General features: G+C 34.4%; 6 protein-coding genes across 12 annotated transcripts; 4 read left to right on the top strand and 2 right to left on the bottom strand.

Annotated features, from left to right (window-relative positions):
• Positions 1-35732: 35732 nt before the first annotated feature.
• On the bottom strand, positions 35733-41053 carry LOC133797271 (protein Brevis radix-like 4). Its single transcript, XM_062235128.1, has 6 exons — positions 40539-41053; positions 40261-40409; positions 39769-40157; positions 37851-37986; positions 37174-37574; positions 35733-36200 (listed from the first exon to the last, which is right to left on the bottom strand). Exons 2-6 carry the CDS (start codon positions 40384-40386, stop codon positions 36122-36124), a joined length of 1131 nt encoding a protein of 376 aa, XP_062091112.1. The 5' UTR covers positions 40387-40409; positions 40539-41053; the 3' UTR covers positions 35733-36121.
• A 19263-nt stretch (positions 41054-60316) lies between these two features.
• Positions 60317-66192, top strand: LOC133797270 (phospholipid:diacylglycerol acyltransferase 1-like). 2 transcript variants are annotated; one of them, XM_062235127.1, is made up of 8 exons: positions 61266-61405; positions 62388-62493; positions 62929-63151; positions 63297-63580; positions 64188-64512; positions 64657-64916; positions 65270-65762; positions 65857-66192. In XM_062235127.1, exons 3-7 carry the CDS (start codon positions 62951-62953, stop codon positions 65751-65753), a joined length of 1554 nt encoding a protein of 517 aa, XP_062091111.1. In that variant the 5' UTR covers positions 61266-61405; positions 62388-62493; positions 62929-62950; the 3' UTR covers positions 65754-65762; positions 65857-66192. The 2 variants fall into 2 exon arrangements, with proteins under 2 accessions (XP_062091110.1, XP_062091111.1); XM_062235126.1 differs by lacking the exon at positions 62388-62493 and having other exon boundaries at positions 60317-61405.
• A 20601-nt stretch (positions 66193-86793) lies between these two features.
• LOC133797269 (nuclear transcription factor Y subunit A-7-like) lies at positions 86794-91666 on the top strand. 4 transcript variants are annotated; one of them, XM_062235123.1, is made up of 7 exons: positions 86795-87039; positions 87564-87634; positions 87961-88069; positions 89237-89349; positions 89669-89740; positions 90002-90157; positions 91027-91666. In XM_062235123.1, the coding sequence occupies exons 3-7, from the start codon at positions 88051-88053 to the stop codon at positions 91363-91365; spliced, it is 699 nt and encodes a 232-aa protein (XP_062091107.1). In that variant the 5' UTR covers positions 86795-87039; positions 87564-87634; positions 87961-88050; the 3' UTR covers positions 91366-91666. The 4 variants fall into 4 exon arrangements, with proteins under 4 accessions (XP_062091109.1, XP_062091107.1, XP_062091106.1 ...); XM_062235122.1 differs by lacking the exon at positions 87564-87634; XM_062235124.1 differs by lacking the exons at positions 86795-87039; positions 87564-87634 and adding an exon at positions 87142-87288.
• Positions 91667-93001: 1335 nt separating this feature from the next.
• LOC133797268 (alpha/beta hydrolase domain-containing protein WAV2) lies at positions 93002-96614 on the top strand. Of its 2 annotated transcripts, none has more exons than XM_062235120.1 (8): positions 93002-93413; positions 93779-93814; positions 93925-94003; positions 94174-94228; positions 94314-94430; positions 95291-95455; positions 95847-96084; positions 96278-96614. In XM_062235120.1, the coding sequence occupies exons 1-8, from the start codon at positions 93176-93178 to the stop codon at positions 96301-96303; spliced, it is 954 nt and encodes a 317-aa protein (XP_062091104.1). In that variant the 5' UTR covers positions 93002-93175; the 3' UTR covers positions 96304-96614. The 2 variants fall into 2 exon arrangements, with proteins under 2 accessions (XP_062091104.1, XP_062091105.1); XM_062235121.1 differs by having other exon boundaries at positions 93004-93413; positions 96183-96614.
• Positions 96615-110938: 14324 nt separating this feature from the next.
• Positions 110939-113302, top strand: LOC133797267 (ankyrin repeat-containing protein BDA1-like). Of its 2 annotated transcripts, XM_062235119.1 has the most exons (3): positions 110939-111671; positions 111964-112639; positions 112933-113302. In XM_062235119.1, the coding sequence occupies exons 1-3, from the start codon at positions 111102-111104 to the stop codon at positions 112944-112946; spliced, it is 1260 nt and encodes a 419-aa protein (XP_062091103.1). In that variant the 5' UTR covers positions 110939-111101; the 3' UTR covers positions 112947-113302. The 2 variants fall into 2 exon arrangements, with proteins under 2 accessions (XP_062091103.1, XP_062091102.1); XM_062235118.1 differs by having other exon boundaries at positions 110943-111671; positions 111964-113302.
• Positions 113303-113831: 529 nt separating this feature from the next.
• Positions 113832-118083, bottom strand: LOC133797266 (protein PLASTID MOVEMENT IMPAIRED 1-RELATED 1). The gene is made up of 3 exons (XM_062235117.1): positions 117864-118083; positions 115422-117713; positions 113832-115320 (listed from the first exon to the last, which is right to left on the bottom strand). The coding sequence occupies exons 2-3, from the start codon at positions 117698-117700 to the stop codon at positions 114132-114134; spliced, it is 3468 nt and encodes a 1155-aa protein (XP_062091101.1). The 5' UTR covers positions 117701-117713; positions 117864-118083; the 3' UTR covers positions 113832-114131.
• Between the last annotated feature and the right edge of the window lie 26096 nt (positions 118084-144179).

Below are 144179 nucleotides of genomic sequence, written 5' to 3'. Positions count from 1 at the left end.
CCTACCTCCCAAACAGAGGCGCCAGCCTCAAGCTCCTACACCCTATGCCACAGCATGCCTCCCAAGCGCCGTGGCCCTACCTGCCCATCAGCCAAAAACCCATGTTTTCTCCCATCAAAACCTCGCTTTTTCCCTCTTTTAATCCTTCCAAAAACTTACTCAAACATCTCCAAAACCAAACCAAGCATTACCACAACACAATCAACATTCTAACAACAAAACCCAAGCTTTGAACCACTAAAAACCACACCAATTGCTCAATTCTATAATCAAAAGTTCTAGCTCAAAACTAACTTCAAAACAGAGTAAAAACCATAAATTTCATGGCTTAATCTTACCTCAAGCTTAAGATTAAACCCTCCTCAATGACTGAACACAATCCTAAACCCTCAAGGCTTGATTCCCTAGCTTGAATCCTCAATTGGAGCTTCAAAAATTCAAAAGGAAGGAGAAGGAGAAGATGATCGTGGGAGAGGAAAACTAGTGCTCTGTTTTGGCTTCAGCTTATGACCTTCTACATCTTTCTCAAGTTCACATATATCCTTAAGTCAAAAGACAAAAATACCCCTAGGCTTAAGTAAAACCCTTAACTGCCACCAAGGGCAAAATCGTCATTTCCCACCTATTTCGTTAATTATAATTAACGCTCGCAAATTCGCGTTATTTCCAATATTCTTAAATACTAATAAATCATATCCCATTACCATTTAATTCCCAGTAATGCACTAATCATCAAATTACCCCGAGCCCCGAAATCAACCTCGTTATGACCAAACCACTAACTAATATTTAAAGATTGACTCATGCCGAATAGCTCAAATAAATCTACATTATAATGTGGCCTTATCAATAATCACCAACATGCATGAAAATATACAATTATGCCTTTAACGGGCCAAATTACCAAAATGCCCTTATAATAAAATGTAGACCCACATGCATGCATTTATCATCATATAATAATATAATTCACATAAACATGCATACAATCATTTAATAGCATAATAAATCAATTATGTCTTCCCGACCTTCTAATCCAACCACAAACCTCATTAGGGATTTTGGGGAATTATAGATAGTCTCAATAATATTGATTCGTGGATTAGATGAATTTAACTACTTAACCACGTAAAAATCTCTTTATTTTATTTTCTTCTTTGATAATATATAGAAGATTAATTGTTCTTGTTTAATTTTGGCTGACGAAAACAACGTCAACAACTGTGATAGATATAAAAGAAAAATATTCGACATATAATAAACAAAATAAAAGAAGAGTCATGTGACTTAACTTACTAATGAATGTGGAAATATTTTAGTGGGTTGGTATATTTATCAAAGATAGAAGATAAAAAATAAGAATCACTCTAATATATGGGAAACATATATGATATATTTATCTTTATATATTATAAACTTGAGTTTAACGAAAAGTGTTGTTTTCCGTTAGAGTTAACATTTTTTTTTATTGTTTTCTAATAACATAAGTTTTAAAGTCATTTAAATAAGGTGAATAAATTTAAAATAAAAATAAAAAATTAATCAAGTCATCTAAATAAACCATAATAATCTCTCATCACATGTTTTAAAATTTCATATTAAAGTATTTAAATTACTTTATTATATATTTTCAAAACTATAACGAAAAAAAAATTATGTTCTTAAATTTATTATTTTATTTCTTTTTATTAATTATTTATTTTATCATTTAACGTATTTTGTTTATCCAAACATATATGTAAGAGTGAAATAAGACATAAATATACGTATTTTTTTATTTTGTAGTTAATTTTGTTTAATGAGGAGTCGCTTATTTTAATTGTTCTATCCATTAATTAATAATATATTATATATTTATATGTAAATTTTTGTTGGTTTTAAATTTTTTTAAATTAAATAATTAAAATTTGATCAAATAAACTTTTCAAATTTATAGTTTTAATTTATAATTGTGTATAGTTTATTATATTGAAATTCATAGATATTTTTCTAAAAAAAATATTTAATTTTAAAACTAGAATGTACCATGTATTTACATATAAAAGTGTGTGTAATGGATTTTAGGTTCAACATGTATTTATCTTTTAGAAAAAATAAAGATTATCTTATTTTAAAAAAAATTTAAACTATAGACAATGTACGCCCTAATTCTCCACGGGCTATTAGCGAGTTGAGGTAGGGCATAATTATATCAGCCACGTGGATGCCACGTGCCCGGAGCTGCTGTTACCAGGTCCCATCTCTTTAGCTCGAGATAACCAAAGGCTTACTAAGGTTACTAAGGAGTCGGGTCAGAAGTATAGACACCACAGGCTAAGAAGACATCCAGTTCGAGGCACGTGCTTGAGTTGGAAGCCGTGACCCTTTATAAAGTCAACCACGCAATGTAAACGTGCATATATCAGACATCACGTGTCTGATATATCCCTGAATTCTCGGACACGCAGCATAAACGTGCGTGTTCAAGCACCCACAACTGGGTTGGGTCGTGCGGCCCATTATCCCCCTTACCTATTGATTAGACCACACTTTATTTGTCAGGTTTTAGGAATTAATCATGAATGTCACAGACGTGACATGATGGGTAAGAAGGTCACGGGATGACCCCCTTGTCAACCCCCAGGTGCCCTCTCCTATAAATATGGAGACCCTGGGAGTTGCAAAGGGTTGGATTCTATTGTGTAAAGAAATACTCTGTAAAGAATACCAGAAAACTAGCAATAATATTGGCTGGTGGAGTAGAAGGATTTTAACCTTTGAACCACCTAAAAAAGTATTCGTATCACCATTTTATTTTAAGATCATCCATCTGTTACAGTTCATTACTTAGCACTAATCCCATTCTCTTATTCTATTAATTACATGTTGGCGATGAACCGCGTCAACAGTTTGGTGCTTTCATTGAGAGCTTGTTAGATTGGTGCTATCGCAAATACCCAACCATGGTGGTCATTCGCTCAAGACACGGTAACGAGGCGGACCAACATGATGGGCAGGAGGCCCATCATGCCGCCATCTCCGATGATCAGAACCCTGAAGTTCAACAGCGGCTGGGCAAGCAGCCAATAGGCCAAGATGACACTGGAAGTTCGACACCCCGGCCACCTAATCCGAACCCAGATTTTTACACGGCGGTAGAAATGGAGAATGCTCAGCTGAGGAGTCAGCTGGCGAAAGCTAACCAGCAGATTAAGGAGGTGTTGGCCCGACTACCCCTCTTACAACCGACGTTAACGTCGGAAAGAGGCAAGGCGAGACTCATAAGTCCTGCCGGGGGAATCGGTCTAGGCCTAGTCGGTCGGACAGACCCCCGACATCAAACTCTACTCCCTCATCGCACCACCGAGAGACCACCTTTGAAGAACTACCTAGGGCCGAGCAACAGTACAGCCGATCGGTCCGAACTTCAACTCCCAGCTCACTTCCACCCTCGAGTGCGCCCAGGAGGGCTCGAGGGAATTCTCGAAGGAGATCCAGGGAGGGCTCACAGCGACAGCTAGTCCCGGCCAGCCGTCCTGCGCCCCGCTTAGACCGCCGAGCGCAGGACCTGGAGGTTGGCAGAGCCGAGCGGCCCCTACCTAACCCGATCCGCCTTGACGGGACCAAGATTGCATCCCTGGTCAGACATCCTCCTTCATCGATAAGATATCCGTCTCCTCCTCGGCCAGTCCGATATATTCCAGCTTATGGGAGCAGTAGGAGAAACCCACCTTCGACAGGACCTTCCCATCGTAGCAGGGCGCCCGGAGAAGACCCGGATACTCACCCCCAGAGGCGGGCTCCAAGCTTCTCAAACGGGAGCTATTGGACCGGAAGCCGCCTAAGTGACCTTTCTGGCGAAGACCTGCGCCAACGCTTGAGCTCGGCGCAAAGTCCTCAAGCCACCCCGAGGGGCGACCTCCGAGATCGTCTTAACTCTCAAAGGGGAGACCCAGTAGGAAACGGCAACCGTGCTCGCCCAAGGGAAGACCTGTCCGAGGTACGCGACAGCGGGAATGTCCCATATAACCTATCTCAAGATAGGAGGGACAATAACCCGGCAAACGTGTACAATGGATCCGGAGATGTTGAACAACCTCGGAATAACCAAGGAAATCAAGACAAAACCCTTGAGCGCCTGGCTCAGATGGAGGAGCCAATGAGGAAGCTCCTGTCAGAGAAAGAAAAAGACGAATATGATTCAGGGGACGAGCTTGAGCTCTTCGCCCCCAGCATAGCAGCAACGACATACCCACCCAATTTCCGTATGCCGCACCTGTCCAAATTCAACGGAGAAGGAGATCCGTCAGATCACCTGGGTATGTTCAATACCCTGATGATGGCCCACAACATTGGCCCCGAGCTGAGGTGTTTAATATTTCCCTCCACATTGACTGGGTCGGCCAGACAGTGGTTCAAACAGAGTAAAAAACAGTCAATCAGCTCGTGGAAAACTTTCTCTACTGACTTCAAGAGAGCATTCTGAGCTTCCCAGGCTGCCCGCGTCAAGGCCGACACCCTGGCAAACGTAAGGCAACAACCCAACGAGCTTCTGAAGGCTTATCTGAGCAGATTTTTGAACGTCGCTGCTTGGGCCAGAGACGCAGATGACAGCTCTAAGCTCATGGCTTTGAGAACTGGAATCCTCGTCGAAGGGGGACTCTGGAATGAGATACAAAGGAAGGGAGTCAGCTCCGTAAATGAATTCCTAAATAGGGCCCAGGGGTGGATCAACTTGGAGGAGGCACAAGCCTCAACTGCAGGAACCAGCCAGGTCCCTGAGCAGCCCGCTGGAGTGGGAACGGAGGTCGTGACAGCGACCCAGAACGTTACACAGAATAACCAGTTTGGTGGAGGCAAGAGAAAGGGGAACAACGAGGGCAACCAGCACGGCCCAAAGAAGAATAAGTCCGTAGAAAAATTTAAGCCGGTCTACGCGACTTATACGGAGCTCACCCACTCTAGGGAGAACATTTTCCTAGCAAACTCTGCTCGTCTCCCCTGGAAGAAGCCGGAGTCGTTAAAGCACCAGAAGGGAAAGCAAGACCCCTCCAAGTTTTGCCAATTCCACAACGACGTTGGCCACAATACCGATGACTGTAGACACCTGAAGGATGAGATCGAGACTTTCATCCGAGCCGGCCCCTTGGCTCAGTATGCGCGGAACAGGGTTCCCGCAAGCCGACCAGCTCCAGAAGTCCCGGTCAATCAGCCCGGGTCTCGGATAGATCAGGACATCCCTCCTCCAGTGATAGGAGGAGAGATCTCCATAATCTTTGGAGGTCCCCATTTGGTTGGCACGAGCAGAGGTGCCCAAAAGAGGTACGTCAACGGACTTAAGGCTCATAATGGAGTGGAGTTCATCCCCGAGAAGCATCTGCCAAAGCAGCAACGATTGGAGAGGCAACCAATCATTTTTACTGAAGAAGATGCCAGCCACGTTCAGTTCCCTCATAACGACCTTCTGGTCGTAGCGGTACAACTCGCTAATCAGAGGGTTAGGAGAGTGCTGGTCGATAATGGGAGCTCGGTAAACCTTCTATTCTGGTCCACGCTGGAGAAGATGGGTTTGTCTGTCGCCGAGCTGAAGGCAACCTCCATGATGCTTTATGGTTTTTCTGGAGAAGGATCGGCGACAATAGGGATGATCGAGCTGGAGATCACCTTAGGAGAGGGACCACGGACGGTCTCAAAACTCCTCGAGTTTGTGGTCATTGACTGTCCCGCTGCGTACAATGCCATTCTGGGTCAACCTACACTTATAGCTTTTGAAGCCATTACCTCCATCCGCCACCTCGCGCTGAAATTCCCTTCTTCCATGGGGATATGCACGGTCCGTGGCGATCAACTTGCTGCCAAGGAATGCTACAGCATTTCCACGAAGGGAAAATTAAAACCCGGGTTAACGATGACCGTCCAAGGTGGAGAGGAGGAATCTCAGGAACCTTTGCCTAATCCTGAGATTGAAAAACCTCAGAACGCCGAAGGTGAAAATATCGTCCTGAGTGATGATATTGACCCCAGGGTAGGTGAGGATAAGTCCGAGCTCCAAGCTATCGAAGAGCTCGAGGAGGTAAATGCCGATCCACAGAATCCCTCACGGATGGTTAAGCTCGAAAAAAACCTTTGTGGCAAGAGGAAGGCAGAGCTGATCAAGTTCCTGCAGGAGAACCTGGATGTGTTCGCATGGTCACATGAGGACATGGTGGGAATCAGTCCAAGCGTCATCATGCACACCCTCCATTTGGATAAGAGCGTGCCTGCAAAGTCCCAGAAACAGAGGCGCCTGGGGACAACTCGAGCTGAAGCCCTAGAAGAGGAAGTAGCCCAGCTAAAAAAGTGAGGCTTTATCCGCGAAGCCAAGTTCCCAGTCTGGGTCGCCAATCCTGTGTTGGTCCTGAAGCCCAACGGGAAATGGCGGACCTGCATCGACTTCTCCGATCTAAACAAAGCTTGCCCCAAAGACTGTTTTCCCTTGCCAAGGATCGACCAGTTGGTAGACGCCACGGCAGGGCACGAGCTCATGTCCTTTATGGATGCGTACTCAGGCTATAATCAGATCGCCATGAATCTGGCGGACCAGGAGCACACTAGCTTCATAACCCCAACTAACGTCTATTGTTACAAGGTCATGTCGTTCGAACTGAAGAACGCCGATGCTACATAACAGAGATTGGTGAACAGGATGTTTGCCAACCAGATCGGGAAGAACGTGGAAGTGTATGTTGACGACATGCTGGTCAAGTCGAAAACTTCTGATAACCATGTTTCCGACCTGGAGGAATGCTTCAAGATACTAAGAGAATACGGCATGAGGCTTAACCCGCAGAAGTGCACTTTCGGGGTCGCATCTGGAAAATTCCTGGGTTTCATTGTCAACACTAGAGGAATCGAGGCGAACCCCGATAAGATCAGGTCGTTGCTCGAGCTTCCCTCACCTCGGTCGCGAAAGGACGTTCGAGGCCTGACATGAAGGGTGGCAGCCCTTAATCGGTTTATTTCTAAATCCACCGACAAGTGCTTGCCATTCTACAACCTGCTCCGAAGGAATAAGAAGTTCTAATGGATAAAGGAGTGTGAACGTGCCTTCCTCGACCTGAAAGCGCATCTGGCCGAGCCGCCTGTATTGTCCAAACCAACAGCAGGAGAGCCTCTTTTCCTTTACCGAGCTGTCACAGAAGATGCAGCTAGTGCCGTATTGGTCCGAGAAGAAGACCAGGTTCAAAAACCAATCTATTACATCAACAAGAGACTTCTCGGGGCTGAGTCCCGATACCCGTTGATGGAGAAGATGGCATTCGGTCTTATCACGGCCTCCCGAAAGCTCAGGCCGTATTTCCAATCCCACTCAATACACGTCATGACCGATCAACCTTTAAGGCAGGTTTTGCAAAAACCTGAAGCATCGGGACGCCTGTTGAAGTGGGCTATTGAGCTCAGCCAGTTCGAGATTTTGTACACTCCGCAAACTGCAATAAAAAGCCAGGCCCTGGCCGATTCTGTGGCAGAATGAACAGGATTCCGAGAAGATTCTGTGGAAGATTCACCCCAAGTCACCTTGGCCCAGGCGTCATGGAAGATCTTCGTGGATGGATCATCTAATGAGAACAGCTCCGGGGCTGGAATCATTTTGATATCCCTAGAAGGGCATAGATTCCACTTGGCATTGAGATTCGGATTCAAGGCATCCAACAACGAGGCTGAATACAAAGCTTTACTGGCCGGGCTAAGGGTGGCCCAGGAGCTGAAGGCCTGCTCCGTTTTGTGCTTCAGCGATTCCCAGCTCGTGGTAAACCAGGTGCTAGGTGAATATCAAGCACGGGGAACCAAGATGGCTGCTTACCTGGACAAGGTAAAAGTCGAGTTGTCCGCATTCGAACGGGGCTCAATTAAGTAGATACCTCGAAAGCAGAACGCCAACGTAGACGCCCTCGCCAAGCTCGCTACCTCCGGGGAGACGGAGACTTTGGGATTAGTACTGGTAGAATTCTTGGAGAAACCAAGCATAGAAGAAGTCGAGGCGGAGGTTGAGATGATCGACGCCAGACCGACCTGGATGACCCCCATCCTCGAGTATCTCACCGAAGGAAAGTTACCCGAAGGGCATAATGACGCACGGCGAATACTTTACCAGGCTCCAAGGTATACAATGGTAGATGGGGTGCTATACCGACGTGGGCACTCTCTACCCCTCCTACGATGTGTTCTGCCAGGCGAAGCAAATACCATTTTGCAAGAAGTGCACGAGGGTTTTTGCGGGGACCACACTGGGGGGCAAAGCTTGGCCCTGAAAGCCTTGAGACAAGGATATTACTGGCCCACTATGTCAAAGTACTCGATCTCGTACGTCAAGAAATGTGACAAGTGCCAGCGATTCACCACAGTTGCCCGAGCTCCCCCAGTCAAGCTGAAGATGATCTCGTCCCCATGGCCATCGCGGTTTGGGGAATCGACTTGGTTGGCGCCCTCCCCACTGGAAAGGGAGGGGTCCGTTACGCGGTGGTGGATATCAACTACTTCACCAAGTGGGCTGAGGCAGAACCCTTGGCAACAATCACTTCCAAGAGAGCCCTCGACTTTGTGGTCAAAAGCATTATCTGCCGGTTCGGGCTGCCAAAGAAAATCGTATCTAACAATGAGACTCAGTTCGACAGCGACCTCTTCACCGAATTCTATGAAAGGTACGGCATTGTGAAAAGTTTCTCCTCCGTGGCCTATCCCCAGGCAAATGGGTAGGTCGAGGCCGTCAATAAGACGCTAAAGGTGAGCCTTAAGAAGAGACTGGACGAAGCCAAGGGGGTCTGGCCAGAACAGCTCCCCCAGGTACTGTGGGCATACTGGACCTCGCATCGAACTCCTACGGGTCATACTCCTTTCTCCCTAGCTTTTGGGAGTGAGGCAGTCCTTTCTGTCGAGATAAAGATATCTTCGCACAGGGTCCAGGCGTATGACCAGGACCGCAATCACAAACTGCTTTGCGCGTCCCTCGACCTGATTGATGAAAGATGAGAAGATTCTCAGCTCCAGCTCGCGCATTACTAGCAAAAAATCACTCGTTATTTCAACTCAAAGGTCAGAAAACGCGCCTTTAGCATTGGCGACCTGGTCCTCAGGAGAGTCTTCTTAGCCAGTAAGGACCCCAAAGACGGAGTATTGGGACCGAACTGGGAAGGGCCATATCAAATAACCGAGGTCATAAAGGAAGGAACCTACAAGTTAGCTCGACTTAACGGAGAAGCAGTCCCACGAACTTGGAACGCCATCCAGTTAAAGAAATATTATCAGTAATACCCTTGTAAGGCTTACTCAGAAAGGCCATTTTTTGTTTATTAAGCAATGAGAATTAAATCTTTTTTCATTATTGTGAATATTTGCGAATGTAATCTGAAGTAACCATGAAAGACCCTTTCCTAATTACTTGGGGGGCATATGGTACCTGGACACAACCAGGTCGCCCTAAAGACTTAGAAGTTGATTCAAATCGATTGATCGATGTTTTTCTTAAAAAGCACGAGATATTGATAAAGGATTAACGTGAACTAAGTCGTATCCTGGATATAACCAGGTCATCCTAAAACGTAGAAGTTAATTCAAATTGATTGATCGGTGTTTTTCTTAAAAAGCACAAGATATTAATCAAGAATTAACGCGAACTAAGTTTTCAAATTAACGTCCTTGTTGTAACCAGGTCCTAAAACTTAGAAGTTAATTCAAATTGATTGATCAGTGTTTTTCTTAAAAAGCACAAGATATTAATCAAGAATTAACGCGAACTAATTTTTCAAATTAACGTCCTGGATGTAACCAGGTCCTAAAACTTAGAAGTTAATTCAAATTGATTGATCGATGTTTTTCTTAAAAAGCAAAAGATACTAATCAAGAATTAACGCGAACTAAGTTTTTAAAGTAATGTCCAGGATGCAACCAGGACTTATCTTAGACGTTGGCTCAATATTGATTATGTTTTTTCCTAGAAAAGCATAAAATGTCAATCGCAACACCAACAAAAAACTAAGACTATTACCAAAATGCATAACGACAAAATGATGTAAATCAATTAAAAGCAAAAAGTTGGTAAAGCCAATTGTCTCGAGGTTAGAATACCTCATACAAAGTTAAAAAAATATATATATGTTGTTCGAAGGGTAGAAAGAAAAGAAGTCCTAGGTCCCGTCAGGCTGCTTCGATGAGGTCACCACCTCGCCCTCCTGCTCGGCGGCAGCGGAGGTCTCCCCGGTCTCAGAGGGCGCCTCTTGCTGAAGGCAAGCTTTGAACTTCTCCAGGAAGCTGTCCCATGCATCCGCCCCCATAAAGGAGAAGTCACCATCTGGGTTGTAGACCCAACAATTGTACCGCATAGCCTCCATGGAGAAGCTAGCGGCTGCCCTCTCCGTCGCCAGGGCGGCCTTGGCCTCCTCGGCCTCAGCCTTCGCAGTGTCCAGTGCGGCCCGAGCGGCCCTGGCCTCCTCAAGCTCAGTCCTCGCGGCAGCTAGAGCAGCCTTGGTAGCCTCGGCCTCCTGCAACTTAGGTCGAGATGCGTCCAGTTCGGCCTGCGCAGTCGCCATGGCATCCTGTTCTTGCTTTTGGGTAGTCTTAATGGCAGCCAAAGCTTTCTAGTGCTCTCCCCTCATATCCTCGAGCCGAGCTCTAGATCGGGATATGCTCCGATGGAGAGCCAAGGCACCCTGCAAGACAAAAAGATGATAAGGCAACTGCCTTAGAGAGAAAAAACAAACAAACAAACATGTGACGCATAATGAGCAAGGGATACAAATGGCAAGGCCAACTTACTGTGAGAGCCATCCCCAGTGAAGACTCCATCACGTTCTCCAGGCTCCTTGTCTCGATCGCCCGCAGGTCCCTCTCGACGGCATTGTAGTAATGGTCCACGGTGTAGCTCGCCGTCTCGTAGACCGTTCCCCGAAAGACGTCAGGGATCTTCTCCAGAGCCCGGGGGTTCACCGGGACGCGCACCTCGGGGGTTGTGGTTGACAAGGTCCCGGTGGGCACCTCTATTTCCCGAGAAGGGTCGGGAACTCGCGGGGGAGGAGGAGGCATCTTCATTGCAGGAGGGGGTGGAGGCACTTTCTCATGGGCTGCCGGAGCCTGGTTTTTCCCCTTTGTAAGGGACTTAGAGGTACTCCCGATGGCCTTCTTCGCCAGCCGAAGCTTTTTCACCATGGGCCCAGAGGCCCCAGAGGAAGGGTTCCCTCCAGGGAACATAGCTCGCAGGTCGTTGCTCTCGGGCTGAGATATCTCCTCTGAGAAAGCAAAGGCAAAGTATTAATATACGATTAGAAATATTTATGCAAGACAACAAAAGTTAAAGGGAAAACAGATCTCCAGTATATTGAAAGGGATCCTACCCTCCGAGCTAGAGGAGAAATCTATGGTCACGACCACCGGCCCCGGAGCTGCAGCGGGGGAATCTAGGATAATGACTTCGCGGGCTGGAAGAGGCTCTGGGTCCGAATCTGGCTCGGGACTAGACTCTTCTACATATTGCCTAAGACCCGGAGCTACTATACCCTCCCGAAGGGAGGGTCACGACCGAAGATTGGTCCCATACTCCTCACAAAAGACCGACCTAAAAGCTATGGTGTGATCTACGACTACAGTGCCCCAAGGGCGGCTACTTTCGTAATCCAGCACGAGCTGGTCGACGCATTGGAGTAAGGATACGTCGCGGTCTGGGTCACTTCGATGACGTTGAACGGGCTGGTTAGGATTGAACCTAGCTAACCGAAGGTCTGAAGTGGCCCTATCTAAGTCCCTAAACATATAAGGATTACCTTGCCCGGAGGGACCGGCTGCTGCTCCGGACCGGGCCCTCTCCTTGTCTGTTTCTTGGGCGACCTTCAGCGCCCGCTTCCGCCTCACGAGGGGCACCTCATCCTCTTCTTCTCCCGCGGCCTCCTCCTCGGGGATGGGCGCTATCTCGCGAGCTGGAGGGAGGCCCCGCGGTCTCCTCAAGGCCAAAGTCTGGCCTGGGGAGATTAGCTTGCACGCTAGCATTGTCTCGTTCGACACGAGCTGGCGATAGTCCTTTTCGCTGGGGGGCAGCCCCGCCAATGTCTCATATTGACCCCCGAGGGTCACGGACTTGGCCGTCCTCGCGAAAATGGCTGCATGGTTGTCTCTAAGTCAGGAACTAATAAAGGAAGATAATCAATAATCAACTTACGAGCTAAGAGCAAAGGGTACTTACGAGGGCGGTTGAAATAGTGATGTTCGCAATTGCGAAACCCCTTCGACATGAAGAACTGGTCTTTAAAGTCGTTGGGGTGGCTGGGCAGCTCGATGACCGCAGCCGTGTTTGGAAAACGGGTCAGATAGTAGAATCCGTCGCCTCGCCCCCCCTGCTCCGAGTTGGCCTTTAGGCAGAAAAAGTAAAGGATGTCCGCGGGCGTGGGGACCTCCCATTCCTGCTTCAGGAATAAATATCTCAACCCCGCTAACAAACGGTAGGAGTTAGGGGGGGAGCTGGAAAGGAGACAGCTTCACGTAGTTAAGAAAATCCGCGAAGTACTGGTCCAGCGGAAGGAAGACCCCAACCTTGAAGTGCTCGTCACTCCAGGCCGCGTATTCCTCATCGAGCGGCGCGCAGCTCTGCTCGCCTTCTAGGGTAGGTCGGGCGTTTAGGGCGCCCCTCCCAATCTCAATATTGTGGGAAAGGAATATCTTATTCACTTTCCTCTGGTTGGTGATCTTTGAGACGATCCTCTCGGCCTCGAAGAAAGCGTCGGGCCCCACCTCGAGCTCCTGCTCCACGGCTGGACCGAAAATGGGGATTAGAGAGTCCATGACCACCTCTTTTCCCTTGGCTTGCTGAGAAGACCAGGTGCCAGCAGTCTTCTTAGGGGTGTTCTTCTTTGGTCCCATCTGGTCGCCTAACGAACAAAATAAGAAATTTTAGAAAAGGCGACCTAAGCATAGGAAAGAATCTGGTGCGAAGTGTTTCCTTTACAAGGGCTGAGGTAATCTCAGCCCGTGGAGAGTGAGACCACGCGGTTCTATGAACACGTGCCTGTACTCCCAACGGATCCCCGATAACTCGGAATCCGTGTGTCAGGAGGGTCAGGATAAAAGTTTGCCTTGGAATGAAAGTTTCAGTAGGCAAACAGTGCAGAACCGCCTGTGAAGCGTGTCCCCTAAGCTACCCAGTTTTGCACCCAAAAGGCTGGTTATTTCAAACATGCATACCAAAAACCCTACCCAAAAAATTTCCCCAGAAAGCGTACCCTATGAGTCATGCTCCTAAATGGTTTTTTCTACGATCGATGCCCTAGAATAAAAACCTACGCCTATCATACCCACAAAAACCAACAAAATGTTGCATGCGGCTACAGAAACAATTTACCTAAGCAACAGTGAAGAGGAAATTTAAAGCATGCATAAGCGGAGAACTTACAGAATGTTTTGCTGTGAGGAGGCTGAAAAGGTCGTCTGGGTTGGAGCCTTGTCGAAATAGCTGGTGCCAAAGCTTCAAAGGAGCTCTCATGCCTGAACTTCTGGAACGCTGGGAACAGTAACCGGAAGAAAGATAGGGTTTTTTTTTAGACTGAGAAGGAAGAAGAAGATGGGGAAATAAGATAATTTTCAAATGAACGGGTGGCCCATGGGTAAGGCGGCCACCCCTTTTATATACGTAAGAGGCCAAGTGAGGAGGGTCGTTGGATTGCCTTGATGTAGGATACGAGGCTCTCTACTCGAAAGGCGAAACGACGGCCGAGTGTAGGCTGGGCCATTTAATGCGGTTCTCGGAAGACGTACCGTCACCATCCCCGATGCTCCACGTATTCGACGCCTGTGTAATGGGCGGGATGTGAAGAGTCCACAAGGAAGCCTAAAAGCCCCCACTTTGGCCCTAGGTGGCGTTGTGTGCCACAAGCAGGGGCTTGGGGGGAAAATGTACGCCCTAATTCTCCACGGGCTATTAGCGAGCTGAGGTAGGGCATAATTATATCATCCACGTGGATGCCACGTGCCCGGAGCTGCTGTTACCAGGTCCCACCTCTTTAGCTCGAGATAACCAAAGGCTTACTAAGGTTACTAAGGAGTCGGGTTAGAAGTATAGACACCATAGGCTAAGAAGACATCCAGTTCGAGGCACGTGCTTGAGTTGGAAGGCGTGACCCTTTATAAAGTCAACCACGCAATGTAAACGTGCATATATCAGACATCACGTGTCTGATATATCCCTGAATTCTCGGACACGCAGCATAAACATGCGTGTTCAGGCACCCACGACTGGGTTGGGCCGTGCGGCCCATTATCCCCTTACCTATTGATTAGACCACACTTCATTTGTCAGGTTTTAGGAATTAATCATGAATGTCACAGAAGTGACATGATGGGTAAGAAGGTCACGGGATGACCCTCCTTGCCAACCCCTAGGTGCCCTCTCCTATAAATATGGAGACCCTGGGAGTTGCAAAGGGTTGGATTCTATTGTGTAAAGAAATACCCTGTAAAGAATACCAGAAAACTAGCAATAATATTGGCTGGTGGAGTAGAAGGATTTTAACCTTTGAACCACCTAAAAAAGTATTCGTATCACTATTTTATTTTAAGATCATTCATCTGTTACGGTTCATTACTCAGCACTAATCACATTCTCTTATTCTATTAATTACCTGTTGGTGAAGAACCGCGTCAACAGACAATATTTTTCATTTTTTTAATATGTTTATGTCATTCTTCATATACATGACATTATTTATTTATTTTATATGATAATAAAAAATATAATAAAAATAAATTAATATATTAATTAAGTAAAACTAAGTAAATTGCATCACATGTTTGTTTTACCTAGTATATATATATATTTATATATATGGGGCACTTTTAATGGTTACTAATCATGGATGATTACTTTAATATTAACCATTAGATTAAGATCAATAGTCCATATTTATAGTTGTTAATTAATATTTCTAAAAATAAATTTTGATTTTTTAAATTTTTGGAAAGGCTACCTGATTACATAGCGGTCACATATTTATTAAATTAAAGAATTAAAAAAATCTTATTTAAGTTTTAATTCGAAATTAATGTAGAAAAAAAATATTTATCTGTTGGTGACTTGTTATATCAAGTCACTATGGTTCCACATCATCATAATTATTAGTACTCATCTATGGGTAGTAACCATTGAAAAATCTTCTATATATATATATATATATATATATATATATGAAAAACCTAGTTCTTCAATCATATTTGCTCCTTCAAATTTGCATTTTTGAATCAAAAGAGAGAATTAATTCAAAAAATTTAAAATTATTATCATTATTTTCAACTTTTTAATAATAAAAACAAATGAATAGACACTAACAATTTTTATTTGTGACTTCTTAAGTTGTGAGTCAAGATAATATACATAAAAGTTATACATATTTTTTATTTCCAAAAAGTTGTACTTTTACCCATCATTTTTTACAAGTTAACTATCTAAAATTTTATTTTTACTAATAATTTATATTAGTCAATTGTGGACTTTTAAATTGAGAGAAGCAATACATATAAATACACCTAATCTAAAAATAATGGTGTTGTTTGGTTATACTTTAAAAAAATAGTGTTTTATTTGATTAATTAAAAATTTGATAATTAAACATAAAATTGTATTTGGTAACTCTATTTTTATTTATTATTTTTTAAAATTTTAATTAAAATTCATTAAATTTTGACAATAGAATTTTGTCACTTTCAAAAATTTTTAAAACATTTTCAAATTTTTGTTTCTTTTTTTTATTCTCATATTCAAATTAACACTTCATTTTGTATTGTTAAACAAAAAATAAAAATAAAAATTATCAAACACATTTATTATTTTTTAGTTTTAAAAACAAAAAACAAAAATAATTACCGAACATATTTTTATTTAAAAAAAATAAAGAAACAAAAATAAAAGTAATATTTCTACTTTTGTGTTTAAAAAATACAGAAACAAAAGTTTTACAGATCACAACCAATATATTTGACATGCATTATAAATCATGACAAAAAATTGAAGGGTATGTGTCCTTTCTCGGAGTGAGGTGACTCCACCCATAATAATTCAAGTTCACTTGAACAAGCTCAAATTCAAGATTGCTCATATTCATAAATTTATATTTACAAACTGAGATCTATCAAATATTTGATCAATATAATCTAATAATTCATCAATTAATATAACCTAGTTCACTTAAAAAATAAGATGCAACTTTTTCATAAAAAATTAACAATACAATCCATCAATTCACAAACCATTAAAGTTTAATTTTAATATTTAGATTTTATTTTAAAATTAGTATATTTTAAATTTATAACATTTTATATATGTTTTTAAATTTTTAAAATGATTTTTAAGATTTGAATTTTTAAGATTTAAATGAATTTTTAAATAAAAATAAATGTTTTGTTAATTAATTTTAAAATTTTAGTATTTTTTATTTTGTTAATCCTTCATGATTTTTTTTAAGGTTTGAGTTAATTTTTTTAAGAATTAATAAAAAATAGAATTTTTAATTTTTAAGAATTCATTTTTATAAATGAATTTATAACATTTTATATATGTTTTAAAATTTTTAAAATGATTTTTAAGATTTAAATGAATTTTTAAATAAAAAATAAATGTTTTGTTAATTAATTTTAAAATTTTAGTATTTTTTATTTTGTTAATCCTTCATGATTTTTTTTAAGGTTTGAGTTAATTTTTTTAAGAATTAATAAAAAGTAGAATTTTTTTATTTTGAATTTTTATAAAGGGACATGATTTGGTAGTTGTCAAAATTTGGAAAAAAAAAATGTTAATTTTTTATGCCACTTCATCGTCTAAACGACAAAAATAGAACTGAAGCTAACAGAAAGGCTACGTTTCTCTAAATGAAATAGTTTAGGGAGAAATTTTAACAATCTATATATTTTAAGGAGCGCAATATGATAATATCAAAATTCAGGGGATAAAATTGATAATTATTCTATGAGCCTAGTTGACCTAGCTTTTGGCTTGTAGCTTTTAGCTTCTAGCTTCTCGGAAGCATTTTCTACCAAAGCTACTTTTTTTTTTCTGTTTAGATAATTGTTACATAAAGATTTTTTTAATGAAAAAATAATTTTAAAGTGTTTGAATATTAATAAAAAAATATATCTTTTATGAGTAAATTAAGAATTATAAAAAATATTTTAATTTAGAAAACAACTACTCAAAAGTCATTTTGGAAGAAGCTAGAATCTCTCAGTTTCTCCCAAAAGACTTCTAAATTTAAAAAAAAAAAAGACTTATATTTTACCCAAACACTTCCCAAATGATATTGTTTTAATTCTAAGAAGCTAAAAATGAGAATATAGAAGTTTCTCAAAACAGGCATGCGGCTTTCAAAATAGATCAAATCCCACCCATAGTATAAAAAAGCTTTTAAAATGTAAAAAGCTAAAATTTGCCTTGAAAAACCTGAACAACCACACCCTATATATTATATGGTATGTTTAATTGAACTAATTCATCTATTTTTTTATTATTATATGGTATGTTTATTTATTTTTTCTCAAAATTAAATTTATAATAAATTTTATGTGAAGATGCTATATCATGCATATATTATCTCTAGTAAATACTTTCTAGTTGTTATTTAAGAAACCATTTGATGTACTTTTATTTGGTTTTTGGTTTTTAGGTTGATCTAGTCTGAGATAATAGATACTATGTAGTATTTCCTTTTTTATTTTTATTTTTAAAATCAGGATGGATACTTGTTTACACCTTTCTTGTTTAATTTGATACTAAAATATTATCATTCATTTAAAAAAATCAGTATATAAGCATATATTGAACATAATTTTGATCAAATTTATTTTCAAGCTTACTAAAATATATTGAGTATAATTGCATAATATATATAATATACATTAAAAAAATCAAATTTAAATATTAATTTTCTAAGAGTTAGTATTCACGATTAATATATAAATCATTTAAAGTGATTAGAAATCAATAAAAATATTAATAATTTTGTTTGGAAAAATATAAGTTTGACCTCTCAATCAGCCCCTATGTTTTGTTAAATGACATTTCGGAGTTGTAACATAAATCAAAATAGTACATTGGACTTGATTTTAGTCAAAATATTTTATAATTTGACCAAAATACCTTTGGATTTTTTTAATAATGAATTAAATTATAAAAGTAAATAATTATTAAATTAAAAAATAATAAATTTTTTATATATTTAAAAATAATTAAAAATTATATTTTAATCAAACACACTTTCTCTCACCTCTCTCTTATCTTATCATTCAATCTAAGCCAGTTAGCCCTAATTTCTTATTCCCTTCTTTTTCTTCTTCTTCTTCTTGTCTGCGCCAACGACCTGCAACCTTCCACCTTGCCGCCTAAGCTTCGTCCATGGCTTGCGCTTTACCTTGGATGTGGGCTTCGTCTTCATCAGTCGCATGAGCTTCGTCCATTGCCTGAGCTTCGTCTTGGATCTGGGCTTTGTCTTCGTCAGTCGCTTGAGCTCCGTCCATTGCCTGAGCTTTGTCTTCGTCGGTCACTTGAGCTTCATCGGCCATCAGTCACGAGACTTAGATTTGGGCTCACGTGGGTCATGAAAATTCGGGGACGATGGAGACTATGGATGGATGGAGATTACAGGTGGATGAAGGAAGGCAGTGAGACCACGATTTGGATCTAGGCTCACGACTTGGAACTCAGACAAGCAATATCTTGAATTTTTTTATTGCTTTTGATAGATTAAAAAAAATTTCAATTTTGTTTGGGTTATTATAAAAATATAAGTTTAGAAATTTTTGTTAATGTTCAGATTTTAGTTGTGAGATTATCATTTTGGATATTTTGGGTGTCATTGAATAAATTGTGTTATTGTAACACCTTTACTTATTTTAGTTAAAACCATATTTGATGTGTTACGTTTTAAAACTATATCATAATTATTTTCAGCAGAAGTCTGTATATTTTTTTTTTAGAAAACTTATTTCACATTATTTACATTAAACATAAAGTGTGTCTCAAACATACTATACATAAGTATTAAATAACTCAATTTGTTTTCAAAACATAACTCTACACTTTATTACAAACATGTACACTGATAAACTAAAATAACTCACAAAATGTCGATATGTTCATATGTACAAATCAGGGTCAGGACCATACTTTAGTTCTCATTTGACATTCACTCATTTCTTTCTCTACCTGCAACACAAGACAACTGTGAGCCTAAAGCTCAATAAGCAAAGTAATGCATGCAATACTAATGTTTACCCAATGTTAAGGGACATACACTTCTTTTTAAATTTTGGGCCATTTAATATTGTGCACACTATTTGATTAGGCCAATGCCTGCAGGGCATGTTACACAAATAATATAAAATCTCATGGGTTCTCCTCCGGCTAGCCATCACCACAGTAGGGTGCATTAAAAACCTTATTCCATCGTTGCCCCGTCGGGCTCAAGAGTTAAGGCGACCACACACTGTGGTGTCAATACATAACTCATATGGAGGAGAAATAAAAACGGGAACATGGCAAACAATATAATTAGTTCACTAAAACCTAGCCCAAATTATTGGGCTGCCACTATGAGCCTAACTATAGGCCTCTGTTTACACTTACTTACATTCTCATTTGCCTTTTCAAAATAGTGGCACTGAACTTAAACTTCTTATTACAACTTACTTTTATGTTGCATAAAACTTGCCAAGACATCACATAATTAATCATCATAATATCATGCATGGTCTTTGTTATCCCCATTTCCTGCATGGGCTCTGGGCCTTCGTCTTGGCCCGCTGTCAGAAGACCAGCTCGGCCCGTGGGCCCGGCCCAAGGTCTCTTGGTACGGAGAGTGCCCCAGGGGACAAGTATGGACCGGGGACTCGAGACTGGGCCCGTGGGAGTGTCCGGTGTAACGCCCTGGTTACCCTAGAACAGTTACGGTGAACCGGAAATTTGACTCGCTACCCGAGTCCTTTGGTTAAAAACGTGATCTAGGTACCATTAACAGGTTAAGGTGAAAAACCAATAAAAAGGAAATGGTACATTTTATTAAGTAAATAAACTGCTCATGAGCCTTTTAAAATGTTTACAAGTAGTTTGTATTACAAAAGAGTTGCTACAGTTCCAAATATACAATCCCCGCCGGCCTAAGCGGCAAAAATAGGGTAAACCCCTAGTCCCTCTGAGAACTCCTTAACCGTGGCAGTCAAGCGGCCCTGTATGTACATCACATCGTCCAAGCTCTCCACTCAAGGCTGGCCAAGGTTTTCCTTTCCTTTACCTACACCACATAGCACCCATGAGCCAAGGCCCAGCAAGAAAACATAATAAAACATGATGTAATATCAACAACGATCATAATAACCATTCAGGACTATCAGTCCAACAAATAGGTGACAATAGCCAAAAGTCACAATAATGAGCATCGCTCCCTCTAGCCATGTGACGATAGGGTCACCAGGGCTTAACTGATAGGTGATTTCTTTCATAAGCTTGTTCAGGACAGGTGCATGGTGATTAGTTACCAACATAACCTTCCTCACGACTCTAGAGTCGAAACTATGGACAACGTCCCTTAGCCATGTGACAAACGGTAACCGGGGTCATACACCTTGGCTATAGTCATCTGGTCGTAGACCAGGCAAGCGCTTATAAGTTCTTCGACCTTAGGGTCGGTCCCGTATTAATACTATAGAGCCATTCAATGCGTGATCATCGACTTTAGAGTCAGTCCCTGACTAGTCAGTGTCTTAAACAGGTAATCAACGTACATCAGCATTTAATACGCAATCCACGTCCACATGTATCAACCAACATGCCTCAATGTCAAACCATGCATGTCATATACCTATACAGGGTGCAACAGTATTCATACACTATTTTCTTACCTCAGATTCGAGCTAGAAAGATTAAAAGAACGGCCCGTGAGAACGATCAACCTTTAATCCTTTAGCGGTCACCTAATAAAAACCAAACATGAGACATCATTAATAATAATGATCAACATAAGTTCCCACACCAGTATCTAGCCTCCAGAAGATCAATCCCAACTATTCCAAGTAGTAGGAACACTCCTGAGGCCTAAAACTAAGTTCCCGGGGTCAAAACGAGCAAACGGGGCGAAAACAAGGCAGGGGCTGCGGCCCTAGCACCTTGGGCCGCGGCCCCCAGGGTTCCCAGAGGCAAGGGCCGCGGCGCCCTCCATCAAGGGCCGCGGCGCCCAGCAGGCACAAAGCCTCCACCTGCTTCTTCAAAGAAGGGCCGCGGCGCTCCACCCTGGGCCATTCCCAAACGTGATTTTATCACTCCAAAGCCTCCAAATTCATACCTAAACATTCCCCAATCATCAAAACAAAGTTCCCAAGCTTCCCCATGCATCAAAACCCTCAAAACCCAAGGTTCAAACGAATCGGAAACTCAACAATTCACAAAATCAATTCGAAGCTTAGAAACTCGGAAAACTCAAAACTTAAACCTCGATTACCTTCGATTGGGTTATTTTCCGTCAAATCCTTCGGTTAAGAAGCTTCTAATATTTCCTAGGATCGCTATGCCTCAATCCTTGCTTGATTCTGACTCCTAGAACTCGAGATATCTTCGAATATGCTCAAACGGTAAAACGGGCTACTAAAAGGAAGAACGAGAGGTTTTCTTATCGTACGATCTATCTGACAGCTACCTCAAGCTTAAGTAACCTCAAATAAAACCTAGTGCTCGGGGTCCCAAAAACACCCCCGGGGACATTATAGTCAAAACCTCCGAAATTTCACCCTGATCTCAAATATTCCCAATTTATCATCAAACGAACATCTCTATTACCCCAAAATTGACCCCATTATGACAAAACCGCTAATCCATCATATATGACCGTCTCATGCCGAATAGCTCGAATATATCTCCATAATAATGGGATCTCATTCACAAATCAAGTTATGCACCCAAACACACAAATTCACCCTCAGTGGGCCAAATTATCAGAATAGCATAATTATTTAAACGTGGACCCACATGCACGCATATAACATCATATCATAGTATAATTCACATATACATGCATAAACACATTTAATGGCATAATTAAACAATTATGGCCCTTCCGGCCTACTAATCCAGCCATTAACCATAACAGAGAATCTGGGGCGTTACATCCGGGATGTGCCTCCGGGTTCGTCCTCGACGAGGATGGTCCGGGCAATGCCCCGAGCGCCCGGACCATCGCGGCCTACGCGTCCTGGTCCCGGACCCTGATATGGTCCAGGCTTATGGTAAATGGAGCGGGCCAACGGTAAACGGACCTGGATCACCTGATCCCCAGTTGAAGGGGCCAAGCGTCTAGGACCCTGAAGCCGCCTCATTCCACGTGGGAGTTGTCCCTACTTTTCGCCTGCAGAAAGGGTCACCTCGGGATTGCACACTGATGTGTCAGGACTGCGCAGCCAAGTACTCTGACTGGTCTTGTCTCCTGAATCAGCCTCGTGACTCGAAGTGGTCAGAGCCAAAGCGCCGTTTTGTCGGGCGAGGCGTCGTTCTAAGGTCAACCTATTGGGCCTTAGCTGGTTTGAATTTTGTGTATTTTATATCTTTTTGTATTGGGCCTCCACTATAGAAGGTCGCTCGTATCCGTTTCTTCGATGGGCCTGGGTTTGGTCCGGCCCAGATCCGATATTCCCATCAGCTTATAAATATAAGCCACAGAGCACTGTAAAAGGAGGATCGATCTCACGAAAAAGACAGAAACTCTGTCAATATATAGAGAGAAAACTCCATTGTAAAAGCTTCTTCAAGCTCTAATAACATAGACTCGTGGACTAAGGCTAATTAACGCCCCAACCACGTAAAAACCCTGTGTCAATCTTCTATTTCCGTTATTATTATCAGTAAATATTATTCATTAATAGAGTTGCCGAAAATCTCAGTTAACAGTCTTATATCATACAATAATTCACCATATCACTATTATGTCATGCATACAAATTTATGATGAAGTGTCAATGCATGTCAATACCACTTACTCACAACATATTCATATAATGCATACTTTCACATAACATGTAATTTTTGTGTTGCAGTTGAATACTTTACTTACCTTCTGTCCAAAATATATTTCACCGTGTAACAAGTGGTGTCTTAGGTGTTGATGTACTTATCCTGACAATGGCATGAATTTCACATCATAATGATGGCAGTAAGGCATTGAACTATCATTTAAAATATCCATAAAACATTATATCAAATTTCATATCCAAATCATGCCTAAATTATATTAAACCACTTAGATCGATCGTTAGATTTATCTTAGACACTTGGAGAGATTTTGACAGAGCTTCCCCTTAATTTTAGCTATCCCCAAATATCAAAAGCAATCAGTAATCAACATCAAATAACCTGCCATAACCATATATCTCAAAGACCAACATAATTAATCACAAAGTTATCATATACCGATTTTGGTAAAATTCTAATTTCCAAGATCATCACCCAAATTAAATGAGTCTCCACGTCTATTCAAACATTTATAAACATATCTACCCTCTTATAAACTCAATAAAATAACCAAAAATCAGTTTGTACTCCAAGAACCACAAAAACCTCATAAGACACAAAATTTCCCTTACTGAGCAACTTTTCGGCGAAAATAATCCCTTCTAGCTTTTCTAAACCTCAAACCACTTGGAAACCACCAAGAAATATCTTAAAAAGGATAACACACCATAGATAAGCTCTCAGAAAAATTAAAAAACATTGTTTAACTTCTAAGTACAAGAACTTACCATAAAAAGGCCAGAACTAAGCTTAATCTACTTCTTTGGCTTTGATTTCACTTGGATCTCCTTAGAATCTCTTCAAGCCAGCCAATAAATGGTTTTTGGTTTTTTTTTTCTCTTTGTTTTTCAGAGACTTGGTCGTGGAAAGTGATAAGGTTGATGAAAATCCTTTATTTTCAATAATTTGACCTTATTGTATCAAAATTTGACACCTTTCACCTTATCATTACACTTTTTGTCTTATGAAAACCTTAGCACTTCAATAATTTCGACTTAATAATCTCCTAGGCCCATTATCCTTATGTGTGAAACTCTCACACCAAACCTTAGGTCCATATGAGTTCATACCCAATAGTTATGCTTACCCGATTGAGCGTAGCGCACTTATGCTAAGCTCGTTTTGACTTTGCGTCAACATTACTGATTATGTATACCTCCTATCAAGACTTGATCTAATGGTTCTAAAACCATTTTTACCTCATCAATGAGACCTTAATCATACCTCAATTATATTTGGTAAATCCACTAATACTCAATTTTACACCGAAAAACTAGTCATCGACATTGTACTATTTTTCACCGCTTAACATCTTTTGCCTTCTATATCTCACTTGATTTCATGTCTTGTCCATATATTTCATCATTTCTTATATCTTGAGCACATCAAATACCCATAAAAGATAACTTAGACGCCACAAGGTTAATAATGTTGAAAATACACATAGACATTATATACACAACTTTTATACTTATACATGAAAAAACTTATACGAATATGCATATGCTCAAATTATACATACTGTATGATATGTAATGCAATGCAATCATGTGATTATTGGCTATATTATATCAAAATAATGTGGATGCTACAATCCTCCACACCTTATAAAAATTTCGTCCTCGAAATTCTCTTACCCAAATAACTCTGGGTATTTGGATCTCATTTCATATTCCCGTTCCCATGTAATTTCCTCAATATTTGAACTTCTCCACAAGACCTTAACCAGTGAAGTTTTTTTATTTCTCAACTCTTTCTCTTTTCTGTCAAGAATTCTCACTGGTTTTTCTTCATATGTTAGGTCTTGTTCAACTTCTATTGGCTCGTAATTTAGCACATGTGAAGGATCTGGAACGTATTTTCTCAATAATGATACATGAAAAACATTGTGGACATTCGACAATGATGGCGGTAATGCCAGTCTATAGGCTACCTTTCCCACCTTTTCTAATACTTCAAAAGGTCCAATAAATCTCGGGCTTAACTTCCCTGTCTTTCCAAACCTCATTGTTCCTTTCATAGGGGCAATTTTAAGAAATATCTTGTCCCCAATATTGAACTTCACATCTTTTCGCTTTCGACCAGCATAACTCTTTTGTCTACTCTGAGCAGTTAGCATTCTTTTTATTATTTTCTATACTGCATCAGTTGTCCTTCTGACAAGATCTGGACCAAGATACTTTCTTTCTCCCATTTCATCCCAATGTATTGGTGACCTGAAATTTTTGCCATATAACATTTCATATGGTGCTACACTAATCGTTGCATGAAAGCTATTGTTATAAGAAAATTCTATCGGACACAAATACTTCTCACATGATCCTTGAAAATCTAAGACACAAGCTCGGAGCATATCTTAAAGAGTTTGAATGGTCCTTTCAGATTGTCCATCAGATTGGGGTGATATGCCGTAGTAAACTTTAATCTTGTGCCCAATGCTTTTTGCAAACTTTTCCAAAACAATGAAGTAAATCGAGCATCCCGGTCTGAAATTATAGATACTGGCACTCCATGTAATCTAACAATATCCTGAACATATAATTTAGACCACTATCCATAGTATGAGTCATGCGCACCGGAAGAAAGTGAGATGATTTGGTATATCGGTCTACTATAACCCAAATAGTATCATGTTGTTTAGAAGTCTTTGGCAATCTGACTACAAAATCCATAGTAATCTCTTTCCATTTCCACTCTGGTATCTGTATTGGTTGTAGTAAACCAGCAGGTTTCTGATGTTCAACTTTCACTTGTTGACAGGTTAAACACTTGGCTACAAACTCGACCACATCCTTTCTCATGTTGGGCCACCAGTAGTGTCTTTTCAAGTCATTATACATCTTTGTTGTCCCCGAATGTACTGAATACAAAGTATTGTGAACTTCTATAAGGATTTCTCTCTTCAACTCATCATCATTAGGGACACAAATTATTTCCTTGAACTTTAGCATCCCATTACATGACACACTAAAATCATTGACTTTCCCACTTTCCAATTCACATTTTTGTTCCACCAAGTAAGGATCCTCACATTGACCTTGTTTGATTCTTTCTAACAAGGTAGACTAAATAGTCATTATTGATAATCTTCCCGTGATTACCTCAATCTCCGCTCTGCACATGTCCTCCTGAAGTGGTCTTGTAAATTTCCTAAAAAATGACACATTACCATGAGACTTTCTACTCAGTGCATCTACAACTACATTTGCTTTTCCAAGATGATAAAATATTTGACAATCATAATCTTTCAATAGCTCCAACCATCTCCTTTGTCTCATATTTAATTATTTCTGAGTGAAGAAATACTTGAGACTTTTATGATCGGTATATATCTCGCACTTCTCACCATACAGATAATGTTTCCAAATCTTTAGTGCAAAAACAACTGTTGCCAACTCCAAATCATGTGTTGGATACTTCTGTTCATAGTCATTCAAAAATCTAGAAGCATAAGCTATGAATTTGTCATTCTGCATCAATACACACCCTAATCCTTGCTTTGAAGCATCACTATAAATCACAAGTCCTCATGATCCAGATGGAATAGTAAGTATTGGCGCATAAACCAATCTTTTCGTCAACTCTTGAAAATTTTTCTCACAAGCTTCAGTGTAACACCCCAAACTCCAGGGACCGTTACAGTGTGCCTCGTAAACAGTGCTAAACTCGCTAACCGAGTCATTTGGCCAAAATCGTGTAACTAAGAATGATTAGCAGTTTAGGGATTAAAAATTTTGGTTAAGATATAACGTTTCATTAGAACGTTTACTGTATACATTGGGATCCCAAAAATATAATTTTAGAGTCTACGACCGATCTAAGCGGCAAAACAGGGTTTAACCCTAGTTCCTCTTTCAACCTTCGGCCATGGCGGTCGAGCAGCCGCATATGTACACATCGTCACCTAAGCTCTCCAGCTCAAGGATGGTCCAGCTTTCTCTTGCTTTTACCTGCACCACATAGCACCCGTGAGCCGAAGCCCAGCAAGAAAACTTACTATGCTCATGAACAGTAATAACATGTCATCAAATCATAAGGCACACGCATGGCAGATATAGCCCTATTCCAGCTGGCAAACAAATCCACGTAATGTTGAGTATAACACATCAACCAATGACCATAATAGTCATTCAGGGCTTTTAGCCCCAATAGAAGAGTGACAGTGGTACAATCACTAAGGTGGGTTCCGTTCCCAATAGCCATGTTACGATAGGGTCACCGGAGCTTATACATAAGTGATCCTTTCACTAGCTTAAACAAGATAGGTATCTGATGAAATAGTCGCCAGCATAACCCTGTCGAGTAGATAAGTGATCCTTTTACTAGCTTAAATAGGATAAGTGCATGATGACTAGTCACCAACATAACCTACCTCATGACCATAGAGTCATAACCATGGAACTCTGTTCCCTAGCCATGTGACAAGCAGTCACCTAGGCCTTAGGCCCTGGCTCTGAGTAACTTGTCCTAGATTAGCCAAGCGCTTATAAGTTTTATCGACCTTAGGGTTGGTCCAACATTAAAGCCTTAGAGCCATTCAATGTTGATATCGATTAGATCTAATCTTCATTCGGTCCCGCGTTCAGGACGTTTATGCCGTTTCTGACTTTTAGGTCAGTGTCCCTGACTAGTCAATGCCATATACAAGTAAGCAATGTCACCAAACATATATCACATATCCAATATCTGAATACAGGGCATTCAACATGCCTACTTAATAAATACTAGCACAATTAGGATCATGCATAAACACAGAGGCTCAAGCTCTGAACAATATCATACTCAGTATACAAAGCATGTCTTAATCACATGTTTCTCGTGCATTACATTTAAACATCCAACATGCATCAAGAATAACCATGCATGTCACATATACACAGGATGCAGTTTTCTTACCTCCGGTTCGAGCGAGAATTAGAACAAGAACGACCCTTGAGAACGATCGATCCTTTAATCCTTTAGCGGTCACCTAGTCATAACAAAAAACAATCTTCGATTAATGAAAATCAACCAAGATAGGGTCTTGACCTAAACCCCACTCTTGGGACCTCGAAACATGCCCACACGGTGAGTAGATTCGATCCCGGGCCTTAAGGATTGAAACCCCGAGCCAAAAACCCTTAAAAAGACTTAAAACAGGGTTATGAAGAAACAGGGTAGCGCTACATCGCTGCCCTCCTAGCGCCCCAGCACTTTTCCCAAAGCCAAAACACCCTAGCCTCCTCTACAGGTAGCGTTGTAGTGCTGGGCGTTATAGTACTACCTTCAGCCAGCAACTGCCCAGAAAGTCCTTCCTTCGATTCCACCATTTCTAACTGATAACTCTACAAAATAGAGTTATTTTACCACTTTTTATGTGCTAATTGTTGCTTAATTCTTGAGTTTTTAATTGATTTATTAAGTTTTTAAGTAATTTTGAATTTATTTGTCTTATTTTGATTTTATATAATTTTGTGTGTTTTTATAGTTATTTTGTTGTAAAATGTTGTAGTCAATTATTTGAATTATTGTTGTTTAATTTGAGGTAAAGATGTATTGTATTGTTGAAATTAAATGTTAAATATAAATTAAGTTATAATTAATATTTTCAAAAAATTTAAATTGATTTATTTTATAGTTGAAAATATTTTATTATAATTTAGTTTATGTTTATTTTGTAGGGAAGTTATTGCAATTTTGGCTTTGAAAAGTAAGGAAAAGAATGAAGAAAAGTGATATTTTTGAAATAAAATTCCGCAGGCCCAAAGCCCACCTGCCCAGGCCCAAACTGGGCCCATCTCCTCCCAGGCGTTACCTTGCTTTGCCTCCTTCCCAGTGCAAGCCAAAGTCTTCCTCTTCAATATGCATCATGCCACCTTCAGCAAGTGCTCTCCTGCCGCCACTTGTCTCCAACACCACATAGCCTCCTGCTAAAGCCTCACGCCTGCCTTCCTCTCCTGCTTCCTTCCCAGTGCCAGCCACCTTCGGCCCAGCCAGGCCCAACCAAGCACAAAAGCATGCCTGCTTCCCTGCCACAAAGCAGCTGCCATTTTCCCATTTTTTGAGCCCAGCAAAGGCCTAATTTTGTACATTTGTCCATTTGTCTAAAAATACCACATTTTTACCACACTTTCTACATATTTTACCCCAAAACATCATTATTACACCCTATAATTTACCCCTATTTGCCATTTTATAATTAATTATATTAATTTAATCAATTTAATTATTTTAAATTGATTATTTTAATTCCCATTTTTTGGCTATAAATAAGGGAGTTAGGTGTCCATTTTAGAGGGAGGTTACCATACAAAAAACTCTACACATTTCAAAACCTCTCTATTCTCTTCATCTTTTTCTTCTTTTTATTATTTTCTATGTATTTTTAGAGGAAATTTTGGGGGTTTCTCCTCCAAATTTTCCTATTTATGTTTGTAATTTTTAGTGTGTATTTGCTATTCTAGTTATGTGTTTATAATCTTTTTAAGATTATTAAGGTGATGATGAAACAATATGTAACTAGATAGTATTTATTTTGTATGTTGATTTCCCATTTTGTGCAACAAAGTTTATGGAATTTTCTTCTTCAAATATCTTCTTTCATCTTAAATATCATGTATTTTGGATTGTTAGCACATATTTAAACTTTGTTCTTCATTAGTGCAAATACATAATATTCTTTGTGTAAGATGTGTCATTAACTTGTACACATCCATGCTTAGAACAAAAATATTATGTTTTGCCTTATAAATAATGTTCATTGATTTATTTGTTATTTCATTAGATTGATTTACACTAAATGCTTTGAAATTATAATTTTGAAAAGTGAAGAAAAATCTTATCTTTTTGGAAGAAATTTGTGCTTAAAATTATAAATCTATTTAGAAAATGATAGTTTGATTTATTTTAACTATCACTAAAATTTGGGAATCAATGTACTTATAAATATTATTGAACTTATATTTTGTGGATTCTATTATCTTAATAATCTTTCTTTTACTATCTTGATTTCTACTTTTAATTTATGTTATATATATTGTCTTTAATTTCTTTATTATTATTATCTTTTATTTTATTTTTATTACACAAAAATCCCATCAATCTTTGGAACTAGGTTAGAATTTATAAATTTTGGTTTAAAATAGTTTTATCTTTTCGATTTTAGACAACTCATTTGGGTTCGACATCCTTGCTTACACGATCACTATTCTATATGAACGATTCGTGCGCTTGCGATTTATAAATATTTAAAACATACCCGTTTTGGGTCCATCACTAACCCAAACCAAAAGCTTCCAAACATCAAATTAAGTCCCAAATGAACCCAAATACCACCTCCACATGTCCTAGGCACCACAACCACAAGAACCCTAGCCAAAACTCCAATAAATTCCCAACTTTCCAACCCAAAAACTATTTCGTTAATCATAATTAACACCCTCCAATTCTCGCTATTCTCAATAATCTCAAACACCAATAAATCATATCCCATTACCCTTTAATTCCCGGTAATGCTCTAATCATTAAAATCACCCCGAGACTCACCCTAAGCCTCGAACTTAAACCTGTCATGACCAGACCGAACACTTGCATTTCATGATCGTCTCATGCCGAAAGGCTTGAACAAATCCACATATAATGTGGTACAAATCAAAACTCACCCACATGCACGAAAAATACACAATTACGCCCTCAACGGGCCAAATTACCAAAATGCCCTTATAATTATAAATACACCCATATGTATGCATTCATCATCATATAATCATATAATTCACATAAACATGCATATGATCACTAAATAACATAATAGATCAATTATGGCCCTCCCGACCTCCTAATCAATGTCCTAACCCTTATTAGGAAATTCGGGGCATTACATTCAGTCCATTCAAACTAATGATTCTTCCTCGTCAATTGTGTCAATGGCATTGCTGTCTTGGAAAATCCTTCAACAAATCTTCGGTAATAGCATGCTAATCCCAGAAAACTCCTTACTTCTGAAACATTTGTTGGTTTATTCCATTTACTGATAGCTTCAATCTTTGATGGATCCACAAAAAAAAAAAAAATCACTGAGAAAAGGTCCAACTTTTTCTCTACCATTTTTGTGAAAGAACCGCTGAGAAAATGTCCATATAACCCTTCCCCTTCGTCCCTAACTTACACAAACCCCTCATTTCCCATTTTCGCTCCCGCGCGAAGCCTTCTTCCCCAGTGACAGTAAGTGCCATTTCCACCATTTTTGTGTCATTTTTTTAAATTTTCTTCCACTATGTAGGATAAGCTTATTGCATGATCTTTATTTATTTTCATGCAATTTACATATTATCAAACAAACATGCAAATTCCTAGAACATGCTCCTATGAAATTGATACAAATACAGAGTAAAGTAAAAACTTACATTACGCAGCGGAACTGGAACAACTCCATCCTTCAATCTCTCTAACCCTTGATTCCTTTCTGTAGCAGAGTATTATCAAGAGATTGAACAAGATCAGCAACACAGTCTTCCTCACCAAGCCTTTGATCAACCTAGAACTAGTGTGGGCTGGTTCTCAACACATGAGATAGAGATCTTGCAGAGAAGAAGAAGAGAGAGTGGCTAAGAAAGGATTAGAGTGTCTAGGTTTTCACTTACCCAAATCAACTGAGACTGACTTGCTTCCTTATGAAAAACCCTAGATATCATATTCCTTATATAGGCAACTTAATGGGATTTATTTAAATTTAAATTAATTAAAAATAATAAACAAAAATAAAAGCCTTGGGCTGCCATAAATGGACTTGGGCCCAATCTCTTTGTTTTGAATTTAAATCCCAACTGAGCCTAAATTCAAAACCTTTTATTTATTTATTTTTTTAATTAATTAATTAAATCATTATTCAAATTAACTAATTATAATTTGAAACTTGATTTAATATTATTTATTTATATTGATACAAATTTATCAATATTAATAAATTTACCCAAAGATTATCTTTTATTCTCTAAATCTCATATCTCTGTAAATTTTCCAAAATTGACCTAGTCAACTTTTAAAAATCCTAATTGATAATTAAATCAATTAATTGAGACATTCTAGATGATTTACTCAAAGGTGATGCGGGGACCATGGATCCATGAAATCAAGCTCCAACAAGTTACCGTGAATTTATTTACGAATAATTTCACTACCTTATTAATTCCTCGTGACTCCACTATAGACTCGGAATTGAACTCTTGAATTCATAGAACGTATTTTCAAAACCATAAATACGTTATCCATTGTTATAACCATTACAATCAGTCAATCCTCTATCGATGACTTACTAACGAGCTGGGTGCAAATTACCGTTTTACCCCTCATCAGTATTTTATCCTTAACTCCCACTAAGTTCCTTATAAATGATATTTCCGTGAACTTAATCACAGAAATGAGATCTCAATCATTTAACCTTTTGAACAAAGCAATTAAGGAAATCATCTTTTTACTTCTCATACAGAAGTTATAGATTTCGTATCTATGAATAATACTCCCACTCAATTACACTAATAAATCTCCAAGATGTAAGTATGGGCTAGACCGTAGGGTAAGCTGGTAATGAACAAGTCAAAAGATTTAAATAATATAATTAGTAGAATATTATCACTCAGAATTAAGATCGACTTAATATATGGTCAACGTTGTGACATTGATTATATTTGATAACAACGATACTTATTTATCAATCAATAATCAATATCGGTCCTAGTCCGATGTAACTAAATACATCCGATCTTATCTACTTGGTCGATGCCTTGGACAAGACATCACACCCTGAATGTGTAAGTAGATTATATCGTAGATTGCATAATCAGTGAAAATCCAATGCACTGATCTAATCGTAGGACTCGTTCTTTTGAACATATAATTACAACTATAATCCACTGTGACCTAGTCACTATAATTGTAACTATCCATATGTTCGGGATTTTATAAATGTTTGTATTATTTCAATAATCATGTAATAAAACAAGCAAGCAACACGGTTGTCAAACTAAATGATTTCTACTACTTTTATTGATAATATGAAATCGTGCTACATGTCCGACATGGTTTTATAAGGGCATAAAACCCAACACACTATTACTGCCTAAATCATGTATATGTTCATAAAATTGATTTATTTTAAAGTTTTAGGGCAAAAATGAAGAGATTGTTTTTAATGTGTTTTAATATATGTTTTATAGGTTGATTTATTTTGCATTTTTTGAACTTTTTTAACGTTTGTGGAGGATTATAAGACATTTTCAAGCTTCAAAATAGGTATAGATCACTTACACTTGACTTTGTTTTTTTTTTAATATTTTGGATTTTTGGTATTTTTTTATATTATTTACACAATGTATATATATATTTTTTAATATTGTTAAGATTAATTATGAGTGTGTTCTTCATTATTGAAACATATATTGATTTTTAAGTTAATTTTTGTTAATTATTTTAAGAATTCGAATTTATTATTAATTTATTAATAATTTTGAAATTATGGTTTAGCAAATAAAATTTTAGTAGTATTGATTAGAATGTTACTAGTTTAAGACTAGTTAAAATTTGAGTTTACTTGTTTTAATTTAATAAGTAACTTTGAATAGTCTAAATCATATCAATTATCATATTATGAAATCATACATATAGTTTACAATTTTTACTCATTATCGTTTAAACTTTTATTGTAGGAAATATATTTACTTGCTAGAATTTATCGTGTTGTGCTTTTGTTGAAGATTAATTTTGAAGGTGAGTAATAATTACTACTTAATGTTTATTTCTCTTTTTTATATTATACAAATTATTGTTATAGGAGTTTGAATATATTAGAAATTCATCCGTAGTGAAGTAGGTTATGAGATAAAATTGTATGTTGCGGAGATATTAGAAGGTTGAGAACATGTGTGTCTTACTGAAGTAGGTTCTGCGAATTGCGATGGTTTATGGACAAAATTATGCATGTTGATTGTTGTGCTTATTTAAATGAACTTATATATACTTGTATTTTGAGATATGCTATAAAAACATAGGGAACTCTGCTAAATTTTTTTAAGATTACTATATTGATTGAACATGTTTTATATGTTATGTAAATGTAATAAATGATGTTATGAAAAAGTAAGTTTTTCAATTTTAATATATTCAATGTTAATTTTTTTAGAATCAAGATTATAATATATAGATAACTTATTTTAATTTTTGTAAAACATATACACAAAGTTTGGGAAATGAATACACTGGACAATTTACAAATCTGACGAGAGGTTCTTGTCAAAGACAATCTGAACTGAAAGTCATGAATATGATTTTTATATATTAAGAGATATTTATGAACTTGTAAATGCACCAAATCCAACAGAAGTTCTCAAGAATAAAGTGTGTTACTTTTTATAGTTTTTTTTTTGTTTTAGAAAAACTATATACAATATTTAATCATCTAATTTATATTTACTTGTCAATTTTGTAGTGATTTGACCAAAATATATTTAGTGTCAAGGATAACCATCCTACTTCCACTACAAAGCGATTATCAAGTCTAATTTTTCTTATGTGTAACTTGATTCACATGTCCTTATTTTTTTTATTGTATATATACTAAATTACTTATGTATATATAAATGACATTATTTAATTAGAAATGATATATGAATGTTTTTTTTTAATTTTAATTGATACATTATGTTTGTATATTAAAAAATTTAAATATAATTTAATATTGAATATAATATATATATTTTCTTTATAAAGCCCAAGATCCTACTCAATATAGTATTATTAATATAATTCTATTGGTATTAAAAAAAATATTTAATTCAAAATAAAAAATAATTATATATGAAAAGAAATAAAAAAAATAATTGCATATATATATATATATATAAAAAGGTTTCACGGACATTTTTTCGTGGACTTTTTCCTATTGCTCCAACAAAACTGCAGAATATTAACTAAAACGACTGTAGATAAAGTCCAATTTTGTAGTAGTAGTTTTATGGGGTTATTGTAATTATTATTATTACTTTGGGTTAGTTGTTATTGAATTTTGGTTTGTTCTTAATACATCAATCTTGATCAGAATTTTTTTTCAATGAACAAATCATAATTTTGTTGTGAAGATACTAATGATCCAATCGATTATTTGTTTCGCAGGTGATGTAAAAACTGTTGGATTCCTCGTAATTTTGGTGGCCGGGATTACCAGCTTGTATTTGGCATTTGGATTAGCTTCTCTTTTTCTTATTTGTTTGGCTGTTGCCTTAATGAAGTTATTTTCCTATATAGAAAAAGCCTATTTTTTTATTATATATTTAAGTGGGTGGTTTAATTATTGTTAAAGGAAATAAGTTGGTTATTTATGGTAGGTAATTAATTGGATAGAGTGATTAATATGATATTTATTTTAGATTTTAAGGTTTTAGTAAATATTTATTAATTTTAGGTAAATTATTTTTCATAAAATAGATAGTAAAAGCCCGGCATAAATTTGGGACTGAAATTGAAAGTAACCATTATTATTAATTTTTTCTTTCTTTGGAATAAATTCGAAATAAACAAAGTCTCTTATAGATAATAGACCACCAATTCTTCCCCCAATGTGAACTAATTTTATTACTAAATGGAATGAGTTTATTACTGCACGGAGCTATATTGCTTTAGGGAAAAGCTGTTGATGCTTTACTATGGAAAAAGTTATAGCAGCATAAAGAAAGAAAGAGAATATTTTCTTCACTGGTATTGACATGTCAACTTTGAAATTCAAATACAAAGATGCTCTTCACCCACCAATAGCTTAATAAGAATAAAAAGAAGAAAAAAAGAAAGAGTGGGGAAATTAAAAGTCTATTACCCCATATCCTATGAGAAAGAAGATCTGGATCAACAACATACAGTCACCTTGCAACTTGATTTCAGGTGGTGTATGCTGCTCAGCAACACTTTGAACATCCAGAGGCGCCAGCAGCACCATTTTGATTCTATAGACAAGGCTTTTTTAGTAGTATGGCGAAACAAATAAGATAAACAAAATTTAAATAAACCAACACCTTCAGACTCTGGATGATGGCACCAGCAGCTGACCCCCACCCCACCTTCAATTGATCACAAGTATTGTTCATGTATCCTTGCTCGATTCTCTTCCCACCATAATCTCGCATGCATCTCTCCGAATTTTTCTCGACTGCATTTGAGGTGGATAAAGATCAACCAAGATCAGTTTCAAAGACAATTCCTAAATAATTATGATAAACTAGAAGCTTATTTCAGATTAATCACGCAATTGTGTAAGGAATGTGAGGAAACAGCTTCATCAACTTGAGCAATACTAATAATGATGTCATGTTTGTAGTTGAAACAATGTTTCTTATGGTTCACAATTCAAACCATCATTAGTATGAAGCTGAATAGAAACTAAGCTTTAAAGCCACGCAAGGGCATTCAGCTTGAAGTTAAATCGAAGGCAGAACAGGATGATTTATAATGTCCCCAAAAGCTTCGGGAGCACAATGAAAAGAATCGTAATGGGAGAGTTTTCTTTTTTTTTTTTTTAACAAGGGAAAGGGAGAGTTAATATGTCGGAGATTATCCTAGACATCCTGAGAATATTATTAAAAAAAACGAGAAAGCTTCTACTTTTTAAGTGCTATATTACCCAGATTCATATCATGCTCAACCTACGAAACCAAAGCATAAGGAGGTTTGAAAATGAACCAGCGACAAATCCCAGGTTTAAAGATGGAACTACTATTCAAATGGTTAAATCAAGTCCTTTAGAAAAGTACCCTTGACAGAATCACAGCTTGTACTAACTGCGGCTGTATGGTAGAATTAATGTCACAAGTTTTCTGTACATACTTATGAAATGAAATTTGACTGAAAGAGTGGAGGATATGAATTATTTTGACTGTCTATTAGACTTTGACAATATCTTTATTGGCAAATGTGCTTTTCCAGCTAGCAAGCTACATATCATATGTGCTAATGACCATTAAACGGAGCTGTCGATTAAATTGTTTACTTGTGAACTTCATAAAATGTTCGTCTAGAATGCTATTCATTCTAGGCACTACGATGCACGAGCTCAATAGTTTTTTTTAACCAAGTATAATTTCTAAGAACTTCAAAATTGAATCTTATAGCAGCAAGAATATTACCTGAATCTGACTCGTCTAAGCTCTCGCTTGCCACCTGGCAATGCTCTGATTGTGATGTAAACCCCTGGCTCATCCTGTTCAACCCATTCAGCCTCTAGATCACTAGCATTGCTAATGGATAGCTCGCCTGAACGATCTGCATCTCTTGATGAACTACTTCTCATAGAAGCATCCATGGACGATGTCTCTGTCTTAGCCCCACTGATGCTTGAGAGTTTCGGTGTGGAATTAACACCACCTGAATCATTGAAATGGCGGGACTGCATTGAGTGTTGTTCAAATGAATCTGAAGATGAGTAGCCCATAGTCATCCCTGTTGGACGGTATAAGTTACGAGGTAACCGCTCTTTGGTTAGTGGTGGTGTTACAGGACTAGCCTCTGCAGATTCCATTTTTGAGCTCTGTAAACACAGGAAAATGATATTATAGTACATAAACATGAAAAAAAGTAAATTTAAAAATAAGTTTGTGTAGTTAAGATTCATTCTCTAATTTTTACACTTAAAAGACAAATTGACAGTTTTTCTCCAACAATCATATGTTAGGTCCAATGTAAATTATTGAATGAATACATGTTTAACACAGCTTATACAAGTAATCTCCTCGATGACAATGGGGGCAGAAAACAGCCACTTATGTGACTCATGTCCGTGTTATATGACCAGATTCAAGCTCACCTCATCTTCAGATCTAGGTGGAGTTGGAAGAGGGAAAGCATGACGATTAAACCTTTGAACATTGTAAAGTTCCATAACCTTGTCATAGTTCTCTGCCCACCATCTTTGAGCTTGCCATTTGTTAAACATCTCTCGGCTAATCAGAGAAAATAAAACAAAAGTTAATTAAAAAAATAATTACATGGGAGTTACAAGCGCGAAAAAAAATTTCAGGTGCTACTATTTGATGAAAGCAAAGCAGTTTAAAAATGCACCATACGGAAATTGCAATGTGTCACACGCAAGGTAATTGATCCTTTATTTAGGTAGTGATTGCATAGTTCCGTAGGACAATCCTTGAGTAAGTTCCTAGTTCACATGGGTTTGCTCAAAAACCTCATATATAATATCATTATATCATTTAAAGTTCTTTAATGAGTTCGGCCACCAACTTAATCGCACTCAAAGCACTAACTTAAGTACACAATTCTTTTTGACCAAAGACATTAGTGATAATAAAAAATGAAAAAGAAAAAAAAACCTACCATTCGGTGCATGGAATAAAGCGGTGCTATAAAATTGACTTAACTAGTCCTTAAAAAAAAGACTTAACTAGCGGTGATATAGTCATCAAGCATTAGTGGGGTCCAATAGTAACAAACCCTTTTAATTTACAAGACCAACCAACCAACAAAATATAAACACGAAATAGAAAAGAAAAATAGCTGAGATAATTGGTTGTCGATTCAGTGTCCAATTGAAAGTGATAGAGAAGCAATTTATCTAAGACCCAACAAAGCTTTCATTGGTTGGACTTGAACACTAGTCATATATGTCGATAAAAACAACATGTATCAATTAATGCTCATTTTGCTACTGTCTCCAACAGTAAAAGAAACAAGAGGCACATCATAAGTCCATGACTGTGAGTCTTCGTAAGCCTTGCCTCAATTTTGTAACCCAACATAAAGATGATGAACGTTTTCATATTTTGTCTTCTTTATAGTTTTGGCATGGCAGTATTTACTGGCTTTGTCTACCGGTTAATAGATAAAGTTGAATGGTCATATAAGAAGACAAGGCCACGGAGAATCAGGCAGGCGTGAAGGGAATTGAAAAAGAAAGGGAAGACCCTTCTCCCGACACTTCGACAATACTCAGTGAAAAAGCCCACCAACGCAATCAAAACTGCCCCACCACTACTTCATTTGACACAGTGAGTTTTTTCTTTTTGGACTTTATTTTTTTTATGTTATATATATTTTTTCATGGGTTTGCTTTTAATGAGGAGGCGTGAGAATTACTATGTTAAGTAGGCCCCTCTTCACCTAAAGGAAAATTCTTCGTACGAAGCTACGAATATGGAGGGTCTGAAGGTAGTGTTTGGATGCTCCTCTTATCATAATAAATTCAAGTGTTCTTCCCTTGAATATAAATAAATAAAAACATTATGATTGAATTTTCAATCATTGATTAAAGTTTTGTTGGCTCCACCCAGGTCAAACTCAAATGACTAATAAACACATCTACTTTAGATTTTATTAAAAGCTAGAAAACAGTTCTAAAATGTAACCCATTTTCAGTGATGCAATTCGGGAAAGTTTAATGAGCCAAAAAAATAAGAGCATCCAAACACTGTCTACCGAACTAAACGTGATATAAATAAATAAGTATAAAATTGTAAATATGCAGACACCAACCACCGAATATTTAGCTAGTGACGTGTACAATTCACTGCGACCGTCATCATATTAAGATGTCTTCTTTTTTGGGCATATTATAGAAACAGTGAAGTTGAACAGAGCGTGACTTTTTTCATAGAAAGTCACGATCACCGTCGGATCAAAATGTCGGAAATGCATGATGACGCATGATCAAATATTGTCCGTAGATTGCGGCTAAAAATAAAAAACAAAAAAATAGGAGAGAGAGGGCGTACCTGAACCGTATTCGCTTCAGATCGTTCCCGCCACGCGGAAGCGAAACAAAGGTGATGAGAACACCGGGCTCCACCTGGGCCACCCACTCCTTGGGCTCGCTCTCCTCGACGAATACGATCGGCGGCTCCACTCTCCGCCCACTAGCCGAATTCGGCGTCCCTTCGCCACTCGAACTTGAGATCCCCTTAAGCCTCAACTCCATTTCTTTTCCCCAAGTCTTGGGCGTCGTCGAGCTCGAGCTCCCTGTCCGTCGGTATGACCATCGGAACCGGTCCGAGTCGGCATCGGACTCGGCGTTGCTTCTCACTCGACCCTGGGCTGTCACCGGACCGGTGCACGGGTTGCAGTGCCTGTAAGCTCCCGAGGCCTTCAACGCCATATCCTTGAGCTGAAAATTCCCAAAAATAAATAAATAAAAAAATCAATAATGAAACAGGGACACATACTCCATGTTTCGTTCGAAACCCAAAAGACAGTAGTGGTAGTAGTACCTGAGATGTGATTGATTTGATCGCCGCTTGCTGTTTATTGTTGGGGATGTTAGTGGAATCCGATTCCTCGGGTTGACTCAGCGAGTCATCCCCGAGTTTCTTCGGACGAGCTATGCATGTCAACATTTTCGTTCTTATCAAACCCGCCTCTGCTCCAACCCAGAAAAAATAATAATAAATATAGAGAAAAACACACATTGACATTATTAGAATGAAAAAAATGAAATAAAACAAAAATAATTATGAATTCAGATTCCTAAATCGAAGAGCAAAAATACCTGTATTGAAACAAGAACAGAGAGAGAATCGGCAACTGAAACAGATCACAAGAGGGAATGGTAATGGGCTTTTTCTTTAGGCGAGTAGTATAATCAGCACCGTTGGTTTTCGTTAACTGATTGAGATAGACTCCACCGGAAGCGATTTTGAAAGGGCACTTCAAACGAGGCACAACTATTACTATTACTACCTTTCTTGTTCAAACCATCTCAATAATGGCACACGGATATTGGCTCAGAGTAAAGTAAGGCGAGCAAAAATAAGAACAGATTTCGAAGTGTTTTTCACTTTTCTTTTCTTGAATAAATAAATATAAAGAACCTTCTGTCGGAAATAATGGCGGTGGTGGTGGTGGTTCGGAGAGTGAGAAGTGAGGAGTTAGGAGGGGTTTTTGAGTGGAGAAACTGATGGTTTGTCTGTATTGTTTCTTTTTGGCTAGCTAATTGGCTATAATGGTGGGGTTGCACTTCTTTTTATTTAATTTTTATTTATGTGTGACTGTGGAATTTAATTTCCGTGTGTTACCTGCTAACGGGTATTAACCGGGGACAAAACGTACGGCCACCGCCCACTCGGATAGTGACCGTGCTTTGCTTTTGGCTACTGTTAATTCAAGGGGATACTCGTATAGTTTTGGGATAAGAAAGTGATATTTCATTGAAATTTTCATAAAATTGAAATACTAATATGTTCCTCATTAAGAGACTTGCAACAAGTGAAGTGGGATGTTTAGGATTTTATTTTCTTTTACTCATCTACTAATTAAAATATTTGCAATATGGTTATACCTTTCATGTTATTAACATAATCTTTACTAATTTAGTTACTACAATTGTATTGTTTTTTTTTCTTTCCTTTGAATTTTAGTAGGAAAAGAAGATGCTAAATAAGATATAGGGAAAAAGTGTGGGAAACAAAAAACAATCCTATAAAGTTAATTAGAAGAAAATAAGTTCTTTATATACATGGAAAGGAAATTCACAAAAAAATACCTATCATTAGCAAAAATCAATATATACTCTACTTTACAACAGATAAAAAAATTCTTTGAAATGTAAAAAAAAATTTATAACGGAGTGGCAAATATAGTTTTTTCTATGAATAATATTTACAAAAAGTAGTTACTGAAAGATATTTTCTATTGTCTAACAACATTTTAAAGACTAAATTATAATTAAAAAAATAGTGATAAAGATTTATAAAATTAATTTTATAAATTAAAAATGTTTTTTTGTATTTAACATTTACAAAAATGATATGTGAATTTAGTTCAACATTTTTGTGATTAAAGTTTACAAAAATGCTATATCATATAAAACAACTAAATTTGTAACGAAAGATTATAAAAAATCTCATACTCTTCACTCACGGGGTTCGACAAGGAGTGGGGTGATGGGGCTAAGGATTTCGGCAGTTGGTGAACACATATGGGCAACGAGTATTAATATTGTCATTAGTCGATGGTAGTCCACAGTCGTCGGCCATTAAAAAAAAGTAGTATGAAGAGAGAGGAACCGTATATTTAAAAATTTAAATCAATTTAGATTAGTTATGTAATATTTTTTATAATTAAAAAAAAAAAACCTTTGTTTGGTTCTTTGAGAAAATTGGAATATATTTTTAACATATTAAAAATTGAAAATACAAAAGTAAAAAACTTCACTCACGAATAAAGACTATATCAATGTATCAATATTTAAAAAAAAACATAAATAAAAAAATTAAATAGTGCTTTAAATATTGTACTCGTTAGTCCAAGACCGTCACATTGTATAGTTTAAATAGTGTTTAACTCGCTAAACGAGTCATTAGGTTGTAAACGAGCATCTAGGTGTTATTAACATACCAGGTGAAAATCTCGGTCAAAAGGAATGGATATATTTTATTTAAAACGTTAGTCATGCCCTGCAATACAAACTATAGGGTCACACCCTACTCTACGGGTACAACAGTTTTCTTACCTGTGTTCCAAGCTTTCCGAGCATCGATTTCTTGAGCACAGTCCTCTAGTCCGAGCCTCGCTGAAAACCTAGTCACAACGTATCAACAGCATCTATCCATCAAGTTCTAATCCATTAAACAACTTTGGAATGAAATTCTAATCCTCGGAACCTTGAATTCTATCAATCCAAGTGATAAAATCCATCCCGAGCCTTAACTTTTGGATTCCTGAGCCTAAAACCTTCTCGGGGTCCAAAAACCCCTAAGAGTCGCGGCCCCAAGGCCTTGTGTCGCGGCCCGCCACAACCAGAGGCTCAGCCTCCCCTTTCTGCAGACGCGCGCCGCGGCCCAACCAAAGGGGCGTCGCGGCCCGCCCTTCATTTTGGCCTCCCATCTGTTCTAGAGGGTCACGACTCACCAAGAACAGAGCCGCGGCCCGACCCCCTTCGAACCCAGAAAACCCCCCATTTTAACAACCAAAACCCAGACAATTTAACCCACAATCAATCCCACAACTCAATTTAATCATCACAGTAGTTCTAGAATGGTCCCAGCAGCAAAACCTAACAAAAACTAATCCCAAAACTCACCCCAATAACCAAGAGTGATTCACCATTCGGCTTACATGCATAAATTTACAATTCTAACAAAACTCAGTATAAACTCAGATAACTTAATGCTAGGCTTTTTACCTCAAAGATGAATTCAATCCACACTTGCTCTTCAACTTCCCAAGCTTACTCCTCCCACAATCCAAGCCTTAGATTTCTGAATTCCTAGCTTAATTCCCCTAGAACATTCTTCAGCCTTCAAGCTCCCAAAGAGAGAAAAGCTGAGTGATAGGGAGATAGGGTTGGTTTGGGAAAAATTCTAAGTGTTTCTTTGCTTTGTCTTACTTAGCCTAAGTCGCTTAAGTTATCTCCAAGGCTCGGGGTACCAAAAACATCCCCGAGGGCAAAATGGTAAATTTTCCCGATATTCCCTCCTAAACGTCCTAACTTCAACTATATCTCCAAATATTTCTTTTCATAACCCGATACCCCAGTAAAATGTCTAATACATGAAATACCCTTTGACTCGCCCCGAGTCGGGTATCGGGTCTCGTTGTGACTTCCTAGCTAAACCGCTCCCTAGGACTGTCTCACATCGTGCATCTCAAATATATCACCACTCACACGTAGTAAAGATCACAATATACACAAATATTGCATTTATGGCCCACAACGGCTAAAATTGCAAACATCCCCCTAATAACCAAACGGGGTCCACATGCATATTTAATTCACCTAAACATGCATTTCTATTCACATGCTCATCAAATTCACATATTAATATAATAAATCACTTATTTCCATCTAGGCACGCTAATCAAGGCCCTAAGCCTTATTAGCAAATTTGGGACGCTACAAATACTGAACACCAATGTCGTTTCTGACTAATAAGTCAACACCATTCACAGGTAAGCAAAGCTGTCAGACATTTACCATGCAATCAATGTCCATATATATAGCACTCATCATGCCTCATCAATAACCATGCATGTCACATAATGGGTGTAGTTTTCTTACCTTTGGTTCAAGCGTGAAATAATAAAAGAACGACCCTTGAGAATGATTTGTCCTTAGGCCCCTTAGCAATTACCTAGTCATAACCAAATATGAAATCCCATTAATAAAACAAGTAATAAAAGGTTCATGGACTAAAACCCTGCTCCCGGGACCTCGAATCCTACTAAAACGGTTAGTAGATTCAATCCCAAGCTTAGAGAAATGAAAACCCGCGCGTACAAGTGACTAAAACCCATCCTGGCAAAAAAGGGACAGACGGGCCGCGACTTGCCCCCAAGGGTCGCGACGCGCCCCCAAGACAAAGAGCCCCCTGTCTGGGGTGCTAGGGGCGGGCCGCGACTTTCCCTGTGGGTCGCAGCGCGCCTACCTGACAGAAACCAGGGGAGGCTCTGGGATACCTTCAAGTCGCAACTTGCATGAACTCAGTCGCGACTTGACCTCGCGAACCCAGCTCCCTTGCATTTTTCTCAATCCAAACCCATCCAAATCTTTCACCAAACAATCCAAATTAAACATTACCACAACATATCCACCCACCTAACATCAAAACCCAAGCCTATAAGCACTTAAAACATCAACAAATACCCAATTACACAATCAAAATATCAAGCTATAAACCATGTGAAAAACAGAGCTAAAACCAAGGATTTAATCTTAGAATCTTTACCTCAAATACAGAATTGAACCCTTCGAGTTGCTTAACACAATCCTAAACTCTCAAGCTTTAATCCTCAAGTTATAATTCTCCACTTAGCTTCAAAACTCCAATCCGAGAAGGAGAGGGAGAGATCGAGAGAGAAAGAGGGAGACTTTGTTTTTGCTACCTTAACCCTTCTACAGCCATCCTTTGGCTAAACTTAACCCATGTTCAAAATGACCAAATTGCCCCAGGGCCATCCTAAGCCTTCAAAGCCACCAAGGGAAAAGCTGTCATTTCTCACCTATCCCGTTAATCATAATTAACGTCCTTCAATTCTCGTTACTCCCAATATCCTCAAATATTTATTAAATCATATCTCATTACCCATTCATTCCCAGTAATGTACTAAGCATCAAATTACCCCCAAGCTCACTTCGAGCCCGACAATTAACCCCGTTATGACCAAACCGCTAACTTGCATCATAGAATCGTTTCATGCCGAATAGCTCAAACATATCCACATAATAATGTGGTCTCACCCATAAATCACAAACATGCACATAAATATACAATTATGCTTTCAATGGCCAAAATTACGAAATGCCTTTCTAATAAGAATTGGGCCAACATGCATACAGTTATCATCATATAATAATATAACTCACATAATCATGCATATAATCACATAATTTCATATTAAATCAATTATGGCCCTCCTGCCCCCCTAATCCAGGAATTAAGCCACATTAGGGAATTTGAGACGTTACATTAATACCTGTGATGTGTTAATTTACCACTGAGATGTAGGAGATTTACTTATTGTAGATAGTTATAAGTCCTAGTAAGAATATAATTTGTAGTTGTAATCCGCTATCACAATAGAGATAGGAATTCTGATAATTGAATTAGAAAAGCATAGGTGGATAATTAAATGAAATTAATAACGCTATATTTGTATCCATTAATTAACTGTCTTCAATGTTATCTGTTTAGAGTTTATAGTTTCTAGTTGTTTTTATTTTATTATTTTTATGTTTATGTTTTAGTTTGCTTTTATCAACAACTATTCGATTAACCAAATAGAGATTAGGAGTTAAGTATTGGTAATTGGTAATTCAGTCTTCGTGGGATGATACTCATGCTTGTGCACTTTATTACTTGTTTAAACGATAAGTATACTTGCCTACATAATTTTCACAACAACATCATTTATTACATTCCATTCATACACCAAACCAAACTAAATAATTATGATTTCAATATTCATTCAATAAACAAACCAAACATCATAATCTATATTCTCATTATTATTCTTATTTAATTCCATTATCATTCTCATTCCATTCCACTTAACCAAACGCCACACAAGGTGATGTTTGATTAGTGTTTAACCCAAAGTTAGACATGATGATGTGGCATATGAAAATGACATGTGGCAGCAGAAAGCATTAAATTTGTCTATACTGGATGATCTGCATGTGTTGGTCGATTATACTTGATCAGCATAGATGTAACGTCTAAAATTTGCTAATAAGGCTTAGTGCCTTGATTAGTGTGTCGGGAGTGCATAATTGGATTTATATGCAAATCATGTGAAACTAATTGAATAAATGTGTGATTATGTGGCACATATGAATTATATGATGATATGAATACTTATGCATATTTATGTATATTAAATATGCATGAGGATCATTTTCGTTAATAAGGGCATTTTTGTAATTTTGACTTGAGGGTATAATTGTAATTATATGTGTTATGTGATTGAAACCACATTATTAGGTGGATATATTAGCGATATTTTGCACGAGACGATCCCAGTGAGCGAGTTGGCGATAAAGTCACAACGGGGTCAAATACTCGGCTTAGGGTGAGCCTAGGGGTATTTTAGTAATCTAGTACGTAGTCGAGATTTATCGGGTGATGGGTAGCTATTTGGTGATTATTTGGGTATGTCGGAGTTAATTTTGAATTTATAGTGTTGTTTGAGGTTTAGAGGGAGATAGTGGCAAATGACTGAATTTCCCTTGGAGGTTACCTTGAAGATTGGAGTGTGTAGGGGCAAATTTGTCATTTGACCACATAATTAGTGTAACGCGCAACCCCTTGTTGGGGTTTAGTCATTCAAGCAAAACACTCGACTTTGATTCTCTCTATTCCATTTTCTCTCTCTTGAAGCACTCGAAGTTTTCTTTAAGTTTGGAGAGGAATTGCTAGGAAATTGAAGGAGATTGCTGGGGAGATTTGGAAGATTTGAGAAGATTGGGAACTATGGGAGTCTTAGCTAGCTAAGGGAATCGAATTTCGCAGCTTAGGTGAGGATCTTTTAAGCTTCTTTGTGTTCTTCATGTTTTGAGGAAAATAGTTAAGGTTTGCTTAATTTTTTGAAATCATTGGTGTTTCCTGGCAGTTAGGGTGGTGTTGGTGGTGGTTTAATACTAGTAAACCCTTAAGAAGCTCATAATCAAGTTTGAAACTCGTAATTAAAGCTGGATTTTCTAAATTTTTGGGTAAGTTCTTAAAGTTCAAGCTCAATGGTAATCTTGTCAATTTTATGTGATCTGATTGTATATGGATTACTTGGATAGTTTGAATATTCAATTTGGGGAAAATACATTATATATAGGTGTCATGTGTGTACACATAATATGACTGTGTAAGTACATAAAAATTTAAAATAGTATTTATCTTCTATCAAGAATAAACAAGTTTTTTCTTCGATCATAAATGTGTGATTTGAATAATATTATGAATGTTTTATACATTAAATAGTGTAGTTTATGATCTAAAATGTTATCATATATATTTTTTAAAATATGTTTATATCATTTTTATATATATAATATTATTTATTTTATTTATTTAAAATTTATATAGCAATCATAAAAACTTAATAAATATATTTAATAATTTTTTAAAATAAAACTAATTAAATGTGCATTGCACATTGCTTGCACTTAGTACATTAAAAAAAATGGGGTAGCAACGAGGAGGACAACATTTCTCTATCCCGTTTCTAATGTCGTATGAAAAAAAAATTGAGTACCTACTACGTTACTTTCCAAGATAATTTTCACAACATGTAATATATTATTCGGAATTTTCTGAAAATTTGTAGGATGCTCTAAATAACTACAATATACACGATCATAAAAAAAATCACACAAAAAATTGTTCGCGGGTCGGAAATACAAAAGAGCCCCACCAGTGACTCTTTTTGAAGCCTGTACACCCGTATTTTCCCATGGGCTGATTAGCAAGCTGAGCTGCGGCCTAACCATGGTTATCTCGTGGACATCCCCCGAGATCGGAGTTGCGCCGTAAGGTCACACCTCCTTAGCTCGAGGATGGTTGGGGGTTCGCCTCTGGTAGCTTAAAGACAGAGTCCGGGCTCCGACGACCGAAGGTCGGGTCAAGCATCCAGCCCGCAGTACGAGCTAGGGTTGAAGGTTGTGACCCTTTATAAAGTCAGCCACGCAAGGTAAACGTGCATATATCAGACATCACGTGTCTGATATATCCTTGACTTCTCAGACACGCAGCAGGAACGTGCGTATTCAGACATCCTCAACTAGGTTGGGCCGTGCGGCCCATTATCCCCTTACCTACTGATTTGACTACACTTATGTGTCAGGTTTAGGAATTAATCATGAATGTCACAAAGTTAACATGATAGGTAAGAAGGTCACGGGATGACCTTCTTACCAACTCCCAGGTGCCTTCTCCTATAAATACAGAGACATTGGGAGCTAATAAGGGTTGGATTCTCTCTTGTAACAAATACCCTGTAATTGTATCCCCTGAATATAGCAATAATATCGACTAGTGGAGTAGAATGATTTTAACCTTCGAACCACTTAAAAAATGTGTCTCGAGTAGCCATTTCATTTTCCTAAGATCATATATCTATTTCGGTTCCACTTTAGCACTAATCTCTTTCTCTTCTTTTCTTAATTTCCTGTTGGCGAAGAACCGCGTCAACAAAGCCCCTACCATAGAATACTCTTATATTATTTTGGTAATCTAGTGAAATATTTCAAGTAATTAATGTGAACCATTATTAACTTTGCTCTTTTATTATATAAGAATTTCTTAAAAATAATGAGAAATGCATATAAAATGCAAAATAAATAATTAAAAATATATTTCTTACTTTTAATTTTTGAAAAATAAAATAAAAAGTATAATTTAATAAATAGAAAGAAAAAAAATGTAGTACATTATTATAAAAAGTTTCATAATTTAAACACTATTATTTGCAACAAGATCATCTCTGATGCATTGTAATAATATAGCACACTTCAAATATTTTTTTTAATGGATGTTAAAAGTTGTACTAAATTTGGCATATACACTAAAGGTTGATCCAAATTTAGTTCAAAATATAACACGATCCAAATTTGGATCATAATATAAGACCATCTCCAATGTATAATATAAATTTTGTGCTAAATTTGGCTCAAGAAATGAGAATGCTATATTTGGTCATATTTTAATAATTGTGCTCCAATGTAGTGATGCACACGGGACGAAAAATTAGCGGGGAGTGCTTCCCCCGTCCCCGTCCCCATTTGTAATTTTAATCACCGTCCCCGCTCCATGCTCACTTGTTCCACATATTACACAATATTACACAATTTAAAATATATGTAAAGTATATGTAAATAAAAATATTACACAATTTTTATGATTTAAAATACTAAACATGATCCCAAATAAAATTTAAAATATTAAAAAAATTACTAATGTACTACAAAAATACATAAATAAAGATATAATACATATAAAATATTACAAAAATATATAATTATTTAATCGGGGGCCCTCGCCCCATTTAACATTCGGGGATTGAAAATTATTTTCGTCCCCGCCTCGTTCCCCATTTAGGTGGGGCCCCGTCCCGATGGGAAAAATGTGAATCCCTACTCCAATACAAGATGTAAATTTTGTGTCAAATTTAGCACAAAAAATGAGTTAGTGCTATATTTGGCCCAGTATATGTAATTGTATTCCAACACATAAGATGCAAATTAATACAAAAAAAAAACCATTTTATTGAGAATATATAAAAATTAATTTTTTATCACTTTATATTCTCCAAATTATGTACTCTAAGTAATTAATCACTAAAAAAATTATTATATGGTTAGTAGAGCTGCACATTTGGACCTGAAAACCTGCCCACCCAATGGACCTGACCGAATCGAACCCAAGAGACCCGAAAAAAATGTGAAACCCTTACCGTCGGGTTAGAAATGGTTCGAATGAGAACCCTATACATTTCAGGTTTGGTGTAACCCGAGCCCATCCGAAATATTTAATTTTTTTTTCAATTTTTATTATTAATATTAATAATAATATATCACATATCTTAAAACAACAGTTGCTTATCTTAAAATCCTCTCAACTCCTCTCCTTGTCTTCTCGACTCTCTCGGTCTCTCCCTCGATCTCTCACTCTATCCCTTGATTTCTCACTCTCTCCCTTCACCACCACCATCCCTAATTCTCCTATGGCCATTCCCTCTCGACTTTCTCCCTTAATATCTCTCACTCTCTCCCCTCATTGGAGCCGAGACACACCACCACCACCTCCCTCAGGCCAGCCACCGACCCACATCCCTTCTCTTCTTCTCCTCATTCCTGCTCTTCTGCTTAACATCTCCTCCTTCACTGCGACAAAGAGACCCACCCACTCAGGCTACACTCGTTTTCTTGGTTCGTCCCACCCGAACCCGACCGATCTTCACCCAAGAAATCCGAACCCGAACCCGACCACATCCGACCCTAAACTCTAATTTCGGACGAATTCAATATGTATTTTCCCCACCTGACAAACCCGAACCCGAGAGACCCGACCATTCTGCAGCCCTAATGGTTAGTCATTAGTTTTCCATTAATAAATTATAATAATTAGTATCACTATAGTAAATAAAAATAGAGAATTTATTGTATGCCAAATTTGGCCCATGCTATATCTTGGGCCAAATTTGGCACAATTTTTAAAACATCATTGGAGTGATTTTTTTATAATATGCTAAAATATAGCAATAAACTATATTTTTTAGTATTTCATTGGAGATGCTCTAAGGTCAAAATTAACTCAAAAACTCAACAAAGTAATTTCATTTTTATTGAAAATATATATAAAAAACATAACTAAATAAATATATAAAAATTATAAACTTTCAATTAATAAGTGGCAAAAATATAATTAAAAAATATAGTATTTATTGTGTACCAAATTTAACACATTTGCATGTTGTATTTTTTTAAGATATGTTAAATATAACAATGCACCACTTTCATAGTACTCCATTAGAAATGCTCTAACATAATCTAAATTTTGATAAGTAATAAATGATCATTTTTTTATTTACAATATTACTATTAAACATGAATGAGACACTTCAATACACATTTTTTTAATTACAACATTACCATTAATTATTTTTTAAAATATTTAATTTATTACAATCATTAATGATAGTTACTTTTTATATCAATTTATATCTTAAAATGTTATTGTCTATGGAGCATAATTATAAATATTGTACTAAATATAATATTTGTTAATTTATTGTGTCAAATTTAGTATTTTTTAGATCATCCAATAGTCTAATTTATGAAGAAGGAAGCATTATAAAGTGTAAAGGTTTCTCTTTAAATGAATTTGAATTGTATTTGGTGGTTCAATAACCACGGGGGAGGATGTTATAGGGAAGGCAATAAAGTGACAAGGCCCAACTTATTGAATTGGGCCATGTTGGGTATTCTGAATTGGGCATTTTCGGACGTGGCAGTACATTGAGAATAGTTGAGAAATAATCCTATTTTACTTTTGAGGAAATTACATTTTATATATGGGGCTTTTAATAAAGCTTGCAAAAATATGTTTTTTTTTTAAAATAAAAAAAAGTTATTCTATGGCTTTTTTTTTTTAATTTTTATGGGTTTAGTTTTCCATATTTTTATATAAAAATTGTTTTATACCATAGTTTTACTCTTAATTAAGTTTCTCATATTTAGTTAGTTAGCAATTGTGTCTCTCATACTTTGTATTTTTTCTTTAATAAATTTTTCCATATAAATTAGAAAAAGTATAATTCCCATATTTTTGCATAGTAATAACATAAAAGCCATATTTATGAAAACCCCCTTACTTTTCTAATCCGAAGCTCACTAAACTACAACAACGACACTATCTCAAATTCTCAATCGATATTAGTCCTAGCCTGTTTCACGAATTTAATTCACATTTAATATTCATTGTTAAGTATTCATAAAAAAAAGTGTCAATTTGATACCGATATTTTATTAAAATACAAACTTGGTACCATCTCTTTCTTATAATTATCAATTGATACCTTATATTTTCGTCACCGGCCCTAGAGGCTTTTGTTCTTCATTAGTCTCCTTGGCTTGTGTCATTTTGTGTGTGCAGGTGATGAGTGAGGTTAGATCTATCACGACTATGGGTGAGGGTTCTCTGTTTTTTTATGGTGGTCTGGTGGGGTGGTTCAGATCTGAAGGTGGTGCGATGGGGAGTTTCGTTTTTGGAGGGTGTAGCAGAGGGTTGTTCAGGACTAGTGTAGGGAGGTGGGCTTGGTAGTTTCTAGATTCTCACGAGGTCATGCGGTGGGGTGGGTTGGAGTCAAACATGGCAGTTTGGGGTGGCGGGGGTCCAGTTAGGGTGGATTGACGATAATCCCTCTTTCTCTCGCTTCTCCTTTCCTTTGTTCTTATTATTCTCAGGCAACGACAAGGCTGGGATTCGAGCTCGTCAGTTGACTCAAGCTCCAGTGCTCTGTGGTCTTCCTCTTGGAAATGTAGTTTTACCCAGTCTTTCCCCCTACGAATCACGAGATTCTGACTGTCACAATTGAAAGACTGGGTAAAGATGCGCAATCCCACACTGCCTGCGGAAGGTCAAGTGTGATGATTCTAAGACTGTGTAGGTATGTGACTACACAGTTGAAGATGGCTTAAATGGATTGATAGGTACTACCTATGCCAACAAGATGCATCTTCTTTTTGGTAGCCCATCACTTGAGAACTCCAAAGTTAAGTGTGTTTGACCTGGAGCAATCTTATGATGGGTGACATCCTGAGAAGTTTTCCCAGGAAGCGTTCGAGTGAGGACAAAGCATGCTGGAAAGACTCGTGTTGGTTTGTAGGGCCAGTCATCATTCTAGGAAGCAGCCATAATGACGTGGGGGGTTACAAACTAGATTTAAAAAGACTGTAAATGTTTGGATGGATCTGATCCGATCCAATAAATAACTAGGGGATACATCCAATGGATGGAACCGATCCAATCCAATTATCCATTGGATCAAATCAAATCGGTTGACTCAATTCAATTGGATTGGATCGATTGTAAAAATCCAACATCCAATGGGTAATTGGATTGGATTGGATGGGCTTAAATCCATTGGATGTGATCCATTGAACACTCATACCACAAATTATGGCCTCGCCTACAATAATATACTTCACACAATATTTCTTCAAATTTTTCTAGGGATTATACTCTTTTGGATCATGTATTTTGTCTTATTATTTATATGAACATTGTATTTTAACAAATTAATTTTTGGACCCTGTATTTTGTAAAATGGTTCAAATAGAATTCTAAACTCAATTTTAATTAACAAAAAAATTAAATATAACAACATAATTGTCAGGCAAAATGATTGTGTTTTTGTTTAGAGTTGTTAGTTTGGTAAATTATTTATGATTTTAGTTCAAAAAACTTCAATCAAAATCAGGTTCAGGAATCTATTTGAATCATTTTACAAAACACATGGCCCAAAAAATAATTTATCAAAACACAAGATCCAAATAGGTAATGAGACCAAACATATGATCCAAAATGGTATAATCCCAATTTTTTATCATTATTATTTTTCTAATTTTGTCAATCTTTTTATGAAAAAAAAATCTTAAGATTATTATGTTTTCTTTCACTTGAGCTCTTTTTAAAATTAAAAATTATTAAATAACCCTTGTAATAAATACTTATCCTTAATTTTTTATATATATGTAAAAGACTAAAATATACAATAGTGGCATGGCTTACTATGCTAAATCATATACATTTGCATGTTTCTTGATTTGTTGTATAGATATGTTAACCACATCTCTGGGGCTTGGTAGGAAATATGAATCCTATACCCTTAGTTAATTATCATTATGTATAAGTATATATAGCTTATAGTAATAATTATTAGGATTATCTTTTGTTTGACTTATGATACGGGAGGTTCAAAAATTTCTACGGCCTATAAGGCCTTTTAAGACCTTACCTCTAAAATAATTTTTAGATTTTATTTTTCATAAAAAAATAAAGACTACCTACCTAATCTATCTTGTTCATAAACAAACTTTATGTATAACTAGAAAACATAACTCATAACCGCGCTTCGTACAGATTTTGTAATAATTAACAAATTTATATTTTAAATTTTATTGGGAAGATTGTGTGGTAAGGAGTTTTTTTCATCCTACCCGTACAACATGTTCTTTATATGGATACGTGGACGCGTCTTGACCATTTTTTTATATGATTGTGTTATTTGTATAATTAAAATGCTGAAAACAAAGTTCAAGCAACTTGTTAAACGCATAATTTTATTTATATATTTAATATTATACATTTTGCATGATTTTTTTTATTATAAAAAGTATAAATTATGTATAAAGAAATTTATATTTCGTGCAAATGTTATTTTGGTCGATACCTTTTATTTTTAAAAAGAATAAATAGTATTTTTGCCTCCTGAACTATGATTATTGTATGATCGTACCTCCTAAATGATTCGCTATGTTAAAAATTCACCCCGAACTATGCACGTTATTGAAATATGAGACTTCTGTTAGATTTCGTCATAGGTGGCTAACGAATTAATGATGTGTCATTTTGTCTGTTAATGTGGTAGTTCCATGTGTAGAATAATTATCAATTCCCCCCCCCCCCGAACTTTGACCACTACCAAATTTTACATTTTTTTTATTAAAACTATTTTTGTTTAAGAAAATCTGTTTTTTCTCTCTTAAAAATAATAATTAAATCTTTAAAAATTAAAAACAACCAGTTTAAAAGATTAAGAAAATAAACAATACTACAAGTTTCAAATTAATTAAATAAAATTTCAAATACTCAAAATTTAAAAATCTAATTGATAACATAACTTGTTTTTTTTACTTTTTCTTTTATTTTACAGTATAAAATAAATATGTCTTAAAATAAAAATTAAAAATAAATCCTAAACCAAAGTTTTTTCCTTCGTCCTCATCTTCTTAAATTAATTGTTTTTATTATTTATTGAAGCCCTTCGTCATTCCTCTTCAATTAAAAGTTTTTTCTTTGTTTTAGTATTTATTTTAAATGTTCATTATAAAATAGTTTTAATTAATATTGTAAAAAAAAGCTAAAAAATATTTATTTGTTGATAATTAATATTTTAAGGATTTAATTATTATTTGTAAGAAAAAAAAAATTTGTTATAAAATGGATATTATTTGGTAGTGGTCAAAGTTCGAAGGGCAAAATTGTTAATTATTCTATATATAACACTGCCACATCAACAGAAAAAATATTGCATCATCAATCTGTTAGCCACTTAGGACGAAATCTAATAGAAGTCTCATATTTCAGTAACGTACATAGTTCGGGGAGAATTTTCAACATTGCGAATCATTTAGGGGGCACAATCATACAATTGTCATAGCTCGAAGGACAAAAATGCTATTTATCCTAAAATTTAATTTTACACCTCGTGTTTTGTCAAAATGTTAAGAATATGAATATATATATCAGTTATTTGAACACTCTATTTTGACCGATTACATATTTTGAATTTTTTTTTTAAATTAACCTCTGGACCATATATGTATTCAAAAAATTCAAAATTCTTTTAAAAAAGCAAATTATATATATATATATAATATTTTGTGTAGGGGTTCACACTATTTTGAACCTTCTGTTTTAGCTGATTATCTGATTGGACCCTTTATTTTAAAAAAATTAATTTTTGGATCTCGTGTTTTATCAAAACGTTAAAAATATGAATATATATAGATAGATTATTTGAACCACATGTATATTGGTTGATTACTTATTTGGACCATTTATTTTTAAAATGGTCAAATAAATTATTAAAAATTTATCGAACAAAGAGTTTGTATTGAATTTTCGGAAGAAAAAAAATATTTGATTAAAAAAGAGTAGATCAAAATATATTTTCTTTTATATAATTGTGTTGTACTTTAATTTTTAAATCATTTAAATATATATATATATATTTATATATGCATGCACGTTTCATTTTAATTATAATATATTTTTTAAAAAATATCTCATTTAAAAAGACACTTAAAGATCTCTCATTTAAATTAGTTAATTAATTTATCATTATATATAGATAGATATTTAGAAACTAAGATAAAAGAAAATAGAATTAATAGTAATTAATTTATTATTATATATAGATAGATATTTAGAAACTAAAATAAAATAAAAGAGAGTTAATTACGATTATTATTATATTTTTTAAGAAAAAACAAAATAAAAATGTATTGTTTTTAGAAAAAGTTGAATAAAAAATGAGAAAAACTAAGAAAATAGATAGAGTGAATTAGAGTAATTTTAGAGTGTCTTTATATAAATAAATAAATTTATAATATTTAAAAAAGTAAGAAAAACTAAGAAAATACATTATCTCTTATGTGGCTCTCATTTATATAAATATATGGATTTATAATATTTAAAAAATATAATATTAGTAAGTAAATTATATATTTTTTTATAATGATAGAAAATTATAATTTTTGTATACAATTAGTAATTCTTCCATTTTTCTTTATTGTTATATATGTTTGTGTAATTCACCTGAAATTATATATATACATACAAATAAATTAGATCATTATTTAAAACTGTCTCATAAATCTTTTTTTTTTTCAATTTACTAATATTTTTTATAATTCTTATATAAAAAATATGAGGAACTATATTATAATTTAATTTTTTCTCTTTTATCTTATATGATTAGTACAAAAGATAAATCATAACCAAAAGAAAAATTAATATTATAAGGTCTTAATAATTTCCTTGAGTATCTTAAATTTATTAACATGTTAGAGTGTTTATTTTTTTTTCAAACAAACTCAATATCACCACACCATATAATCTTTTATATACCGCTTTCAAAGATTGTGAACATAATTTTTTTTAAAAATAGGTGATAAAATATTGTTATCCCCATTTCCTGTCGTGGGCCCGGGACGATGGTCCAGGCCCATGGTCTGGGGCGTTCGGATGTGGGCCCGGCCTAAGCCCGCTTGGTATAGGAATAACCAAGGGCCACGACCCTGAGTATGATTCTGGACCCGGATGGTGTCTGGGTCGGTGACCCAGAACTTGTCGTCCGGGAGACGTACCAATGTCGGATTACATTTGAAGTATGCGTAAACGGTCCCAGAGCCTGGTAACGGTCCGGGCCTGCGGTAAACGAAGAGGGACAAATGTAAACGAACCTGGATCAGGTCCTCCCGCTTGGCAAGGAAAAGCATCAGTGATCCTGAAGCCGCCCCACGATGCGTGGGGGTTGTCCCCACTTTTCACCTGCGGAAAAGGCCACCTCGGGATTGCACGCCGATGTTTCAGATCTGCACTGCCCAGTACTCTGACTGGTCTTGTCCCCTGAATCTGCCTCGTAACTCGAAGTGCCCAGACCAAAAGCACCGTTTTGTCAGGCGAAATATAGTTTTTGGGCCACCCTGTTGGGCCTTAATTAGTATTGAACCTATGTATGTTTTAACTTTTATATTGAGCTTCCACCAGAGAAGCCAAGAGTATCCATAACTTTGATGGGCCCGGGTCATACCCGACCTAGATCCAGTGTTCCTATGAGCCTATAAATACAAGCGATAGAACACTGGGAAGAGGATCTCTCTTCGACTTGTATACAGTTACTCTGTCAAAAAATAGAGAGAAACTCCATTGTAAAAGACTTTCCAAGCTCTAATACAACTGACTCGTGGACTAAGACTTATTAACGCCCCAACCACGTAAATATCCTGTGTTAATCTTCTACTTTCTATATCATTATTCTTAGATAATATTCATTAGTGTAGTTTCCGAAAATCTCGGTAAACAAATATATATATATACATTCTTGTTACACTATATATTTATCATTTTTTTCAATTTATGATATATGAAAATATATACTACTAAATTAAATATATAAATATAAATAATAATTAAATATTAAATATTAATATAAATTTGATAAATTAAAAAAATATAACTATTAGTAAGATTGAGTTAAACCAATCATTATAAAAAAAATATATTAATATTTGGATAAATTATAAATCAAAGTCAATAAAAATTTATCATAACTTATGAAAAAATAAATAAGAAATCACATGAGTTTTATATAAGCTCTCATTTATATAAATATATAGATGGAGATAAAAAAGTAAAAATTAAAACTTGACTATTCCTTCTCTTTTTTTTCTAAAAATTACGTGAATGACTTTCCAAAATTATTTATAAAATTTAGAAATAAACATGTAATAAAGAGAAACACTTCTTTGTTTCTATTCATATAAGAATTAATAATATAATTATTATTTCCAAGTTTGTAGGATTGTAAATATTGTTTTTGTTTTGACAGGTGGTGCCAAACGAAAATTGACCAGGTTTTGGATTAGTAGTGGCGTTATTTATCATTATCATATATACCAAACAGCCTGCCCTATGACATGAAGGAATATACCTTTTCCATTAAGTTAGTAAAAATCTTATTTATATATTAATTTATTTTCAAGGAAAAAAGAAAAAGAAGAAAAGAGAGTGGAGACTTATACACTATAACTGTAACATATATCATGTTAAGCACGTTTCATGTCTAAAAGTAAGAAAGCATATAAAATAGAGGATATGGAATAAAAGCAAGCCATATTTCTTGGAATCCTTTTCCAACAGAGCTCACTTCGATAATGATTAAACCACTCAGATTGATTTTCCTTCTTGTTGTGTTTTGTTTTTAGTGCTAATCATCTCACATTTGAAGGGACATTGATTGTTGTTTCTATATACTTATGTTGCGTGAACCACATGCCAATGCTCAAGATATGTATTTTATTTGTTTAAAATTTATCTCTATTTTTTTTTAAATTAGATCACGATGGGTTGAGTAGAATGATATTAGAATGGTAATGAAAATAGTAATGAGATGAAACAAGAATTGTAATGAGAATGATTTGATTTTTTGTTTAGTTTTGGAATGAATATTAGAACTAAAATTATTTTGTTTAGTTTGGTGTAAGAATGAAATGGAGTAAGATAAAAATGTCTATATTTTATTTATTTTTTAAAATATTCAATAAAAATATTTGTAACAAAATAATCATTGCACTCTTTTTTTTTTAATATTTTTTTACTAGTAATTTTGCTAGCAACTAATTAAAATAAAACTTAAAGAATTAAAAATTAAGACAAAGAATTTTACGTGGTTCAAGTTGTGAATCAACCCTAGTTCACAAGTTACTTGTATTTTGGATGCGAAGAACTTGCAAATGTCAAGCTCTAATGGAGGTTTTCAAGTAATGTTTTGGCATACTCTGAAAATAAGAAATGAATCAGGAATCTTTTACAAATTGTGCCCTAGCCTTATTTATAGATGGCTGATGACAATTAATTTCCCAATGAGGGCTAATTACAATTATTCTCCTTTAATGTGGACTTAAATATACAACAAATGGTAAATTCCTTCAGTTAAGGTGTTGGTGGGTCCCTGTATATCTTAGTGGGCCCAATACGAGGTATATCAGCTCACTGCTTTATTGGGCAACACGCTCCTGACAGTGTCAGGAGAGCAACAACACATTTTTCCATGTCAGGTGGCGTCGTGAGACAACCTACTTGTCACTTGTACGAGATTGACACTATAATTTGTGCAACAGTGTTCTAAATCTAGAAGAGACTTCTGACAGAACTGGAGGAAATGCATCAATGACATGGTCTTATGATGAGACTTGGAGTGTTATCTTGAACATGGTCCTCGAAAAGTAACATTTTCACAAGGACACTCCTCTAATGGGGGTGAATTGTGATGGAAGGCAATACTTAACTCCCGTGGAGCTCAAAACAAGTTCCAATAGACTTAATCAACTTTTATGAAGTCTTAATTACTTTTAATGTGTGTCATGTGTCACTTAGTGTAAATATGAACTACAATATTATTTAAAATAAAATTCATTTCTACTAGTTTCTAATGGTTTGGGAATAAAATGAAAATTCATACTGAAAATATAAATTATTATTTTTATAGAATTCCATTACCAAACTACAAACTCTAAACCAAACATAAAAGTAGAATCTTCAATGCATTCTAATCTCCATTCATATAAACCAAATTATTACTGTGCATGCACATCTTCATCTCAACCCAGGTTTAAACTTTTCTAACGTTCGAGGAACGAGGACTGTCATGTCATATTTATTATTTTTGGTTGAGCAAAGATTGTGTCCTTTCTGTTATTAAATAATATAAAGAAAGAAAGATAAGGTTTTTACTGATTTTTTTATTATTATTTTTGGTTGTTGGACGTTGTAGCTGCAGGATTAGAGTTCAGCTTTCTTGTTCGGCATTGGAGGAAATCCAGAAAACGGAAAATCCCACCAAAAAGGACCAGAATAAAAAGCCAAAACGATAACTTTCTAGTACCAGAGCATTTATAAATATCTGAACTATAATAATATTAGTCTATATAACCCCAAAATAGGGTTACATAAAGTCAGGACCACTCCCAACTTAACATAACCACCGTCGATTCTACCTTGAGGAGCTTTCGGAAACCAGCAGCCCCCTCCGGTAGCGGACGCGCCGCCGTGACACGTCACCCAAAACCAACGATTTTCTGACAAACTTGACGCCACGTGTCCTGCATGAATACCTTGCGGGGCCCCCACCAGATCTGAAAACTTCGAGTACTTACTTCCTTATTCTAGCCTTCTAGGCCTGGCTCCCATTTATGACCTATATACCACAAAGTCCACGAACCCCAGAGCCAATCGGGTGCCTCCACTCCTCACCGGCCGGTCAGATGAGCCAATCACCTCGAACCCCCATCTGGGTTTGGTGCTGATCACGGTCACAGGTGAATTTTCCTCAGCCTATGTTGATGTTGGAATCGAGCTCTTCGGTTTCAGAGCATTTAAGAGTCTTGTGAAACTTTCGTTGTTTCAATTTTTGACGAGAACCCATGTCGTTTTTGAGGCAAAGAAAGGGAAAAGGTCCCAACCCAGAGCTTCGGAACAACGATAATGAGGATAGCGAGAAGGAGAGAGAGAACAGAGAGCGAAAGCAAAGAGAAAACGAGACGCAGAGAAGGAAGTGGTCGTGTATCGATGGCTGTTGCTGGTCTATTGGTTGTATATGCTCCACTTGGTGGTTCTTACTTTTTTTGTACAACGCAATGCCGGCTTCGTTCCCTCAGTACGTGACCGAAGCGATTACGGGTCCGTTGCCGGACCCACCTGGCGTGAAGTTGCGAAAGGAGGGATTGAGTGCCAAGCATCCGGTCGTGTTCGTTCCCGGAATCGTCACCGGCGGCCTCGAATTGTGGGAGGGACACCAGTGTGCTGATGGCTTGTTTAGGAAGAGGTTGTGGGGCGGAACATTTGGGGAATTGTATAAAAGGTAATGCAAAATTTACTTTTTGGGTTGATTTGGTATGGAGTTTCCTTTTTTGTTGGGTTTTGTTTGATTGTTTTAGTGAATTTGCTGTTGTGGTTTTTGATTTGTTGGATGAAATTTTCAACTTTTGAATGAGTGTGACGTGAGGGGAAGTGTGGTACTGAAGTGCTAAAGCTGCCAATTGCTGCTTTTGCAATGGAAAGCTATGGGAGTGAAGAGTTCCTTTAAGTTTAAGAATCTTTAGGGGAAGTTGTTTTGGTAAAGCGTAAAATCTTTAGCACAATTAGATATAATCTGGCAGAAATTGATTGAGCTGGCTAGCAGTTTTAGTTCTTATTGAAAGGATTTCTTGAATTGATTACTTGCTGCATTGCTTTTTTTCTGAAGAAAACTGCTAGCCAGCTGAATCATTTATTGTCAAGTTATACTTGTACTAATGTAGAAAATTATAGTTAATTGTCATGTGATAATTGTAAATGTTTTGTAATCATTTTTACAATAATTGGTAAGTCAAAAAATCATGAGAGAATATCTGATTTTGAAATTCACCTGGAGGCTTATAAAAGAGTTAGCTCATTTATTAAGGGCTTGTTCAGAATCTTAATGACGGCTATATGAAAATTCTAGAAACTTATGCACATATGTAATTTTTCTTAAAAAAGCTATTGCCTTCCTGGTTTTTATTTGCAAGATTAAAAGAAATAAGTTAAATAAGATTTAAGATCCAGATGGACAGATTTATTTAAAACCAGGATCCTTGTTTTGAAACTTCAATACTTTCCCTGGCCAGCTCGGATGCTACACTTGTGCCTTCTTCTACAACCATAGTACTTGATTTACTATAGGATGTATCAACACCTTTTGAAGCCATTAATCCAACTTAATTTTTGTAAAAGATGATTGTTTCTAAAATATCAATTACGCTCTATCTACAAGGTCCCATGGCTAGTCATCTTATCAGCTGAATTCTGTTAAACAATTATAGGCACGTGCCGAATATTTCTCAGTTTTACTGCTTAAGTTGGATCAAACATCAGCTGTCAGCTTGTGGATTCCTGTCTTTCCAGGCATTTCATTCTTACTTGTTATAGGTATGCATCATTCTCTTTAGTTATGGATTAATCGTACCCACCCACATATAATTGTGGACATTGTTCATTTTATACATAAAAAGAGGTTTAAACTAGTATTTTAAAATGCATTTAGGTGCTGTGTCCAAGAGAGAGATCGTACCGAGTGTCATAATTCAAAATATCATGTTTGATCACGCGACACTTCCTCTTTGCTATTTTAATTTTTCTTGAGAAAGAACTAAAACAGCCGGGGAGAAAGGGAACTATGAAATGTATCATGTCTTCGGCATGACTTGTCCAATTTGTTAATTTGTAATATTATATTTTCTTTGCGTTGTAATTTGTCAGGTTGTTTTATTTTCCAAATCTCTGTATTTCTTACTGTTTTCCAGAAGTAATTAGTGGGATTGATTCCTATGGGTGATCCTCCCATGTTTCTATTTATTTTTACAGACCATTATGCTGGGCTGAGCATATGTCTCTGGATAATGAAACTGGACTGGACCAGTCAGGTGTAAGGGTAAGGCCTGTATCTGGCCTTGTGGCAGCTGATTACTTTGCACCAGGTTATTTTGTCTGGGCAGTTTTAATTGCTAACTTGGCTCGGATTGGATATGAAGAAAAAACCATGTATATGGCTGCATATGATTGGAGGCTATCATTTCAAAACACTGAGGTATTGTTAAGTCAGTAATTGGTTTTTCTGTAGGAACCCTAAGGAGGCTCATTTAAAAGAATGTTCTGTCTCTGTTTTTGCTGTTTTTTTTTTGCAGTATGTATGTTTCAGCCCTAAAATGAGCTACTCTGATTGATTTGATTAGGTTAGGGACCAAAGTTTAAGCAGGATAAAGAGCAATATAGAACTGATGGTTACTACAAATGATGGGAAAAAGGTTGTAGTTATTCCTCATTCAATGGGTGTGCTTTACTTTCTGCATTTCATGAAGTGGGTTGAGGCACCAGCACCAAGGGGAGGTGGGGGTGGATCAGATTGGTGTGCAAAGCATATCAAAGCTGTAATGAACATTGGAGGACCCTTCTTAGGTGTTCCAAAAGCAGTCTCAGGGCTTTTCTCTATTGAAGCAAAGGATATTGCTGTTGCCAGGTTTTGTTCTTGACCTTTGCGGTGTAATAGGATGATATTATGTCATTTTCTCATTATTATCATATTTTCACGCTTTGAATTATATTCTAGCTAAATACAGTTTGTGAGGTAATTGGATTGCTATCAGCTAATAATTATGTCAATAAAATTAGTTTTCATGCTTGAACTGACAATCAACTTTACCTGGGCACTTTATTTTTTATGGTTATCCATGTAGTGTTTTATTTATATCTGAAGGCCTAAAAGTTGGGAGGAATAAAGTATCATAACACAAGAGTTTTTTAATCCATGCAGAATACCTACATAAAATTTAGAATAGTCTAATTTGCTTAGTGCATACTTCAAGTTTGAATCTTTTATGGTAGAGTAGTTTGATTCTAATTTGAACTAAAAAACGTTTTTTACTGCATAAGCCTTTGGTGTTTTACATAATACTCTCTCATTGTGGTTTCTGTTACATTCATTTGAGAAATTAAACTATTGACCTACAAATTGAAAAATTTCCCTCTTAGATGAATTTCCTTTTAATATAAAATCAAAATTAGTTTCCAGGAAGCATGTCAGTTTTTTGTTGGGGCTTTTGATGAACTGCTATTCCCTTATACAGGGCCTTCGCACCAGGTGTTTTGGATAAGGATGTTTTTGGTCTTCAGACTTTACAACATATGATGCGGATGACACGCACATGGGATGCAACAATGTCAATGATACCAAAAGGAGGTGACACTGTCTGGGGTGGCCTTGATTGGTCACCTGAAGGATTTTACAATTGTAGTGCAAAGAAGCTGAAGAACAATGGCACAGTAGCAAATGGCCAAAATGGAGCAACAAATAAGGGTTCTGCTAAGGGAGTGAACTACGGAAGAATGATATCATTTGGGAAAGAATTAGCTGCAGTACATTCTTCTGAGATTGAGAGGATCGATTATTGGGTACTTTCTGACTTAACACTTTATTTTCTAATAAATTGACAGTTCTACTATTAGTAAACGGTAACTATGAGATACTTGGTTATAGAAATAATTATCATTGGACCTATGTTATTTGAATTTTGTACTTAAATGGTTAATTGGCAGGGTGCTGAAAAGGGTAATAACCTTGTGAACACGACGAAATGTGATGTATGGACCGAGTACCATGAAATGGGTGTTGGGAGTGTCAAGGCTATTGCAGATTACAAAGCTTACACTGTTGCAGAAATTTTGGATCTGCTTCATCATGTTGCCCCAAAGTTGATGGCACGTGGAGAAGCTCACTTTTCATACGGAATTGCTGACAATTTGAAGGACCCAAAATATCAACATTACAAATATTGGTCAAACCCTTTGGAAACAGAGTGAGTTTTAGTTTTGTGAAGCCTTTCTTGTAGTTTGATTGGTGTGCTTAAATTATTGGTGCAGAGGTTTGATTCCATGCTATTGGATTAACTAAAATCCAACATCCAAATTGCTTATTGCCTACCCTGAAGAAGAATAGATTGTACTGTTGTCAAAATTTAAGTGTGCTTTAATTTAAGGTATTGATAAGCTATCCTCCAATCTGAAAATACACAGTAAGTTGATCACTGATATGTATTCTTTTATTAGACTAAAACAATATATGTATGAGCTGGTGATTGTGGACGTTTATTATCCAAGTAATGTGCCCTTCTGCCGCACTTTTGTTAAACCTATTGAACTGCTTTTTCAGATTACCGAATGCGCCAGACATGGAGATCTATTCGATGTACGGAGTAGGTATTCCCACAGAAAGAGCATATGTGTACAAACTAACTCCTTCCTCAGAATGCTACATTCCCTTTCAGATAGACACCTCAGCAGAGGGTGGAAATGAGGACCCTTGTTTGAAAGGTGGAGTTTTCTTAAGTGATGGAGATGAAACTGTCCCTGTTTTGAGTTCGGGTTTCATGTGTGCAAAAGGTTGGCGGGGGAAGACCCGGTTCAATCCTTCTGGCATCCGAACTTACATACGGGAGTATGATCATGCTCCTCCAGCCAATCTTTTAGAAGGCCGGGGCACTCAAAGTGGCGCTCATGTCGATATAATGGGGAATTTCGCACTTTTAGAAGACGTTATAAGAGTAGCAGCCGGTGCAACTGGTGATGAGTTAGGTGGAGATCGAGTTTTCTCTGATATTTTCAAATGGTCCGAGGCAATTAATTTACAACTCTGACATTACACGGTGAGTTTTCTGTGCATACCTACATCGTTGCAAATTTTGAGTATTTTTTTTCAGTCTAAAATTTATTCTTTTTTGTTTTTTGTTTTGTTCTCAGTAATGGCCAAGTTCTTACTTATACACTGGAGCTTCAAAAGCGAGATACGCATGGTGAATTAGAAATGAAAATGGTTGCTGGTTGATTAAAGCTACAGCTCCCATTTACATTAGAAAAAAGGAAGACTAAGAAGTGAGAGAGCAGGTTTCATAAAACAAGCTCATCACAACTTAGTAGTATTGTCATCTATAGTTGCAGTCTTCATTTTTTTTGGGTATACCCAACTTTTACAATTGATATCCTGATTGAAATTCTTATATTCAATTAATTTATTCACACAAGTTTGTATGTTCCTTTCTTGGAATATATACTATGTTTATCTTTGCACTGTAATTACATTCCTTGTCTACTACGTTTTTAAGCTTGATCAAGATTCAAGACCAAGACCAAGACCAAGAGGTCCAAGACCATGTCCAAACACCCTTTTATTAAACAAAAATAAATAAATAAAAGAAGAACAAAGAAGAGATGAATCTTTAGCAAACTTGGTCCAGAGGAGACACCCCTAATTAAAGAAAGGTATGAGGAATGTCACATTAGGTGGCACGTCTCTTTCTAAATGTGACTAAACTTTGTCTCGGTCGTTGGTAAATAATTAAAATAACCCGAAAAAAAGAGACCTAGGCATAAACATGTGATTATTGGCATCCTATTATAATACATTGTTGCTTAAAAAAATAACAGATGAGTTGATTTTATTATTAAACATTGAAGAAATCTAATTAATTGTAATTTTTATCTTTTGATGTGTATAAAGAGTCAAATATGTGTAAAAAAAAGTATCCATCCCATGTTAGTTTAATTACTTTTTTTCATTTTTTTTACTGATTATCTAGCAAAGTCCCATAATATCCCATTTTATTTTATAAACATGATCACTTTTTCTTTTTTTTTTTTGAGAACCGCAACTACTTTTAAAATAATAAATTAAGAAATACTTTTTCTACATATGATTATCTAACAAATTCTCATAATATCCCATTTTATTTTAGAAAACCTGATCACTTTTTCATTTTTTTTGAGAACCACTACTTTTAAAATAATAAATTAAGAAATACTTTTTCTACATCTAAATGAAAATATTGCGTTTTGACCCCTGCGAATTTGGGAGATGGAAGATAATATTAATATATAAGTACTCTCTAGCATGATCAAAATTTTAGTATAATTTATGTGGGAGAATTAATAATGGGTTATATTATAATAATTTATAAACAATAATAAATATTGGACAAATTTACTTGTGATGAATAGTATTTTGTTTTTCTTTAAAAAAAAAATTAGAGATATTTGTGTAGTCCACAAATTTTGGCACTGTTTTAATTTGGCACACAACATATCATTTATTGAAGATTATTATTATTATTATTATTATTATTATTATTATTATTATTAGTCCAAAAGTTAAGTCAAAATTAAATGGTGAAATATTGTTGACAGACAAAGGAAGGACTAACCTGGTAATAAACTCCAAAAAAAAAAATCAATACTACACAATAATAATAATTTATTATGAAAAATATTATAATAGTTAGCCTTGTAAAGATTTTTTTATTATTATTTTTTTAAGAAGACAATATCTTGTGGAAGTCTTAATATTTAATACTATTAGAATGAGATAAAGATCATAAATATCTCAGTTAGTAATTATTATAAAAAGCACTTTCCCAATTATTATTATTGAGAACTCTCCAAGGATGGTTGAGAAGAAACAAAAAAAGAGAAAAGGATATGTTCTAAGCAACTGAGGCGAAGGTGGTTTGGTTTGGGTTTGGGTTTGGGTATGGTATCATTTTGAGCCATGCCACGTGTCCCGGCGTGGTTATCCAGCACTATCTCCATTCTATTAAGGAGTCAATGTCAAACCCTCCCTACCGACAACACAACGGGATAACGACAAATTACCTTTTCCTTTTATTTTTTCTATGCCACGTGTCCCTTGCATTGCTTTGTATCTCTCATTTTACGAAACAACCCCACACTGCAGAATTATCTATTCCTAATATTTGCAAAGAGTAATGATAAGTATATATACAAGCACTAAAATATTTTACATAATTTAGTTTATTCAATCATAATTAATAAAATTGAGATTTATTATTTTAAAAAGTAAAATCATATTTTTGTATGTAATATTTGGTTATATATTTTAGGTACATATATCATTATTTATTTACAAAATAAATATAATTGAAAAATTCTAGAATGTACCTATTTTGGATGTGCACCTATACCATCTCATGTTTTTTTTACTTGGATTATTTTCAGCTTAATATTTTTTTTATGATTGCGTATATTATAATTATTTAGAATATACTGTAAATTTTAAAGAAATTCCAAATAATTTATAGTGTCATAAACAATATTAAAATAATTTGTTGTACATGTGACTTTTTTTATGTGAGTGGAAAGTAACTTGTTTGAACTATGTTTTCGACAGTGAAAATTATTAAAAAATTTCTGAAAATTTGTAAGATGCTCTAAATAACTATAATATACACGATCATAAAAAAATTGTGCCAAAAATTATCAAAGTACCAAAAAAAGGGAGTGTACCAGTACACCAAAAAGTACTACACTAGAAAAGTACCCTATGCTTTTTTTTTGAGAAAACAACATATATATATTTATAAGAAACAACATAAATACTTAGTGTACTATGGTGCACCATTTCCTCGTATTTTCAGCATGTAGATTGTTATAATCTCAATTATCTTTATATGACTATGTACACTGTAGTTATTAAGGACATCGTGTAAATTTTCGAGAAATTCTAAATAATTTACAGTACTAAAAATAGAGTTCAAACAGTCTCTTTCACACTGTATAAAAAAACAGGCACGTGAGCAACAAAATGTTTGAATCATATTTTCAACATCATAAATTACAGAATTTCCCGAAAAATTTACAAGATGTCTTAACTAATTACAGCGTGCACAGTCATATATGAAATTAGGATATAATTATCCACATGTCGAAAACACGAGAGGGTGCACTGTAAAATTTCTCTAAATATTTATACCTAACGGAAATAATTTCTATCACCAGTCGATTTGTTAGTCATATTATGTGCTTACTATCTAATTCATATTTTTAAAAAATAATAACAATTTAAATTGATTTTGAAATAGCAAAATCAATTATAAATACATATTTTAAAAAAAACTAAAACAATAAAATAATATTTATAAAATCTAAAAAAAATCACAAAATTTAAAGAGTTAGCGAAAATACCTAATTTTTTTTTCGGTTTTTAGCACTTAAATACCTTTGATTTTTACTTCAAAATAAATGAGAAATTTACATAATACACTTAATTTCGCTAAAAAATTACATTTTTATGGACTGACAAACTTTTTTTTTTTTTTCAATTTTACAATTTTAAAGAAATTTGTATATTTTTACGGTTTTTCCTGTTGTTTATCTGTTGTGCTGTTTATTAGTTGTTTTGTATTGTTTTTTGTTTGTTTAAGTTTATGTATAGTTGTTTTTATGTTGTTTTTTAGTTGCTCAAGTTTATGTGTAGTTTTTCAGTTGTTGTGTTAATGTCTAATTGCTGTTTAGTTGTTTTCATATATATTTTTAATTTAAAAAAATGTGTTAGTATGCAGTGATGTAATAACCAAATTATTATTCTATTTTCCTATAATTTATTTATTTTATTTTTAATGTGTTTCGCTACTTGGAATGTGTATATAAGATGATTGCTTAAGTATGACACTTTTATAGGTTTATGATTAATTATGGTAAAAATTTAAAGCCCGTGATAAGTTTAGACTTTATTAGTTAGAATAAGAGTATACTAAAGTATTTAGAATTTAAATTTGTTGGTTAAGATAATTGTGAAGGTTAGGAGAATTATATAATTAAATGAAATTTTCGTAACTCTAAGGTGTTGTAACTTGAGACCCGGTTTTCACCCAGTTACATTACGATTTTGGAAAAATTATATTTCCAAAACATTGTAGATAATTGTATTAGATTTCCATCGGTACCAAGATTGTCCAAATTGGACTACTACATCTTTAGTAATGTTCATTTTACTACAGATAAGTCTAAAGTTACGAGATTTTTAAGAAATGCAATTTGGATATTTAAGCTAAGTTTGAACAACTTGATTTGAATTCCTAGATTATAGCATGTAGGCTTATGGAGGAAAGGCTTGAATTGATTTTAAACGTTTAAACTTGAGGGAGAATAGACATATGTGGCATGCAGGCTAGAATATAAGCTAGAAGCATAGGAGAAGGAGAAGAGGTTGGAGGGAGTTTTCAAAATTTAAATAAAGGTTGAGAAAAATGGGGAGAGCATCAAGGTGGAGAGGTTGAGCTTGGAACCTATAAATAGAGCTTAAGGCCTTCCATTTCCTTCACCATTTTCGATTAAGCATGTGTGATTAGACTCTCTTCTTTCTCATCTTCATTTCTTCTTAGGCCAAAATACACTACACTCCGAGCCTTCATCATATTTTTGAACCCTAGCCATTGTTCCATTCTCTACCATATCCGAAACACACATTCTTGCTAAACATTTTTCTACATTGAAACCATAAGGCTCCTAGTGGCCGAAATTCTAGTTTATTCAAGGAAATTGGGAGATACCATAATTCTTCAAGGTTTCAAGATTCATTCATAGTCTGAACTAGAGTATTAATTCATGAAGTTAAGGTATGATTATTAAGGTATGGAGTTCGATTTAAGATATATATATATATATATGCTAGTTTAGACTCTAATGCTAGTTTATGGAAATTTTATGATTTAAAGGGAACTTTGGGCATGTGGTTCTAAGGATCTTAGCGCAATCATTCTCTTATCTCCCATTTCAAGGTAAGGAAATTAGGTAGATATTTATGATAGAATATGTATGTATGATATGTTTATATGGAATATGTATGGCTAACGTTGAAAGGACGGGATGGATTTGTACGTGAGGTAATGTGGCTCTGATTTGCCTATTACGGTTATCTCTACCCTCATAAATTGTCTGTTTCGTTAATATGTATGTAAGGATATCCTTGGTCTTTCCTAGGTTCATTTTGGATTAAGCTATGATATTAGTAAGGTTATTGCATGATTTTGTATGGTTATGTTTAATAGGTATATGTATGTGATATAAGACTTGTTAAGTAAACTTTTTGCTAGGTATTATGTGATTGTTATACTTATGTGTTTGTATGTATTTCCTTACTAGGCTTAGGAGCTCACTCCTTATATTTTATATGTGTAGATAAAGTCAGGTAGAATGTGAGACCGATGAGTGCAAGTTGAATCCAACCAGCAGTGTGTGCATCAGTGAGGATCATATAGCTAATGGTGGTCAAAGGGAACGCACAATTTTTATTACTTTTTATTTGTTTTAAATAAGAGATTAATAACGTTGCTTATTTTACATTATTTTATGCATTAAAGATTCTAAAGTATGTTTTTCTATTGCATTGTTTATAATAAAAAGGGCAACATTTATTATTATTTTTCAATGCTTGAATTTATTATGTGATTTTATTGAATAAATGCGGGCGTTATAAGTGGTATCAGAGCCATGTCTATATCGATCCCGAATGTTCTCACGAGATACACACAGTGGCTGGAAAGAGGATTAACTTGTTACTTTGTAAGTATGTTTAAGTTTTGAATAGTTTTGTGTTGCTATGAATTTTAATTTTTTGAGGAAAAATGAATATTTTATTTCAAATGACTTTAAGTGCAAATAATATCAGGAAAATTAAGTCTTTGAGGAGAATCCAGATACTAGACAACATTATATCCATTAGAAAGAGTGTACCTAAAGATAGTGAGATACATACTAAAATGCGACAATTGGTGTAATGCCCCAAAATTCCTAATAAGGTTTAAGACCTTGACTAGGAGGCCAGGAGGGCCATAATTGATTTATTATGATATTAAATGATTATATGCATGTTTACATGAATTATATTATAATATGATAATAAATGCATGCACTTGAGTGTATTTATAATTATAAGGGCATTTTGGTAGTTTGGCCTATTGAGGGCATAATTGTATATTTTCGTGCATGTGGGTGAGTTATGAATGGTACCACATTATATGTGGATTTGTTCGAGCCTTTCGGCATGAGACGATCATGAAATGCAAGTATTCGGTCTGGTCATAACGGGATTAAGTTCGGGGCTCGGGGTGAGTCTCGGGGTGATTTTAATGATTAGAACATTACCGGGAATTAAAGGGTAATGGGATATGATTTATTGGTATGTGAGAATATTGAGAATAATGGGAATTGGAGGGTGTTAATTATGATTAACGAAATAGGTACGAAAGGACGGTTTTGCCCTTGGTGGCTGTTAAGGTTTATTTTAGACTTGAGGGCATTTAGGTCTTTTCACCCTAAAGGATTTGTTCAGCCATTTAAGCTTAGAAAGCTGTAGAAACCTTCTCAAAATGGAGCACCAAAATCACCTTCTCCCGTACATCATTTCTCCTCCATTTTTTCTCTGAATTTTCAAGCTCTTTTTGAGGAATCAAGCCAAGGAACCAAGCTGGGATAAGCTAGGGTTATGCTCCACCATTGAAGAGGGTGTATTGCTGAGATTGAGGTGAGATTTTAGCCATTAGAACTCTTGCTTTTGCTCTGTTTTCTTAGTTGAGTTCCAGCTGGTTTTTGGGTTGGAAAGTTGGGAATTGATTGGATTTTTGGCTAGGGTTCTTGGGGTTTTGATGTTTGGAGCATGTGAGAATGATTTTTTGGGTTTATTTGGGACTTAATTTGATGTTTGGAAGCTTTTGATTTGGGTTGGAAATGGTAGAATCGAAGGAAGAGATTTATGGGCAATCATTGGCTGAAGGTAGCACTACAGCGCCCAGTAGGGGCGCTACAGCACTACCTGCAAGGAGTGTTGGGCGGTTTTGGTTCTGCCTTGAGCGCTGGGGCGCTAGGAGGGTAGTGTTATTTCTTTAGAACCCCGTTTTGAGTGTTTTTAAGGGTTTTTGGCTCGGGGTTTCAATCCTTAAGGCCCGAGATCAAATCTACTCACCGTGTGGGTACATTTCGAGGTCCCGAGAGTGGAGTTTAGATCAAGACCCTATTATTGTTGATTTTCATTAATGGAGGTTATATTTGGTTATGACTAGGTGACCGTTAAAGGATTAAAGGATCGATCGTTCTCAAGGGTCGTTCTTGTTCTTATTGTCGCTCGAACCAGAGGTAAGAAAACTGCACCCCATATGTGACATGCATGGTTATTCTTGATGCATGTTGGATGTTTAACTGTGATATATGTGATGCACAAGAAACATGTGTTTAGGGCATGCCATGAATATTGAGTATGAGACTGATCAGAGCTTGAGTCTCTGTGTTTGTGCATGATCATAATTGTGCTAGCAACTGTTAAGTAAGCATGCTGAATGCCCTACTTTTGTATATTTGACACATGACATATGCTTGGTAGCATTGCTTACTTGTGCATGGCACTGACTAATTAGTCAGAATTGGCAAAGGTGTCAGTATCAACTGTGAAGCTGTGACTCATTAGTTAGGTTCAGCAGTGGTACTGGGCACTGGTCACACAGTGTTGACTCATAAGTCAGGAACGGCCTTAGCGTATTCAACGCAAGCCAACAAAGATTAGATCTAATCGACATCTGCATTACATGACTCAGAAGAGCATTAATGCCGGACCGACCTCAAGTTCGATGAAAACTAAAAGTGCTGGTGTGACTTACCCATCAGTCACTCATCTGTTTAAGCTAGTGACTTACCCATCAGACACTCATCTGTTTAGAGCCATTGCAGGAAAGCCCAGGCAACAGTTCCGTTACACGGCTATGGGCACTGAGCCCCATAGTGTCTTGCTTGTCAGTCACTCAGTATGGTTAAAAGAACCTCAAAGTGATATTCACTCATCTGTTCAGGGCTATAAGCTCTGTATGATCATTTTGACCATCATTTTCTTGGGTATTGAGCCCTGTAGTGACTTGCTTGACAGTCACTCAGTATGGTTTACCAGAACCTCAAGTGTTGAAACACTCATCTGATTAAGATTGACTTGATAGTCATCCAATCAGGAGGGCATGATTTCTTATCCTTGATTCCCCAGCATTATCTGAGTTTATTTGCATGCTTAAATAGAGTTGTGTTTGCTAGGCATGCCAGATATGATTTGATATCATGATATGACTGTTCATGAACATATTGAGTTTTCTTGCTGGGCTTCGACTCACGGGTGCAATGTGGTGCAGGTAAAGGCAAAAGAAAGCTGGACCATCCTTGAGTTGGAGAGCTTAGGTGACGATGTGTACATATGCAGCTGCTCGACCGCCACGGCCGAGGTTTGAAGGAGAAAAACTAGGGTTAAACCCTGTTTTGCCGCTTAGACTAGCTGGTTGTAAATATTTTCCTGTAATAGACCTTTAAATTATATTTTTGGGATCCCAATGTATACAACAAATGTTCTAATGAAACGTTATATCTTAACCAAAATTTTTAATCCCTAAACTGCTAATCATACTTAGTTACACGATTTTGGCCAAATGACTCGATTAGCGAGTTTAGCACTGTTTACAAGGCACACTGTAACAGTCCCTGGAGATTAGGGCATTACAATTGGTAAGGATTAGGTTGATATTATTAAGGACATATGAAAAATTTATAGTCTTACTGCATTCACTAAAAAATGAACCTACAGCTAGTCCTTAGACTAAAAGTGATATGGCAAGAATTAGAGGATGAAGGGATAACCGGAGGTTGATAGATCGTTTCACAAGTACAATTAGATACTCAGTAATGCAAAAAGTTATAATAATTGATGTCAATGAAGAGCATGAAACAATGGAGCACTAGAGACATTTTTCTTGTTGAGGAGTCTTGGTATTGTTAAATAGATAATTTTAAGTGTAAGGTTTTTCCCCTTTTATCCCTACACAAATCAACACACAGTTAACAAAAGCAACAAGGTAACTTTTGACCTTTTCCTTCAATACTTTGACAAATCAGATTTTGACAACGTTAGTTCAAGGATAGCTATCAGTAAACAAAATAGCAAAACCTAATGTTTCTAATGTGTTCTTTTTCCAGAGAAGTGAGCAGCCTTTGAAAAATTCCCTAAGAACCCTAGAAACTCAAAATATTGGATCAGAAAAGTAAAAGCAAGTGCATATAAAAAAAAATTAGAGAGGGGGAAGGATCAAGACAATGATTATCGAGGTTCACCACCAAGATTGGGGCTACACCCTCGTCGAGCTCGCCTAAGAGAAGAGCTCAGCCATTCCACTATTTCAAGATCAAAGTTACAAAGCCAGGTATGATTCCAAGTCACAATCTTGACTGGTAATCTCTAAATGTTTTTCTCTCTGTTTTTCTTTCTCACTTTCTCTCAGTTTATTCCCAAAAAAATTTCCCCCTGATTCTCTTTTCATTCTCTCTGAGGTATACTCTCCAAAAAACCCTTGCAAAACTCTCTCAGATCACAAGCAGGAAAAATGTGGACTTCTCTAAAAAAAAAATTGCTTCGTAAGTTTTTTTTCTTCTGATGTGCTGCCCTTTTATTTATACTGCTGGTTATGATTAAAGAAAACGGTTAGAGTAGGCTTTGGAAAAATAAAGAACTGAGCTGAGCTGTTGTAACTGAATTTTGTTATTGTTTGTTGATTATGTTTTCAGGTTAGCACATGTGGGGATTTAACTTACAATTTCCACCTAAATCCTCATATGAGCTAGCTTTTTAGTGATTGTTCTCCGAGGGTCTTAGCTCAATAGGTTCCTAGGTTATCCTCCATAGTCAACTCCTAGAAAATTCATGCAAAGCTTGAATTTGTGTAGAGTGACTACCTTAGTACCCATATTTGCTGGGTTTTCTTCTGTAGGAACCTTTAGAATAGAGACATGTCCTTCAGTTACCTTATCTCTTATAAAATGGTATTTAATCTCCACATGTTTGGTCATGTCATGAAAGACAGGATTTTTACACAAGTGGATACAACTTTGGCTGTCTGAGTACACTGTAGGAGTCTTCTTGTACCCAATTACTTCTTCTAGCAATCCTCTTAGCCAAAGTGCTTCCTTAATAGCCTCTGTCACTGCTATGTATTCAGATTCAGTTGTAGATAGAGCAACCATAGGTTGTATTTGAACCTTCCAACTTACACAATTACCTCCAATTAGAAAAAAATAAGCTGAAGTTGATCTCCTGCTGTCTCTGTCCCCTGCATAATTATTTTCCACATAATTGCATTTTTGTCCTTAATAGCTTCTTCATAGCTGTTAGGTTTCGTAACATTCATTTCCATAGCACTCAGAAATGCATATGCCATAACCTCATTCCAAGCGTTGAAACTGAATCTCTGTGTAGGTTTAGGTACTATTTTTGTTCTGTCTCTAGTCAGTTGGTATTCAGATAGGTCTTCTCTATTTTCTTCAGTACTTTGATCAATTTGAGTTTCATTCAATCCTTCTTGGGTTTGTTCCACCTGACTTAGATCTATTTGTCTTGGTTCAACCTGATTTGCATCAATTTCTGGGTTTGTTTGTTCCACCCGATCTGTGTCATGGTCTTGTGTTGCTTGTACCATCTGAGTTTTATCAATTTGAATTACTGTAGAAGTACCTGCATTGTTAGTATCTGGTGTACCTGCACTAGAGGTTATATTAGATAAACAAGGAAAAATATCTTCTTGAAAAATGATATCCCTGCTAATTACAGTTTTAAATCCTCCATTTTCCCTTAACTAGGTCCTATAACCTTTAACACCTTCTTTGTATCCTAGAAACACCCCTTTTACAGCTCTTGGTTCAAGTTTCCCAATATTTTGATGTGCATAGGCTGCACATCCAAACACTCTCAGATTTGATAAATCTGGAGGTTTTCCTGACCACTTTTCCTCAGGTGTCTTTAACTCTATGACACTTGAGGGACATCTATTTATCAAGTAAGTTGCTGTCATAACAGCCTCTCCCCAAAACCCCTGAGATAAACTAGCATTAAATAACATGCATCTAGACTTATCTAATATGGTTCTATTCATACGTTCAGCCGCCCTATTCTGTCGAGGCATAAGCTTAACTGTTCTGTGCCTTTGTATACCATGATCTCTACAATATTTATCAAAATACTCATTACAGAATTCCAACCCATTATCAGTTCTTAGGACTTTAATGTTTCTATTTGTTTGGTTTTCTATCAATGTTTTCTAATCCTTAAATTTCTGAAATGCATCACTTTTATTTTTAAGAAGAAAAATCCAAACTTTCCTAGAAAAATCCTCAACAATAGACATAAAATAAGAGCAGCCACCATGTGTATTAGTCTTTTCAGGTCCCCATAATCTGAATGAATATAATCTAATATGCCTTTTGATTTATGAGTTCCAGTTTTGAATTTCAGTCTATGATGTTTTCCTAAAATGCAATATTCACAAAAGTCTACCTTTGTTACCTTATCTTTGCCAAGAAGTTTCTGCTCACTTACAATTTGCAGTCATTTCTCACTGATGTGTCCAAGCCGCCTATGCCATAGAATAGCTTTGGCATCTTCGGGTGACTTTTCCATTGTGTTATGACATTTAGCAATAGGTTCCCCACATAGGTAGTATAGTCCCTCTACCTTTTGGCCTTTCATGATAACCATTGATCCTTTGCATAGCTTTATCTGTCCATCCTTGATCTTGCTTTCTATTTTCATGTCATCAAGAATACTTAGTGAAATCAAATTTCTAGACAAGTTAGGCACATACCTCACTCCTGTGAGTGATCGTATTACTCCATCAAACATTTTGAAGTTTGTAGTACCCAAGCCTTCAATTTCACAAGTTTGGTTGTTGCTGTTGGGGTTTTATGCCCTAATTAAAACCCAAATTCTTTGTAATCTCATTTTATTATCAATAAAAGAAAAGAAATCATTTTTTGACTTGGTCAATCACTTTGCTCATGTGTTTTATTTTCATGATTATTTGTTTAATATAAACTTCTATTAAATCCCGAGCATATAGCTAATCTTATTTATAGTGACGTAATCACAGTGGAATATAAATATGATTATATGTTCAAAAATAAGTTAGTCCTAAGATTAGTCAGTGCACCGGATTTACACTAACTTGCCAATCTACAATATGATCTACTTACACATTACAGTGTTATGTTCTTTCCAGAACATTAGCAAAGTAGATAAGATTAGATGTATTTGTTACATCGGACAGGACCGATATTGACAGTTGATAAGATAAGTAAACATACCGTTATTATCTATTCTAGTCATATCATATAGTTGACCATAGGTCAATTCAATCTCAATTCTGAGTGTTTAGTATTCTAACTGATTTTATGATTTGAGTTATTTGACTTGTTCGTTACCAGCTTACCCTATGGACTAGCCCATACTTACATCTTGGGAACTTGGTAGTATAATTGAGTGGGAGTGTTAATCATAGATATGAACATCTATAGCTTCTGATGAAGAAGTGAAACGATGGTTTCCTTTTAGTTTGGTTCAAGGTGTTAAATGATAGAGATCTCATTTCAGTAATTAAATTAGTTTACTGAAATATCATTTACAAGGAACTAAGTGTTTTAAGGATAAAATACAATGAGGGGTAAAACGGTATTTTAGTCATATCTCATTGTAGACCGTCTATAGAGGATTGAGTGACAATTATGGTTGTAACAATGGATAATTAATAGCGTATCTATATTTGTTATAGAGCGTTCTATGAATTCAATAGTGCAATTCCAAGTCTATAGTGGAGTCACGAGGAATTAATAAGTTAGTAAATTTATTTGTTAGATTTATGATAACTTATTGGAGCTTGATTTCATAGGCCCATGGTCCCCATTGTACCTTGGATAAAATCATCTAGATAGTCTCAATTAATTGATTTAATCATCAATTAGAATTATCAAAGTTGACCAAGTCAATTTTGGATAGTTTCACAGAGTTGTGTAATTTTGAGAAGAAAAGAGAAATTATGGCAGATTTATTAATTAAGATAAATTGGTATCTAAATTAATAAATAAGTTTAAATCAAGGTTCAAATTATAAATAATTAATTTTATAAAGGATTTAAATAATTATTTAATTAATTAAATCAATAGAAAATAATACAGGCCTTGATTTTAAGTCCAATGGGCTTATAATCAAATGGAAAATTTCACGGGCCTATAGCCCATGATAATTTCGACCTAGGGCTTCAAAATGGCTATTATTTTATTGATTTTTTAATTAAATTAAATGGCCTAATTGATTCTATAAAATAAGTGCTTAGAGATAAGTCAAAAGAAGACGACTGATATGTCACAAGTCAGATTTTAGTTTTAGATTCTCTCTAAACACAAGTCTTTTTCTAAACCTCTTTGTTATTTTCTCTTCTTCTCTCGATATTTATCTCATGTGTTTAGAATTGCCCACACTAGTCTAGGTGGTTCTAAGGATACATTGGAAGATCGTGAAGAAAATAGAAGATCGGTTCAGTTTCTTGATAATACTTTGCGACAGAAATGATACAAGAGTTAGAGAAACTGAAGGAAGGACTTTTAATTCCGCTGCGTATACTGTAAGTATTATATTATTTGTTTCTCTTTGAATTCAATTTTAGAAACATGTTTTAGGCTATCTCGTATTAATTTGTTTAATATTAGATATACATGAAAATAAATAAAGATCCCGTTTAAGCTAATCCAACAGTTGCCAAGTATGACTTTTCCTCCATTTGATTCCCTGAAATCAGTGTATAAACTTTTATTATTAGTCATGTGAAAAGTACAACTAGAATATAGTATCCAGTCATCTCTTAAAGATGATGCAGCCATGTACACTTCTCCACTATCATAACCATCACTATAGTTGGCTGAATGTTGATCTGTTTTCTGATAGTTGGAGTCTTGCTCTTCTGCCTTGTTTCTATTCTTTCTATTTAGTAGGTAATAATCCCTTTTAAAATGCCCAGGTTTTCCACAGTGATAGCATCCCTTTTGATCACTTGGACCCTTTGAGCTAGACCTTTCTCTCTCAGAATTATGATTTCCTTTGTAATGTCCTCTGCTTTGACTTCTGCCCTTCCTATGCCATGGTTTCTTCTGATTTGTTCTCCCTCGACTTAGATTCAATTCCCCATGAGAACTTCCTAATTTCTCATTCTTCATCTTTAAGTCTTTAGACTTGAGGGCAGAAATAACCTCTTCCAGTGTTATCTCTGTTCTGCCATATTTAATGGCAGTTTTCACCTCTCGGTATGACTTTGGCAGTGAGTTGAGAATTATAATGGCTTGATTTTCATCACTTAATGCTTCATCTTTCCCTAAGTTTGCTAACTCAATATGCATCCTTAAAAAATCATCCAAATTCTGTTCAAGATTCTTTGAATGACTCATCTTGAACCCAAAAAATCTCTCATTTAAATTTTTTTTATTGGTGAGTGATTTCTGCTGAAATTGTTCTTCCAATTTCTTCCATATCTTGGCTGGTGTCTCCTCCTTATCCACTAGTCTAATGATAGAATCAGACAAATTGAAAATAATAATTCTAGTGGTTGTTTCTAGATATTCTTTCTGTTGAATCTTTGATGTATTTTTAGGCCACTCAATTGGTTCTTCTAGTACCCGAAGCAGCTTTTGTTGTGCTAACAGAGATCTGATTTTTCTTCTCCAAATCCTGTAGTCACCAGTGCCATCAAACCTGTCAATGTCCACTTTAATATTACTCATTTTACAGTAATCAAATAAAAATTGAGTTTGAGTTAAGGAAATTTCTGTTGGGTTGTCCAATGGGACATCCACAAACCCTTCAAGACCAAGATCTACTCCTTGAGAGTCAATTCCCTCCAGTCTTGCTCTGTTTCTTTGTTAACAATGGTTGATTCTTGGAGCCTCCGAAACCTGGCTCTGATACCATTGTAAGGATTTTCTCCTTTTATCCTTACACAAATCAACACACAGTTAACAAAAACAACAACGTCACTTTTGACATTTTCCTTCAATACTTTGACAAATCAGATTTTGACAACGTTAGTTCAATGATAGCTATTAGTAAACAAAATAGCTAAAGTAATAAAACAAAACCTAATGTTTCTAATGTGTTCTTTTTCCAGAGAAGTGAGCAGCCTTCGAAAAATTCCCTAAGAACCCTAGAAACTCAAAATATTGGATGAGAAAAGTAAAAGCAAGTGCAGATCAAAATAATTTAGAGAGAGAGGGAAGGATCAAGACAGTGATTATCGAGGTTCACCACCAAGATTGGGGCTACATACTCGTCGAGCTCGCCTAAGAGAAGAGCTCAGCCATTCCACTATTTCAAGATCAAAGTTACAAAGCCAAGTATAATTCCAAGTCACAATCTTGACTGATAATCTCTAAATGTTTTTCTCTCTGTTTTTCTTTCTCACTTTCTCTCAGTTTATTCCCAGAAAATTTCCCCCTGATTCTCTTTTCTTTCTCTTTGAGGTACACTCTCCAAAAAACCCCAGCAAAACTCTCTCAGATCACAAGCAGGAAAAATGTGGACTTCTCTAAAAAAAAAAATTGCTTTGTAAGTTTTTTTTTTCTGATGTGCTGCCCTTTTATTTATACTGCTGGTTATGATTAAAGAAAACAGTTAGAGTAGGCTTTGGAAAAATAAAGAAATGAGCTGAGCTATTGTAACTGAATTTTGTTATTGTTTGTTGATTCTGTTTTCAAGTTAGCTGATGTGGGGATTTAACTTACATTAAGCTTTAACAAGTTTGCGTGAAAGGATTAGGCAAGATGTGTAAAAAGTTTGGGTGGTAGGTTGAAAGACATGTTTTTATTACGAGTCTGGGTTATTGCAAATCAAGGATTTTTTTTTTCTTGTTGGGTTCTTGATTTGGAATTAATCTTTGGGTTTTTTTTAATGTATTGTTTGAATATTTTTATTTGTGATTTAGTTTTGAATTTCTCTAATTTGGGATTTTGATTAGGTGATGTTGAATAATTTTGATTTGGTGATTGAAGATGAATTCAAAAATAACGTTTTTATTCTTTAATTCAAATCTGATTTGTTTTAATAATAACTTTTATTTAAATATAAACTTTTATTAAATTTTCCTTAAGCAAAAATATTTAAAATAATTTTTATTTAATTTTTTAATAAAAATTAAATAATAAATAACGTGGACCAGGGATTGCTACATATGCGCTTATTTGGCATTTAACAATGATTACCTATGACTGGTAAATAAATATGACAGAATGTATTTTTAACTTAAAAAAAAGAGATATTTGCGGCGAAAGTACCTAAATTAGTGTATTTGTAGCACTTAAGTACTTAAATTATTTTTTTAGCAGTAAAAGTATATTCCGTCCATATTTTGGTGCAGTTTAGTGCAACTGTTTATTTCGCCGTTAAGTTCGCCTACATGTCGTGAAATTTACTTATAAGTTGAATACTTTTCTAGCAAACATATCTTAAATTGGGTACTTTTAACACAAATATTCCTTTAATTTGGTTATTTCGACGTAAATATCAATTTAATTTGGTACTTTCGCCTACGTGTCCTAATCGAACTTAACAGTGAGAATTGACGACTGTACTAAAGTGCACAAAAACATAAATGAAATGAACTTTTGCCGCCAAAAAAATAATTTAAGTACTTAAGCACTACAAACATTATAATTGTATGCAAATATCCCTAAAAAATATATCTATTATATATAATAAGTGTGTAGATAACGGAAATTCTTGGTTTTAACAGTTTTTTATTTTTTTTAATGTTAACTTAAATGGTATATTCTTATATTTAACAGAATATTCTTATGTTTAACGGTAGTTTGTAAATACTTAAATTTAAATGAAATGAAATAAATAATTAAAAAAAAAACTAATATTTTTGAGATATTTTACAATGAAAATTATTTAAAAATAATAAATAATTAGAAAATTAAAATAAGATAATTTTGAGATATTTTGCCAAAGTCTGGCCTGGAGAGATCAGTTTGCATGCCAACATCGTCTCGTCTGTCATGAGCTAGCGATAGTCCTTTTCACTGGGGGCAGACCCACCAGTGTCTCGTACTGACTCTCGAGGATCACAGACTTGTCTGTCATCGCGAAAATGGCTGCATAATTGTTCTAAGTCAGAAACTGATAAAGGGGAACTAATCAATACTTAACTTACGAGCTAAGAGCAAAATGTACTTACGAGGACGGTTGAAGTAATGAAGTTTGCAGTTGCGAAACCCCTTGGACATAAAGAACTGGTCTTTGAAGTCGTTGGGGTGGCTGGGCAGCTCGATGACCGCAGCCGTGTTTGGAAAGCGGGTCAGGTAGTAGAACCCGTCGCCTCGCCCCCGCTGCTCAGGGCTGGCCTTGAGGCAGAAAAAATATAAGATATCCGCCGGAGTGGGGACCTCCCATTCCTGTTTCAGGAATAGATATCTCAACCCCGCCAACAAACGGTAGGAGTTGGGGGGGAGCTGGAAAGGAGCCAACTTCACGTAGTTGAGGAAGTCGGCGAAGTATTGGTCCAGCGGGAGGAAGGCCCCAGCCTTGAAGTGCTCGTCACTCCAAGCCGCGTATTCCTCGTCGAGCGGCGCGCAGCTCCGCTCACCTTCTAGGGGAGGTCATGCGATCAGGGCGCCCCTCCCCAGCTCGATGTTGTGGGAAAGGAATATTTTATTCACTTTCCCCTGGTCAGTGATCTTCGAGACGATCCTCTCGGCCTCGAAAAAAGCATCAGGCGCCACCTCCAGCTCCTGCTCCACGGCCGGCCCAAAGACGGGGATTGGGGAGTCTGTCATCACCTCCTTTCCTTTGGATTGTTGGGAGGACGAGCTGCCTGCGATCTTCTTAGGAGCGTTCTTCTTGGGTCCCATCTGGTCGCCTAGCGAACAAAAGAATAAATTTTAGAAAAGGCGACCTAAGCATAAGAAAGAATCTGAAGAGGTGTTTCCTTTGCACGGGCTGAGGTAATCTCAGCCCGTGGAGAGTGAGACCACGCGGTTCTATGAACACACGCCTGTGCTCCCAACGGATCCCCGATTACTCGGAATTCGTGTGTCAGGAGGGTCAAGATAAAAGTTTGCCTTGGAAGGAAAGTTTCAGCAGGCAAGAAGTGCAAAACCGCCTGTGAGGCGTGTCCCCTAAGCTACCCGGTTTTGCACCCAAAATGCTGGATATTTTAAACAAGCATACCAAAAAATCCTACCTAGAAGATTTCCCCAGAAAGCGCACTCTATGAGCCATGCTCCTAAATGGTTTTCTTCTACAATCGATGCCCTAAAATAAAAACCTACACCCTTCATACTCACAAAAAACCAACAGAATATTGCATGCAACTACAGGAACTATTCACCTATGCTACAGTGAAAATAAAATTTAAAACATGCACAGTCAGAAAACTTACAAAGTGTTTTGCTGTGAGAGGGATGAAGGGGTAGTTTGGGTTGGGGCCTCGACGGAGTAACTGGTACCAAAACCTCAAAGGAGCCCTTGCACCTGATCCTCTGGAATGCTCGGAACGATAACCGGGAGAAAAAGATGGTTTTTCGAGGGTAGAAGGGAGAAGAAGATGGGAAATTTAAAAAATTTTCAAATAAACGGGTGACCCATGCGTAAGGTGGCCACCCCTTTTATATACGTGAAAGGCCATGTGAGGAGGGCCATTGGATTGCCATGATGTGGGATCCAAGGCTCTCCACTCGAAAGGCGAAACGACGGCTGAGTATAGGCTAGGCCATTTAATGCGGTTCTCGAAAGACGTACCGTCACCAACCACGATGTTCCACGTATTCGGCGCCTGCGTAATAGGTGGAATATGGAGGGTCCATGGAGAAGCCTAAAAGCCTCCACTGTGGCCCTGGATGATGTCGTGTGCCACGAGCAGAGGCTTGGGGGGCAAATGTACGCCCTAATTTTCCACGGGCTATTAGCGAGCTGAGATATGGCATAATTATATTCGCCACGTGGCCGGAGCTGCTGTTGTCAGGTCCTACCTCTTTAGCTCGAGGTAACCAAAGGTTTACCAAGATTATTTAAGGGCCGAGTCAGGAATATGAAGACCAAAGGTCAAGAAGGCATCCAGCTCGAGGCACAAGCTGCAGTTGGAAGCTGTGACCCTTTATAAAGTCAACCACGCAATGTAAATGTGCATATATCAGACATCACGTGTCTGATATATCCCTGAATTCTCGGACACGCAGCATGAACGTGCGTGTTCAGGCACCCACGACTGGGTTGGGTCGTGTGGCCCACTATCCCCCTTACCTATTGATTAGACCACACTTCATTTGTCAGGATTTAGGAATTAATCATGAAGGTCACAGAAGTGACATGATGGGTAAGAAGGTCACGGGATGACCCCCCTTACCAACTCCCAGGTGCCCTCTCCTATAAATATGGAGAGCTTGAGAGTTGCAAGGGGTTGAATTCTATTGTATAACGAAATACCTTGTAAGAAATACAAAAAATATAGCAATAATATTGGCTGGTGGAGTAGAATGATTTTAACCTTTGAACCACCTAAAAACGTATTCGTGTCATCAGTCCATTTTAAGATCATTCATCTGTTTCGGTTCATTATTCAGCACTAATCCCTTTCTCTTATTTTCTTAATTACCTGTTGGCGAAGAACCGCGTTAACACACGCCAGCTTGTATTTTTCGGATACAATATTATCATTTATAAAATTACTTGACAAATAATTTTATTAGAATTATCTTTTTTAAGACTAGTGTTGAGGTAATACCATGAAGAATCCAATAAAAATAAATAAAACCTTAAAATCATGAAAGGTACTTAATGGTAATGTGTATAAAATAATGGTTCCCATCCCATCCCATCCCTAAAAACACAAACAGCCAATCATTTCATATCAAAACCTTTGCTTTCTTTTAATTATTTTGTTAAGGTATTCATTATTTTATTTGTTTACTTGTTTGGTAACAAATTTATCATTACGGAGGAGCCTAAGAGCTTCTTTAATCGAGTATCAAAAAATGTTTTGGAATATTATATTAAATACATTTTTGCAAAATTATCACTTTAACAGTAAAACATGTGTTAAATTTAGCACAAAAAATAGTGGGCCAAATTTGACACTAGAATAAATGTTATTTTTTTATTTATTATATTACCATTAACAATTAATGTCTAATTTTTTTATAATAAAAAAAATTACTTTTTGTATATTATTAATAAAAATTAAATAAATTATTAATTTTTTTTAATTAATTTGTATCTTTTTCATTGAAATATAATTACAAATATTAAACCAAATATAATATTAACTCATTTGGTTTTTTTTTACAAAATATATGTTTTTGGAGATGGTCTAACATCTCTCCAAAGTAAACTATTCGATTTAATAGGTTGGAACCATTATTTTCAATTTAATTCGACAATAATTATTAAAAAAAAAAGAGTTACATCAAATAATTATAAACTAAAATGGTAGAATCCTAAACATTTAATTCTAAATGTGCATGTGTTTTGATATCGTCAATACGTTTGGCAGGAAAAACAATTTTGTTGGCATCATATTATTTTATTTTATTTTTTGTCTAGCCAAACACTGGTAGGGTCAAACTCGGAGATTATACGTCGTTTTCTGCATTTAATGTCGTCCAAGAAAAAAATGGAGGGCATTTCCGAAAATAAGCTATCAATTCGGGAGGTTCCAGGTTCCATGAGTGGTGAGTGGAGAGTGGGGATCACCGCCAATCAAAAAAAACAAAATCGACCAACGTTAGAAAAACACGAAGGCCTCGGAGTTTGGGCCAAAAATGATTGGGTACAGGAATCGGTTGGGGTCCAAGCGTCGGAATGCGCGCGTGGGGGAAAGAGAAAGTGGTTGTACAGTGAAGGGCGGCTGACAACATAGAAAGACCGAATGGGGCCAAAAGAGTCTTAAGGCCGTGTTTGGATGTGTGGCAGTGGGGCCACCAGAAAGAAAAAAAAAAGAGAGGACATTAGATCGGACAAAACAAGCAAAGTTAGTAGGAGTATAGTAGTAGTAGATTAGTGGAGAGAGAAAGTAGAGAGAGAGAGAAGCGATAAAGATGGTGGTGGGTAGTGGGTGTTTTTATTGGGGAGAAGAATTGAATTAACGAGTGTTTTGTACTTATTAGTTACAGCAAACCCAAGAAGGAAGAGGAAGAAAGAGAGTAAACTAGTGAGAGAGAGGGGAGAGAGAAAGGCGGAGGAGACATGTCCAAGTTCATCCCAACAGCTCTGTAGCTTGCTTCTCCATAGCGTATCAGATTCCAAAGGTGTCTCTCTCTCTCTCTATCTTTACTTTTTTTTTTGGATTATTTTTCTAATCCCGTACAAACTCCACTAGTTTCCACCTTTCCCATTGCTTGGTTTTTTTGCAACACTTTTCTGCTTCTGGATTTCTCGTGGGGTTCGTTTATTGGTGTAGAATACATGTGGATTTAGCTCTATTTTCTGTTTAGAGAGTCCTTATACACGGTCTGAGATCTTATGGTAATGTTGTTGAAGAAGGGAAAGTGGTCCTGGTAAAGTCTTTTATGGCTGATTGTTTGTTTTCTGGCCTTATCCCTGTTTTGGATCTTCTGCTTTTCCGGTTCTTGGTTTTGGGTTGAAGAAGGGTACTCTTACTTTTACTGCATTTGGTTGAACATTTATTTTTCATAACGCCTTTGTTTCTGATCAATATGTAAAGGTGGGGACTTTAGGCTTTAATTAACATGTTAATGTGATTTGGTTTGTGAAATTCATTTATTTGTGGGTTCTTTCATGCTTAACAATAATTTTGCATAAACATTTGCAGTAGCTGTTTAATTCTCTATCGATTCCTCTAGTTATGTACGTGGGACATACAATATCTATTTTTCTAAATTTGTAAGTAAAGACATATTCTAGTTTCGTTCATAATAAGTAAATTGTAATCGACTTGCTTCTTTTGATTTTGAGATTTGTAGCCTTTTTTATAATTATAAATTAAATAAATTTCAATTGGGACAACCATTGTACAAGTGTACATATATATGTACTATCTTGATTGGCATGCAACTATGAATATACATTTTGGCTTTAGACATAAGTCTTCCACTCTACGACTCTCATATATGTATATATAACAATAGATTACTATTGCTTGCCGCTGAAAATTCATCATTAACTTCCCAACACCACTTTTTGACCATTAACTTCCCTCACTTTTTCAGAAAATTCCAGACTTAAGTGTACTCCACAACTCAAGCGTTGGTCAATCTCAAGAAAAATTGTGATTTGTGAGGGTCCAACTCAAAAGATCCATGATTTCGTCAGAATCTGGTACTTATATACATGTATATATTGGTTGTTATCTTGTAGTCATTCATATTTGACCCCTTTTGTTAATCTACTTGTTTGTCCAGAATGACTTGGTATAAATTGTGATCATTTTTTTTTATTACATGTGCATTTTTGTTGGCCATTTTTCTCCGTCTCTCTCATTATATATAATTACAGGCATTCAGTATGCATATATATCGGACCTAGTCAATAGTTATTCTGACATAAATGTGTTACTAAAATATGTTTTTGAGAATGAAATTTGGTTGACTTTTTTTTTCTTCATTCATTTTGTTTCACTGTCTAAAAAATTTCTGCCACTACTCTAAAATGACGCTTAGCATACAATCGTTTGATGACTGTTCCTTGTGGGATGGAGGCAGTGACGTAGTCAGAATTTTAGTGGGTCTAATAGCATTTTGAATGCTTCCTTGCCATTCTTTCCAAAATTTTAAACTTTTTTATCCTAATTAATAAATATATATATATATTTAAGAAATAAATTTGAGGGGCTTCACCTGTACACCAAGTGTAATTTGCCAAACTAATAACAACACGAAAGTTTGAAGTTTGCAAAATAACTTTAGGACCCTCAGGTCATTTTAGGGTGGCTTAGTGTATTTTTTGGGTCACGGGAACGACCCTTAAGGTCATTTTGCAAATAATTTTTTGAAAAATTTAGTTTGCTAATAAATATTTCTTACAAAACATTGGCGTTATTTTCCCTCGAATATAACTTCATGGCAATGCATCTTGATGTTGGTGGATGTCAATCCGACGTCTTACTTAGATGTTGGTTCGCACATAAGTTAACCAAAATCTAAGTAGGAATACTTTGGTTAAAAACTGACGTTTATACGCTGTTACTTTCATTTCTATTCTATTCATGATGCTGGCTAGAATTTGATTGATTTACTTATTTTTAGCCTCTTTTACTTATTCCAATCACCCCAAGCTGAAGAAATACACGAACAATTTGTGCTAATGAACTGTCGATCTTAGCATAGGAACTTTTAAGTACTAGTTAAAAAAAATCAAATGAAACAACATATTGCCACATAAAGTCTTTCAGTGAAGTTGTAATGCAATAATGATATATCTTTCTATTTAAATGATGTAGCCTGGCACAATTCCTAAAACCTAACAAGTCATTTTTTTATATCCCAGGAGAAGATGCAATGTCCTCTGAGGGTGCTGAGGATCAGATGAAAACAGTATTCTTGTTGAGTAAGCCGGATTTCATGCTCAATCCTTCACAAGTTGGCGGCAGCCATTCAATGGTAGGTTGAGTGTTTTGCAGTGATGAAATCAGGATTAAGCAAAAAGATTTTTTTAATAAAGATTATACTAGTATATATATATATACACAAAATATATAAATGTATCATTTTTACTTTAATTTTAGAGTTTGCCATTATAAATTTATACTTGTTAATAATAATTTTTTTAAAAAATACACTGTACAAAAATATAGAAAAAAAAAAGTTAGGGGGGCACCCCAGTCCCTCGAGCTCGAGCTCCGTCATTGGTTGTGTGCTTGGTCTCTCCTGGAACTTTGTTCATCTGTTAAAAAGTAAACTTGCATTTCCTTCCTTGCAGGCTAGTGTTCCGTACCCCTATGCTGATCCATACTATGGGGGGTTTTTGACTTCGTATGGTCCACAGGCTCTTGTAAGTTTGTGCCATCTAAATTGTTTTTTCTTGATGAGATCTCATTCATGATTTATATATGTTGCAACATAATCATCAACCTTATATCTTTCAAGAGAATTAGAGGTTATGGCTTGAAACCCCTGCCTTCTTTTAATTAGTTTACCTAACCAACCCACCTTTTGTTTTGATTGTTTTTTATTCTATTTTCTTCTATCACAAGTAGATATTTATTTTACATTTATATGACCAACTATAACTTGGAAGTGAATGTGGCCTCAGATGGTGGGGTTGCAATCTGCACGAGTTCCATTGCCTTTGGATCTTGCAGACAACGGACCCATCTATGTCAATGCAAAGCAGTATCACGGAATTCTCAGGAGGAGGCAGTCACGGGCAAAACAAGAAGCTCAGAACAAACTCATAAGAAACCGCAAGGTGGGACATGTTTTGTCTTGGAATTTCTTTTGCTGCATTTAAATTGTCACTGTAGACATGTTTTCTCGTTTAATAATCTATTTGACGCATTTACTATCTATTTAGAAATGGAGTGAAATTGGAAAGGGTTACATTTTTACCAAGCTATAATGTTTAACGAATCAACACTAATGTTCTTTCTTAGGGCATGTTTATTATTTCATCATGAAAATAATTGTAAAGAGAGAAATGGTTTGGAGAGATATTTGAAATTAATTTGAGTGATGTGACCAAAAAGACACACATATGAATTAATAGAAAACGGAAACCAGTTCTTTATCTTCATTCATTCTATCATTCTATGAATTTGTAAAAATATTCTCAATGTTTATATTGAGTACAAGTGATTAAAGGTTCAAAGTGATTCTTCACTATTGTTGAGAGCATGTGAGTTTTTTCTTTTTGTTTTTTTTGGTTGAAGGGATGAGTGGATACATAATTGGATGGATTTGGGAAAGAGTGATTGTTTGGTATGAAAGATTTTTACAAGAATAGACCCCTCAGGTGTTGCACAACTAAAATCTTTTCATTTCTTTAACTTCTCTCTTATACAAGGAAGAAAAAAGTACTCTCATTTCTCCTTCATTTCTTCCTTGGGTTATATACTATACTTCGTATCATCGCTTCCTTCTAGCAAACGCAGCCTTAAGAGTTTATTCAAGCGGAAAGGGGGAATCAGTCATAGAGAAGTTCATCCGAATAAGAAGTGGTTTTTTAGATTTGTTTGTTTGTAGTAAACAAGTAACTAGTAAACATGACGTAATCAATCACTCTGATAATGTAATATGCTCTGACATTTCAAACCCTTTTACTTAATCACCTTTTTGCAGCCATATCTTCACGAGTCTCGGCATCTGCATGCCTTGAATAGGGTAAGGGGATCTGGTGGACGTTTTCTCAGCAAAAAACAGCTCCAACACCAGTCTTCTGATTCTAACTCCTCCTCCTCCTCCTCGCCCAAGCTGCTGCATCAGAAGAAAGACACAATGAACTCAGGGTACGCTGAGTATGTCACCTCGGTCACTACCCGCTCGGACACCACCTTGAGTGTTTCCGACAGCAGTGGCCGGCGGTTCTCTGGAGCCACGTCACACATGGGCGGGACCATGCAATGCAGTGGGAGGCTGTTGCATGGGGGAACCCAGCACTGTGCTTCGGTTGTTCGGTGAAACACAAGACCATGCATCGTCCATGGTCGGGCAAATCATCCTTGGCTTTTGTTACTGTTAGGTTCTATGTATGTATGCTGTTCAACTTTGGTTTCAAGCAAAAAAAAAAAATACTGCTTTGCTTTGAAAACTAGACCAGAGCTACTGTGTACTGTATCCTCGTGTTGTTTATAAACCTGTCATTAAAAAAAGGGCTTGTTGTACTGTTCGAATGCCTGAAATGGTGACTACTTTCTGTTTGTTATGTTACTATGAATATTAAAGTTTAATATGCAGTTTGTTTGGTTGGTTGTTGAGGTCATTTGTGACATTGTTGATTTAAAACCAGTTTATAATAAGCAAGTTTTATTTTCTTAATTTTAAGAATCAGAATTTATAATTGGTTTTATTTGTAGAGCTTTCTTGGACGGAATAAACTAAATTAGCTGACAAGTTTGGTATGGGTATGTTTTTATTTCCTTCTTTACCAAACAACTACTTGGCTGAATAATTCGTAATTAATCACGTATAGGACCCCTTTATTTAATCTCGTGCATTAAAGCCTTGCTCTCAGCCTCTCCTTTATTGAAAGCCATATAAATAAATATATTTATATTTTCTCATTTTAGGTATCATATCTGGATGCCTAGTACTATTTTCGAGAAAACTAAAATTTGTTATACTTAATAATTTATAATTAGCCAAAATTACAAAACTCCATATTTATTTTTGGTGTGATATATATCATCTATGTTGAAAAAAAACTTGGTAAATAGATGTGTAATATTTTTGTGCAAAATATGTGTGCACATATCATACTTTTCTTTTCATATGTCTAATTTTGAGTAATTTATCATTACCCCATATCTTATGTGCTTACTTAAATTATGGCTCACATTAATAATTAGAGCAACATAAAAATATGAAAATTAATAATATGTTCACATAAAACATGTCCCAAATATGATAGATAATAACATATATTTTTAACAAAATGGATCCTATACCTATCTTTAATAATATAACTAATGGAGCTCTCTAAAAAATTATATAGGTTATGTTTGGCTAAGTTTATTTTAAGCTACTTTATGCTTATAAGATTAAAAAAGTACTTTTGAGAGTGTTTGGATAAAAAATAAAAAGTAATTTTTTTTATTTAAAATATCTTTTTGGAGAAACTAAAATTTCTAGCTTTTTTTTAAATACATTTTTAAGAAGTTGTTTTTTAAATTAGAATAATTATTCCTAATTTACTTATAAAAGATCTTTTTTAATTAATATCCAAACACTATAAAAATATTTTTTCACTAAAAAAAGATCTTTGTATATTAGTCAAACAGGAAAAAAATAAGCTAAAATTTCTACTTATTTTATACTTTTACTACAAGCGCAGACCATAATTATTTAAGAAAAATATGATGTAAATGTGATTAATATTTTGATGCAATTTTCATATGTTGTCAAATAAAACTAGGAGTAGATGTATGTTTGAAGTTAGTTTAAGTTAACCCTTTTGAGAAAAAGTCATTGTCTAAAGATATATATTAGTTAATTGTCTTAAATAATCCAGTAAAAAATGTAACGTTAGGATTGATAATTTGATAATTTGATTGATACTAATAACAAATATCTATGTTATGCCAGATAATTATTATTATTATTCCGTTGCTTCTTGGAAAATTGCGAAAAGGCACCACAAGTCCATACCAGGAATTGAAAGAAAGGAGAAAACTCCTGTGTGTCGGGGGAAACTTTCCCTTTTCCCTATTCTTTTCTCATTCTGATAAATAGAGAGAGAGCCAAGCTCCAGCTCAAAAGCTCCAGCTCAAAAATGGTGTCATACGTGAACGCTTTGCTGTACGGTGTGGGAGGTTTGGTGGTGGCCGGAATGGCATTACTCGTCGCTCTCCAGGAGCGTCTGGTCTACGTACCGGTTCTACCAGGGCTCACTAAATCCTACCCCATAACCCCTGCTCGCCTCCGACTTTCTTACGAGGACGTCTGGCTCCGATCCTCCGATGGCGTCCGCCTTCATGCCTGGTTCATCAAGCTCTTTCCCGACTGCCGAGGTCCGATCCGCTTTTCTTTTAACTATTGTTTTCTTCTTTGCTGAATTTGAAGCTGGTTACTGGTTTTGGTTCTGGCTCTGTTTGAGTGGAAAATTAGGGTTCGATTGAAGTTGTAAGATCTGGTTGTATGTATAATTTTGTGGTTGGAAAGAGAAATTGAGCTTAGGTTTCTATTCCATTGGGAATATTAGGAAGTTGAACTAGTTTTTGATTCTCTAGAACAAGGATATTATAAGTCAATTACGGTTTGAGGTTAATTAAACAAGTGAAATTTATAGTCTTCCACCTTTTTGAATCTTTTAAGATTATGCACATATATTATGCGTTTTTTGTAGGCTTAAAAATTTGTGTTTATGGTTTTGCAGGTCCAACCCTCTTGTTTTTCCAAGAAAATGCTGGGAGTATCCTACTTATCATCATCATCATCATCGTTGTTATTGTTATCAGTAGTTTTCTTAAAATTTAATATGTCCATTTTAATATTCTATGGAGAAGCCTTGACTGCCTGTAGATATTGCACACCGACTTGACATGGTCCGTATAATGCTACAAAGGTTGCAGTGCAACGTATTTATGCTTTCATATAGAGGGTAAATATATATACCTGCTGGTTTATTTCACTGCCTCTTTTGTCACTTGGCTATGTCACTTGCAGCTCGATTTGGATCAGTACATGCGAGCTGCTAGTGTTGTTAGATATATACTTTTGTGCCTTTATATACTTGTTAAATAAATTATAATAGCTTATGGATACAAACAGTTACGGAGCAAGCGATGGATTTCCCTCTCAACATGGAATTACAAAGGATGCTCAGGTGTTTGTTAGTTAACGTTATACATTTTTATGTACTGTTTAGATCTTAGCTATGTTCTAACTATGCATTTTGTTCCGGTTGTTAGGCTGCATTGGATCATCTTTCTCAGAGAACTGACATCGATACATCTAGAATAGTTGTGTTCGGAAGGTCACTTGGGGGTGCAGTTGGAGCTGTGGTTACCAAAAATAACCCCGATAAGGTATCTTTGCTGTTAATTTATTTTTAGATGTTTAATTTATAGCGAGGAAAGAAATAAAGTGGTAGAAATTTAGTGTTTAAAAATTCAGCATTGATTATTTAATAATTCAATGGGTGACAATGCTATGGTTAAATGGGCTAGACAAGCATTACTTATCTACTGTTCTGTTATTCGAATCATAAATCTACTAAGGCATTTGTGGTACTAACAATAATTACCACTGAGTTCTTCCAAGTGTGACTTTCTGTTTGAGGAAAGAGGTAAAGATTTCTACCTATAAAAGTAGGATGGAAAGATACATTGCAATTTACATGTGTTGAAGCTCCTTTTGTGTACACTACGCCTGTGTGTGCATGTATGCTAAGAATTTCTTTTACACACTTTTAGTTCCAGGCTAAGGAAGCATTTCTGTGTTTAAGAAACCTAGATTGGAATCTAGAAATGCTTGTCATGTAATAAGATGTTGACTTTCTCATTTATTGTGTTACATATCAAATTTACACTTATAAATTCTAAAATAATTGTTATTACCTTTACATTATTTTAACTTTTAAAATCATTCCACCTTTTTGTGGTTCACGGACTCTGTTGATATGTATATCTTTTACTTATAGATAGAGAAAGGGAGAATAAACTTTTCTTAGCCTTTATGATGTGTTGCATTTGTCATTCTTCTCTCACTACTTCTTTTAATCATATCAAGTACTGTGCTTTTTTCTTTTTCTTTTTTTGGCAATAAAATGTGTCCAAAATATTAATACCATTATGTTCAGTTTGGAATAGCTCCTTTGTCGATTGTAGCTCGGGCTATCTTTATAATTGGTAGGTGCATAAGACTTTGGAAATTCTTTGCATTGCAGGTTGCTGCATTGATATTGGAGAACACTTTCACGTCTATTTTGGATTTGGCTGGAGTTCTATTCCCTTTTCTCAAGTGGTTTATTGGAGGCAGTGGTGCGAAAGGTCCTAAAATTCTCAATTTTCTTGTACGATCTCCATGGAATACCATTGATGTCATTGGTGAGGTGAGGCTATAGCTCATTTAATATCATTATGATGAACATTTCATTGCCAATTGCACTGCATCATCTAGTTCTTGTATATGAATTATTCAGTAGTTAATGTGTTTGGATGAGCATACTAGACATGATTCTTTCTCTCAAATAAATATGGACATGTTTAAATTACTTTATGTGCTGCATTTCACTTCATAGCAAACCTTTTTAGTTTCTTTAAAACCTGAATCCCTTTTCGATTCCAAATAATGTATTTTGAATGAGAAATGTGACATCTCAATGAAGAAATGTTGCTAACTGATTATTTTCCCCCTTCCACGATCCACTCATGTCTCACAGTAATATATTATGGTGATTTCATGTTTGCATTGATCACTCTTTTTTCACGGTCTTTTTGCAGGTTAAGCAGCCTATTCTTTTTATCTCTGGCTTGCAAGATGAGATGATTCCCCCATCCCAGATGCAAATGCTCTATGCTAAAGCAGCTGCTCGCAACAGGCGATGTTTGTTTGTGGAATTTCCAGATGGAATGCATATGGATACTTGGCATTCTGGTGGTGATCGCTATTGGAGAACAGTTCAAGAGTTCCTTCTTCAGCATGTTCCAGAAAGAAATGAATCATCTAATAGTGGCAATGGTAATATATTCTCTCAGTCAGTTGCACTGTTTAAAGTGCCTCACTAATGTACATTGTACAATCTTTTTCCCTTGTTTAAACTGTTTCCATGCTTTCAGATACTGGGGCTAGGTGATTGGAAGAGATTTATTCTTTGCAAATTTATTCGCTGGCTCATCCAGGACTCAACAACTTTTTGTACTTTCTATTGAAGCTGCAGCAATTGAAAGCTCTTTGTGAGGAGGAGTTGCTATTTTCCGATAGCTGCTGCGGCTCTTGGTGATTTTTGTTGGTTGTACGAACTTCAGAAGATGCAGAAGGAAATATGTGAAATACCCTTTGGTATATACTCTTTTTAAGACTTCTGACACAGGCTCCATATCTGATCTGTTCTTACTGACTCATTGTATGAAATAAGAAAGTTCACTAGAAATGCAAATATATATTTTTTAAAGCTCTTATTGGTATGCTGGTGGCTTTTGTATCTTTATTATTCCAATACACTATGAGAATCACTGTATTGTTAAATTTGACAATTTTTTTCTTAGTTACTCCAACTGTTGTCCATGTAAACAATCTTCTCACTGCTAACTACTCTTAAATCGCATCCGTTAATTTTAACCTATTTTCTTCAGTTGACCAAGTCATTCAGAAAGATCCAATCATGAGATCATATGTTTTCCCAACATTTAAAATAATATAGTAATAATAATTTCTTCTTTTTTTTTACTAATAGATTGATTCGAGTTGCCAAGCTGTTACCGGTTAAGGATGCCCCTCCTGGGATCTTCCGATTGATTGTCTCTATTTATACGTCATTTGATTGGATTCAGATCTTATTAACAGGGAAGTAAATAAATCTGTCAACCACTACATTAAATCATATATATTATTTGAGTTTCAATGTTTTCATGATTGTTTTTAAAACTCTTAATAAGTCTACAAGAAAGTAGTTGGATTTTTCTAAGTTACAAAATGCAAGTTTATGAGATTTATCGAGGAGAGTAATGATAGATACAATCCCAATTTGTATACTCAAATTTTAAACCATACAATTAAATATTATGTGGATCTTACTTAAATCATGATGTATAATTTGAATGTGAATATGCGTAAGTAATTATATTCGTAATACAACACAATCATAATACTCTACGATAGAATAGTATACCATCTAATTCTAAACTTATCAATGGCTCATGTAATCATGTTATTATAAAATATTACTTACATATTGGAATTTAATTACAAAATATAAATCATCTACTTAAGAGAACTAAATCACCACAAACTATAATGGTATTAGCTACATTTAATTTTAGTCAATAAAATGTAGAAGGCTTTGATCCTCGTTTGATTTATGTATTTTGAGATCAACAGTTTCTCTTATAAAAAGCTTATTTTCTAGTTAAAATATTAAGCTAAGATCGAATCTCTTTGGCCACATTAATATTTTATTTTATTTGTTTTATATCAATGGCTGGTAGGAAACCTTTGCTTATATGAAAAAGTACGCATGGTTCATTTTTATTTAACTTCATATGTATGATTATGTAGTTAAAAATATATTTACATATATAACAATGTTTATCTCAACCAACTTAAATTCCTTTCTTAATTTGTTGGATTGTCTTTTATGTTCAAATAGTTCATCTTTCTTTTTTGATTTGAAGACTGACCATAGCCGTTGTTCCCACTTTTCCTAAGCCAACTCATCAGATACTTATGAGTCATGATCCACTAATGAAGTAACACAGTCAATTCTGTTACTACCACTACTAGCAAAATAATACTTTCTTTAAGGGAAGCAAAATAATACTTAAGAAACAAAATTATAAACCTTCTTATTGGTTATTTTTCATAAGTAGAGATGCAAATGTAAATTGTCATTCCCATTATTGATATTATATATTTTTTTCGATGTATTATTATTTGGAATCTCAATCGTGTTCTCTTAGACTATTAATATACCTAATATTTTCTATTTATTTTGAATACTAGATGCAAGCAATGTGCAATAGATGTTTGTTTAGTTTTATTTAGAAAATTTATTAATTGTTGTTATTAAGTTTTTATGATTGTTATATAAAATTAAATAAATAAACAATATTATATATAAAAGAATGACATAAATTTATTAAAATAAAAATTAAACCAAAACATTGTCTATGGATTTTTTTTTTTAAATATGATAATATTTTAGATCATAAACTACCCAATTCAAGGCACAAAATATCTATGATATTATTCAAAACATACATCAATAATTGAAGAAGAAGTTTGTTTCTTCTAGATGGAAGAAAATTATTATTATAATTTCTTATATAGTTACCTAGTTATATTATTTGTACACACGATACATATATATAGTTTATTTATAATTAATGTTTATTGATATTTAATATAAATATATATAACTTAGATTAAGTAATAAAAAAATAATGATATAATTTTTTTATAAAATTATGATTTTGTACATATATTATTACAATAATGATATTTTATAATATTTGAATTTATATTAGTATAATTATTAAATATTTTTATAATATTTGAATTTATATTAATATAATTAATAAATATCTAATATTGTATTGTATATTATTATAATAAGGAAAAATACCATTTTGGCTTCTATGATTTTCCAGAATATGCGATCGGCCCCTGTGTTTTGTTAAATGATAATTCAGGCCCTGTGTTTTACAAAATAAATCAAAATAATACCCTAGACCCAATTTTGTTAAAATATTTTCAATTATAAGATCAATTCTTTAGTCGCTGGAGATGAGACATGTTCACTGTAGTAGAGAAGGTGATCTAGGAGCTGAGAGTGAAATATTATATTTGAAAATATTTTGACCGAAATCGAATCTAAGGTTCTATTTTGTTAAACATCGGGTTTGAATTGTCATTTAGCAAAATATAAGGACCAATTGCATATTCAGGAAAAATACAATAGTCAAATTGGTATTATCCCTTATAATAATGATATTTTATAACATTTGAATTTAAATGTATATTAATATAATTATTAAATATGTAGACTTATGTAAAATATTATTATAAGGAAAAATACTATTTTGGCTCATATATTTTGTTACATGATAATTCAGACCCTGTATTTTACAAAATGGATCAAAATAGTATCCTAGACCCGATTTATGTTAAAATATTTTCAATTATAAGATCAATTTTTAGGTCGTTAGAGATGTGATGAATTCATAGAAGCGGAGAAGGTGGTCGAGGAGCTAAGAAAAAAATATTATATTTGAAAATATATTTGACCAAAATCGGGTTTGTGGAACTATTTTGATCCATTTTATAAAACATAGTGTCTGAATTATCATTTTACAAAATACAGGGGCTAAACTTGTATTTTCTCTTATTATAATAATGATATTTTATAATATTTGAATTTATATTAATATAATTAATAAAAAAATATTTTTAATTAGTTTTAGATGTATATTATGTTAAATATTTAGAATAGAGAAGTTTACATAAATATATGAAAAATAAACATAATTTCTATATTTATAAGGAAAAATATAATTATAAAAATATGGTAAGTTTTAAAAAAAAAGTTTAAGATATGGTAATTCCACAGAATATAAATAATAGATTACCATAATCATAAATACACAAAACTCTCTCTCTCACTCTCTCATTTCTCTCTCTCACGATATCTCTCTTTTTTCTCCTTTCTTCTTCTCTCCTCCCCCATTTGGTTCTCCCATCTCAGCCATCCGCTGGCGATGCTACCTCTGCCCCCGCCACCAACGACGACGACGCACCTTTGCCCCCGCCCCTGATGGGGACGAAACTCCACCCCTCTCGTTCTTCTTCTTCATTTCTAATTTTATTTTTATTCTCTATGTTCTTCTTTTTCATTTTCACATCTAGTTTTGTCATTTCAAATATGATTTTGCACTTCATATTTAATTTTTTTCCTTCTAAACCTAACTATAACCGGTTACAATCACGATCTTATTTGATTTTTGGATTTTTTTTTCAGATCTGTTTAAGTAACCGGGTACAATGACGTTTGATTCTTTTTATTCATATCTGAATTTTTTAGATCTAATAGTAACCAGTTACAATAACATTAATCTAGATTTTTTTGTTTAGACTTGATTTTTTTTCACACCTGACTAAGTAACCAGGTACCAGGGCGATTGGTTCATTGTTTTTTAGATATGAATTTATAACTAGTTATGATTATTATCAGTTTAGCTTTTCTGTTTATGATCCTATTTGTTTCCAGGTCTGGCTAAGTAACATGTTATCATCGTAATTGATTCTTTTTTTTTTATATCTATTTTGTTTTTCAAACCTAGATGTAACCAGTTACCTTCACGATCAATTTAGTTTATTTTTTTTCATATCAGTTTATTTTTTTTTCCAAATCTCACTAAGTAACCAGTTACAATTAAGTTGATATTTTGATAATGGTACATTACTAAAAAAATTAAAATTATTTTTATAGTTGTAATCAGTTCCTATAACACCACTTAAGAAATAAAACTCATTTTTATTGTTGTAATAGTGGTAACCAATTACTGTAGATAAAATGTTGATTGAAGAAGATAAAAAAATTGAAGCAAAGAAGAAGAAATAGGAATAAAAAGTATGGTGATGAAGGTCTTTGATTTTTTTTCAAAGAATTATGTAAAAAAAATATTTTATAAAATATGAATGATAAAAAATAATACAAATTATAAAAATAATCTCAAAACATATCAAAATTAACCACTAAAAATGTATAAAAGATTAAATGTGGTATACAAATATATGGGAAAAAAACTTCCATAAAAATGTAAAAAAAAAAATATGCCATTAAAAATTTAAGGAAAAAAACTGCCATATTTTTCAACGTTTTAAAAAAAATCTCATATTTGGTGTAATTTTTTTTTTTAGAATATTTTGTTAAAGTTGTCAAAAAAACCGTTAAACCCAAGAAAAATTACTAAATACACTCTTTTTATATAGAATAAAAATGTGAAATAATTGTTAGGTAATAAAAATAATAAGTCATACAAAAGTAAGAATTCATGTCATAGTATGTTAATTATTCTATAAATTTATACAAAATTTGAAACATAAACCAATATTTTAATCTTTGTGTATTTGTATTTATAATTTTTTTTGTTAAAATTTATATTATTTAAAATTATTTACAATTCTTAATCATGCCTATTTGTTGTGTATATGTGGTCATGGTGTTTGGTACATTATATTTCAGCAAAAAACAACAAAAAGCTTCGTCTTTATTTTATTTTATTTCCAATATTGACTCACTGCAATGATCTGGGTAGGAAGATCCAATCAGATAAATCAGATTGATAATCTAGATTAGTATATAATATACTAGATATATTAATTTTAAAGTTGTAAATATTTTAAAAAGTGGTTCACTATTTTTAAAATGATAGGCAATCATTTGGTACCCTGTGTTTTTGCAAAATATCATTTTGGTACTCTCTGTCTTCAATAATGCTCATATAGTACCCTGTATTTTAAAATCGTACATATTTGGTACCCTAAACTCAAATTTAATTAATAAATTTTTACCAATTTAATCAAACTGTTGTCAATTATGTAAGTTACAAATTTAAATTTAATTACATAATTACATATAACTGATGATAGTTTGATCATATTGACAAAATTTTATCTATCAAATCTGAGTTTAGGGTACCAAAATGATACTTTGCAAAAACATAGGGTATCAAATGAGTAAATTCCCTTTTAAAAATATATATATAATAGAATGAATTATAGTTTTATAATATATATATGATATTTAAACATAATATTGACATAGGTATATATTTACATGACTGCATGACATATATATATACAAATTACAATAATATTTAAAAAGAAATTCGTAATTCTGTAATTTATGATTACCAACTTTTTATTTAATTAAATGCGGAACGAACAAATTGGTACAACAAACCAGTATTCTGTAGCTACAGATCAAGTTCTTGTCACTACAGAATATCAAATCAATGTGATAAAATAGAAATTACTCAATAATGAAATGACACACAGAGTTTTTTTACATGGTGTCAATATCCTTTCAGATATTAGTAGTCTCTCTAATGATTTTGCCGCAAGCTTGATGTACTCTCTCTTTGCTGAATGAATCTCCTTAAGACACCAAGGTTTGAACTCCCTTCAAATTGATTGATGAATGTTTGCTTCCTCTGTTGGATTAAAAATCATATTATGGGCACATATGTATTAATGTATGATGCTATTATAAAGTTTGATACAAAAATAAAGTGACCAATTATGTTATAAGAATCATAGGTATTAAAATGTCATGGAAATAATGTGTAGATACCATAAGTTGTATTTATAATTTGATGAGGGGCCAAATTATAAATATCCAAAATTGATTTAATAATCAGTTTATTATTTAAATAGGTAGTGGTCCCCAAGAAACGTATTCTTTCGTATTCTCTTCTTCCCCATCACAGAGAAATACATAGAGAGAGAAACTGATTTTCTTAGAAGATCAATTGCCTTGATTCAATCTCCATCATTCTTCTTGCAATCTCCATCAATGGTTTCAGGTTAGTGCTTCTGCTATTATGTTTATCTTTTTCTTTAATTTAGCAAAGGTTTCATAGAAACTTGTTTTAGGGTTTATCATTTATTCACTTTTAGTAATACGATTAAGTTTTGGGAAATTGAGTTAAATACTACTGTTGAATACTGTGTTACTGTAAGTGTAATTTTATAATCCTAACAAGTGGTACCAGAACCACCTTTGCTAGATTATTGAAGATTTGATGTTTTTGTTCAAATAAATTTGGAGATTTTCTGAAGAAAATTATTAAAGATTTGATTTTGTCGATCAAAATTTTTTGTTTAAAATTTTGTTGTTTACGTTTTTGTTTACTAATTAAGTTTTTAAGTTTTTTATTTTATATATATAGTTATATATTTATATATATAAAGACTGAATCGTAAAAAAAAAAAAATTGATTTCTGTTTAACGTTTAACAGTTTTGTTTTGATTTTGTTGTTTTTACATGATTATATATATATATATATACGAAATCAAAACATAAAGAATGTTTTTTTTGTTTTGTTTTCTATAACATATATATATTGAATTTTGTTTTATTATTATTATTTTATTATATATATATAATAAAATTAATAATACAGTAACAATTGAATTTATATTTGGTTTTGGTTTTGGATTTTATCAAAAATATCTATATTTTAAATTAATTAATTTAAACAAAATATCACCAAAGTGATCTCTTTTGTGTAGATTAATTTAATTAAAATATCTAGATAGTTATGTGTATGTAATTCATACATTTATTAGTTGACCCAAATGTAAGTTAATATTTGGCAGAGTTTCATGCATATTTGTAGTGATAAATATGTAACAATTATAAGGTTTTTTATGTAAGTATTATGTTTATCCAAAGATTAACATATTGTTTAACATGATTTAATGTTAATATTTGATTGCTACAACAAGAGTACCGCTTACAATTAATATTACTGTCTAAAGACTTGATATTAATGTTGTGTTTGGTATCTTGAGATGGGATTAACCATTAACCATTATTTGAATTTGTTTGTTTTATATGGATTCTTATGTGTGCTTGTTTTGTTATTTTGTATATTATGTTCAGCTAGTTTATCTAACCTGCCACAATAACTGTCAACATTAACTCTATTCCCATGCTTAATGGGACAAATTTCAAGGATTGGAAAGGGAAATTACTTGTAAATCTTGGTTGCATGGAATTAGATTATGCATTAAGGCAAGAACAACCTTCACATCTCACTGCAGAAAGCACTCCTGACGAAAAATTGGATTTTGAGAGGTGGGACCGTTCTAATCGCATGAGTCTAATGATCATGCAACAATGTATTCCAGAAGCTTTTAGGGGCACTGAATCTGAAGAGATCACTAAGGCCAAGGATTTCCTCGATGCAATTGAGAAACGTTTCGCTAGAAACGATAAGGTTGAAATGACTTCACTTCTGGCTTCATTGATGTCCATGAAGTATAAGGGTCGAGGAAATGTGAGGGAGTACATTATGGAAATGTACCAAATTGCTTCAAAACTTAAGGCATTAAAGATCGAGCTCTCTGAGGATTTGCTTGTTCTTATGGTTTTGGTATCTCTTCCTACACATTTTAATCAGTTCAAAGTCAGTTATAACTGTCAAAGAGAGAAATGGACTCTAAACGAGCTCATTTCTCATTGTGTGCAAGAGGAAGAAAGGTTGAAGCAAGATAAAACTGAAAGTGCTCACTTGGCCAGTGCCTCTAAGGATAAGAGCAAGAAAAGAAAGCATGAGAATGAAGCTGCTAAAGGTCTAGTGCAAAAGAAACAACATAAGGAGCCAACAGGTTGTTTCTTTTGTGGCAAGACTGGACATGTGAAGAAGAAATGTACAAAATATCACGCATGGCGTGCAAAGAAAGGTATGTTTCTTACTTTGGTCTGTTCTGAGGTTACTTTATCTTTAGTACCTAGAAACACTTGGTGGATAGATTTTGGTGCTACTACTCACATAAGTGTTTCTATGCAGGGTTGCCTGAGCTACCGAAAGCCAAGTGATGGTGAAAGACACATCTTTGTGGGCGATGGACAATCGGTAGAAGTTGAAGCTATTGGGAATTTTAGGTTGTTATTAGGAACAGGTTTTTATTTTGATTTAAAAGACACTTTTGTTGTACCATCTTTTAGACGGAATTTAGTTTCTGTTTCATTATTGGACAAATTTGGATATTGTTGTTCTTTTGGAAACAATCAATTTAGTTTCTCTTTAAATTCAAATGTTGTTGGAACTGGTTACTTGAATACTTATGACAACCTTTATTTGCTAGAAACAATTGCACCCTTTAATGAAACCTTGCATGTGGAATCACGTGGTACTAAACGCAAATTAAATAAGGAAAATTCAGCGTCATTATGGCATAAGCGCTTAGGTCATATCTCAAAAGGTAGAGTTGAGCGTCTTGTGGCTGATGGCATTTTAGAGTCTCTTGACTTCACAAACTTTGATGCTTGTGTCAATTGTATCAAGGGAAAACAGACCAAAACTAAGAGATTAGGTGCCAACAGATCTACAGATGTCTTAGAATTGATTCATACAGATATTTGTGGGCCATTCCCTACAGCATCATGGAATGGTCAACAATATTTCATATCATTCATAGACGATTACTCACGTTATGGGTACCTATATCTCATTCATGAAACGTCACAGTCTTTGGATGTGTTCAAAGCTTATAAAGTTGAAGTTGAGAATCAACTCAACAAAAGGATTAAAAACGTCAGATCCGATCGTGGTGGTGAGTACTACAGTAGATATGATGGCTCAGGCGAATAACGTCCAGGACCGTTTGCAAAATTCCTAGAGGAATGCAGTATTGTCCCACAGTACACCATGCCAGGATCACCTAACATGAATGGTGTAGCTGAAAGACGCAATAGGACTCTTAAGGATATGGTAAGGAGCATGATTGTTCATTCTACCTTACCTGAGTCTCTCTGGGGAGAAGCATTAAAGACAGCAGCTTACATTCTAAACAGAGCACCAACTAAAGCAGTTGCAAAAACACCTTATGAGCTTTGGACAGGCCGAAAGCCTAGTTTAAAGCACTTTCACATTTGGGGATGTCCAGCTGAGGCAAGGCCTTATAGGCCACATGAAAAGAAATTGGACTCCAAAACAGAGAACAACTACTTTATTGGTTATTCTGAGCGATCTAGGGACTATAAGTTTTATGATCCCACACTTAAAAATATTTTTGAGACGGGTACTGCAACATTTTTCGAGGATGTTGAGTTTGGGGGGAGAAATAAGGTTAGAGATATTTCTTTTGAAGAGGAATTGGATTCAAACCCAATTTCTGCTATCACTTTTGACAATATTCAGGTTCCTACACCTATCATTGATCAGAAAGTGAATATGGAACCTCAACAAACCCCAAATGAAAATGAGGTAATTGCTCCAGAAGAACAAACTCAACAACCTCAAGAATCGGTGCCATGAAGGAGGTCTGTGAGAGAAAGGAGAAGTGCTATTTCAGATGATTATATTGTATTTCTCCAAGAACATGAGGATGACAATGGATTGGTGAAAGATGACCCAATCAACTTTCATCAGGCCATAAAAAGTTCTAACTCTCAAAAGTGGATGGATGCCATGAATGAGGAGTACAAGTCCATGCAAGACAATAAAGTTTGGGAACTTGTCCCATTACCAGAAGGTGCAAAACCAATTGGTTGTAAATGGATATTTAAAACCAAAAGGGATGCAAATGGTAATGTGGAGAGGTATAAAGCACGTATTGTAGCAAAAGGCTATACTAAAAAAGAAGGCATCGATTTTACAGAGACTTTCTCTCCAGTTTCATCGAAAGACTCTTTTAGGACAATTATGGCACTTGTTGCTCATCTCGATCTTGAGTTACATCAGATGGATATTAAGACAACATTTCTCAATGGCGACATTGATGAGACAATTTATATGGTGCAACCAGAAAACTTTGTGTCAGGAGACCCAAAGAACATGGTTTGCAAATTGACAAAATCTATCTATGGACTCAAGCAAGCTTCTCGCCAATGGTATCATAAGTTTCATCAAGTAATTATCTCATTCGGTTTTGAGATGAATGTTGTTGATGATTGTGTATATCATAAGTTCAGTGGGAGTAAATATATATTCTTGGTTCTATATGTCGATGACATATTGCTTGCCACTAATGATATAGGCTTGTTGCATGAAACCAAGAGATTTCTATCTAAGCATTTTGAGATGAAAGATCTTAGGGATGCTTCTTTTGTATTAGGAATTCAGATACATCGAGACCGTTCTCGGGGTATTCTTGGATTATCACAAAAAGGCTATATCGATAAAGTGCTTAAAAGATTTGGCATGCAAGATTGTAGACCAGATGATACCCCTGTTGCTAAAGGAGACAAATTCAGTCTTAGTCAATGCCCTAAAAGTAACCTTGAAATTCAAGAAATGCAAAAGATTCCGTATGCATCATCTGTTGGGAGTCTAATGTATGCTCGAGTATGTAGTACGTCCAAATATAGCATATATTGTTGGCATGTTAGGTAGATATTTAAGCAATCCTGGTATGGACTATTGGATAGCAGCCAAGAGGGTTATGAGATATCTCCAGAGAACAAAACATTATATGCTCACATATAGGAAATCAAATCATTTGGAGGTTGTAGGGTATTCTGATTATGATTTCGCTGGGTGCCAAGACAGCAGAAAGTCTACATCAGGTTATATTTATCTGTTAGCTGGAGGAGCTATATCCTGGAAAAGTGTCAAACAAACACTTATAGCTTCTTCCACAATGGCGGCAGAATTTGTAGCATGCTATGAGGCATCAAATCATGGAATATGGATACGTAACTTTGTCACTGGGCTGTGCATTTTGGAGAATGTAGAAAGACCACTCAAGTTATTTTGTGACAATAATTCAGCAGTGTTGTATTCCAACAACAATAAGAGCTCATCAAAGTCAAAGCATATTGACATAAAGTTCCTAGTTGTGAAAGAGAGAGTACAGAGTGGACAAATATCCATAGAGCACATTGGGACAAACTCCATGATAGCGGATCCGCTCACAAAGGGATTGCCACCCAAGGTCTTTCATGAGCATACTGCTCATATGGGTGTTGTATTGTTTGAGGATATCATGATTTAGTGAGAGTTTGTATTTTATTTGTTTCAGACATTTATGTATTTATTTATTTTCTGATCAGAATGAAGTATTCAGTTTATTCACTCTGTTTTGTCATGTTTGATTCTGACCTCACTAAAGTTTAAGTAGGACCAGTTGGAAATAGGCATGTTTGGTTCACATGGCATGTAATTTCCATGCTACACATCCATAATTGATCTATGTCATTTGACTGTATTTGTATATGTGACCATTGATGGGTTTAGTCATGATTAATATGACAAAGATCGCTTTGATCCTATATGAACATGGCTGATGGACAAGATTGTTAAAAAATATCTTTATATGATAGCAAATTTTGAGCTCATAAAGTTATACATTTATAAGGAAACATATGTTGCCCAAGTGGGAGATTGTTGGATTAAAAATCCTATTATGGGCACATATGTATTAATGTATGATGCTATTATAAAGTTTGATACAAAAATAAAGTGACCAATTATGTTATAAGAATCATAGGTATTAAAATGTCATGGAAATAATGTGTAGATACCATAAGTTGTATTTATAATTTGATGAGGGGCCAAATTATAAATATCCAAAATTGATTTAATAATCAGTTTATTATTTAAATAGGTAGTGGTCCCCAAGAAACGTATTCTTTCATATTCTCTTCTTCCCCATCACAGAGAAATACACAGAGAGAGAAACTGATTTTCTTGGAAGATCAATTGCCTTGATTCAATCTCCATCATTCTTCTTGCAATCTCCATCAATGGCTTCAGGTTAGTGCTTCCGCTATTATGTTTTATCTTTTTATTTAATTTAGTAAAGGTTTTATAGAAACATGTTTTAGGGTTTATCATTTATTTACTTTTAGTAACACGATTAAGTTTTGGGAAATTGGTTTAAATACAACTGTTGAATACTGTGTTACTGTAAGTATAATTTTATAATCCTAACATCCTCCCGATGCAAGACTTGATGAACCTTCTCCCGAAGGTTGTTCTTCACGTTCTTCTCTTTGAGATTTTGCTTAACACATAAGCAATTACAAAGACACAAAATAACAAAGGAATAACTAAACAACTATCATTTACAAAAGAAACACACTCTTCCAAAAGTGTAAAAAATTAAGGAGTGGAAAGAGATACTCAGGGTTTATGCTTTGGTTCGTAATTATACACAAAATACTTACCCAAAGTCAGCTTTACACAATTCTAGACGCACAACACACACTAGGAAAGTTTCCAAAATAAAATTTCAATCACAATCAATGCAGCCGAAATCGTATGAATAGACAGAGATTTTGTAGTTGCAAAACTGTACGAATCTGAACTTGTTCCTGGTCCAGTTCATCATTTGACTAACTTTGAGTAGTTAGGCATTCTTAGCTGATTGAGAGTTGTCTAGAGATATATTCAGTTAGTTATAAAACAGATAATCAATTAGTTAAATTTGGAAAGAAAATAAAGTCTAAAAAGATATTTAGAATAAGAAGACTTTATTCTTACAAAAAATACAAACCTAATAAATAAGAAATATCATAAATTAATAGCAATAAAATCAATGATATTTTTCTTTATAAAACCGAAAATAAACACACTAAATCAAATATTTGTCAATTCTTATATTGCCAAATATGAATTTTAAAAAATTAATAATATAATTAAAATAATAATAGAAAAAATCATAGTGTAGACAGTAGTATACATATATTAACTATTTTTAGTTTCTAATGTATCTCGCAATGTCCTTTGGTGAATTTGATGAAGAAAAATAGCTTCAATCATTTGATAAAAAACAAATTATCACACAAATTTATAAGATAAAAAAATGATATGTATGTCATTATTATTTTTAAATAAATATGATTTAATTATTTAAATTATCATATAATATCTTAAAAGTATCATATTTTAATTAATTTATGTTTAAATTTATGTTTGTTCTAGTTTTTGAATTTGGTCTTGACAACAAGAGATTATATATTATATGTTTAATATAATATTAATATTATACATGAATTTTAAATTTAAGTTTGCCGCTAGTTGATAGTAGATTATATTATATTATATGTTTAATATGATGTTATTCTAATACGTGAAGTTTAAGTTTAATTAAATTTTATTTAAGCTATAAAACGTATGATTTTATTATTTTTAAATAGTTATCATTGTAAAATATCTAAAAAATATATTATTTTAATTTGTTTAATTATTTAATTATTTAAATTTATTTATGTTTAAGTCAGGTTTACAATCTACCATTAAATATAAGAATATTTTGTTAAATATAAGAATATTCTATTAAAGTTAACGGAAAAAAAAATAAAAAACTACTAAAATTAAGAATTTCCGTTATCTACACACTTTTTATATAAAAGAGATACTAGGTGCAAGTAATGTGCATTATACATTTGTTTAGTCTTATTAAATATATTTATTAAGTTTTTATGATTGTCACATAAATTTTAAATAAATAAATAATATTATATATATTTATATAAGAATGACATAATTATATTAAAAGAAAATTAAACCTAAATATTGTTTATAGTTTTAAAAAAAAAATATACATGATATAATTTTAAAACATAAACTACATTATTTAATGTATAAAACAATCAAGATATTATTAAATCACACACATTTATAATTATAGAAGAAACTTGTTTATTATTTTCTAAAAGATAAATATTATTCTAATTTCTTATTTAATTATAGACATATTATTTATACTGATACTTATATATAATGTATTTATAATATTAATTTTTATTTAATATAATATATATTTAGTTAAGTTACATCAATAAAAAAAATATGTTTTCTTTTACAAATATAAATAATAAAAATTAAGATTATAATGATATTTTATAATATTTAAATTCATATTAATATAATTAATAAATATTTATTTTTAATAATTTCTAAAAATATATTCAGTTAAATATTTATAATATTATTTTAAATTTAAAAATAAATCATTAAAACCAAAAATTTTAAATATATATAGACTTACATATTTTTTAAAGGAAACCAATGTGAAGGATAAACGAAGTATTGTAACAGTGGTCACTTAGCTTACAAAATCAACTAGCTCTTGGAATGGTGGTCGAAGAAGATTCTAAAGGCCCCACCCGATCAAAATTCCATTCCACTCTTCCATACTCAACGGAATTTCCAATTAATAAAAAAACTCAGATTTTAAACTAATAAACAATGTTTGGCGGCTGCAAGGCTGTTCATATTGTCGGCATTGACTCTGACTCTCATCAACATCAAATTATAAAATCTCCATTCCATATCTAATCTAACAAAAAAGTCAGAGAGAAATGGAAACGATGCTTTTGAATGCAGTTAACAATGGAGAAGTTTCGACCCTTGAAGACTTATTACAAGAAGACCCTCTTCTTCTCGACAGAGTCCTCGTCTCTTGCTTTACAGAGTCGCCGCTGCACGTGGCTTTGATGCTGGGTCACCTCGACTTGGCCTGGGAGCTTCTTCGCCGCAAGCCGGAGATGGCATCCGAGCTGGACTCAACTGGGTCTTCGCCACTCCACCTGGCTGCGGCGAAAGGACACGTTGAAATAGTGAAGGAACTTTTGGCGGTGGATCCGGAGGCCTGGTCGGTCAGAAACCAAGATGGGAGGACTCCCCTCCACGTGGCAGCCTTCAAGGGCCGAGTTAAGGTCCTTAGTGAGTTGGTCAGAGTCATGCCTGAATCGGTCCGAGCGTTGACTGATAGGGGTGAGACCGCAATGCACTTGTGCGTGGTGAAGAATCGGTTGGAGGGGTTGAGGGTTTTGGTTGAAGGGATTGGTAGGCATAGTGAAATAGTGAGTTGGAAGGATTTTGATGGGTTTACCGTTTTGCATATTGCTGTGGCCAGGAAGCAATTTGAGGTATGCCTTTATTGCTCTGTTCTATAATTTCACTAAGATGCGTATCAACTGTTTGGTGTTTTGCTTCGATGTATGTCATTTCTTTGTTTTTGAAATTGAGGCGCAGTTCTTGTTAACTAAGAAAATTTGGAAGTTTTCTTCAACAATAACATTAGAGTCATTGCTGGGAGATGATTTTTGGAACCAAAATATGTACGATCAATTTGTTAAAGAGAATTTTGTTGGGTTTAGAGATGTAATGAAAACATGAGATTTTTTTTTTAAATCAATAGGCTTTTTGTAAACTATGCAGATCATTAAATTTTTGCTTTCCTCTACTGGAGTGGATGTGAACGCACTAAACACAAACGGCTCTACGGCACTAGACATTCTACTTCAGAGTCCTAGAGATTTAAGGGATATTGAGATTGAGGATTCTCTTCGAGCTTACGGGGCTCGAATAGCAAAAGATATTCCTTCAATTGTGCAGAATTGGAAATCACCAATAGAACGTCGGATAACAAAATCTTCAGCTTCATCCATTAACTTAAAAGGCCAAAGCTTCAACAAACAGCCTATGAAGCATAAGCACACTGATTGGCTTGGTAGAAAGCGAAGTGCTTTAATGGTGGTGGCATCTCTTATTGCCACCGTAGCTTTTCAAGCTTCAATAACCCCACCAGGAGGCGTTTGGCAGGACACCTTGAGAGGAAGCAGTAACAGCACTGACTCAGATAAACCTCACGAGGTTGGAAAATCTATCATGGCATCTAGCGATGATAGTGAGTATGGCCTTTTCATGATCTTCAACACGCTAGCTTTCCTTTCTTCTTTAAGTATAATTCTCCTAATCGTTAGTGGGTTGCCTATAAAACGGCGAAGATGGATGTGGATTCAGATGGTCATAATGTGGATAGCTATCACTGCCCAAGTTGTGACTTACTTCATTGCTCTTCGTCACATGTCCCCCAAAAACGACAATGTTCAGGGTATGTTACGTAAAGTAACTGAGATATCAGTCCTAACATGGCTGTCTCTAATGATGGTCGTTTTTATTGGTAATATAATTCGTATGAATCTTTGGATACTCAGAAAGTACGGCTATATTAAGGAGAAGGATAATGCGGATGCAGATGATTATGAACTTGAAGAAGTGTGATCTATTGATATCTCAGATTGTGTTGCTTATTGCTATGAATATGAAGCTGTTGGATAGATTTATGTATATACTTGCGATTTTGTTCTAAAATTTATACGAGATATTAAAGTTGTCCTTTTTTAGAGATTTGTTGCTGACCAAGTTTTGTCAACTGTGGGATGACATGCCTGAAGTGCTTCTCTCCTGGGGTATAGAAAAACTGATGTTGGTATGGGGCAAATTATTTTTCCCCATTTGAAACCGTGAGCAAAGGTAAATTACAGTATTAATCTCTTTGTTACTTGTATAATGTAGACCAAATCAATGCATTGTATGATTCAACTGTAAACCATTTGGAATGGAATAAGAAATAGAAAGAAAGAGACCCTTTATCCATTTGTTTACAATGGGTGTCGTTTTCATTTGTAGTACCTAAGTAGTTGACTTTTTGGTTCTCCTATTAGATGTAAGCCAAGCATTATTGAATATTTGATTGCTTCATAAACAAAACTTATCTCCGTGCCTTTTTTATTTTGTGTCTTTTTCATACTTGTAAAAACAAGCCGCCCCCAAAATGCATATAAGTTCCTTTAAAAAAAAAAATAATATATATATAAGTTTTTAGAAGAATGATGTTTTACAGACTTGCAGCGTTTGACAAATAAATTGTAATTTCTTTATTAGAGTAACATGTCTTGCTTCGATTGATCTCAAAAAGGTTCCACTTTCCTTCAATATATATATATATATGTGCATAAATTGTTTGTAAATTTAAACTTAATAAGGCGCCATTGTTTTATAATGGCTGGCCTGCCTGTGTTGACCAATCCTTGTAGTCATCTCAAGATTTCATATTAAGCTCTAGCCTCTATGAAATTTAAAAAATATATATATCTAACGATTTATATCGTAAATATAAGAACTTGTCTTTGAATGTCCTACAAAAGAAGCTTAACTTTGAGTGGCCATTCCAATCAAAAGAGTCAAACATTCTAATGATGCCCACAACCATTTTTGTCATTCCTTCGAAAGCAAAACTAACATATTATGAATCGTGAAGTGCAAATTTTCCATTCCTCCGATAGGACATCAATTACAATTGCACGCATACAGTACTTGATTACAGGAGAAGAACATGTGGATTTACAAAAGAAAAAAAACATCGAAAACCATTTTGTCTATACTAATCAATTGCCTAATATTTGTTGATTGGTTGTTCCATTAAGAAAATGAATAGAACCCCCAACAAACACAAACTCAGACCTTTTGTCTGGCATAGGGATTAAGCTTGTACACATAATTTTCCATTTCCCACTAAACAATGAGACTCACATTTCATCTACTCAGCGCAACTTGATAGTTTCATTGGGGAAAATAACATTGGGGTTCCTTATATGTGGATTTAGAGCTGCCAATTCCTTCCATTTCGATCCAGTCCCATGAATGCGAGACGAGATGCTCCACAAGGTCTCACCAGGTTGAACTTTTGTGGTTGCTTCTGGGGCTTTGGATTTGGAAACATTAGATTTCGCAGCAGGCTTCGACTTCAAGAATGGATTCTTATTGCTTTTTCCCATTCCATTAGCAACCAACCAGCGTGATCCGGACTGTTGCTGGGTCGAATTACCCCAGAGTTTCTTCTTGCCAGGCTCAGTTTTCAGACCTGCAACATGGACCTCGGTGATTTTATACTGAGGAATACCTTCCTCTTCAGGAACTTTCTCCTCTTTTGGCTCCTCTTTAATTTTCTCCTTCACTGCTACTGCTAATGCAGCCTCATCGTCGTCCTCTTCGGTATATTTCCTTAGCTCAGAAACCGTGCTGTATATTTTAGGCTTTGGTGGAATGAAAACTCTCTCTACTTGAATAAGCGACAGCATTGGCGTTCCTACTGGCTCGTAGTTTCTCATTGGATCGCGAAGTTGCACCATTAATGCTACTGTAAAATTGTTCCCTAATAGACCACACTTTCTGCCAGATCCTTTGCCTTTTCTTCTCTCTCCTTTTGTCCCTCCACGAATGAAGTCCAGAGAGTGAGCATGATGAGCTGCAAGAATTTTAGAAGTACGCTCGCTGATTTGATTTTCATCATCATCAAGCTCACCGGAATCCAATCGCATCCATTCATCAAGAGTAAGTGATAGCCCCATTATTCCATCAACATCATCGCTGCTTTCTTTTATGTCCAACAATTGCAACCCACCAGTTCCCTCCAAGCCAAGGGATCCACAAGGGTTAATCCCCTTACCCTGTAGAGCTGAAATTTCCCCAATGGACTGTGCGTTGATATTTGAAGGAGCTTCCTCATCAGACATCCCGGACTGTATTCTCAAGCCCTCAATTGAAAGTGCTTCTATCTTATCCATAGCCAGCGGAGCAAGATCTTCTAAAGACACATATTCCGAGCCAGTCTCACTACCTCCTGAACTGGGAGTAGTCTTACTAGACTTCAGCCGTGATGATCTTTCGTCACTCACCTGGCTAGCAAAGTTATCAAGGCCGACCATTGGCTCATGCTGCATCAAACATTCGCTGCACCAATAAGAAAGTAAAGTTAATAGATGTGTTAACCCCAAAAAAATGTTACGAGAAAGGAAATTTTGGCTGCTAATGCTTAAACAAGACTAACAAACCTTTGAGGCCCCTCCAAACTGGGCACAGCTTCCCATGCTACTTGTTGCATTGTCTTACCAGTAATATCTTCTAAAGGCATTAACTTATTTGCCTGCATTGAAAGCTTTTCAATTCCAATAGATGCCAAACGCTGTAAGATCTCCATTATACCACAACCCATATCTGCTGGAACCACGACAGGGCTAGAAACCTGCATAACCAAGTTCCCACTATTTTTAGCATTTGTAAAATGCGAGGGAGTCATAGACCGCAAGAACCCTCCATCTTTAGTCTGAAGAAAAGGGCCTAAACCTTCTCCCAAAGGAGGCAATTCAGGTGGCCCTTCTGGAGGTAAATTAATTGGACTTCCAAAACCAGCAGAGCTTTTTGGTGGAGAATGCTGGAAAGCTCTCTCATTTAAGCCCCACTCTCGCATCAGGGCTTCTGCCTCTAAGTCTTCCAAAATCTTTGCTTTGTTTTTGCTCATTTCCGCCTGACTTGCTAAGATATGCTCCTCTTCAGCAGCTTGAATAATTGATGAAAATTCATCTTCGGTCGAGTTACTCCACCCCATCCCTGTTGTATCACTGTAGCTGGGCTCTGCTTGGTCCTCACTTTCTAAGTCGAAACCAAACAAAGGACAACCCCCAGCAAGAGCCTCCTTTTCAAATTGTCTTAACAGGCGCTCTCTTGGTGATTCAGGCTCACTTCCTGAACTCAAGCCAGATGGACTACCCTCTATCCCTAGCATGTCTAAGAAGTCATTTGCAACGGATTCTGTCAAGTCATCCAAGCTAAGTGATTTCCCTTTCATATCACTTTCAAAGTCCAATTTAATATCCTCATAGTTTTCTTCCTCTCCAGGAGAGTCTAGCGCTGCAGCCTCCAAATCTGAGACACCATTCAAAGCTGACTCCAACTCTTTCATAAGTGATTCTTTCGTATATGTGTCGCCCTGCTCAGAAATACAGTCCTGTACCTCAAGCTCGTCTTTATTACAGCTATCTTCCTCATCCTGAGAACAAATTTTAGTGTCCTCTTCAATATCTACCTGAACATCGGTCTCAACTTCTACAACATCACGACTTACTTGTGGAGACACATTAGCAGTTTCAACAATAACTTCCTCTGTATTCCCTGGTTCCACTGATGACAATTCTACTCCCTGTTCAATAACAGAAAAATCGTTCTCACCACAGCCATTATCAACATCTCCTTTACCAGAATCAACAGCTGGGTAGGAATCTGGTTTTACGGGCTCAAGGTGCTCGGTCAACCCAACAAACTCAGGTTTTTGAACAAATGGTTTATCCAAAGTCTCTTCTTCCAATTTCTTGTACAGAACATCTACTGAACTGGCAAGTTCCGACCTTGACACCGGCAAAACTTCATGAAGATCCTTTATATCCTCTACAGCATGAAGCTGCCTTTGGGATATATTGGGAAGACTATCTGAACGCCTTACCCTTCCCCTTCCATCAACTTGACGAAATTTATTCCCTGATTTCACCATGCTTAGATTGTTCTGTCTCATATTCAACATGTCAAGAGCAGTAGATCTATTTCCGGGTGCACCTAAATTATCCCCAACAACAGTATACCCAAAACTAACATTCATAGTAGCACCTTTAGCCTTTCCAGATAATTTATAACTAGTTGTCCATTTTCCAGAACTACTCTCCTCTTCTAACTCCTCTAGAGTCAGAGGAAGCAGCTTTGTTAGATCAATCCGATGCTTACCCAGATCAATTTCATGTGCACCATACACAGAAGCATATAGCAAAAAATGCTTTGCCTCATACTTTGCCGAATGATGGGGTCCACTCCTACTACCATAGACGGAGCAAGTAATAGTCAACCTCTCTTCAAACTCCACCGTGCCTTGAGAAACCTTCACAGGTCGAGTAACCAAATCCCCATCCCTCCTCTTCCAGTGCACGCAAAGACTAACATCGTCAAAATTCGAAGGCAAGCCTTCGATTGAATGCACTTGAAGAGAAAAACAACAGTTGAATCTACGGTTTCGGATATGGGAAAATGCCTTCAATGGCTTCCAATTCCAAATGGACTTCTTCTCCTTCCGAGATGGCTCTTCAATGGCATGTTTCATACTCGAATTCGTATCGGGTAGGTGGGTTTTTCCGCCATACTTGATTCCATAATTCGGCCGAGGAATCAAACTCCTAGACGTGTGTTTGTCAATGTATAGAGCTTTACTTATAGCTTCAATCTCATTCAGCAATTTCCCGCTGCCTGAGTCTTCACCAATTTTTTTCCCAGCTTCAACTTTCGACAACATTATCTTCACAAAACTAAATTTCAAAATAAAAATTGGAAAAAACCCAATTAAAAAATGAAGCAATATACATGTAAACTATTACATTGATTCATAATCAGAACACCATTAATGGCATAAAAATCCTATTTAATATATATATAAATAAATAAAACCTAGTAATTACCAGATGAAGCTATGGCTGTAACCAGAAGATTTGGTCTGGAGAAGAAACAAAAAGCCCTGAAATAGAAAAAGTAATCGATCTGAAAAAGGAGAGACAGATACGAAATGGAGAAGAACCCTAAAGAAGATGGTTGAGTTGAGTTGGTATGACTATGAGATGCATTCGTGTGCCCCAAGCTCTGTCATTGTTCCAAATGACTGTCCTCTTTGAATTGCCGCTGCCTCATTCAAACGCAATAATATTTAAAAAAATAATAATAATATTGGAAAATAAAAGTTTAAATATTATTATTTCTTGCGCTTTAGTTTTCATATTTATTCTTTGCCTAACATTTTCCCATATCTTTATAATCTAGCCCCCCCCACCTCTCTCTCCTATATATTTTTTATTTTTACTTTTTCTCTTCTCTTGCTCTTGTAGAAAGATTCCTTAAAAAATAAAATTATTATATTTCCTTTATAATATGGTAAAATATTTAGCATATAATTTGTTATTTTATGCTCTGTTTGTTTAAGCTTTTTATTTTTTATAAGTTAGCTTGGTATAAGAAAAAGAAGTAGAAAGAATGAGAAGTATTAACAGATTATCGGCAAGATTTTTGGTAGTGTAATTATTTAGTGGGAATGATTTTTTAAATTATTTAAAAATATATATAAAGTTTTGACAAATTTGTAGTACATTAGAAAAGTTTTTAAAGTTATTCCCAAAAAAAAACATTAGAATAGGAAAAATTAGTTGACTAAGGTACTAGGATTTATCTCAAAAAAAAATACTAGGAATTAGGGATGTCATATTATCACCAAAATTTTAGGACTTGTAGTGTTTTTTTTTGTTCAAAATATTTTTTTTATGGGGGGCATAGACCCGTTTCGATATTTTGAAATACAAAAAAAAAAGTTTGATAATTGGTTTATGGAAGTACTTTTAAATTAAAACAATCAAATAGAATATAAAAATATTTAGCGAAAAAAAACTTCAAGAGATATTTCAATCCATTTTTTTTTGCAAGAATAATATTTAAATTTATAATTTTTGTGCAACAGTTAACACTCGCAGTTAAATGTCACTTAAGTATCCACGTGATACATTTTTATACTCGTAAATTTAGGTATTAAAGTGTAACTTTTGAAACGATCTGGATAATATTGACGTCAATATCCTTAAATCTTTTTTTACTATAAAAATCATTTAAAATAATTTTAAAAATCTAAAAGATTATAAAAAACTAATGAGAGATTAATGGCATAAATACCTAAGTTCATGCTTATGTTGTATTTAAATACATAACTTATTTTTTTGACGGCATAAATACCTAATATTTATTTTTTGTTGTAACCGTTACTTTTTTCTGTTAACAGGAAAATACAAAACTTTTTAAATATTGATATTGGCGGCATAAATACATAAATTATGTAAATGTTGCACTTAAATACCTAATTTTTAATTTTTGTAGCATAAATAATAAAGAAAAAAGTTTAGTTTTAAAAAATAAAATATTTATTATTTACGCTACAAATATTAAAAGTTAGTTATTTAAGTGCAAAGATTGGATAACTTATGTATTTATGCCGCCAATATCCCAAATTAAAAAGTTTAGTATTTTCCTATTAACGAAAAAAAGTAACAGTTGTAACAAAAAATAAACGTTAGCTATTTATGACGTCAAAAAATAAGTTAGGTATTTTAGTGCAATAGAATTGTGAACTTATGTATTTATGCCACCAATATTCTAAAATTAATTAATAAAACTAAAAGTTGCAAATTCGAAATAACCTAAATTAAAATAGAAACTCAAAATCTCCCAAAATCCACATTATTAATTAGTTTTTAATAATATTTTAGATTTTTTTTAAATTTAAAATAATTTTTATAATATTTAAAAAATTAAATAATTTAGCTTAAAATCATCCCAAAATCTACATGTGTCATATGAATACTTAATGATGATTACTAACTATTGCACAAAAATTATAGATTTATGTATTAATGCAAAAAAATATTAAGTATTAAAGTGTAACTTTTAAAAATATTTTGGTATTTATGCTAATAAGACTAATAAAAACGTGTCATATAAATACTTAACGGACAGTTAACGTAAATCTTAATAATTGCATCAAAATTATAGACTTATGTATTATTACTGTCAAAAAAAATATTTAGGTACTAACAAAATGCAGCTTTTGAAAAAATTTAGATATTATTTCAGCCAATATCTTAATTGGTAACTGAAAAAAAAAACTAGAATAAGGATGAACGGGAAAAGAATAGAAAAAATAGCGACCTAAACAAAAATATAAGAAGAGTGGGGAGCTAACGTAATTAATCCTAAATATACATTTTGTCTTTATGTCTTTATAAAAGAGTGTTGTACTCTTAGTTGTCCAATCTGCCTTTCTTTTCTATTTTTTTAATGTTATTTATTAATTTCTAATCAAGGCTTTGGTATGGACAAATACATATTAATTATTTAAAATGTAATTCTCCCCAAACATTTGTACATGTATTTATGTTTGTCATACCACGATGTAGTATGAATTGAAAATTAATAAAAAAATACGTATTTTATATTTTTCTTATTTAATAAATAACATGATTGTTGACTGATATCCGAGAAGATTTGCTGAAGAGTGCATATAATATAATATAAATACACAAAATAATAATAATAATTATACAAGTAATAAGCAGCAGGCGGATATAATTATGTCTAGTGTGGTTATATATAAATAAATTATTTAAAGTATTCAGCTTTCCCTTGTTTTTTTTTGTTCACCAATATATTATTCATTCATAGAATCACAATCACATTTAGGAGTTCGAAATTCGAATAATCTTTTTGTTCTCACATGCTATTAAAAAAAAGAAAACAGATGTAAGCCAAAACTAAACCACTAATTCTATTCTAGATTAATTCTAATCTATATATTTAATTATTTCTCTATCAAAAATTAATTTTCTTAAAAAAAATGGAAAAATACGAGAGAGAATAGACAAAAGTGTAGGTCACATACATGTAGTTTTTTCCTATTTTGCATCGTAATGGTTGTTGGTATTATTATGTAAGGGGGTGACATTTTGTGTAGGCTCCTCTATGGCCCACTCCTAGACGCGCCAGCCAACCTCTAATTTAGCCCACTCAATTTGCAATTATTCATTACTATTTTGAATTTTGAAATTTTAAATATAGTATGCATTATTTATCACATTATCCTATACCATTCTCATTTATAATACAAACAATAAGATTGGTTCCTCATTTGAGAAAATTGAGAAACATTATATTTACTCAAATATTTCGGTTAGTATCATTCTTTTTGTTTTTTGTGGTTAGAAGTACTTAGATAGTTGACTCCTGGGACTTGCCGACTTGTGAGTTGTGACTTACTTTTCCAAGCAATATATTTTTCCTCAACAAGTTTAGAAAGAAAAAAAAGGGGGCAAGTTGTTCAATTTTTATATTAGTTTTAGTAAAAAAGAGTTTTCAAAAGCATTGTTGGTTGATATAAGCTAGGTTTTAGACGTATTTGATACATGTAACATTCCGTTGCATGGCAAATTTTAGTATCCAAAAAAAAAAGGTTATCGTTATAAGTGACAGTGCGCATAGAATATAATATATATGTGTGGGGGCTTAGACTTTGGCTTGTATAAAAGCCCTTTTGCCAAAAAAAAAAACATTTATTAATAGCTTCTCTTACAATGACTTGTAACATTAACAAACACTTTGAAAACATTATCTCCAATGCCAAGTAAACTCATTATTAGTCCTAAGTGTAAACTTAGTTAGTCTATGAGCATCATTGTTACAACAATGCAGAACATACAGTAAACTTGCACCTGGAATGAGAAATAATAAGTTTCAAAATTTTCTTGGTATAAAACTTACTATACATACAATAATATATCATAAAGAAGAACAACTAAAACAGTCTTTAATATTGAAACCACCACCATCCAATTTGTACGATAGGCAGTCCAAACAAAGGTGGATATGAAAGCATCTACATAGAAATAAAAAGAGAATAAACATTAATAAAACAAAGTAAATTGATAACGAATTAAAAAATAAATAAAAACTAAAATACCACAGATTAAAAGTGTCGAGAAAAAGAATAATAATAGTAAAACAAACATAAAAAGAAAGAGAGAGAAATAAATTTATCTGTGAGGAAGCATTCACATGAAATTAGGTATTTTCTGAAATGGTATAATAACCTCATAACGAAAATATAAATAACTAGTTGATAAATAAATAACTTGTAAAAGATAACAGATTGTGTTTGGCAAAGAAAATTTATGTTGAACAGACCACAAAAACAGAAAAACTAAGAACACAAACCAATTTCCCTTAAAAAAAAAGAACACAAACCAAAAACAAGCCAAGTACACAAAATCACTAGCGGAGCGGAATTTGCATCGTGTTGACGCCAAGTAACGGTAATTTTTAGGAGGAAAGAAACTAGAAGCTGTAAATGAAACTTCAACCCTCTCTCTCTCGAACTCACTCAAACTTGTTATGTTTGTTTTTTTGGGTTGTTCTTTTTTATGGAATTTGTAAGTACCTTAAGGGCATCTTTAATAAAGTGTCAAATTAGTAATGCATTTTTAAAATATAACTCATTTTACAAAAAAATTATTTCAATGGTATGTCAAAAGTTATGTCAAATTTGACAGATACTAAAAGTTTGACCAAATTTAGTACACAATATAACATGGAGAATATTTTGCATCATCATAAATAATACAACTTTTTATTTACTTTTATATTATTTTTCTTATTTTAGTATTATTTTTATCTATTTGCATTAAATATTATATTTTTTACATTATTATTTTATTATTATCTTTTACTAATATAAAGAATTTTTTTTATTTTTTGTATATTTTCAATAAATAACAAATTAGCATTAATAAAATATTAAATTTTATAACATTTTTTATAATTGTAATATATTAACTAACTCATTGGGTCAAATATAACACATACTCATTCCCATTCCCATTGGAGATGGTCAAAGATTGTTCCACTATTTGCTATCTTGAATAATACGGTGTTTATTAACGACCATATAATTAGTGTATTTGTCTTTAATTGCCATTCTATTGGCTTTTATTGCTAGCTGCGCTTGTTATTTTAATTTATCGAACTTAGGTCATAGTATAATTCTCGTTGAAGTAATATGTGTTCACATGATTTGTTTACAACAACAAACGATGTGTGTTTTGGTTGGTTTCGTTTGAGAAAATTTATCGTGGGTTAACTCAATTATTAGAATGTTGGGTCTTGGCTTGGGTGTTCTTCATACAGAGTTAAAATGAATATATGACTTTATAATATCTAATATTTTGTATAAACTAACAATTTAGCTATTATGTAACTATTAAATTACTTCAATGTCATATATATTATGAAAGATCATTTACTTACATATTTGATAATATATAATATTACATATAAATTTATTGTAATATTAACGCATATTACAGTAGGGTGTTTTTTTTTTTCCAGAAAAAAGATAATTTTAGAACATCTCTAACCTATAATACCATATATAGTGTTGCACCAACACTAAAATTAAGGTCATCTCTAACCCATAACACCATATATGGTGTTGCACCAACACCAAAACTAAGGTCATCTCCAACCCATAATACTATATATAGTGTTACACCAATACCAAAACTAAGACCATTTCCAACCCATAACACACTAAAGAATCTTAACACCATATTTTTTTTCCATTCCAACCACAACACCAAAAATTACACAAAAAAATATATTATTTATTAAATACTAATATAAAAAGCAAAATAGTACTGCTTTTTATTTTTCCCGTTGCTACAGTACTCCACCGTATTTGGTGTGGTACTGTAGCTTGACAGCATAATGGTGTGATTAATGGAGTTAAGTTGGATTTGATTTTGTGACTTTTTAGCACTATATTTGTTGTTTTGCAGTCCGGTTAGAGCTGCCATAAGGAATCTTAGCACCATTTTTTTTTTCATTCCAACCACAACAGCAACATCAAAAAGTATATTATTTATTATTATATTGTTTTTTAATAAAATAGAATATTCTTTTTATTATTATATTATTTTATCATTTATTTATTTAATTAATCAATTAAGTAAAAATTTTATTATTAATTACATGAAACTTATTTCATAAATATTAAAACTTGACAAATTAACACATTACATTTTCCTATTTAAATATTACACTACTAAAATGACAAATCCATTTAATTAACTCTAAAACATAACACACTCTTGAAATATTAATTAAATTAAACTAATTTTTCGATACTATATTCGTCCCACAAGTGTTCAATTAATGCATTTCGAAATGCAATGTGAGCATCCTTGTCTTTGATTTTTCAATATTGAGCTAGAAATTCTTAAAATTGAGCATCGTCGTTACCCACTATCTCAACTTCTGTGTTTGGCACTTCAAGTCGTTCTTCAATGGGTGCATTAAAGTCGCGTTCATCTTCTATTACCATATTATGCATAATAATACATTAAGTCATTATATCATGTAATATCCTTTTATTCCATAGACGCGCTAGTCCTGCCACAATTGCAAATCTTTATTGTAATACTCCAAACGCACGTTCTACATCTTTTCTCTTCTTGTTTTCGAGCAAATAATTGTTTCTTCGGGCCAAGTGGCTCACGAATGGTTTGAACAATAGTAGAACATTTTGGATATATCCCGTCGGCAAAATAATAACACATATTATACTATTTCCCTTTAATGACATAATTAGCGGGTGGAGAAATACCCGCAGCAAGATCAGCAAAAAGATGGGACGCCTCTAACACGTTAATATCATTGTTAGATGATTAGATCCAAGTAAACCAAAATATGCATGCCATATCCAAATATCATAGTCAGCTACAGCTTCAAGAATAATAGTCGGAAATCCACTACGACCAGCGTATTGTCCTCCCCAATAGTTAAATAAAGCGAAAATGTTATTAGCATAAGATCCAAAGTACAAAAGAGGGTTCAAATTTGATCATGTGTGGTTCATTCTTAAAGATTGTGAGAAATTTACAAATGACAACACCAATTCACCAGCTAGATTCCAACAACAAGGTCGCAGTTTCAATTCCCCCCAATCTTGTTCTTCTGGCTTTGAATCACTGACATCGGCACCCATCGGTATGAGTTCATTTGATCTTAATATGAATGATGAAGATGTTCCTATTAATTTATCTGAAAGACCTATCGTTGTGAAAAAAGCAAAAGGAAAACAAAAAAAATGATGAACAATTTACGAAATTAATGGATCAAAGTCAAAAACTTGTTAACGTTATAGAAAAGGGTAAAATTGAAAGAAATGAACTTCTGGGGCAAAAGGGTGATGTGGCTATAATGAGATAAGAGAATAAAATTTTATTTACGGATTTGAATTCTATATCCGATCCAGAGTTTCACCAATTTATTCAAAGCAAAAAAGAGAAAAATTTACAGATCAAGAGCACAAACATTCGAACATGGAGAACAAGGAGAATGATCTCAATATCGAGCATCTCACTTCCAAGTATCTCAATATGAAGGAGAACAAAAAGTCGGAGCTGAAGATGAACATCAACGATCTCAACAAATTTCACAAGATTATAGTTAATATTATGACTATCTTGGTGGATCCGGGAATAATTTTTAAAATGATTAGAAGTATGTCTTAGTTTGTCTAGTGTTCTATATATATATATATATTGTTGTTTTCTGTGCTATGTTTGGTGTGTTTGATTTTAATATTATAATATAAGTTTGTAATATTTTAATTATCTTTTGTATCTTTAATCAATTTCAATGTTAATTTTACTTTCTTATAGTGTAGAGTAAGAATTTTCATACATAAATTAAAATAAATTATATAAAAAATTAATTATGAAATATTTGAAATTTTATTTAAAAAATTAAATTACATGTGTATTTATAATTTAAAAAACCCAACATAAAATATAGACCCAAATAATACTCATATGTTTATATATATAAGATTAAATATATTCATTTTAAAAAAATATATATGATTTGTATTAAAAAAAATGAGCTTTTGCTGTGTAAACAGTGCACAACATATATGTCGCACACTGTGTCCATCCACGATTAAATTGGGTAATATATAAAATTGAGTTCGCGGTATATATAATTATATATGCACTGTCACGGCATATATATATACTAGTTAATAGGTACGTGCCTAAGGCACGTACCCGGTAATTTTAAAATAATATTTTTGTTAATTATTATTTTTTAACATTTTTGTAAAAATATTTGTTATTTTTATTTGTTTAGATTATATTAATTTAATTTTAATTAAAATTTTGAAAATGAAAAATTATAACAAATAAAATAAGTAATTATCTAAATAAATAATTACCAATTCAATTATTACAATTTTTTCATGTTATTATTGATTTTATTTATTTATCCATCTTATTATTAGTGTATTACTTATACTAATTATGAAATATATTATTCAAAATGTATATACATCGGGTGTAAAGAATTAAAAATGTAATCACTTTAAAATAAATTAGTAATTTATTTTATTAGGTTATTTGTAATTTAATATTCATATTATATAAAAAATTATAATAAACAAAGTCAAACCTAAAAAATACTGGATAATAAATATAAAGTTTGTTTAATAATATATATTATTAACCACTGAGATTGTAGATTAAAAATTTGAGAAGGAAACATGAAGTAATATCTAATCCCAAATTATGATTTCCTTCTAATTTATTAAGAAAATAACAACCGTACATTTATATATAGTAAATTATAAATATAGTAAATTAACAGATAAAAACAAATGAAAAAGTAAAAAAGGAGAAAAATAAAATAAAAAGAGCATATTTAAAAAAAAAGTACATTCAATTAGAAAACAAAATACATCACAGGTCAGTGAGACATATCATCATAAGAAAAAAAATTGTTAGAACTAAAATGATGAAACAAAATTAAATATTTTTTTAGAAAACTATGTGTTTAATTGCCTATAAAGTCCTAAGAAGTATAATGAATTGTGCACATTTTTCATATAATAATATTTAAAAAAAAATCATATAATAATATTTATATAAAAGTTTTTTTTTTATATAATGAAAAGACTGAATGGATAAAAGAAAAAGAGAAATACGTGACACATATATAATAAGTAGAATATTAGAATTTAAAAAAAATAGACACATAAATTTGTATTTAAAAAAAAGATATAAATACTTAAATCTATAAAAACATTACATTGATTAGATTCATCCAAATAAACAAGTAAATGTTAAATAATAAAGTTATAATAAGGGATGTAAAATAACAAAAAATTATAAGAAATCTTTCTACTATTAAGAAATATTCCTAACTTATTTAATTATCACTGTTTCTATATATTAGAGACATCTTTTCATTTCTACTTGTAAAAAATTTGTTGTATTCAAAATATTAATAAGTAAAATGTAAGTGTGCATGCTTGACACCTTTTTATTTACTTTAATATTTTAAAAAATGAATATCTTAATAATTTATTATAACAAATATATAACTATATACATACATATTATAAAATAAGAAAAATATATGTTTATATGTTCAGTTTGGTAGAAGTTCAAATAATATAAATAAATATATTAAATAAATAAAAATAAAGTATATAATTATTATTAAAGCAACTAATTAAATTATTTTGAAACATATAATTCACATTCGTATTATTTTGTAATTATTTTAAAATAATAAAGCAATAAACCAAATTGTAATTATTTTAAAACAATAAAGCAACAAACTATATATAATAGTTATATTTTTAAAAAAAACAATAAAGCAACAAACCATATTGTAATTATTTAAAAACAATATAACAATAAACCATATATAATTATTATATTTTTTTATTTAAATTAATACATGGAATATCCCTTTACTATAAATATATATATATATATTAATATATATATATTAAACCTGTTATATATATATATATATATATATATATGAATGGGAATGGCTTTTAAAATTCTGTAGAAGAAGATGGGCTTTTAAAACGGAAGAAGAAGAACAAGAAAATAGAATTTACTTTAAATATATATATATTGAACCTGTTATATATATTGATAAGAATGAGTTTTAAAATTTAGTAGAAGAAGACAAAAAAAAATAAGGAATATTTTTACTATAGAGAATATTCTTACTATATTGAAGATCACGACTTATATATATAGTATAGATATATATATATATATGTTGTATAGATATATATATATATGTTGTAATACTGTCGGGTTGGTGTTGGCCGTAATTTCTCCTAACCATTTGTTTGTTACTAATTTTCATATCAAATATTGGCAAGGGCCACTTTATAGTTTCTAATATAATTTAATATTATGTCTCCTATATTATAATTTAAAATAAAATATTTAGACTTAATATAGAACTTCACCAATCACATTATATAATGTTGGGTGCCTATCCCAAATAGCAATGCTTTTTTTTTTTTTTTTAAAAAGATTTGTAAGGGCATTTTGTCCAAGTATTAATTAATTTTTTTTTTGTATATCTTTGTGATATAATAATAAAGTGACGTGGCAGATGTGGTTATCATAATTCGGTTTGTCATTACTAGAACCATATAATGACCACGTAATTAGTATTATGGTAGTTTAGTGTATAATATTTTTAGGGATGTATCTAAAACACACATTTTGCTAAAATCATATCATGATCGAAAGTTTGGGAAAAGACAAAGCATGAGAAGACGAGAAACTCTGCGAGTGGACCAATGATAATAAGCCGTTCTAAACCATTTCTTTGCTCGTTTTTATTCTTCTATAAATAGCTATGTTGTGTTTGAGTAAGAGGACTTTTTTGGTCTTCACTGTATTGTTACTATGTTGAAATTATGAGAGAGTTGATTAAGTCGATTGGGTATGCAAAGTAAAGTGTAGTGGAGATTAAAAAATATCCTGTGATTATATCCATTTTAGAAAATATACATTGTTTGGAAGATTAGGTCTGAACAATATTAAAATATAAGTGATTTCGAATGTTTCATAGTATTATTTAAAAAAAAAATAAAAGAACTTTTCATAATAATTTTTTTTTTTGAATTCATTACATGTTACAAATAATGCGTATTCGCCATAAAAATAGGGACAACACCACCACAATTATATAATATGTACAAATTGATGGTGTAAAGGTTTTAACCCCGAACTTTGAGTTACAAAGGTCAAGGCTCCACCTAACACAAGAGGCAGTGATTGTCAACTTTTCATAATATATATATTTGTATGTTATAAATGTGAGTTTAACAGAAATTATTGGTTTCCTTTAGATTTAACATTTATTTTATTATTTTTTAACACTGTTAGTTTCAAAGTTATCTAAATAAAGTAAATAAATTTAAAAAATAAAAAAGTCATCTAAATAAGTTAAATAAATTGAAAATAAAACAAAAATAATAAATTAGCCATAATAATTTCTCATCACATATTTTAAAATTTCATATAAGAATATTTAAATTACTTTATCAATTATATTTTAAAACTATAATCAAAAGATATTTATGTGTTTAAATTTATTGTTTTCTTTCTTTTATTAATTATTTATTTTGTTACTTAATATATTTTGTTTATCCAAGCAAATATTGAATAATGACATAAGACATAAATATACATATATATTTTTTTAGTTTAGTTTTTTTAATGAGAAATTACTTATTTTAATTGCTCTAGCCATTAATTGAATAATATATAAATTTTGTTCACTATAAAAAAATTTAATTAAAATTTGATAAAATATACTTTTTAAATTTATAATTTCTTAATATTTTACTATGTTGAATATTTTTCTAAAAGAATATTAGAAAAAATTATATAATTTTAAAATTAAAATCACCATATATAAATTAAAACATAAAAAAGACCAAAATTTAAATTATTAACAATACTAAATTTCAAACTAATAAACAACATTAAATAATTTACTTCGAAACTAGAATGCATCATATTTTTATATGTAAAATGTGTCCATCTAACGAAGTCTTAGTTTAACGATTTATTTAAATAAAAATTATGATATTATTTATTTCTATTAAAACTATAAATTCTGGCTTAATTTTTAAAAAATATATTCATGTTATTATTTTATAATATGTGACATTGTTAATTTATTTAAAATTTAAATGATAGTTAAAAAATATAATAATTTTTAAATAAAATTAAACAAATGTGCATTGTGCATTACACGTTGTTTATACATAGTATATATATATATATATTTAAGATGGTCATAATATTTGATATGCTAATGAGTTTGATGTAATGTTTTTATTTAATTTTTGCTGACATTAAAATTTTAAAAAATGGATGAAAGGCTCACAATGTGAGGCGTGTAACCAAAACAACGATAAGTGATAATTGATTTTTTTTTTAAAAGGTGAAAAAATATATTCATTAATAGGTCAATTAAACATAATTTATTATAAGAACACAACGTTTATAGAGCAAAATCAACTAACACAGGCATACTAAGTTGTTTCCAATAATCAATAAAAAGAAAACTCTAACAAAAACTTCAACTAAATGTCTAATTAGCCACAAACAATCTAGCTTTTAACAAGTGCGAAGTAAACTATGTTTTATTTCCAAATAGACATATGATAGATCAACCTCACTAATGGTCATCAACCAATAATCTTCCAATAGAAGACAAGAGATAACAACTCTATTATTCCAACTAGAAATAAGAAAAATAAAACAATGATCAACCATGTTCATAAGTCCTGACACTGGATATCAGAATGTCACGTAACACAAAACCAATATAGATCGAGGAATTCCACAGATTTGACAGCCAATGATAGAAAAAATAAGACTCCTAATAAATAGATTTACGCAAATCGAAGAACCACCAACCACCCAATATGAATCAAAGTCATCATCTTCCACCGTTATAAGTACTAATCCTACTAATCTAGCAGGATGCTGGTTGAAATCCACAATTATTTTGATATTTAAACAAAACAAAGCGAATAAAAATAACAAAACTAAAATAAAAATAAACCACTAAACAAGTGTAGTTTTATATATCCTACCTTTCATCCACTTTCACAAAATTATCTTAATCCAAACACAAAATATAGAAGATCCAAAGCAGTCACTTTCCATACTCAACCCCACCAACCCAATATATAGATATATCCTCTCGGCTAGACATAACCAAACGTACAAACACGATGCTTAAAAAAAATGATAAAGAAGAAAAAAAACTCAAAAAGTCCTAAAAAAAGGAAACCCAAAATTGCTTTCCCTTTCTCTATAATTCGTGTTCTTCTTCGACAAGTGATAATTGATAAGCATATGATTATGCTAGAAGCTTCTTTCTTTATTATTAATATCCAAATCCAACTAGGTTCTTCTATAGTTTTCTAGAAAGCTGTTGTACACTATTCAAACACCACTTCGACTTTACCAACCTCTAAAGCAAAGCACTATTCCTTCTCTCCTCTTTTCAATTTATTAAATAAATGAAATTCTATTTTAAATACAGGTTGAAAAATGTGTATTTTTTTTTAAAGGTCTGTATTATTATATTTAAACTTACATATACTCAATTTTTAATTTATTTCTTGAATTGTGAAAAGTATATAATTAAAATTACTATGCGATAAAAAACAAAATTTCTGAACTATCCCTTACGTATATAAAATAGTTTATGTTCTAAAAATTATACGAAAATATGCCTCTCTTGGGTAATTCGTGATATTTTCCAACTCATTTATTAATTTATAAATCGTTAAAGATATAAAGAAATATACTAATTTTAAAGATATAATTAAATTCCATTGTTATAATTTTTTCATTTAAATTTATAATAAAATTGTATTATATATCAGTCAACTTATAAAAATCACTCAAATAAAATTAATAAAAAAATAGCATCATTGATGTAATGAAAATAACAGCATATATTTTTAAATAGGAGTTTTTTAGCATTAAATTGTTAAGATTAAGGATACAAATACAATACATAACAAATATAATTTTTTTCCATACTTCTAATTTCAGCGGTCACGCCCTTATTTAATGATGAGAAACAAACCAACAATCTAAAATGACTTTTGCTATAAAAAAAATTAAAATAACTTTTAACGTAAATAAAAAAATATATTTTTAATAGAAACAGTCAAACTTTAACAAAACTATACATATTAATTTTGTCCAGAGAAATATACTATTTTTATTCAATCTTTTGCATTTTCTTCTTATTTGTCTAAGAGCACAATTAATGAATGTTCTACTCCATCACTTAAAATATATCTAAAAAACACACATTTTTCTATTTTACAAGTTTTACATTATATCATACATCAGTCTCTCTATTTATTTATCTTTTGCATTTTCTTCCTAGTTTTCTAAAAGTACAACTAATGGATGTTCTACTCCATCATTTAAAATATATCTAAAAAACACACATTTTTCTATTTTACAAGTTTTACATTATATCATACATCAGTCTCTCTATTTATTTATATACATAATTTAAATATTATTTCTTTAAACATATTTTATTAATTAAAGTAAAATAAAATAATTGAAAAAAATAATAATAAATATATATACTAAATGAGAGAGAGAAAGCTTATAAAGAAAAATAATAATATTAAAATATTATATAAATGATATGTAAATGTAGCTATGGATTAATTAGAGTTTGTGCATAACTATTATAAATATATGTATAAAGGAGCTGATGGAAGATGCTTTTGTGAGTTTTAGCTAAATATTATAGAGAAAACGTATTACAAAATACATCACCAAAACATATATTTTTTTTATAATTTACCTCAAACTTTTACATTATATCATACATCAGCTTTTCTCTTTTTTCTCTACATCATTTAAATATTATATTTTAAAAAAATATTTTATTCATTATAAAAAATAAAATAATTAAATATAATAATATCACACTCATATATATACTAGATACAACCAACGTGCATTATGCACGTTTGCTTAGTTTTATTTATAGAATTTATTAATTATTTTTATTAAGTTTATATTAATGTCGTATAAATTTTGAAATAAATATCATATTTTAATTAAATAATTTATTTATTTTTGTTTAAGTTTATGTTTATTCTAGTTTTTTAATTTGGGAGTGACAAAAAGATATTATATATTATATATTTAATGTAATATTAAATATTATACATGAATTTTAAATTTAAGTTTCTTGCTAGTTTAAAAAAAAAACAATTTGTTGCTAATTCACAGTAGATTATATTATATGTTTAATATGATATTATTCTAATAAGTGAGTTTAAGTTTAATTAAATTTTATTTAAGTTATAAAATGTATGATTTTATTATTTTTAAATAATTATCATTCTAAAATATCTCAAAAATATCATATTTTCATTTGTTTAATTATTTATTATTTAAAAATAATTAACATTGTAAAATATATGAAAAATATCATATTTTAATTTGTTTAATTATTTATTATTTTTAAATAATTATCATTGTAAAATATCTCAAAAATATCCTATTTCAAAATTTTTAATTATTTATTTTATTTAATTTAATTGTAAGTGTTTACAAACTACCGTTAAATATAATAATATTCTGTTAAATGTAAGAATATTTCGTTAAATGTAAGAATATTCCGTTAAAGTTAACATTAAAAAAATAAAAAACCGTTAAAACAAAGAATTTCCGTTATATACACACTTATTATATAGAAGATATAAAAAAGTTCATAAAAAATAATAAAATATTTATAGCTTGATGAATAATGTTTCACTACATATAGAGAAACACTATTCATTTAGGTAAAAAAATATAACTTTACATCACCTATTGGAAGACTATTTAACAATTTTTTCTCTATATTATAAAGAATTAGACATTTTATCTCCTCCATTGGGAGTGCTCTAACAATGTCCATAGATATTTGATGAGTGCTAGCGACAGACTCAGTTTCATAATTTTTTACAGACATATATGTATAGTTTGACACATGTATACAACGATTTGCTTTTTTAATTACTTAACCAAAAGATTCATATTATACTATTTAATTTATCCTATCTATATACTCATTGTTATCCCTGTTTCTTCCCCAAATGTACGGATCCACGCTCCTCCAAGTTTATGGGCCGCCTTCCAGGGGGTTAAAGCCCAGATCGGGCCCAGTAGACGAAGATAACGACTATTGGTAGTCCAAGTCTCGGTGAGGCCCATAAGGGCATCCGGGAGAATAAGCCAAGACCATCGTCGGGGCATGTTGCATAAACCCGGGACCGCGTGCCGAGATGTCTCTCGAGATGCAGTAAAGAGGTTGCGGCTCCCAAGTCCGAGATTGGGCCGGGATCACTGTGGATGAACCCGGGTCCTGGTAAACGAACCGGGACCCTGGTAAACGAAGAGGGATGTTGGTAAACGGATCTAGATCGGTTGGCCGAGTTTGGTGTGCTAAAGTATCCCTGATACTGACATCATCCCAAGAAGTGTGGAGTTGTGTCCCCATAAGTAACCTGCCATAAGTAACCTGCAGAGGAGGTTACCTCAGGAATGTACGTCGTTGGTTCAAAACTGCGCCGCCACTACACTGATTGATCTTGTCCCTCGAATCTTCCTCGTAGCCCATAACATCCAGACTGAAGCACCTGTTTGTCGCGAGTCCTATAATGTGATCATGCTTGGGCTGGCCCAATGGGCCTTGGTTGATATATGTTTTATATTTCAATCCTTTGTATTGAGCCTCCATCAAAGAGAAAATAATATCTACACTCTTATTGGGCCCGGATTGGCTCGGCCCAAGCCTAATGCACTCACTTGCCTATAAATATAAATAGTGGTGCATTGAGGAGGGGATCCAGACTTTCTCTTGTAAGCAATTACTTTGCTAAAACTTGTAGAGAACACCATTGCCAAAAGATCTCTAAGCTCTAATACAACTGACTCGTGGACTAAGGCTCATTAACGCTCCAACCACGTAAAAACTTTGCTTGCAACTTCTAAATCCCTTCTTCTTAAGCTCTTTTATCTTTCATAATTCTAGTTTCCGAAAAACTCGGTAAACATTTTGGTACTTTCATTGAGAGCTTTCTTGAGTTGATCTTGAACATCTGCAACAATGGTGAACACAAGACACACCACGTTCGACCCTACTAACCAAGAACAAGGCAATGGAGAGTCACTGCCTAGCCAACCTCTTCCTCAAAACCAACCTGAGGATGCACCTCATCAAACGCCCCAGCCTGACGAGTCGCAGAACTATGAAGGTGGAGCAAATTATGAGGAAGATTACTACGAGGAAGAGGAGGGAAATGAGGGGGAATACCATGACCTCGAAGTTGAGGATCCAACGATCCCAGAAGAAGTAGACCCCGATCAAGAGGACTCGGAGGTGACAAAACTAAGACAACAAGTCCTGGACCAAGAGGCCAGGATTGCTGAACAAAAAGAAGCCACTCGATGGATGCAAGAATCCCTCCTGGCCCTACAAGCTTTCATCGCCGCCCAAGGGTTGGCGGCCATCCCTCCAGTTGTTCAGTCTCTAGGAACACAACCGCCTACCCCACAAGCTAGGAATAACGTGCCCGAGAATGCAAGGCCGATTTCTCCCCCGGGACAAGCTCCCGAACAGGGCCTGACTAACCCGGCCCAAGAGAAAGGGAAGGCCAAAGCGGCCAACCCCGAGGGAAAAACAAACTCCCAAAGAAAAACTCCTCCCGTTCAGAAAACTGGAGCCAACCTTCGGCTGCTCCCTAGGAGAGAGAAGGTGTGCCTCGTCTCAGGACGGGATCACCCGATCGATCTGCAAGGGATGCGCCTGCAGAGTACTAGGCCCCAGGTTTCCCCCAAGAGGACTGGACGGGAACGTTTTTCTGCCCAAGCGCCTCCGTGAATAAAGATCACCGAGGACACTAGCATGATGACGAGCCAAAAACCCTTAGCTCAGGGGACAACACATCCCGAATAGACCTGCGCGACGGGCTGAATGCTCAAAAGGAACGGGCCCGCAAGGAAAACATCTGCCCCCGAGGAGGCGATTTGAAAAATAATCTCAACGACTGAAGGAACGAGAGAGTTCCCCTAGACGATGGTACGGCCAAACAGTTCATGAACCAGCTGGTCGCCTTAAAAAAGGTCACAGACTGCCTGGTCCACAAGCAGGAGGGAGGAGACTCCGACTCCGAAGAAAAGGAAAAAGAGCCCTGCATCAAGCACATCCTGGATGTGGTGCTCCCCAAAGGGTTCAAAATGTCGAATCTACCCGCCTACACGGGGAACATCGACCCCAGAGACCACCTATCGCGCTATAATCAGTTAATGACTGTAGCCCACGTCTGCGACAACGGCAAGTGCCTCTGCTTTTCAATTACTCTAGACGGACCTGCAGAGGAGTGGTGGAAGAGGCTCAAGCTAGGATCCATCCAGTCCTGGTCAGGGTTACAGTCGGCGTTCCATAAACAATTTGTGGCTGCCATGAAAATGGACATGCAGATTAGTGCCCTCGCCAATATCAAGCAGCTCCCCACAGAGACTCTGAGGGCCTACATCGAGCATTTCACAGAGGAAGTCTCGAAAACCAAGGTGGATGATGGGCAGCGCCTGGTGGCCCTACAATCTGGAATCCGAGCCGGGTCTCCCCTCTGGGATGACATGCAGCGTATTAAGGCGGCCACCTCGAAGAATTCATAAGGAGGGCACAAGGCATTATTAACTGGGAGGAGGCCTGAATCCAGGCATTCGGGTGGCAGCCGGCCCCTCAGCTAAATGCCTAAACCTTTCCGGGATACGGGGTGCAGTATCCGGCCCAACAGTACCTAACTCCCCCAATAGCTCCAGGATCGGCAATTGCGCCTTGTAGAAACTCAAGGGTGCATAAGTAAGAATTAGAGACTGGTAGTAATCAAGAACAGAGAAAATGGTATAAACCAATATTGAGAGAAGAATCTTGTTAAGCAAAAAGCTTAATCTTCTCTATGATGCTAACCCTTTATTTATAGACAAAATGTTTGTACAGAAAACAGAATTAGACTAACTGAATGTAACAACTAGCTAACTAACTAATTATTATAAAACAGCTAACTAATACAACAATTAACTAATTTTTTCTTGTTGGTTAACATCCCCCCTCAAACGAAAAGGGGTTGAAGCCATTTTCAGTTTGGACTTCAGATACAAAAACCTCTCTGTGGACAAAGCTTTGGTAAGGGCATCAGCCACTTGATCATAAGCTGGAACATAACGCACAGACAACTCCTTTGCCAATATTTGATCCCTTACAAAATGCAAGTCAATCTCGATGTGTTTGGACCGAGAATGAAAAACTGGATTTTCTGCAAGAGCAGCTGCACTTTGGTTGTCAACCCAAAGAATTGGAGGTTGTGAGAGTGAACATTGAAGCTCGGACAGAACAGAGACTAGCCTTTTTAATTCTGCTGCTGCATTAGCAAGAGCTCTAAACTCACTCTCAGTACTAGATCTGGCCACCACCTGGTGTTTCTTTGCTGACCATGAGATTAAATTTCCACCCAGATAGATGACATAGCCACCAGTCGACCTTCTATCATCAACACAGGATGCCCAGTCAGCATCAGAGTACCCTTGCAGAAGAAGAGATGAGGCAGGAGAGATATGAAGACCATCAGAGATAGTGCCTTTGAGATATCTCAACAATCGTTTACATGCTTCCCAATGAATTGTTGTTGGAGCTTGAATAAATTGACTCAGCTTGTTGATAATGAAGGCCATATCAGGCCTGGTAAGAGAGAGATATTGTAAGGCTCCCAAAGTACTCCTATACAGAGTTTTATCCTCAAATGGTTCACCATCATTCAAGGACAATTTTGTTGCCGAGCTAGTGGGATTAGGAGAAATTTTTGCACCTTCCATATGTAATTTAACAAGAAGATCTGTAATGTACTTTGTTTGTGAAAGGTACATTCCAGTTTCATCCCTGAACATTTATACTCCTAGAAAGTAATGAACAGCACCAAGGTCCTTTAGACAGAAAGAATTGTTTAAGTCTGAGATAAGTTGACTAATTACAGCAGAATTTGGACCTGTAACTAGAATATCGTCCACATAGACTAGAAGTATGATGAGCTTATCTCCTGAGCCATAAACAAACAAGGATGAATCAGACCTGGACAGATGAAAACCCCACTTAGTCAATGTGATCTTGAGCTTCTCATTCCAAGCTCTAGGAGCTTGTTTAAGACCATAGATTGCCTTCTTCAGTTTGCAAACATATGTAGGTCTGTCAGGGTCAACAAAACCCTGTGGTTGTTGCATAAAGACTGTCTCAGTTAGATCACCATTTAAGAAGGCATTGCTAACATCAAGTTGCTTGACTTCCCAATTAAAAGAGACAGCCAAGGTAAGGACTATTCTGACAGTGGCTGGTTTAACAACTGGTGAAAACGTGTCTTCATAGTCAATACCAGGAGTTTGCAAGTATCCTTTTGCAACTAATCGAGATTTGAATTTGTCTAGAGTGCCATCTGCATTAAGTTTAACTCTAAACACCCACTTGTTTGTGATAACATGCATTGTTGGATCATAGGGAACAAGAACCCAAGTACCTGCCTTCTTTAGAGCAACATATTCATAATTCATTGAAGCAAACCATTTTGGATCTTTCAATGCTGCAGCAACAGACTTAGGTTCAGATGGTAATAATGCTTCAGGCAAGGGATGCTTACTGGCCAAATAAGCTTTTGGCTTTGAAATTCCACTTTGATACCTTGTTCTCATGGAATGAGTTCTTGCCACTTCTGTTGAGACAGTTTGTTGAGGTTCCACAGTTGCAGAACCAATCTACTGAGAAGTTTTGGATGGTGATATGGTGGTAATTGGTGGCTGCTGGATTTGAGTGTTTGATGGTTGTTGGGGTTGAGTGTTTGGTTGTTGTGGGGGTTGAGTGTTTGGTGGTTGTTGGGGTTCAGCAGATGATGTCTCATGATGCACAGAATCAGGTACAACATTCATTGAGTTAGTATAAGTGTTGACTGCGTTTTTAGCCAACGACGTGAGAACGTCAAATACGACGAACCTTCAAGAGAATGTAAACGACAACAGACGGTATAAACAAGAAAAGTAAATAACACAGAATTTTTATAGTGGTTCAGCCCCGATTGTCGGTAATAGCCTAATCCACTTAGAGTTGTGATTTATAAATCTATACTCAAGATCAGATGGACTATGCCAACTGAGTTTCTTCAGTATAAATTGTGAAAATACAAGAATTCTCTCTAATTTCAGCACTTTCTCTCTCTAGAATAGACAGACCCAATTTTATCTCTCTAGAAAGAATAAGCAGAAGGGGCCCTCTCTCATCTCATAAGCTCTCTATTTATAGAGATGGGATCCTCAACTGATATCCCCTTATAATAGGGATATTTTACTATATTTATTATATTTATATTACAAATAAACATTCAACATTCAAAATGTAACAAACTCCCCATTTGTGGGAAGAATGAGAGATTCCCGCGCATGTTGTTGAAGTTGTATCTGACTTAGTCTCCTCTAGCTAGTTGGTCCACCTCCTACTCGCTACCCATGCAAGGGCTGGTTGAACGTGCATGGTGGTAGGTTGAACGTGCATGGTGGTAGGAGATGCACTTCTCTCCTCTAACATGCACTCTCCTCTAGCATGCCATGTTCCTCCTTGAACCAATCTCCTTGGCTTCTCCTCGGACTAAGGTGGTCCGAGGCAACCTCCTTGGCACCTCACCTTGAACAACATTGAGGGAACCTCACCTTGGACAATATTGAGGGAACCTCACCTTGGACAACATTGAGGCAACCTCACCTTGGACAACATTGAGGCAACCTTCTTTAGCATCTCCCAAACATGTCCGATCGAACATTGTATAGACTTTCCTTATGAAAGTCTAAGTCTCCATTCTCTTGCATGAGACTCCTCCTCCTTAGCTATTTACCTTGGACACGTTCGAGCCAACACTTAGAAAACCTTGGGAGGCTTGCCTCCTACACACCCTTGGGGTCTCCTAGGACCACACCCTCCTTGGAGTCTCCTAGGACCACTCCCCTTAGCTCTCCTAGGAGGCACTCTCCTAGATGCATTCTCCTTAGCCTCCTAGGATGCATTCTCCAATTTTTGGGTATAACAATAAGTATTAAGCATACTTGGATAAAAAGTAGCAGTAGGAAATGAAGATGAGGATGAATGTACCTGAGTAACTGAACTAGATTGAGAATGAGCTGGAAAGTAAGTTTCATTAAAAACTACATTTCGAGCAATGAATATTCTGCCTTCTTTATTCTCACATATGTAGCCCTTATGATGAGATGAGTAGCCTAAGAATAGACATTCCTGAGATCTAAACTCCAATTTATGTGCATTATATGATCTGAGGTGTGGAAAGCAACTGCAGCCAAAGGGTTTAAGAATGCTATACTCAGGCTTCCTGAAAAATAAACACTCATAAGGACTGATGTAGTCAAGAACTGAGGTTGGTAATCTGTTGATTGTGAATACAGCAGATTGAAACGCATGCTACCAGTATTCAAAGGATAAACCAGAGTGAGCCAAAAGTGTTAAACCAGTCTCAGTAATATGTCTATGCTTTCTTTCAGCACGTCCATTTTGTTCACTGGTTTCTGGACAAGGATGCTGAAAATGAATCCCTTGATCACTCAAAAACCGAGCAAAGGGCCTATACTCTCCTCCCCAATCAGCTTGGACAGCTTTAATTGGTAAATTGAACTATTTTTCAACCATACTTTTGAACTTGATGAACACATTAAATGCTTCTCCATTGAGTTTCAAAGGAAAAATCCAAGTGTACCTGCTGTAATCATCAAGAAAGTGCACATAATACTTGAAACCATCTTTGGTAACAATGTGAGAGGGGCCCCAAAGATCAGTATGGATGAGTTCTAAAGATTGAGAGGCTCTGCTATTGGATAGAGGGAAAGGTTGTTTGTGACTTTTACCTTGTTGACAAGCTGTACAAAATTTGAGAGTTTTTAGAGAACCAGAGTGAGGTAAATTAGGTAAAAGTTTAGCTAAAGTTTGTGTGGCAGGATGCCCCAGCTTACAATGCCAATTGTTAACATCATTAGCAGTATGGGAAAGAAAGACTTCAGGAGAAAAATGGTTGTTATTAATATCAGAATTTGTACAACATATGTCTGAGATATTGGAATTACAACTCATTTCTGGGTTATTTGAAGTACAATTACAATTGGAATTAAAAGACAACTTGGAAGAACTTGTAGCTAAATGACACTGCAAAGAGGAACTTGGGAGACTGGAAGCATCTCCAAGAAAGTATAATCCATCTTTAGCCTTCCCCTTAAGAAGCACAGTCCTGGATTCCTTGTCCTTAATGAAACAGCAGTTTTTGTGGAATTCAAGAAACACATCATTGTTAGTGGTTAGTTGAGAAACACTAACAAGATTCTTAGTCATGGAAGGCACTTGAAGAACAGAGTTTAAATGTAAAGGACAAGTAGGAACAGATGAGGGTAAGGAAGCAGAGCCTATATGGGTAATAAGAAGTTTCTTACCATTACCTACGGCAAAAGTTTCATTGCCATTGTAGGGAGAAGCTGAATCAAGACTGTCAGATCCATTTGCAACATGATTTGTAGCTCCTGTATCCACATACCATGAAGCATCATCACCAAAATCAGGTACCATGTTGGTGAGATAGGCCTGAGGATCATAAGAAAACTCATGTTCAGTAAGATAAGCTCGCGGAGAAGAAGCTCCATATTTGGGAGTCACCTAATTCTTGTCAAATCTATAATGGCAAACAGTTGCTGTATGACCAGTTCGAAGACAAACTTGACACACAAGATGATTTCCATTTCCATGAGCATAACCACGGCCACGACCACCTTCACCAGATGTGCCACGACTAGGATAAAAAGGAGGTCGAGATCCAGTATTTTTGGAGCTTCCAAAAGCAAGATTTGCTTGCATCTTTAAAGAAAGATCAGTAAGGGTGTTGTGATGCTCAAGCCGAGTTTCATGAGATAAAAGGAGTTCTTGAACCTCCTCAAAGGACAGAAGATCACTTCTGGAAGTGATCCCAAAAACCACAGAATCAAATTCGGGACCCAAGCCATTTAACAGTTGGAGCACTAAGTCTTGAGAGCTAACATGAGAACCAACAATAGCCAGAGAATCAGCAATCGATTGAACTTTCTCAACATATTCAGATATAGGGAGATTACCTTTGCTGATATGGGAGAACTGACCTTTTAGTTGTAGAAGACGAGCCTTAGTTTGACTGGAAAATTTTTGCTCCAAGGCTCGCCAAACAGTGAAAGAAGTGTGGAAATTGGCAACAGAGGCAAGCACTGGTTCAGTCATGGAGGGGCGAAGCCATGAAAGGAGGAGCTCATCCTTTCGTTTCCATTGCAAGAATTCTGGATTAGGGGCACCAGTGACCAGAGTGGCAGTCGGAGTGACATCGGAAAACAAGATCTGATCAAGATCATGCCCAATCATCGTAGGAACAACTTGAGATTTCCAAGAAAGGAAGTTGAGACGATCAAGCTTGATTGTAAGAGAGGAAATGAGGGAGTTGGAAAAGGGATTCCATTGTTGAGGGAGAGCAGTAGGAAGCACGGTTGCTGTAACTCCAGGATCAGAAGTAGACGATTCCATTAACACTAGTCAGTGGCTCTGATACCTTGTAGAAACTTAAAGGTGCATAAGCAAGAATTAGAGACTGGTAGTAATCAAGAACAGAGAAAATGGTATAAACCAATATTGAGAGACGAAGCTTGTTAAGCAAAAAGCTTAATCTTCTCTATGATGCTAACCCTTTATTTATAGACAAAATGTTTGTACATAAAACAGAATTAGACTAACTGAATGTAACAAATAACTAATTATTACAAAACAACTAACTAATACAACAATTAACTAATTTTGTCTTGTTGGTTAACACGCCTAGAATGACCTTTGCCGCGTACGCGGTCTATGGCCCTGCATCTTCAGGATACGCCTCGGCCTAGTCTACCCTTTTACCCGGGTACAGAGTCGTACCAGTCGGGTACAGTGCTGCTCCCGGCGGGGCCCAGCCGTCCCAGATAAAGGGAACTGAGTCAAGTGTGACTCCCTCCTGGGGAAAGAGATCTGATAACTCTACAAAATAGAGTTATTTTACCATTTTTTATGTGCTAATTGTTGCTTAATTCTTGAGTTTTTAATTGATTTATTAAGTTTAAAAGTAATTTTGAATTTATTGGGTTTATTTTGATTTTATATATTTTTTTGCGTTTTTATAGTTATTTGATTGTAAAATGTTGTAGTTAATTATTTAAATTATTGTGTCTAGTTAGAAGTAAAAAAAATGTGTTTTATTGAAACTAAATGTTAAATTAAATTAAATTTTAATTAATATTTTCATTGAATTAATATGATTTATTGGATAATTGGAAATATTTAATTTAATTTTGATTTAATTTATGTTTATTTTGTTAGGGATTTTGGTGTATTTTTGCTCTTGAAAAGCAAGAATAATGAAGAAAAAAAATGGCATTTCAAGAAAAAGAAAGTAAAAGTTTGGCATTGATGAGAAGGCCCAAGCCTCCCCAGCCGTTGGGCCAGCCATCAACAAGCCAGCAGGCCCGCCTGGCCATTTCCCAGCTCTTCAGCAGTCCCTTCGGCCTAGTGCACACAACCGACTCCACCTCACTCCCAAAGCACATCCCACGCTCAGCAAGCCTCCACGCCTTCAGCACCTCTGCCCAGTAGTACACTAATTCGACCTATCCCCTAGGCCTGCCACCAGCCCCATTTGTGCCTCTTGAGCCCAACAAATGCACTATGTTCCCTTGTCCCCTTTTGCCCAAAAATGCCAACTTTTTACCCAATTTTTCCACATTTTACCCCAAAACATCATCATTACACCCTACAATTTACCCTTATTTTCCATATTATAATTAATTCAATTAATTTAATCAATTTAATTAATTTGAATTGATTATTTTAATACCATTTTTTTGGCTATAAATAAATGAGTTTAGTGTGTCAATTGGGAAGAGAGGTTACCACACTACACATTCTACACTTTCAAGACCTCTCCATTTTCTTCTTCTTCTTTGTTGTAAATTTTCTATATGTTTTTAGAGGAAAAATTTGGGGGTTCATCCTCCAAATTTTCCTATTTATGTTTATAATTTTTTTGTTTGTATTTTCTATTCTAGTTATGAGTTTCTAATCTTTTTGAGATTATTAAGGTGATGATGAAACAATATTAACTAGATAGTATTTATTTTGTATGTTGATTTCCT

The sequence above is a fragment of the Humulus lupulus genome, chromosome 8 (assembly GCF_963169125.1).
Source record: "Humulus lupulus chromosome 8, drHumLupu1.1, whole genome shotgun sequence".
NCBI lineage: Eukaryota > Viridiplantae > Streptophyta > Magnoliopsida > Rosales > Cannabaceae > Humulus > Humulus lupulus.
Note: the sequence above shows the minus strand (reverse complement) of the source record. Positions and strands in the feature narration are given on the sequence as shown.

What these genes read in the sequence shown, in the direction of transcription:
- LOC133797267 (XM_062235118.1), top strand. Translation starts at nt 111,102, where the DNA reads ATGGAAACGATGCTTTTGAATGCAGTTAACAATGGAGAAGTTTCGACC. An exon ending in TGGCCAGGAAGCAATTTGAG is followed by an intron (nt 111,672 to 111,963) that starts GTATGCCTTTAT and finishes TAAACTATGCAG; the next exon opens with ATCATTAAATTTTTGCTTTC.
- LOC133797266 (XM_062235117.1), bottom strand. Translation starts at nt 117,700, where the DNA reads ATGTTGTCGAAAGTTGAAGCTGGGAAAAAAATTGGTGAAGACTCAGGC. An exon ending in AGTTTGGAGGGGCCTCAAAG is followed by an intron (nt 115,321 to 115,421) that starts GTTTGTTAGTCT and finishes TTATTGGTGCAG; the next exon opens with CGAATGTTTGATGCAGCATG.
- LOC133797271 (XM_062235128.1), bottom strand. Translation starts at nt 40,386, where the DNA reads ATGTTGACATGCATAGCTCGTCCGAAGAAACTCGGGGATGACTCGCTG. An exon ending in TCAAATCAATCACATCTCAG is followed by an intron (nt 40,158 to 40,260) that starts GTACTACTACCA and finishes GGGAATTTTCAG; the next exon opens with CTCAAGGATATGGCGTTGAA. An exon ending in CTGAAGCGAATACGGTTCAG is followed by an intron (nt 37,987 to 39,768) that starts GTACGCCCTCTC and finishes TTCTCTGATTAG; the next exon opens with CCGAGAGATGTTTAACAAAT.
- LOC133797268 (XM_062235120.1), top strand. Translation starts at nt 93,176, where the DNA reads ATGGTGTCATACGTGAACGCTTTGCTGTACGGTGTGGGAGGTTTGGTG. An exon ending in GCTCTTTCCCGACTGCCGAG is followed by an intron (nt 93,414 to 93,778) that starts GTCCGATCCGCT and finishes ATGGTTTTGCAG; the next exon opens with GTCCAACCCTCTTGTTTTTC. An exon ending in CCATTGATGTCATTGGTGAG is followed by an intron (nt 95,456 to 95,846) that starts GTGAGGCTATAG and finishes GTCTTTTTGCAG; the next exon opens with GTTAAGCAGCCTATTCTTTT.
- LOC133797270 (XM_062235126.1), top strand. Translation starts at nt 60,969, where the DNA reads ATGTCGTTTTTGAGGCAAAGAAAGGGAAAAGGTCCCAACCCAGAGCTT. An exon ending in TATCATTTCAAAACACTGAG is followed by an intron (nt 63,152 to 63,296) that starts GTATTGTTAAGT and finishes TGATTTGATTAG; the next exon opens with GTTAGGGACCAAAGTTTAAG. An exon ending in TTGAGAGGATCGATTATTGG is followed by an intron (nt 64,513 to 64,656) that starts GTACTTTCTGAC and finishes GTTAATTGGCAG; the next exon opens with GGTGCTGAAAAGGGTAATAA.
- LOC133797269 (XM_062235122.1), top strand. An exon ending in TTGGCGGCAGCCATTCAATG is followed by an intron (nt 89,350 to 89,668) that starts GTAGGTTGAGTG and finishes CCTTCCTTGCAG; the next exon opens with GCTAGTGTTCCGTACCCCTA. An exon ending in CGTATGGTCCACAGGCTCTT is followed by an intron (nt 89,741 to 90,001) that starts GTAAGTTTGTGC and finishes ATGTGGCCTCAG; the next exon opens with ATGGTGGGGTTGCAATCTGC.